Source organism: Tinamus guttatus, unplaced genomic scaffold (genome assembly GCF_059628265.1).
Source record: "Tinamus guttatus ecotype Peru unplaced genomic scaffold, ASM5962826v1 Tinamus_guttatus_pri_ptg000027l, whole genome shotgun sequence".
Lineage (NCBI taxonomy): Eukaryota > Metazoa > Chordata > Aves > Tinamiformes > Tinamidae > Tinamus > Tinamus guttatus.
The window spans coordinates 6848193-6981718 of NW_028288561.1; the positions used below are offsets into that span (position 1 = coordinate 6848193).

The 133526-nt window shown below is 44.2% G+C and overlaps 4 protein-coding genes across 9 annotated transcripts; 3 read left to right on the plus strand and 1 right to left on the minus strand.

Annotated features, from left to right (window-relative positions):
* The first annotated feature begins 4290 nt into the window (after window positions 1–4290).
* Window positions 4291–19988, plus strand: ARFGAP1 (ARF GTPase activating protein 1). 6 transcript variants are annotated; one of them, XM_088529119.1, is made up of 15 exons: window positions 4291–4326; window positions 4761–4897; window positions 6014–6077; window positions 7082–7191; window positions 8681–8852; window positions 9628–9728; window positions 10451–10540; window positions 10938–11034; window positions 11263–11319; window positions 12227–12259; window positions 13580–13609; window positions 15239–15295; window positions 16826–16885; window positions 18333–18409; window positions 18862–19988. In XM_088529119.1, the coding sequence occupies exons 3-15, from the start codon at window positions 6018–6020 to the stop codon at window positions 19208–19210; spliced, it is 1293 nt and encodes a 430-aa protein (XP_088385245.1). In that variant the 5' UTR covers window positions 4291–4326; window positions 4761–4897; window positions 6014–6017; the 3' UTR covers window positions 19211–19988. The 6 variants fall into 6 exon arrangements, with proteins under 6 accessions (XP_088385245.1, XP_088385253.1, XP_088385247.1 ...); XM_088529127.1 differs by lacking the exons at window positions 4291–4326; window positions 16826–16885 and having other exon boundaries at window positions 4711–4897; window positions 18339–18409; XM_088529121.1 differs by lacking the exons at window positions 4291–4326; window positions 13580–13609 and having other exon boundaries at window positions 4711–4897.
* Window positions 19989–31651: 11663 nt separating this feature from the next.
* On the plus strand, window positions 31652–46869 carry LOC104572717 (DEP domain-containing mTOR-interacting protein). Its single transcript, XM_010219888.2, has 9 exons — window positions 31652–31737; window positions 37817–37995; window positions 39937–40060; window positions 41002–41180; window positions 41791–41976; window positions 42709–42849; window positions 43178–43248; window positions 45417–45521; window positions 46725–46869. The coding sequence occupies exons 1-9, from the start codon at window positions 31652–31654 to the stop codon at window positions 46848–46850; spliced, it is 1197 nt and encodes a 398-aa protein (XP_010218190.2). The 3' UTR covers window positions 46851–46869.
* A 2560-nt stretch (window positions 46870–49429) lies between these two features.
* On the plus strand, window positions 49430–96397 carry COL20A1 (collagen type XX alpha 1 chain). Its single transcript, XM_088529167.1, has 40 exons — window positions 49430–49515; window positions 52882–52969; window positions 55433–55543; window positions 57659–57802; window positions 58044–58202; window positions 58715–58915; window positions 60725–60880; window positions 61251–61370; window positions 61548–61712; window positions 63366–63530; window positions 63993–64153; window positions 64841–64970; window positions 65572–65717; window positions 66709–66832; window positions 67293–67429; window positions 67617–67746; window positions 68265–68407; window positions 69500–69632; window positions 72798–72940; window positions 73633–73762; window positions 74058–74114; window positions 75718–75756; window positions 78330–78468; window positions 80255–80397; window positions 80781–80890; window positions 83441–83599; window positions 85722–85799; window positions 85961–86047; window positions 87204–87257; window positions 87829–87924; window positions 88285–88338; window positions 88842–88895; window positions 89237–89290; window positions 90700–90771; window positions 91393–91428; window positions 93153–93219; window positions 93602–93790; window positions 94544–94621; window positions 95454–95609; window positions 96105–96397. Exons 2-40 carry the CDS (start codon window positions 52894–52896, stop codon window positions 96116–96118), a joined length of 4410 nt encoding a protein of 1469 aa, XP_088385293.1. The 5' UTR covers window positions 49430–49515; window positions 52882–52893; the 3' UTR covers window positions 96119–96397.
* A 6170-nt stretch (window positions 96398–102567) lies between these two features.
* On the minus strand, window positions 102568–120366 carry CHRNA4 (cholinergic receptor nicotinic alpha 4 subunit). Its single transcript, XM_088529187.1, has 6 exons — window positions 120068–120366; window positions 119322–119473; window positions 116624–116668; window positions 116431–116540; window positions 108035–109415; window positions 102568–102886 (listed from the first exon to the last, which is right to left on the minus strand). Exons 1-6 carry the CDS (start codon window positions 120126–120128, stop codon window positions 102761–102763), a joined length of 1875 nt encoding a protein of 624 aa, XP_088385313.1. The 5' UTR covers window positions 120129–120366; the 3' UTR covers window positions 102568–102760.
* Between the last annotated feature and the right edge of the window lie 13160 nt (window positions 120367–133526).

Below are 133526 nucleotides of genomic sequence, written 5' to 3' on the forward strand. Positions count from 1 at the left end.
TTCTGGAGAGTCATTTGATATTGATACAAATTCAGATGTTTTTAGGCTGAGTAACTCTGTATTTCTAAGGATAGAAGCTTCATGGCTTTCTCCAAGTGCTTTATGAGTATGAAATAGGAAGAAATGAAAGAGCTCTCAGTGGTTTTGGTTGCTCATCTGTGCACTGTGCCTATGCACTGACCAGCTATTACACACACACATCCATGTATGCGACTGCAACATGAGGTTTTAGCTGTGTGCAATAACAGATGCTTGTTAAATAAAAACTTTCACTTGCTATTTTAATATTAGAGGTAAGAATTGCTGCTGTCTCACAGAGACTTTCCAAATTTTGCTCCCTGAAAAAAAAAAGAATGGGCAGAAGGTCTGAAGCAGCTACTTAAGGTTTTGTTCAGCCCCAGCTGTGAAGTGACATTGGAGGAACATAATGAAAGGATGTCTTAGTAACCTGATTAATAATACAAATGAGCATGTTAAAACGAATTCCTAGCTGCATGCTGAAGTGGGCATCAGGAACCCAAATCATAAGTGAATTTCCCAGAATATTCTGTGGAAAGATAGGGCTGATTCATCTCCTAATCTTGGCATGTTTGAAGAGCTGGAGCTGCAGCGTGCGATGCCCAGGGCAGAGAGGGCTCCTTGCTTTAAGTGCAGAGTCTTGCCTAGAACATCCTCCCTCTTGTGTCATTACCAGTTGGGCTGTCCTGGGACTTAGACGTAGATTTTACCAGGGCAAGTTTAACTAAGGAAAGGTGACACAAAAGCCCGTACACACAGGTCTCATCTGAGAAAAAAGGACAATGTTCCCTTGTACAACGCAGGGGAAGCAATTATAATTGTTTACATATAAGCAAATATAAGCAAACATGCATATATTATATATAATCAGTTCATGTGACATTTCCACAACCTAATAGCAATTTACTTTATTGTTTGATAAGGTTGCTGCGTCACAGCTGCCAAACACAATGAATACTGATAGCTCTGAATACTATAATTAATAATAAATGTTATTTATCCACAGCGATAAAAACATTAAATAAACAGTAACAACTGGCCTCATATTTTATCCAATGGTAGAAAAAGTTTCACTTTTCTTTCATTATTTATGCGACATAATTTTAGTATGCACGTGATTGTGTAGAAATTTATAAATACCAGTTGTCCCCCTGATGTCTGAATCCCGTTAGGTTAAAGTGGGACTAAGTTCTTCACGGCGTGGCTGAAAAGCTGCTCACAGTTCACAGGATGCTACCCAGAGCATGCAACACACAGAAGAACAAACCACCCTACCTGCAAAAGCCGTTTCCACGTTCACAGCAGCTAATGAGGCTCCTCATAAAGCAAAAAGGGCTGAGTTCAGTGGTTTTCTTTTGTTATTCACACAGCTACAGTTTCATAGTCATAAATAACGGCAATGCAGAACTTGAACGGTGGCATTTATCAGGCAAGCAGGTCTACGCCGCTCCGCTCGCGCTTCCGATTTATTAAATAGATCTAACAAGGGCATCTGCGGTTCTTTTTGTTCCCCCTCAATTTAAGTGTTGTGACAACCTGCACATTACTCTGACATACTTGCTAGTCTCAGGTGTGTTGTGAGGGAAGGAGGCAATAAAAATCTGTAGCTTTTCAGTCCTGGAGAAGCATCATTTGTGCTCTCTTCATCCCACATAGCTCTTCATAAACAAGCCGAGAGAGAGCTTCGCTGTTGTTCTTTTTGCTTTAATATTTTAAGGTTTATGATGATTCTTTCTCATCTCCATAGCTCACAACACCAATTCGAGGATTCTTCATTCTTTTATACAATTTAAAGGGTCTGGTAATGCCACAGGGACCACAATTTTAATGGCTGAAATCAAATTTTATTAATAGATTAGAAAGAGTTCAGGAAATCTCTAAAAGAGGAAAATATGAAAATGTTCTTTGGTTGATTTCTTCTTTCAGAGGCTTAATTGAAAGGTTTTGAAAAGATCATTAAATGTATTAACTTAGAAGCAAAATTCTAAACTAGTTATATTAACAGGCTTTCACATGTGATTAGTCGTCCTCATTGCAACTGGATGCACACTAGATATTATGAAAATTTGCTCCTTATTGTCACATCTTATACAAGTTGGAAACAAGGCGTAACAATTACTAACAATATTGTAAAAATACCTGTAATTTATTTTCAAGATGGAACTGATTTGATAACTAAAAAGGGAGGAGAAGCAGAGAATACAAGACCAGATGTCTTTCCAAATGTTTCTTGTTGGCGCACGATGGGTTCTCCCCTGGTATATAATAGATATGCCACACATTGCAGAGATGGGAAGAGAGCTATGCACCCGTCCCAGATTCCAGGAACTGAGCAAATCGGATTTGTCAGGGAATGCCATGCATTTATTTGCTTGCTAAGACAGACAAGTGCTTGCGGCTTCCTTGCATTCCTACTGAGAACCAGATAGTCTGATCCTGTAACCTTTATTCATGCAGGTTAGCATTTCCTTCCCATAGTTAAAGATGGGTCTAAATGAGTCAAATCACAGTATTATTACCCAAGGGAAAACAGAAGCACTGTTTATGCTTCCAAAATGAGAGCCTCAGCAGTAGGTAAGACATTCATTTGGTGCTTTTTCTAAGTAGTAGCAATTTTGAGCTCAGAAAAAAAAAACCAAAAACAAAAAGCAAGTTGCCAGAATTTGCTGCCCCAGCAGAATATGAACACTCACATTTGGTAAATTAAGTAATACAGAAGGCATTAGTATGTCCGTCCTGCATCACAGCAGATGAAAAACCTTGCACAACAGTGCTCCCCTGAGGCCGCAAGCACCAAGCATGGAGCGTGCGACATGAGCCCCACCAGAATCAACACCCGCACCAGGCACTGGACTTTCTCCCAATTACGGAAAAACTAAGATTGATATCCTCATCGGATCCTATACTGCAGTGTCTGTATAATGGGAACCTCATTGCAGCGAATAATGGTGCGTAGGAAATGAGTTCACTTTGCCCTTAACTGGATGAGCAAATTGCACAAGCAGATTTTGCTTTATGTTTCATAGCCCTCCCTCTCTCCTTCGACTATACACTCATTTAAGGACCCATTATCTTCTTGTTGATGTAAGGGGGCTATATGTATGTAGCCATCATTAACGGTAATGAGAATTGCTTCTGTTAATCTCCCATGTGCTGATAGCAAGGTAATAGCCTAGTTATTAAGTATGAAGGCCAGAACAGGAGTTGCACTGCAAACGAGCAGCACAGGGTCTCTGCGGGATTCACGTGTAAACGTTAAACGATTGCTCTGAAGTGCCTACAGTTGACGATTAAAAATAAATTAGCGATAGTATAAATGTGCTCTCCTGACATTTGGCTCCTGCCATTACAAAGCAGTCCCATGTGCTCTTATCTCATATACCCTCTCCTTTGGAGTGTTGTTGGACACCAGTTAGTGGACATCACCCTCCGCTCTCAGGTGAGGCGCAGGCTCTGCCTTCCCGCTGCTCCCTTACGACACATCATGGAGCGACCTCGCCGGCCTCGCCTGAGAGCTCGCGGAAAATGCTTGTTTGTGGACGAAACGTGTGGAAAAGATCACCGTGCTCAGCCCCACAATTCAGTTTTACAAGCAACATCTGCTGAGAAAACCGCAGCACTAAGATACCGAGCGCCGGTTTCTCTGTTCAGCACCAAACCGAAGGATCAAGTAGGGACCGGGGAAGCTCACAGCTGTTTGGTTCAGTTTTGCTTCGTTTGCAGCCATCCAACTTTGTTTTTTCCCCTCTTGTAACATCTGATAATTTAATATTCGTCATGATATAGGGAAATCTGAATTCTATGGTGAATTTGTCCTAATACAACAAAATATGTTTTAAAGCACCCAGGTGCAAGCCTCTATGGTAGTAAGAACCCAAAGGGAGCTTGTGGTGAGGTGGGGGTCATCTAGTCTCCTAAGTAACTACCAAAAATAGGACAAGAGGAAATAGCCTCGAGTTGAGCCAGGGGAGGCTCAGTTTAGATACGAGGAAAAAAAATCTACATGGAAAGAGTGAGGAAGCATTGGAACAGGCTGCCTGGGGAAGCAGAGCCACGGAAGCCAGCAGTCTTCAAGAAACATGCAGTTGAGGCCCGTAGGGACATGCTTTAACAGGAACGGTGTTGGAACTAATAAAGTTAAAGGTATTTTCCAGCCGTAACGATTCCGCGCCCGCCATGGCCGCCCCGCTCGCCTCAGCGCGCCGGGCGGCGGCGGGTTAAGGGCGGCGCCCACAATGCCCCGCGGCGTCCGCGGCGCCTGCGCGCTGAGGGGCCGGCGGCGCCGCGTCAGGAGCGCCGCGGAGGCCGGTGCGTTGGCGGCTCCTGCGGGCCGGGATCGCCCTTCCCGGCCCCGCGGCTGCTCCCGGCCCCGCTCCCGGGGAGGAAGGGGGGTGGATCTCGGGTTACTGGGGGTGCCGGTGCCGCCCTCCCCGCAGCCGGGGACCCGACGGCCTCCGGGGGCTCGGAGCGCTCGGGGGTTCGGAGCGCCGGGCGCTCGGCCCTGGTTTGTGGTTTTTGTTTTGTGTTTTTGTGCAAGAAAAGCGCTGAAAAGGCCGGCGGGGAGCGCGGGGGGAGAGTGCCCAGCTGGCATGGGGCGGGGAGAGCGAGCAGGGGCGTGTTTTGCTCGGGGTTGTGCTCCCAGGATCTTCTCCCTCTTCTTCTTATTTTATCTCTCTCTCTCTCTCCTTTTTTTTTTTTTTTTTTTTTTTTTTAAATCTAACTTTATTTTTTATTTCTGGTAGGAAAGAGGAGCTGATGTGTTCCCTGTGAACCCAGGCCATGTTCTGAGCCTCGTCTCCAGGCCCCATCTGAGAACGGGGTGCCTCTGATCGCAGTTTTCCAGGAATTTGCCCTCCTCTCATCCCTGGTGAGGGGCTTGGTGAGTTTTCTGTGCATTTTATTATGGGAAAGCACTCGGCTTTGAGCGTGGATTGAATGCAGCATGCTGTAAAAAATGGAATATATTTCCAAGGGAATCCTGCCTGTGCCCTGTTTTGTTCAAAACTCTTCTTCAAATAGTACGGCCTAACACTTTCCTTTTTATTATTGTATTTGGTGAGAGCCATAGGAATCCTGCACACATGTGCAGGAAATTGGGCAGATCGCTTTGCACAGCTGATCTTTGTATGTTGAAATACTCTTTACAGCTCCCTTGTATGAAGCGACTTCTACATCAGAGGATCAGAGACCTTTTTACAGCTTGTTTAAGCTGAAAGTATTTAGTGCCACATCTGCATTATTTACTTGCTTTTAGCTAACTAAAGAGTCCTAATGTAGAATTCGTATGGTGCATGTGAACTTGTTTCACTGTAAAAGCAGATTATTTGCCTGGGAGATGAAAGTTTGCAGGGCTGATCTGTCTGAACCTGCTTGGAGCCCTTATCCTGGAATGCTTATGCATTTTAAAGAAAATTTATTCCCAAACTATACATTCTCTTTACAGTTTATGCCCATTTACACTGGATCAAAACAGCAGCTACTTATTTAAGGTGTCCACATGCAATTATTTTCGGTCTTCACTACTTGTGATTTAAGATGCATCAAGGGTTATGTGCCCACTCAGTTACCGTGGCTTAGTTGAAGGATGGTAAAGTGCAATAATTAGCACATTTTTGTGACTGAATGCAGTTGGAAATAAACTAAATACCTTGGCTTATGGCTAGACAGATCAGATCTGCTTATCTGCCCTTACAGTAGTATGTAGAGTGTGACCCCCGTGCTCCTTCATTTCCAAGTGATTTGCCACAGAGGTGGTGATGAAAAAGTGGAGAAAAATGGGGAAGTTGGGGCCTTGGTTTCCTGCTCCTTGGAAACCTTTCTGGCATATGGAAAAATAAGGCTGTGGTAAGAATTTTCTTCCAGCAGTTAGTTGTGATTCAGTGTTCAAGATTGTAGGCGCATTTTTGTAGAGATCATCCCTATGTAGTACTGAGAATCTGTATCAAATCTTATAAAATCATTCAGTTTTGTGTTTTCCTTTTTCTTCCCTTTGTAGAACCATGGCGAGTCCAAGGACAAGGAAAGTTCTTAAGGAAGTCAGAGCACAAGATGAGAACAATGTAAGAAATTTATGTATGATCTTGTTTAAATTAGTTTTGTAGCATTGAGTTTCCTTTTTGCCTACTCCAGGCATACATTATTATCTGCAAGACCTACTCTGTTTATAGCGCTGATGCGACTAACTACAGGTGGCACATAAATTTGGATATCTCCCACTTGTGTTAATTTTACTTTTGTTCATATTTGTATTATAATGCACGGGTGTATATTTGTCACAGGTGTTCTAGAGATTCCAGTAATGCTGTAAACCCTAGCAGTCTGTCTTACAAGTGAGATCTTGGACATAGCTTAGTATAAAATAGTCTGTTTAAAAGTTTTATACTTCACCTTGAATGTGATAGCCCACAGACAAGTTCATTTTAATTTATATCAATGTGGGATTCCTCCCTCCTCCCCCTAATTATTATTTGCAACTCTATTTGAAATTACATCTTTTGGGTACAACCCACATAAAAACAATGTTAAACCCCAAAGCATGATTCCAGTCGTAAGTATGCAAGATTTTGTGATGTATGAGCAGTAAAGATTTTTAAAGAAAAACTCCATTTCAATTTGCTATCATCTTTGCAATTCGTTGCCAGACTGTAGCATGACTGAATACGTGTTCCAAAATTAAATGTTGTGTCTTTATTTTGCAAAAGAAACTTAAGGAAGTCTGTTTGGTCTTCTTCAAAACAGTCTGAAAATGAAATAAAGATGATTTCTTTGCTGTATAAGTTCAGTTCGTTTGATTGTATTTCCTTACTGGTTTTTAATGTGCCTGACTCACATTATAAAAATATTTTACTGAACCAAGCAACAATGAGTATTCCTTTTCATGAACTACAAAATAAGTACTTAAAGGAAGTTGGACTTTCGGGGAAGATGTTCTTCGAATGCTGAGATTTTCTAGTCTGAATTTATTTTCTGCATGTAACGTCTTGGTAATTCCGTTTTTTGAGTTGTGCTTTGAAAGCTTCACACAGATGCTTCAGTGCTGGACGTGACTGTGTTTCTCTCGCAGGTCTGTTTTGAATGTGGTGCATTTAACCCCCAGTGGGTGAGTGTGACCTATGGAATTTGGATCTGTCTTGAATGCTCAGGAAAACATCGTGGCTTGGGAGTTCACCTCAGGTCAGCCGTTCAGACAGACACTGCACTGGGCTACCCTGGGATGTGTTGTGGCTGTCGACAGAATCTCATTTTGGGGACGTGTAGAATGTCCCAGCTTCAGCATTTCACAGACAGTTTTGCTTTATGCTTTGCTCTAAAGTGTATTTTACTCTCTGTGATTAATTTGGGCATGGGCTGCATTAGTGTAGCTATATGCTTAGGTCAGAAAGTAAAACTTCTCCCTTCATATTGAGAATCGTGCTGCACAATCTGGGAAACACTGTGCTAGTTTAATCCCCTTCCTTTGTATACAGCCTTTTTTTTTTTTTTTTTAATTGTGCAATCTTATCAATTCAAACTGCTAGTATTAGAGCAATTTGAGATTTGAGCCAAAACAGTGATAGTATGATTAAAATGTATGTCTCTAGTGTGTGCATATGTGTAAAAGTGCTTTATTCAGTTTTCTCTTTTTTTTTTTTTTTTCCCTCCTCTTTTTGGTAATATAAATGATAGCTCTTATTTTTTTTTCAAGAAACATACTCAGCTGAGCCAGGAAATTATGGAATAAGAACTATTATGTGTTCCAGAGACTCCATGGTCTATAATAGGGGCAGAACATGGGACAGTTACTCAAATGAGAAAGGGAAAGAAAGTCCAGGAGGGAGATCACCAAAGCAAGGAGGCCATTCAGAAGTATGTGCTTTGCTTATTAAGGGGTGATTTCAAGTTCCTTAGTGAGTTGAAATTGCATAGGAAATGAGTTTGGAACTATTCCATGAGTTACGTGAAAGCAAATACCAAGTATTGAGACAAAGGAAAATCTAATGAAGGGTAGCGATTTAGGGACAAAAAGACAGAAATAAATCAAGATACAAGTTCTATAAAGCTTTGCTGAGGGTAATGTCTCATTTTTTTTTCTGTGATCTTGTACTGAAACACTAACAATAGAGCACTCCTTTTTTAATGTAGTTTAATGAGCAGTAGCAATTATTCATAGCCCAAAACAGAGGCGAGATGTTAACTGTGGCCATAAACACCCTGGGATGAGGTCATGGTAGGGGGTTCAGTGCAGCTACTTCAGACAGCTGAGCTGTGGGGTGTCTGATGGGCTTTCTGAGGAGAAGCTTGGAGTGATGGAAAGGAAGGGACACAAGGTATCCTTGCTGATCCCTTAGCTGTAATCATGCAAAAAAAAAAAATCCTGAATAAAAAGGTCAAGAAAGTTGGGTTAGGTCAGTTTCCAAAATTTCCAAGCTTGTAGAAGAAAGCTGCTTTTTTTCTGCCAGTTGTCTTCCCTTGGCCATCTGCTTTAATTGCCTCTATAGGCATGTTTTTAGGTTATTTTAGTGAGAATTTGACCTTTTTATAAGGCTCTTTCTTCCTATACTTTCAGAGCGATTCTCACCTTTCCATACCCTCTGTCTTGGAGATGAGTTGCAGTAATATCAGCTTCTGCTCCTATAGCAGGATATGGCATAACACATTGATTTTTTTTTTAACTAATTTTCAGTTTTGTACGCTCTGTAACTATGGACAAATGGAAGGATATTGAGCTGGAGAAAATGAAGGCTGGAGGTAACAGCAAATTTCGAGAGTTCTTAGAGTCTCAAGATGACTACGATCCTTGCTGGTCATTGCAAGAGAAATACAACAGCAAAGCTGCAGCTCTTTTTAGAGATCAGGTAAATGTAGTTGTAGAGCAGTGTTTGTTTTCATCTCCTACTTGAAAATCTCTAAGTACTTCATAAGCACTTAAAAAAAACCAACCAAACAAAAAAACAGTAACTGTTTGAAGCTCTACAGTGAATCTCAGAAAGGGTGAGACTCAGAGATACTCTTTTCAAATCTTAAGTAGCATGAAAAAATACTACTCTTTTGTTTCTTTTCTTTAGAAACTTTCTTTTGGCCTTTGGGCTAGTTTCTCATGATGTAGCTTGCTGTGACTAGGTAGATAGGGGAGCTAACTTAATTTTTCAGTAAATAATTTGCTATTTCAGCTGTACTATTTAATGCGAAAGCTTGCTGATTAAATCTTATTTGCTTATGGTAGCAAAGTGGCAAATTAATTGTTTCAATACACACAGCATAGGCAGAGCAAATAATTAATGTAATCATTTCAAGGAGTCTGGAAGTTTCAAAAAATGAAATGTCAAAATATTTGGAATTAGATGGTGGGAGACTGTACAGAAATACTGATTTTTCATGCTGACCCTACTGTTGCAGCATTAAGATGTTACATTCTGTGCTTACTGGAGTACTCCTACAGCTTTGAAGTTTGTCATCTGTGGTGTCTCTCTGCTTCTTCAGAATTTGCTTGGTACCAGAGACTGCTTGTTGAAAGCAGAATATCTTAATGAAGGCAAAAAATTCTTAAGTTCTGTACTGCATAGGTCTTTTTTGTACTAATTTGCATGAAAACTTAGACCCTGACATTCTGATCTTTCCTACCACTTTTAGGTAGCTACTGTAGCTGAAGGCAAGGAGTGGTCTCTTGAAACATCTCCTGCAAAGAACTGGACACCACCACAGCCCAAAATGTCCCTCTCCTCAGCTCATCGGTATGTATTCTTTCTATCTAAATCGTCATGTTACAAGAGCAGGATCAAACCCTCATGTTGAAATTTGTTTTATCAAGCATTTTGCTTACGTAAGTTAAGGAATCTGATGTAGCAGAGCTTTCATTTCTGTAATCAATCCCCCTTTCCTCAGGCTTTCCTGAATCTTAAAAACTGTGGCAGAGACAGAAAAGTGAGAAAGAACAGAAAATGAGCCCGAGCTGCTTCTGGCTTTGTGCCTTGCAGCACACCTGACATCAGTGTGTGTCAGTCAGACCTTGTGTGCCACAGACTCAACTGCGTTGCTTTTCTATGGTAGTCAATCATGAAACTGGATGTGACCATCTTTTCTGTATGAATTTAATTGCTGTTAGGGCATCAAAGTTAAAATGCAGCAGCCCTGTTTTTCTGCTTTTTGCATGCCTGATGTTGTTCTTTGCGTTTAAGAATCAATCTAACTGAAAAAGCAATCATAAATTAGAAAAACACGTGCTTTGTCCTTGGCCATCATCCAGCAAGTTCAGTGGGCTAAATAGTCTGAGTCACACTGTTTGGATCTGCTCTTGCTTTATTCATTCAGTACTCTAGTGGCTTTTAATGGTTACATTAGAGTTCCCTACTTGTTAGACCAAAGAAATAATCACTTGTGCACTTGTTTTATGATGATATATGACAAGCTGCAGTGCTCACCTGGTGGTTTAATTAGTTCAATTTCTTTCTTGCAGGACTTCTGCTGGACAATCTCAGAATGCAACTGCCTCGTCCGACAAAGCGTTTGAAGACTGGCTAAATGATGATGTCAACTCCTATCAAGGGTAATGTAATATTTACAGAGCTGATGTTTTGTCTGCCTGGTCTTCCAGCATAGCACAGACCAGGATGTTATGCTGCAGCTGCATAGCTGTGATTCTGATTCATCTGGCCTAGGTAAACAGTTATATCTTGTTTACTGTTTTTTAAAAAAGATAATATATGATCAGGGAGATGTCCTTTAATGCGTTTGTTTAAAAGAGAAATGTTTCAGTAGTGTTTTAAAAATGTACTTGTAAATCAAAATGTTGCCGTAGTGAGCTTCCAGCCAGGAAGGCTTTAGTGTATTTAGAGTATTGGGTAAAACTGGGACATTTACAACGTTGTTTGTTTGATTGATTGTTTCCTCCTCTATCCCTCTCTATTCATATTTTCAAATATCACTTCATTTTCTTATGGTAGTGGCCAAGAGAATCGTTACGTGGGATTTGGGAACACAGTAACACCTCCAAAAAAGGAAGATGACTTCCTGAATAATGCCATGTCGTCACTGTACTCGGTAAGGAAATGTGACCTGAGGTACCTTTTTATTTTGTGTCATCTTAGGGGAATGTAACTTGAGAATTGGGGAATTAGGGAAATATAACTTGGGAATTATTCCTGAAAATATAACTTGATTCTTGAGGAAAAAAAATCTTGAGAATATAACTTGAGAATGAGAGGAATATAACTTGAGAACAATAATTGTAAATAATATAGGGTACTGAATTTTTTATTTCTTTTACAGGGATGGAGCAGTTTTACAACTGGTGCTAGCAAGATTGCCTCAGCTGCTAAAGAGGGTGTAAGTAAATGCAATATATTTTAGTGTAATTCTTGCAAGGTCAAGAAGACTAAGCAAACTTTGAGTGCTTTGAAATCTAAGAAAAGGATATCTTTAACAGTATCACCAAAGAAATCTAAACTTTTTGTGTGTGTGTCCTGGCCTATGGCCTATAAAACATAGACACAGGTAGTGCACATTTCTGCCTTACCTATATCTCATCGTTCTGGATGGACATTTCTGCAAATTTATCTGCTGGATGCAGGTATTTCTGCTTCAGAAATATGTCTGTGCCAAGTAAAGATAAACTGCATTTCTTTTCAGCAGAAATTTAATATTGGTTGACAAATTGTTGATGGCTTTTTGTTCTTTTCTCACTTGAACTGTGACTCTTTTTTGGTTTATTAGAAACTAGAGAAAGTAAAAATTCTTCATATTTTAAGGTGATGGTAGAAAGACCTGAAATATGCTATTGTGATTTTCACAAAAACTAAATTAGAAACTAGAGAAAGTAAAAATTCTTCATATTTTAAGGTGATGGTAGAAGGACCTGAAATATGCTATTGTGATTTTCACAAAAACTAAATTAGAAACTAGAGAAAAAGACTTAAGTGCACGTTATGAGATGCAAATTTGATACTCGTCTGTGTAGGCTCACCTAGGGCTGGTCTGAATTGAGGAGCCTTTCTTGTGCTGAGTTGAGAATGGTGCTTCCTATATGGTCTGGGATACCAAAGGGATTAATGTGGATTTTGCCTGTTCAAAGTGAAATTCTAGCAAAGATTCATTCATTTTGGAGAGGACCGTGCAGCATTTCTGAGTGTGTCTTTACTAGAAGTAAAGCCCTTGGTTATATTAAAATTTAAATTAACCAAAGCAAATATATTAAAGCAAATATATTAAAATTTAAATTATTTGCTTTCCACAGGCTACCAGATTTGGATCTCAAGCAAGTCAAAAGGTGATTGATTATAGATTTAGCTGTGCTTTATTCATAGAAATTGGCTTTAAATGTCATGCATTTGCCTGCACTGGTTGATTTAGATTTGATCATCAAGAGACCAGTGTGATTATCCCTGGGATAATTCCATGGAGATTACAATCAGCTGACATGGGCATGTTAAGCATAAAACAAATAGTGGTAGTTCTTCTTTTACATCATTGAAGGGAGTATTTGATAGGCAGTGGAATTAAATGCTTTAATTCATGTTTTCTGTCATAAAGTATGCTAGTGATTTTATTTTTGTGAAGCATAAGTGTGGTGTGTCTGAAGTAGCTGTCTTCTCGAGGCTATCTAGTGGAATACAAGCCCTCATTCCACTGCTAAATCCTAACAGTCACTTATGAATGTAGTCTGCTTAATATTCTCAAGTTAACTCGCCTCCGTGTATTAAAAAAGTGACAATTCTAAAAATGTTCTCTTTCAAAATAAGATTAAGAGACAGTCAGACCTGAATTATACAGAGCTCTGGCACTAGCAAGATCTGTGAGCATTGAGAAGTTTTAGATTAACATGTGGAAATCTATAAAATGGGATTCTTCACATGCCAGTGTTGAGAGAGGGCTTACATATACTGACATATGCTGTAGGGAATTTTACTTTTGCCCTGGGGCTCATGCACAGCATTAGCCTGGCGTGCCTCCTCGTGTGCATAGGATGCTGTAGTTCCCCAAAAAAGTAAAACTGCAGGAGGTGGCGTTCAAACGAGTGTTTGCCATAGGGTGTCAGTGCTCCGCACAGCAAGCCAAACTTGTGCATGTTTTGCAGAATTATCAAAAAAAAGTCTTGTGCAAGCACACAAACGGGATACTTAGAAGCTTTAAAATTTGCTGCTTGGCTTATGTAAGAAAAATGTAGTGTTCTGCACTTCCTTTTTTCTTCCTTTCTCACTTTGTCCAGTTTGGTTTTTAGAAAACTGTTCTTTCTTTAGTGTTATTGGCATTAATATGCTTATGTAAATATAATACTAAGTGTAAAAGCTCACAGCTACTGACAAGATTCTCAGCAACGTGTTGCTCTAGAATCCAAGCCCTGTTACCATAGCTTAAATCTTATTCCTGAATCATCTGATCCGTAGCACAGATTCAACATCTCCTTGATATCCTATATTTGAGTATAAGTGTATTTGGTGGCCAGTCATCAAATATATTGTCTTGTCAGTAGATGTTAAAATTCAACAAAGGTTTATGCTACTTAACTTGCCTGAAGAAATGCTCCTAGTCCTGCTAAAAGCTGCTTCTTCTACCTTCCTTGCTCTTTCTCCTTTGCTGTCGGGTAAAGTTTTGGGGCTACAAGCAGCAGCCAGAGCCGGTAATGCCCTCACATATGTTCTCATGCATGGACTCCTTGTCACTGTTGGTGCTAAATATGTGCATTTGCTCTTGAGCTGTCTCTTTTGCCTTACATCAAATCTGTTTAGAATAATGTTGTGTTTCATACAGTGATGTTTCTTCCAACTTCGCTAAAATAGATTAAATTGGATAGCGATACCCAAGCTCCGCACTCTTAGGAAACCTTCTGTGCTTCTGCCCATGGTTTTTGGAAGCACTGATGGTATCAGGGTTTCTTTTTGCATTTCTGATTCAGGAATGCTCTACACCAAAATTACACTGGTGTTCACAGGCCGTAAGAAAAACCTCTTTATGTGGTGGTTGAGTAAATGGGGTTATGTGAGAATTTTCCCTAATTCTAGCAATGACTTCACTTAGCACTCATCAATTATGAGACTTAGTGTATTAGATTTATTATATGTAATAAACTGCTAATTTATCAGGTTTAGCAGACTGTTGAGTTTTTTTTTTCATCTTTGGAAAATCCTATTCGATTCCCTTTCTTGTTTTTTATGAACACCTTCTTACTCTTACTTCCTGCAGAACAAGTCCGATGTGATTTGCCACCTGTTTCTGTAGATGTGGGAATGGGGTCACATTAACCCTTTGTCATCTTAAATAACCTTTGGATTGTTAAGGAGTGCAAGTGCTGGAGCTAATGATGGCTGGGTGCCGGGCACATCCTAGCAGCACTATGTCTAAGGGAAAGGCTTTTAGACAGCTGGGAATCTGGAAAGGAAAGGTGCTTATGTGTCTCAGTCTCCAGGAATTGGCTCTTTTGGACTAATGGGTGGAGGAATTCAGAAATTAGTAGAATATACTGAAAAAAGGCAATGTCGCAGCCTTATTACTGTAGTAGGGGAAGAAATGATTTTCTGTGAAGCCCCTACAGGCCCTGCTGTCCTTGTCAATATGGTTCTTCTATGAAAAGCATTTCATGATATCAACTTGTGTTTTTGTAAGTCAGCCTCTAAAGTATGACACTGTTATGCATCCCCTTTTCCGGATTGTTAAGGAAGGATATCTGCATTTCATTGCTTCCTCCCTCTGCAAACCTGGAGCCATAAAAAAAATGCCAAAAATCTTCTGTCACAACTGACTCTTAAATTGCCTCGAGGCAGGGCTGGATTGTTACTTAGAGATGACAGCAACCCTCCAACTCAGAAGAACTGTGCACAATTGGGCCTAAAAAGGACCAATGTTATGAGTACCCCCCAAAATTAGAAAAAGTAAGGGTAGAGGAGATTTGTTTTCTCAAATATTGAGCTGCAAATGTCAGCAAGGGGCTGCCCTTCCAGGTTGCTGCTGATTGAACCATTGCTTCTGCTTGCTGTGGAAGATCAGGCTTGACTTGGGCTCTGGGCATTTTCCACAACCTGTGGCCATGTGCATCTGTCTTTAAATTTATTTTCTTTCGTTGTTTGCAAGGTGTCTGCAGCACTGTGCTGTATGTGCTTTCAGCTCATCCTGCTTGTGCAAATCAAAGCTTAAGGCTCTCTGTGTTTGGGAGATACTGCAAAGAACTCATCTGCAGAGAATGTTGGCTGTGTATTTTTTTTTTTATAAAGGAAAATATAACTGACTTTGTTTTTGTTTTGCTTTTAAATAGGCCTCAGAGTTAGGTCAGACATTAAATGAAAATGTTCTCAAACCTGCACAGGAAAAGGTAACTTTGGAACTAGTAAATTACTTGCAGAACATGATTATGATGCCTTGGGGAATTATTATTTCCTCCCATCATAACTGTCCAGTTTGTCAATGCGTCCTTCTGTTTTTATATGCTAGCCCAATAGCAGAGGGGAAATATCCAATAATTTAGGGTTAATATAAAAGCAAGGAAATGTTAATGGGACATATTTTCCCCTACCAATCTCTCCCACACCCGCAAGAGTTTTACCTGTCACACTCATTCTCCATTAGATATTTTTCATAGATATCGTTATGCAGGAATGGAAAAGTGGGAAAAATGAAAATACATCTTAAATAGATAAAGAAATCACTCATAAACAAACATTTTTATTAGCAACATCTTTGAGCATCCCATTTAAAATGTTCTCCCTTGTGCCTGCCAGCACCCTTTTAATTCAGCTCAGCCTCTTGGAGCCCCAGTAGATCGTCTGCTGCCATGTGAGGAGCAGTAGAACTTGGAGCAATAGTATATGAGATGAACAGGGACAATTTATTAACAAATAATATGTTCATGTAACCATTTTTAGTATTCTTTTAAAAATCTTACGGTAATACCTCAATATTAAGGTTTTCATGCAGTCATAAGCAAAGTATGTTCTGAAGCAGCATGCTGATTAGTCATTCTAATTGCTATATTGTTTCTGAGAAACCGAAATAGTCCAAAAGAGGGTTTTTTAATCTTCCTTTTAGAATTGTTAATGACTACAAACGTGTAGCTAATAGCACTTTCAACACCCCTGCATGGAAAGCACAGGTTATATTAATAGACAGATTAGTGGATAGATGCTGTTTGGGGGCATGTAAGAAAGCAAAACGGTCAGTCCTCCTCTGGGACTAATTGTGCCTGATTTTACTGATTTTTAGTCAAAGAGTCTCCACCTTTGCAATCACTTTGGGATATGGATTAATTTTCAATTAGAAAACTGTGGTTTAAGCATATCAGAAAATAATTTCATTTGCATTACGTTTTTTTTTTTAATTCAGCTTTCTTTACATAGCATATGAAATCACAGGAGAAAGGTCTTAATTAGTTTCCTATTCCCTAGGATTATCCACAGTTTATTTTAGAGCGTTTAGATATTTTTTTTTGTCAGAGTGTATAAAAGATAAGAAGATAGATTGGGTAAGTTTTTTATTTTGCTGTTTTTTTAACCTCACCAAACACTTGTTGAATATTTTTTGAATAGATTTTTGAAATATATTCTTTATAAAAGTCAAGTTTGCAGATTTCTTAAAGACTGTGTCTTTGATTTTAATGCTTAGTGCTAAATAATGATGCCTTCCACAAGCACTCTATTTCAGTAGAAAATTCCTGTGAACATCAAAGTGCTGAGATACACCCCCATTAGAAATTAACGGGCTATACAGATTTTATTTTAACTTTGTTAGTTTGGATGAAATATATTTTGCTTCACTCTCTTCTTGTTTTTAGCTTTTACCATAAGTAAGCTTAAGGTGTCAAAATACTTTGTTCCATGATTATTTACTAATGCTTTGATTCATGTAGGTGAAAGAGGGGAAAATTTTTGAGGAGGTCACCGTGGGGGTATCACAGTTGGCCAGCAAGGTATGGAGCGGCCTCCTTGCCTTTGAGGAGGCCAAATATCAAGCCAGTCTCCATATTCTTCTCTGTGTCCTTAGTGAAAGGAAACCCCAAAGCAGCTTCAGTCTCTGCTTGTGCTGATTTCAGTTAACTTTGGACAATATATTTTGCAATGTGCAGGGCTTGTGTTGAGGTCCTGAAAACCCTATACAGATATGATGTGATTTTCTGCAATGTCTGCACTGAGGGCATTATGTAAGAGAGTCTGTGTCCCAAAAATGGGGTTAACATCTGCTAGAGAATATGGAGACAGCTTGTGTTCATATGTACCCTTAAACCTACTAATGTTTTGTACCTTTTTCCTTTGTTCTTTGCTGTCATTGCTTGGTAATGTGGTAAGTGCTCTCTGCAATTGCTAAGTACAGAGTACTGCAGAATATAATGCCTAGTTTGATAACTTATTCAGTATTACATAGGGTCTGCCTTTCTAGCACGGTGAAAGCCAACACTAGAGGCCATATCAGGTACCAGCTTAGAGTCTTAAATGTTGGGAGTATTTGAATAAAGTTATTATTATTGCTTAAAGCTTGCAGACTTTTAAGTCTGAGTTCTGGGACCCATCTGTAGTATCTCTGACTTAGAATAGTGACTTCTATTAATGTCATTTCAGAATTCTTGTTTCCAATACAATCCCAATACAACATCTCCCCAGAAGGATTCCTCTAGCAGTCGTATTTATTCTAGAACTCCACTTTTGGTCTATTCCACCGAAATAAAACTAGTGAAAATGGGTGGAAACAGTTTGGAAGACAGCAGAAGTATAGACACTAATCACGGACATCGTGATACTTCTTGGTAACATCAAAGCACCAATACTAGACCAGACAAGATCTAGACAAGCCTCATAATTTGGGCTTTTGATTTTAGTGCAAGGTAGCTTTCAAACGAGTGATAGGATGCTTAGTGTATGGAACAGGAGCTTATTTGGTTTCTGAGCGCTTGTTACTTCTGTTCTGAAGTGGAGCATCAAACTGAAACAGCTCTGAAAAGTTAGACATTGGCTTCTGTTTCTGCTGACCGTCCCACTTCGTGCATAGTAGCTGGGAAATGCTGTGGTTCTGAGTTACTAACGTTTCTGCAGTATGCAGTTTATGTAAGGAGTAATTCCAGCATTTTTGTCAAGAAAGTTTAGGACCAGATTCAAAGCAGTTAACTCAGTTGTAGGGGAAACAGCCCCGTGACCTACTTCTCCCATCTTCCAGCAGTGTGATGCTCTCAAAAGTATTTTCTTTACATCAGTCTTGTAACTCCTGATCAAAAATACTAATACCTGGTGAGTTATTTTTTTTTTCAGTGAAATATGTTATCTTAATTTCAGGAAGGGGAGGGATGTGTTGTGTCTTTTTGCTGTTCAGACTGTTAGAGCAGATGTTGGTTCTATCCAGATGAGCAGAGTGTCCTTCTTCTCTAGGTTCAGGGAGTTGGAAGTAAGGGATGGCGAGATGTGACCACCTTCTTCTCTAGCAAACCAGATGATAATGCTGAAAGGTATGTATGTCTATTTTGTTATTGTCTTTTGTGTCTCTTTAAACCAGTTTCATCTCATGTATGTTGTCTGTAATATGATAGTAGTGGGTAATTTTTGAATATGGTTCTGTCTTTTAGGAAAGCTTTGCTATGCTTTTAGGAAAACTTTGGCAAACCTCTGCATGTAACACAGGGGCATATAAAGCTCAGCTGAGTATAACCATTTATGCACTGAGAGCAAATAGTGCAGCACACCTAGATGTTACATTTGTGCCAAATGCCCCCACCTCTGAATATTTTCAATTGTGACCAAAATCTGTGAATTGGAATATGTGTCATTCTGAGCAGCATCTGCATCTTTTCTGCCTTTGTCCTCGGGTTTCTTGAGCAAAGACAGTAGCATTATCATTTTATGTTTATTTATGCCATTCCTGCTTTTTCTCCCCTACATTTTTTTCCTTCCCTCCTAAAAGACCAGCTGAGGGACACAGCTACCAGAATAGTGGAGGGGAAGGCTACCAGAACAGTGCCGTAGACCAGAGCTTCTGGGAGACCTTTGGCAACTCAGATGCACCGAAAGCTCATAAATCCCCAAGCAGCGAGAGCTGGACGTACGTGGACAATTCCACAGAGAAGAAGAGCTCCGACAGCTGGGACGTATGGGGTTCAGGAACAGTCTCCAACAACAAGAACAGTAACAGCGACAGCTGGGAAAACTGGGAGACCAACTGGGAAAACGCAGGAGGGGAGAGCAAGACCAAAAAACCTCCCAAGGCAGCGAAGAAGGCGTCTGCAGCCGATGATCGGTGGGATGACTGGTAGAACTGGTGGTGTTCTCTCTGTTCACCCTGTTTTGCACAGCTAGGGGAGGGAGGTTATGCTGGCTGATCAAGGGGAGACAGTTTCACACACAATTGGATTATCTTGGTTGACCTTAACTGATCTGTTAATTTTGTGCTTCCTTCCCATTCGTTCTCCTTTCTTCTGTCCAAGTTTAGGAAAAAAAATAGTGTCTGAATCTTGTTATTACATGAAGATGACTCTCCCATTTTTAAAGATAATGATAAATATAATCTCCTTGCACTATTGAAGCCGAGTACAGTAACTTTCTTGACAGGGATGTTCACAGGATAAAAACTGCAAGCACATTTTCATGGCACAACCTTGCATGTGTAGTTTTATAGGTCTTCATTCCGTCTCCATGTGATATGAGATGATGTGAAGTGTTTAATACAAGCAAAGGAGAGGATGTATCTTAAAAAGAGCCATTAAATAAGCAAATTCCAGTTGCATAGTTCTAGTTCAAATGCCTTATGGATTGCTGGCACCACATGAAGTCTGGCAATTCAAAATGCTCTTTAAGATACTTTTTATCAGAGATGTGTTTTTAAACTTTGAGATGTGAAGACTTTTAAAACTTAGGATTAATAAAGAATCTGGAGCTAGATAGTTACTTGTATAAATTCCTTGTCTTGACAGTGTGAGCTGTCAAGGGATATTTAGAATGGCTCTGCTTGTCCTTCCTACTCATTTGGATAAGAGTTTACACAGTGCAGGTTTTGTACACATGTAACGTCAAGTTGTGATACTCTCCTTCCTTTTTTGCACTCCTCCCCCAATGTGAGTATTAGCAGAGTCTGTCTAATTTGGTATTATTTTTTTCCTTCTACCCTTCTATTCTAAAAAAAGGTCTTTTTTTCTGCTGCTCATGGCCTTTTGGACACTTACTTGGCAATGAAACAAACATTAAAAAAATAGTTAGATAAAACAGGCGGAGAACGTGAGAACCCTGAGGAACAAGACTGGCAGGAAGGCCCTTTCCAGATGAGCAGATGTCTGGCATCCTGGCGGGTCGCACGAGCCTGTGGAAGAGACAAAGGCAGGAGAGACTGAAGTTTTACAGGCTGCTTGTAGGACTGTTGGGAAAGAGCTTTATCCTGGCTATAAAACAGGGCATTTTTTCCATGTGTTCTTCTGTTCGAGATAGACCTTTGTCATAGCTTAGCTGCATGTCAAACATGTAACTCTTTATGCATACTCTTCTGTTGCCTTATTCTCGTTTGTTCCCCCAGTGCAGACCTGCAGTGCATGTTCTTGGCAGGCACAAAACTGTATTTTGTGTGACACGGCCCTGCCAGGCCCTTGGCTGCTGGTTGGTCTTTGTGGAGCGATGCAGGAGGTGCCAGCGCGAGGCCTCTGAGGTGACATGAAGCTGATCCAGCTTCCTCCGTGCAAAATTATTACAGCTTCTCCTTCGTAAACCTCCAGCAGGAGCTCCTAGAGGGCTAAGTTTTATTTCATTCCCTTGAATCACTGATACTGTGATGTGTTTTCATACGTTCTCCTCAGCTGCGTGTCTTGCCTAGGAGAAAACTGGTTTACTTGTATATCACTTGCACCAACAAATGGCATAAGCCATTTCTCTGTCAGGTGTTTTTTTGTTGTTATTTTGTTTTTGAAACTGTATGTTCTAAATCAGAGTCCTACAAAGATGAAGATTTGGAATTTTGACTTTTTTTCTCCTTCCAGTTGAATAGAAGATGACAGAAAAGCTATTTTTTCTGTGCATGGCTGTAGAGATACAAAGCTAGACTACAACTCCCGTAACAGAAGGTGTTAGTAAAGATACTATAAGAACTAGCAGAAACTACAGCTGCAGGAGCAATGCCAACATGCTGACTCCTCTCAGTTTGACAGGTGAATCAACATCTGTGACTTATTTAAATCTGAATAATTTACCATATTGTCTAGAGGAGATGATGAACAGAGGGTATTTTCTATTGCAAAGCCTCTGTTTTATTTTTACTCTTATCGGAGAGTAGATGCTTAGGAAGTTTCTGCTTTGGGGAAAGCAGCTTGGTAGAATTTATGCAAAGGACACCTGAACAACTGGACATTGCAACAGTTATTTAAATTTCCTGGTGTTTCAGACTTTGTTTCAGTTCCTTTGCATGGCTTCAGTTTTGGAAGATACAGAGCAGCTGTATTCCTGCCAATAGGCTGAAATCAGAGAAACTTCAAGACGTTCAAATTAAGTGCCACTTACAAGGGACAGAAAGTCTTGGTGAGTGTTCCCAGACCAGGAGCTGAGTCTAACCCCAAACTTTTGGGATTATTTTAAAACGTTTCATTTTTCTCTTGAAGCCTGTTAATAACAATTATATTTCAAGAAAGGCTTGGCCAACTCTCCCTCATGGTTGAGGTTTCAAGGATAATGCTGTTGCTTTTATTTCTTTCTTCAGTCTAAGCTATGTAACATTCCATGGGTTCATAATGTATTTTTCCATGTAATAATCTGTGCAATAACTTAACAAGTGTAGGTAAAACCCTTGTTGTTGAATTCGCGATATTTTTAAAGATACAGTGGTCCTCTTTGAGAATAGCAGTCAACCATGATATTTCAGTTTTTGCCCTACTCTGCCAAAATTAAATTCCAGTAATCCTGTCAAGGAGGTAGTTAAACAGAAATCAAGAAAACATTATTCTGTCCATTATTAGAGTTTTATTGTAATGGCTTTGAATGATCTCTTAAAACTCCCTCTTAATTTTCATGCCAGTGGTGAGTGTGGAATACTGTATCTTTAATTTTTCTGATGTGTTTTATGTGAAATTCACAGGAATGGCAATTTCAGTGAACACTATTCATTGTTCTGTAGAGTGGTACTGGACTTGAACTGCAGTGTCATCTTTTAAAAGAGCATTATAATAAAGCAAAGAGATATGGAGCCCAAGTGTGTTTAGCCCTTTTTCAGGAGACTAAGTTTAGAAACACTAGGAAAGTTCATCAATTTGCATCAGTCTCACTTGTCTGGAGTGCAACGCTGATTTTTAAGCCATGAGTGGTTACGCGTTTTACATTTTGTGAGGGCAGGCGGTTAAGGAGCATCCTGGATATGCTGAATTAGTGGCAGACTGCAGTAGATCCCACGACTGGTTTCCTAGGACATAGTCCCCAGCTCTGAACCGTAAAGTTTGGGTTCCCCTCTCAGGCACTGTGGCTACATCAGCAGTTTCAGCAACACGAGCTGCTCTTCTGGGATGTGTTTTTGGCTCTTCCCAGGACTGACTTCCACGCTTCCCCCAAAGTGTGCTGCCTTAGACCAGCACACAGATACCCTGGTAAAATATAGGAACCTTGTCAGGGAAGAGGCTCTTCCTTTCCCGGGAAAACTGAGTCCGAAACCAAAATGGAGTCGGGTTGTCCTTCTTGGAAGCAGGAAGCGCACAGTTCCAGCACATGCGCAGGCCAGTCATTCATCATCCTTTAAATCACTAAGCCACAAGGAGGCCAAGACGTGCTGCCCGCTCTGCTTTAGCTGCAGCTCTCGGTGCTCTGCCCGCAAGGAGCTGAAAGTCATCAGCAACGCAGGAAAAGAGCAGGCGCTCTCCTCTCCTTAGCAATTCATCGAGACTTCTTTTAATCCAGATGAAGTTTTGTCTGTCTTTTTTGATCCTCAGATTGCCTTCTGACTCCAGGCTCTGCATTTCACCAACGCTGCCAGAACGGACACATTTAAACTGACCAGAAACAGAAAGGATGAAATAAATACCAAGAGACTTCGTCAGGAGAAGGCTACTCGTGCCTGCAGCCACTGCGTGCAAGGGGGACAGGCCAAATCTCTTGGGCTGTGGTGATTTTTAAGGGCTGGCAACGCTACAGCTGTGCTTTGTCTCACCAGGGCTGTGATAGCTGCCCAAGCAGGAAAATTCAGTGCTATCAGCTCTTCACAGTTTGTAAACCAGTCTTTGTCTTTCCCTTCAAGCTCTGCCAAACCAGATCCCCTCCAAGAGGCTGCTCAGCTTTGTGGAGGTTGTGGAAGAGATAAATTGGCTCCTGCCAGGAAACACAAAGGCTGGAGTCTGGCTTTCTGCAAGAAATATTTTGTCCGCTTCTGACTGAAGTGCTACTACGTACCTGCACTTCCTCACTGCACCGCTCAAATCATCTTAAATATATCAGCGCTTGACCTTGACTATACAGAGCAATTAAGTATGATTTATTCCTGCTATGCTAAGAAGTATTCTTAATATATTTAGTTAGATGTGCCAGACCATGTGAGGGATGCGGTGATCAAGGACATACTGGGAATTACTTTTTCTTTACAGAAATCTTTCTGTGTTTGTTACTCTATGCAAGCCTGTTACATGCTATAGTTCGAGTGAATTGCTATTTTAACTCCTTTACAAATTTCTATCACCTGTCACTTCTGTTGTGGACATGGGTACAAGGCTCTGGAGTTGACAGCAAATTCAGTCCACCTGGACAGGGCTTTCCAGGAACCCCCAGCTCTGACCTGGTTCTCCTGTTGGTACTGGTACCACCCTAGCCACATGATTTGGTGGAAACAGAATCAGTTCAGCAGGCAGCCATAAATGTGATGATTCTTATACACTGCGCTGTTTGTAGTTTCTCTAACGATGCTTGCATGGTTATTTTCCAAGTAGACTGCACAGCCTCACTACATACAGTGCTTATCCTTCAACTTACGGTGCCAGAGGTTACTGCAATATGGATGATAGAGAGAACCTGAACTCGAAACCCCCGGTAAGTCCCTTGAGCTTGCCCATATCGACGTCTAAGCTGGTCATAGAAGTTCAGTATGGAGTTCAAAATGGAATACTTTCCATGTAGCCTTGACTGCTAGTGATACCCAAAATAGTTAAATGCTGCAAAATAGGCTTTTTTTCCACAACTCTTAAAAGCACATGCTATGGTGCTGCTTGTGCGTAGCCCTTTTCTGCTGTGAAAGACAACCTGCCCTGGGCGTTGCTTGTGCCGCAGCCGGAGGCTCCTCTGCATTTCGGCGTTCCGGAGCGGTCCCGGTCCAGCATCGCCGGGGCCTTGGGGTGAAACCGCCCCGCTCCGCTGGGCCCGCATCGCCGGAGGAGCAGGAGTCGGGATGGCGGCGGGGACGTGGACGCGCTGAGGTGAGGAGCGGCTGGATGTCGGTGCCAAGCAGCCGAGCTGCCCATAGCCTCCTCGCGGCACCTGCTCAGAAGCAGAAAATTCCCCATCCTTCCTCTAGAGGGGAATATTTTCCTGTCCGTAGCTGTTGAAGGAAACCGGCTAAAATGAAGGCTCCGACAGCCAGACGCAGGGTTAGAAAGGTTGCTGCTGCTTTTGTGTCTACCTTTCTGCAATACCAACCTGTCCTCTGCCTTTGCGTGATGTGAGTTCCCTGTCCCCCGCCATGCGCACAACCCGCTTGGGTTTTCTTCCTTACGTGGTGATTTTGCTCTCCTGTCTCCCTGGCTGGATGTACCCAGCTGGATGAGGCCAGCTCAGGCTCTAACAGCCTCTGAGGCTGTCACATTAACCCCTGTTAACATAACAGGTCCTTTGCTATTAAAAACAAGAGCCCTTCTTTGTGCCAAGGAAGCAGTAGGTTTTGGTGGCAGGGAACCCGGGACAAGGCTCTCCATTGCTCCTGGTGCAGAATTGCTGCAGCAATAATTAATAATTCTTTTAAATGGGTTGTGGCAGGCTCACGCTCAGCCTGCCAGGAGTGTTTCCTTTGGCTGTGCTCAGGCAATGCTAATTGTAATGTAATTAGCACAATCCCATTACTGCGTGAGATGGAAGATGGGTCCTAAAAGCACCAGGCTTATTTTCCCCACTTCTTTTTTGAGTTTTTTTGTCTTTTCTGGGTGAAATGTGAGTCTAGATTCAGCCTGGGGCAATTGGAGGAGGAGAGATGACATGAGCAAGGCTCAGGACTGGGACGTGCTGCGCTGCAGCCCTGGGCTCGACCCTCGCGTAGCCTCGAGCCCCTTTTGCTGTCTCTTGTCTTCCACCTTTTCTGCCTTCTTGCCCCAGAGCGCTGATACTGGAGGCTGAAATTCAAGGACTAGTGGAAATTTTTAATGTTTCTCCTATTAGGTGACAATGAATGTGGAAGAGAAGACGAGGTAGGTTGTTGTTGCGTGCGAACTGTTCCTTTAAGCAAAGAAAACTTTGATTTATTGTGAAGATCATAGTGTTTGATGGGGTTTTCATTAATGCTCTGGGTTCCTAAACCATTATGATTGTGGGACAATTTTGGTTTTCAGTGTATTTGTTTTGCAAGGTAAAGTTCTATTATTTATGAGGTTCTGTAATTACAGTTGTAATTGTTTACAATATTAAGGCTTTTGGGGGGGAAATCCCCAGAGTCACCGTTTTGAAGTCAGGCAGATTATTCTGACTCCCACGTGATTGTGTGGGGCCAGCAGCCCTTCACTTCTGTGGAAAGAAGTGATATTTATTGCACTGACACATCCAGATTTATTTTCTGGATCAAGAAGGACTCTCAATGACACGAAAGCCCTGGCTTTATAACCGGCTAATGAGCATTTGCAGAGTGACCTGCTCGTTTCCCGACAGGGCGATGTAATAAATCTCCCGACCTTCTCAGACCTGACAGAGCTGCCGTCCGCTCTCCTCATCAGCTCCCAGTACAGAACTGCAGCCCAGGGCCGGTTCTGTGCACGGTGCAACGCGGTTCCTGCTGCTTCCTCCGTGCAGAGCTGGGTTAAGGCTCCCTTTAAGGAGCCTGTTCCCTGGGTTTGCTGCTCGAGAGGTGCCCGCGCGAGGTGCCCCTATCCCGCTGCTCTGCTGTGCGAGATGCTCTTTGGCTGAGTACAGAGGCATATTTGCGCCCACAGGGCAGGTAGCGACGAGTTAAGCAGTGCACAGCCCCGAGATACAAACTCGGGTTATCGATTCCAAGATACAGACTGAAGGGAGCAGGGAGAGCTGCCCTGGAGCCAGGCCCTGCTTGGTCCTGCCCGCCCTGCTGGGGACAAAGATTTACCCCCAGGGGACACGGGCCCTGCCAGGAGCTGTGGGGCAGACGTTGGTGCTGGAGAGGAAGCCCAGGCCTGTAAAACTGAGGGTTTTATTGTGTCAGTGCTGGCTGTGAACTGCGTTTTTTTTCTGCTAACCTGAAACAAAATCAGTTGAGGGGGCAGAGGAAGAGGTGCTCGACAGCTGCTGGTACTGCCTGTGCCAGCTAGGAGCAGGGAAAAAGCGAAAGAATAAATAAATCTAAATCTCAGTTTGCGGCTCCCTTGCTCTACCCCGAGTGTCCCTGCAGCTCTCTGGGCGCTCTGAGGAGGACAGGGTTTGGGTAAAGGACAAGGCACACCTTGCTGTCCTTGGCAAGGATCACTTTGACCGTGTGTGGTGTCCCCTGTGCTCACTTCTGATGTGCTGCTGCATAAAAGGAATCTTTTACAAGCAGGTTTTCTTACCCTTTTGACTGTGTGTACATTGATCATTTAAAAACAAGCTCATCTAATTCCTTCTTGTGTTTTCCTCAGCCCTGCTTGAAGAAAAAATATCAGTGGGTGCTACAACTTCTGCTTGATGTTGTAACTATGCGGGGAGCTGGCGAACAAGAGTCTTTTTGAATGCTTAGAGTCCAACTACATTCTAATCTATCGAAACACCAAAAAAAATCAGACACTTGAGTTCCTCTGGAGAGGAAGCCTAGATGAAGTGACCTTGTGGTGCTGGATGTGCGTTCATGGTAGCCTTGGGCTCCAAAATCATGCGTTCTGTGAAGAGCCCCTTTCATCTGTGCATCTAGCTGATAAGTAATTAAGTCTAATTAATATTTTCACGTAGGGAGAGAGGGAAAGACTTATCCAGGGATCCCGTCTGCCGTCTCTGAAACGCCGTCATCTCTGGGGGATGGTCTGACCACCCGGCTGGGTATGACCCTGCAGTGCCCCATGGCAGAACCGTGAAGGACACTCAACTGCTGGGGTTAAGTCAGAGCCTTCTGCGGGAGCTCGAGCCCTGATGCAGGTTTAGCTGAGCCACGTGCTGGCACCTCCATGCACAGGCAGCGCCGGGGGAGCCGCTTCCACTGCCCCCAGCGGGGACGACGGGGAAGGAGGGACAATCCCGAGGGCTTCCACAGGGATTGCACCCAGCGTCGCTGTGAGCCAAGCACGTTCCAGCACTGAGTGACAAGCCCTGAGAGCACTTACAAGACTCCAGGTAGGTTGGACACAGCAGCATCGGCGCTGTCCGAGCGGATCCCTTCAGGAGACAGCCCAAGAGCTGCCCCGCGGCTCTGGAGAGGCCAGGCCTGCCTGCGAGCACAAGGGGAGCCTGTTTTCCGAGGCTGATGATGTGGCAGGATCCGCAGGACGGAGCCAGGGCGCCCCGTGAGGAGCCTGGATAGAAGCAGCCTTGTTGATAGAGGCTGTCGTTACAGTTCTCTGTGCTGCAGCAGCCGTTTGGCTTGGACAGGAGCACTGCGACCGCCTGAGACGTGGTCAGCCCGCTCGCTGCACCGCTCCTGCCCCTCCTTGGGACCCAACAGGGCCACCAGACCTGCTGGAGGGAGAACATCCTGCAGGGATTCCTTCTCTCCGCCAGCTCTTCCTTCTTGCTGTGCATTGCTGCATGCACAGAAGTGTTTTCTGCTGCCTTCTTCCCTTGTGCTCAGAACATGCTGGGTCACTTGGAGATGGAGGATGCACCAGGGGAGAACCGAGATGCTGCCTCCTGAGCTCAGCAGAATCATCAGCCATCCAAGCAGAGCAGGATGTGTCTGTGCCTTCAGTCTCCTGCCAAGGAGCATGGGGAGCTGGTGCTGGGAATGCAGCTTTCCAAAAGGGAAGTCAAGCTGTGCCCGCATCCCTCAGCAAACTGATTCTGCAAACTCCACCCTGTGGAAAAAGCTGCATGAAATGTGCGTCTTACAGAGGCCCTGCGTGGCACCTGCAACTTTGGGGGTTTGCAAGGGGCCTGTTTTCCTCTCTGAAATCTTTTTATCATCCATGGAACCAAAGAGGCCAGCTATTGCCATCTTAAATCTCATTTCTTATGACTCGGTGACAAAAGGAGAGTGTTTCAATGATTTTTTTTTCTGTGAGAAAGGTCAGGAAAGGCAAGGAAGACGTTAGGGGAATAGACAGCGCCGGGTCAGCCTGGCTCTGCCAGGACACTGTCTGTAAGAGCTGCTTCTCCTCTGCTCCCAATCCCCCGATAGCCACAGCTATCGGGTGAGTGGTAATGCTCACTGGTGAGTGGTAATTCCAGACACTGGGTTCATTCGGGAGCGCCAGGAATGTGTGGCCGCCCGTGCCAGCTCCCGGCTCGCGCAGGGCTCACAGCCCTCCCTTTGATTCCGGCTCCTGCCCTCTTGAAACGCCAACCCAAACTCGTCTGCGCTCGCAGTGTTTCCGTGTAGGGAAACAGGAGTTTTCCAAGCCTGGAAGGATTTGCTTGTGCGAGTGCAGCCCCTGCCGTCAAGGACACTGTGTCACAGAACAGCTCTTGCAAACAGAGCAGGCTCTGTTTTAAAATCAGCTGCTGCTTCTGCTGCTGTAGAGGATCGTACCCAACTCCAGGGTGCTGGACAGCCTCCTTTCTAGACTCATTTTTTTGCAGGACTATTTATTTTTTAGCATGGTCCTTAACTACGAGGGATCCTGAAAGCAGAGCTCCTCTTCTGCCCAACACCCTGACTCTCATTTATGTTAAAATCCCTTCGGACGTTACCCTGTGCAAGGGAGCTTTAGAGTAAATAAACTCCTTGCTTCCTGTAACAACCAGCTGGGACTCCTGCGAGCCCAGGAAACAATACAGCAAATTGTGTCACTACCAAAGGGCTTCGCAGCCGCGGGAGGAAGGGAAGGTGGTTTGAGGCCGGGTGCGGATTGCCGTGCTCAACTGGGATATTCCGACCTGCCCGGATGTCTCACCCACTCCGTATACCAGAATTTTGTCCCTCTGCATGTTAGAATTTATTTTTTGTAGAGAAAGGTGTTACTTAGCAGGGAGGAGAGTATCAAATTCTGGGCTTTAGTGAAACAAAGCTCTGAGATGTGACAAAATATATTGCCACTGGAGCCAGATTCCCAGGGAGGATTAGACCCTGTTGGAGGGGAGACCTGGACCCACGTCAAGATGCTTCCTCAGTGTCCCTCTTTTGAGTAACCTCCCTTGCTTGTCTGTCACTGAGGCATGAAATAGTAAGATGCAGTTTATCATTGAGAAAGTCATAGCTTTTGTTTATTAAAAAAGAAAGAGGAGGATTTGAGGGGTTCACCTTAATTCACTAGCCTCCCAGGATATAGCAAAGATCATGGAAACTAATCAGGGTCCCTCAGAGTTATCCTGCCTGTCGCTGCTGGGGACTTTTCAGCCTCTTTCTCCACCAGGCTCCAGCCCGGAGGCACCGTTAACTCCATGAGCAAAGTTCAAGGGCTCTAAGCAGCAGCTTTCCTGGTTTGCCATCTCTTCTGCATTGTGAAATAATCTCTGCTCTAATTCAGCAAATACTCCTCTTTTCCGTGTTCATCAGTCATCAGATATGGGATGGTGGCTAATTAGCTCCTGGCTGATGAACTGCTGCTAAAGCCGATCTGATTAACCACAACATCTAGCCTAATGCTGCTCTATTAGGGTTCTAATTGAAGTAAAGAGCTTTCTCAGCATGAGATTTTCTGATTTCTAAGATTTTCTTCTCTTCTGTCAACCCATCTTCTCCCTGTTGCCTTTTATTAGAGTTTTCTTCCCTCTTTTGCGTCTCTGGGTTTTGGTACTCTTCACTAGCCTGTTTTTTTTTTCACTCTGCATTTAACAAACAGCTATATAATTACATACACATCCAATGACAGCAATAGTTATTAGTAACCAGCTCCACATCCCAGTTCCCTTTCCTGTTTCCCAGCCGAATGCTGTCCCTTCCAGGTCAGCTGGCCTGCACAAAACACGTCTTGGGTGACAGAAGTGGCTAATGGGGGGAACTGAGGTGGGTATTGGTGCCTGGAGGGGGACTTTAATGGTCAGAGCTGGTGGCATCACCCAGGCAAAGAGCAGGGGAGTCCCGGGTGCTTCAGTGGCAGCTCTTGCACTTTAGGTCCCGATGGCAACTCCTGTGGATTTCATGAGACTGAAGAAGTTGGATGATTAATGAAAAGTGCAAATGAAGAAAACGGCTAATCAATATTTGAGTAATTGCATTATTTTATTGTATGTGTACTTGCTAGGTCAATGTGAAGTTCATTAAGTTCAGACTCTAGGCTTAGGTAATTTGAAGGGCTTAGGACTGAGAGGAAGGACTAAAGCTGGGCTGCTGAGTTTACTGCAGGACTAGATAGTGGAAAACCACAGACCTGCCAACAGCTAAAGCAGGAGACCTGGTTGATGTGGTGGAAGCTGTCCTTGGCCTCCAGACCCTTCGGAGCATCTGTTGGTAAGTGGGGAGTTCTGTGACTTCGTTCTGGTTATGCTGGGTCTCTGGGATGCCTCCCTGTGCACAGAACTGTGACTTGGCTCAAGCAGCTTGCCAAACTGCTGGGGACTGTGTTTGTGCTTCAAATTTTCCCCAGCTGCAAAACATTTGCTTCTGCTGTGGGATTCTGTGATTTTGGTGATACTGGTTGATTTGAGTGCAGGAGCCTCAATGGATTTTGATTGCTGCTCTGACTGGAGAGTTTCTGTCTTTATGCGGAGAAGGAGCTGCTGATCTGCAGCTCTGGCCATACTGCAGTGGCTTCTTCAGTACAAACACAGGTGATTTCACGAGGATTAGGGATTTTTGGAGAGAAAGGGGCTCTTGTCAGGCAGGCAGGGGGATGGAGGTTGATTCCACATTCTTCTCTCCTACAACTCGTGCTCCTCTTCTGACTTCTGGGAGGGTTCCTACAATGAGAAAGGGCCCACACTGTCCTGTGCCCATCTTTTAGCAAGTATCGGCCGTGGTGTTAGATGCAGCCCATTCCAGGGGCCCTTAGGGAAGTAGTAGGACCAACCCTCTGCGCCAAGACATTGTGTGAGAAAAGGGTCTTTGGAAACTTTTGTGGAAAGTATCAGCACGAGAAGGGGGTACTTGTTGGCTTTGTCCCTCTTGTCACTGATCAAACCACCCAACCTCCAACCCGTGTTTCCACAAGGCTTGTTGGAGTCACAACTGGTTTGCACGCAGGGAACCACCTCTGGCCTGTGGAAACAGCGGGAGACGGCGGGTGGTGGCAGCTCTCCCTGCCCTGGGTGGGAGTCCCCGGCTCTCCACACAGGCCGTGCTGGAGAAGCGCCTGTGAGGAACCAGGATCCCGGGATCGGATTGCAGCAGGCTCCTCCTCCGGAGGCCAGGGAGGGAAGGAGAGGCGGGAGCGGGAACAATTCCCACTGAATTGGCAGCAACTTCTCCCTGCCACCCTGCACCTTGCCAGGCGGGCGGAGGGAGCGCGCGGCCTCTCCGCCACCGGCACCCGCGGTGTGGGCCGGCCCTGCCAGCTCCCTGCCACCTCCGGGCTGACATGGAGAGCCTGAGCAACAGCCTGAAGAAGAAGGCCACGGAGAGGCACCACCGGGCGGAGGTGATGATCGCTGGGGAGCAGCTGAGGTAGGAGGCCGGGGGAGCCGTGTGGGTCCTTCCCTCAGCGCTGGGGCAGGGGGATGTGCACGGTGGCTCCTTGGAACTGCTGCCTGCAGGCACCAAGTATTGGAATACTTCTGCCCAGGTGGAAGCATCTCCTCTTTGCCAGCTGATTGTCTCACCTAAACAGAGGGGGACCAGGTCTTTTCCCTTGTCACCTCCTGGCAGCACAACCGGGTCTCTCCTGCCCAGCACCCCCAGGTATCTCCGGTAACAGATGTTTTTAGATGGAAACAGGTTTTCTGCTCCTTTTGCATCTTCCCTCAAGCTTGGAGCTGGACGTGGTGACACTGAGCAGCTGTGGTGAGTTCCCTGGTCCTCAGCTGCCTGTGAGCAGGGCTGTCGGGAAGCAGCTTTGGTCCGTGGTTGGACTTCCAAAGGAGATTCCAGGGGCTGTCCCCTGGCTGCCACCCTCCTGGACAGTTTTGCACAGCAAAGCATAGGGTCCTCCATTTCGAGAGTCACTTTGGAAAATTTACTTTTTTGTTGTCACAGTTCTTGAGCAACTTTGGAGATTTTTTTCAATGAAAATGTGTTCTGCTATGCAAGAAAACCTATGGGACTGAGAAAACATTTGCCTTGTGGATCTGGGGCTGGACAAACAAAACTGCTTCAAAGTGTGTGACTTTAGGCTTTTCTAGCTCTTAGGCAGAGATTACTTCTTTGCATCTGGGCCATTTCCACTTCATTTTAAAATGCAGGTAGAAACTAGGAAATGTATCTTTGAACAACTTAACCCAGAACCAAGTTTGCTAGTGCAAGTTTTGTAAAATAAGCCTTTTGTATTTATGTTGTCCATCCTCCGTGAGCCGCATTAGCCTCACCTTTATTTGTATCATATTAAGGATTTATAACTTCCAAATAAGGATTAGGGATCCATCCTGCAAACACAGCCCATGCCCAAAGATTTTAAATAGGTGCTGATGATCAGCTGCATTTTCAGTCTTATCTTTCCCCAGTACTGCTGTCCAGCTCCGTATATTAAATACTTTCCTTAGGTGGCAACAGGGAGCACTGCTGTTGGGGGATGGAGAACTGCATCAAACCTTTCTGCTTTTGCAAGACTTGCAGCTCAAATATAAGCTAGGTTTAGCAAATGCGCTTAATTTTCTTGTAGGGAAAAGCAGCTGTTGATCTAAAATTGAGGTGCTTCATTTCAGTAACTCAGTGCAAGAGGGGTAAAGTTTTTACTTTTTCCATCCCATGGGCAGAGGGAGCTTATTCCTGTTTGCTTTTTTCTGGTGTTTTGCCCATCCCGAGTGACTGCAATTTGAAAAGGGTCTTATAGTCAGCGCTAAGGGAGAGGGGTCAGGTAGTCGGAGAGATAAGAAAACTTTCAGCCCATATGTTAAAACTGCAATCAGATCCATTCAAGGGGAACGGTGTGGCTTCCTGGTACTTTTTACAGGACGCCAGGATATCAGATCGCTTGTTGGTCTGGTAGTTGTGTCTGTAAAGAGGAGAAAGGGATATGATAAATGTCTTTGAACAGAACTATTCTCCCATACGACACAATGCTCTAGTTCCTAGAAGAGAGGGAAAGACACAATACAAAGATTATTCTCTTTCGACAGTTGATACTACAGCTCACTATTTTCCTGCCAGTATTTGTCTGGAAACTTCACTCCTCACTGCCAACCTGAATGTCCCTTGAATTATTAAAAAGGATGGTAAAATCCTCAAGAAAGACAAGATTTGTACAGGAAGGGAGTATCTTTCAGTTAAAATGACTGGGGTGATCTCGGAGAGAACTTGAAAGAAACAGGCATACTTTTTGACGCACTCATTTCTGGAGTGCCTTGAAATATCCTTGTCTGATTTAGGGAGCTCACAAAATCTCTCACAGTGAACTCGTTGCAGTGAGAGTGCAGCCTGGACTACTTGGTCCTCTTCCATTTCTCGTGTTATAACGAGCTCGGTTTGGTGCAAACGATTTCCTGGGCAACGTGGTAGAAGGCGGCAGTAGAAGGGGAGCACAAGCCACGCTGAGGAACGTGGAGCCGCGCTGAGAGCTCTCGCCGGAGAGGTTTGTGTGCGCTAAAAACAACGGCCCCGCGAGGCACCTGCTGCTCTGCAAACACCTGGCCGTGCAGAGCAGCCCCGTTCCGCCCCGGGGCGGCCGGGATCGCGCTCGCCCGGCTGCTCCCGGAGCCCTTTGTCTAGGGAGCAGCAGGGATTTCGCCCAGCACAACTGCCCTTTTCTCCTGCTGCATTTTGTGGGTGACGGATGCGAATACAGTGAAGGTCCTCGAGGTATCCAGTGCTCACAGTGCTGCAGAGATGTTTCACGGGTGATATCAAACTTCCCTGGGTTTCAGGTAGGTTGGGATGGGGAAACTGAGGCAGGGAGCCTGGAAGACCTTCCCTCAGGCTGTAGTAGAGGAAAGCAGGACTAAACGTCTGCACTGTGCTCAGCAGCTTCCCTCCAGATAAGCAATGTGTGAAGGAGCTTTGCAGGCACCCGGGCAGCTGCAGCCTGCCTGGCTTTTCATACGTCAGTCCTGCAAGCCTCCATCAGCAAATAATGCTGCTGGATCTATATAAAATCTCAAACATTTGTTTTCCCTACTCTCCACATCCTGCCCTGCCTCCTCCCTGCATTGTATTTAACCAAACAGACCTTTGCTCCATCTTCATGATTCTTTGGCTTCCAAGGAAGTTTGCAGATCCCTTTCAGTTTGGTTTGGCCAGAGGGATGAGTCTGGTCCGTGTCAGGACAGATTTCTGAGCCAGAAGTAGCTGCACAAGTGAGGGGTGAGGGAAAGGTTTGTGGGGATGGCCAGGAACAAAACCAATCCTAAAAAAATCAAGGGGATATTGGGAGCCTCTCAACCCCCACAGTGATGCTGCTTTCTAGTCCACAAAGGGGAACTTGAGTCTCTACTCATCCTAAAGATTAAGATTTCCTCTAATTTCTTGGTATAGTGCAGAGCAGAGCTGCTGTGCAGGACTCCCATTGCTCACATCTCCTGCTGTGACTTTTTTTTGCTCCTGGCCTGTGCTCTTGTGTGGAAATCTCACCTGGGCGTTGTGTGTGTGCAGCAGGAACTGGGCTCCTCGGCGGCCTTTTTAGGAGAGTCCAATTAGTCACGTTGCGACGAATGGCTTATCTGCACGGCGCCATTTGGGATCAGCGGCTGGGCTTTAAATTCACACTATTGTTATCTGAGTTTCTCTGGGTACAGATGAGTCCTTGTGCAGTCCATCTCCCTGGTATTTTTCATGGTCAAGTGAACCAGCATGTCTTTAACAGCTGCATTAAAAGCGTTAATCATTCTTAGATGTAAAATATGCTCAGTAAACCTATATCTCAGTCAAAGAAATAAGAGGAAGGAGGAATTTCTTCTATGAAGAAAACAGTTATGAGTTCAAGTACTGTACAAAATGTTCAAAGATAATGAATGATGTATTTGAGTACTCAAATTGAGACCTTCAAATTAAGGGCTAATGCTGTGAAATATCTTTTCGAAGCCATTCGCTTGTATTTGATTGCTGTGGAAATGTGGGCTGGAGTTAGTAGCCTTGAAGGATCCACGCTGGCATTTGAGATGCTCAAGGTCTGTGGACGTGGTAGGAGGTGCAGGGATGCTCAGAGGAGCTTTTTCCAGCAGCTCCCTTGGAGGCATTTGGCATCATGCAGACACTTTGTGCATGGTGACTGCAGCTCTAGGTCTTGCTCCGACTGTTCAATAACTACAGCATGAGCAAGACTCAAATGCTTGAGAGCGCAGAGAATTATAGTACTTTCTGCCCAGGAACATTCCCTTTCTCTGGCATCTTCTCCAGAAATTGGAGATCTTAGAGCAGATGCTTCTGCCTCCACCAAGCTGGGTCAACGCAACAAGCCTCCCAGTGATGCTGTGTGAAGCATTTGGGATAGCATTTAAATAGCATTTGGGATTTCATTTAAATAGGAGGAAATAAAAACAAGGGAGAGGGCACAGAAAACAGGAAAAAAAAAAAAGTATGAGAGAGGCAACAGCTCAGATCAGTAGTAGAAAATCAATCTTCCAATTCTTGATGAGTTCTATGTCACATTTGTAACAACTGAAGTGACTTGCATGCTTGAATCCCATGAGTTTTTTTTCTATTTTCACTGCTGCAGATCTGCCTTTCAACAAGGTTACACAGAATGAGTAATGATGCCTTTTTAGCGACCTTGGCAAAGAAACAATTTGGTTACCCAGTGCAGCCTATCCGCAGCAAATGCATGTGAAAGCAGCACGCTGACCGCAAATGAGCAGTATTTCATAGCACTCGATTCTCATGTTCCAGCAAGCATTTGATCCTCGTATTGTTCTGTTTTCTTTATTTTTCCTTTCGAAGAAGTAAAATGTATACGAGGAAATTTTTGGCATTTAGAAAAGTCATAATATTGTGTTACATGCCCTTCCCTAACAATTTTTATCTGGAAGCATGATTATAAGCCAGCCAGTTGCATTAGTTTTGTTTTTCCAACATATTCTTTTGACTGGTTTATAGGGAGTCAGCTGAGCTGCTCAAAGACACGATTGGGGTTGTGTCCTTCTGTGCACGAAGGACAAAATTTATGTCTCCTCTTAGTTGACAGGAAATAGTAAAGAGGAGGAAAATGAACAAGGACACAGGGTCACCGAGTTGTGTATCCTCTGGTGCCTGCTGCACTAATTGTAAGGGCAAAACAGCAACATTTTCACATGAATATATGTGTCCCTGAAAATTTCTGTTAAGAAATCCATTATGGTTGTAGCAGCCAGAACACTAATTGCAACAATCAATGGGTAAATCTTCTCCACCGAGCCAGGGGTCATATCTTGAAGACCTAGTATCCATTAATCCTATAATGTAGAGTATGCTGTTGTTATCTGTTAGATTCCTGGATATTTAGGAATTCTTGTATGGTTCCTGAAAGCATTCTCCAGCAGAACATCACGTATGATGTGAAGTACCGATAATTTCTTCAAAAAATACTTGAAAGAACTACAGAACTTGAAGCATTAAGTAAAGAAATGATCTAGTGATTAATGCATCTGTAAAATATACTGGCCTAAGGCAAAACTGTGAATCAGAATGAATAATTTGAAATGTGGGAAAAAGCTGGAGTTAGGGAGAAGATATTAATTAAACATCTCTGCTCTGAATCTGCTGCATGCACTGGGCATTTTGCAGGGTTAGTATTTTCAAAACAGTAATAACCACAGGGCAAAAGTTTGGCTTCTAGTTGCATCTCAACCCATATTTGGTTAGATATAGCTTGAATCCATAGGATGTCTGTGCTTTGTGTCTTGCTTGTCCTTATAGAAGTAAAAGCCCTGCTCACCTGTGTGACCTCTGCTTGGCGGTGGCCTCACACCGGGGCTTGCAGGGCTCTTGCAGGTAAGTCCTGGTAAATTCCATCCCAGTCACTCCCAGTGTGAACTAGAACACGTTGGGACTACCAGGAGGATTGAAGGCCGGGCTTTCTTGGAGCGTTTGCTGACCAGGACTAGTGCACGTGAGCAGCACTAGCCTGGTGCTGTTTGCTGTGCATTGGCACGCAGCAGTGCGTGCAATTAGCCTGACCCTCATCTTCGTTAGCTGCACACAGGAGCCTCGAATGCTCCTGTTAGAGCACCCACCCTGAGCCGTGACTAGGACTTCAGCTTCTGTCCTGCTGGTCTTGCTCACGTAGTTATGGGGAGAAGAAAGCGACGTACAGAGCTGTGCCAAGAACACGCGCTACTCTTTTTTCTACTTTTTTGGTCCTTCTTCACAAGCTTCAGTTTGCTGATGTGGTTGAGAGAGGCTTGTTTAGAACAGAAAGGCATGTAAGGTTCAAGCTAAGCTGGCTGTAGGTAATTACAATGTGGTGATTGTAGGAGAGAAGGGGATGTTGAGGAGAGAATTCTTCTTAGGATTGACCAATGAAATCTTGCAAAGGAGAAAGGTTTAATTAAGCTTATTAGTTGCTATGCACTTGCCAGAAGACCCAAAACATCAGTGGTTTCTGCAGGCTGGGTAGATAACAAGCTATTAGACTGATGTCCTTGTAACAGCAGCCATGTTCAATGGTGTTCTCTCACTCCAGGCTTCGCCTCCACGATGGGAAGCTCATCAAGGACAGACGCTACCACCTTCGGACCTACCCGAACTGCTTTGTGGCCAAGGAGCTCACGGACTGGCTGATTGACCACAAAGAAGCACCTGACAGAGAGACGGGCATCCGCCTCATGCAGAAGCTGATGGACCACTACATCATCCATCACGGTTTGTGGGTTTCTTAGCTGCCCTTTAAGCCTCCCCAGAGACAACATGCAAGTATCTGGTCACAGTGTTTATCAGTCAGACCAGGAAATGGGAGCAGTTAAGTCCCTTTTTATGACCTTCCCATGGGTGAGTGCTCCCAGAGGAACTCGAAGATTGCAGGCAAATACAAGACTGCACAGAATTGCACCTCTGTTAAGTTGTACTGCTTTGGAAGACATGCCACACAGAAAACACTAGGGCTATGTACTGGTAAAAAGACATTTCAAGTGCTCACATTTGTATCATGCAGAAATGGAAGCTGAATGTTAGTGGATACTTCATGTATGCACCAAAGTTCATTTCTGCCATGCAAGCACAGTGTTCCTCGGTTTGCCAGCATATGGTTGGGTGGGAGAACTAGGGATGGGGAGTCCATGCTAGTCAGTGCAGAAGGTAATCCAATCCCTGTAAACTTGTGGCCAAAGCAATCCTGCAGGAATGTCTTCCTTGGAAATTAAATGCATGTGATGCCATTTTAAAGGCTTTGGTCAGATTCAGATAGTCACTGCTGAAGTCTTCCTGTTCTCTTGGTTCCTGTGTGATGCTGGTATGGAGAAAGGACAGTTTGTTGTGCAGTAATCATCCATATCCCCCCAAAGTTTTGCTGACAAGACCAGATGTTCAGCCAAGTCTGGGCTGTTTCCCTACCTTGACCTTTCCTGCCTTTGACAACACATCTCCCACTTTGACAAGCAAGAGCAACGGTTCTTAAATGGGAAGGTTTTCAGTTTTCAGTGAAGATTTTCTTTCATTTTTATCTTAATCAAGAGTTTTTGTGGATATATCGGGGCTTTCTGCCCAAAACATTTTTACTAAGAAAAGAAAACAGTGAGTTTGTGAGCAGGAGTGGCTGAGCTCAGAGAGGAAACCTGCTTTACCCCTTGGCTGAGCTCCCCTGCAAACTTGCTTCCAAGTCTTCAGGACAAGAGCTGGGGTAACGTGGGGGTTAGTTTGCTGTTTGGTAGTTTATTACAAGAGGATGAAACAGAGGAGATAAAAGGAGATAATGCTCATGAAATTCAACCTGATCTTCCTCCCTCTTCTACTGAGTCCAGAAATAGTCTTTGCCCACTGCAATGCAAACATTCCCAGTTGCTGTCTGCTACTTGATGAGATTAATGCCCTTCACATTAAGGTGCCTTGAATAAAAATAAGCCCTGCTGCTGTGCTCTATCGCAGAAGAATAAAGCTGAAGCAGTTAGTTCTTGGTTAACCATTAACACTTAAAACTGATTATTTTTCCATCTTCCAAGTGATTTCTTCACAGCCAGGCTGTCAGGTTCAAATAAATCCCTTAGTAGATTAAACATATGCAGCACTGAGCACCAGTGCTGCTTTGATTGCTTATCACGGACATATCCATCCTGTTTCTTGTGATAATTCCTTGCAGAACACGAAAGCTGACTTTCTAACTCGCCTTATGACCATTAATTTTCATTAGTTCTATGGTAACAGGCCTGTTTGCTAACCAGAGCACTGTGCTAAGTGCTTTGCAATTGGCTCTCTAAACTGTTTGCACTCTTCTTCATTGGAATCTAGAAGCAATAATTAGCTCCTGAAGATCATTGTCTGTGCTGCATCTTAATGGCCTGATGGCGTGAGCTGTTATTCTATGACATGCTGAAAACACGTTCAGATTGGTCTTCAAATACGAAAAATGGTTTGGCTTTCCATGGGCTCAGTCCTGTAAGTCATTCCCAAGAGAAATGTGAAAATGAGGTTTTTCGTTTTGAAGAGAAGGCCTAGAGAAGAACATCGCACATTACCCTCCATACCTCATAGCCTAGAGATACCTAAAACTGCTGAGTTTGTGCTGTGTTGGCTCTGTTCTCTGTTGACATCCAGCCCGTGTTGCCTGCATGCTACAGCACTGAAGTGCCTTCTCCGAACTCCTCCTTTCAGTTTGCGACGAGCACTCGGACTACAAGGATGCCAAACTCTTGTATCGTTTCCGCAAGGATGACGGCACCTTCCCTCTCAGCAAGGATGTGAAGGTGTTCATGAGAGGGCAGAGTCTTTATGAGAAGTAAGTGAGTCCTTTCCCTGCGAAGTAACTCTTAGCTGGGGCTTTGGAAACGCAGCCTGCTGGTTCTGCTGATGCTTTGCCCTGGGAATCACCGCTCCAGCCAGCCTTTCTCTTCCTCTGGTTTTGCACCTCCTGCTGTAGCATCAGGATCCGCTGTTTCTTGAAAAATTCCAACCTGTCTAGGTGCTTCCTGAGAAATGTTTTGCTTTTTGATCAATTCTGTTTCCAAATTCAAATCCCCCTCACAGACACCTAATAAGTCCTTTCCTTCTTCTGGGTTCAGCCTTAGCGCTCTCTCTGCATCTGTCTCCTTTAACAGCCTCTTAATATTTTCTTGATTCTTAAACACATTGAAAGTCAGATTCACAGATTAGCCCTGAGGGAGAACTCCTTCTTCATGCAACAGATGGGGGATTTCTGCTGTCTCCTGGCCTCTCTGGCACGAGTGTGTCTGTTGTGCTTTGCTTTTGTCCAGCTGTGGCAGAGGAAATTGGACAGTGGAGAAAAGCATCTGGCTCTTCTCATGGCTGAAGTCGCTGCACCCTCTCGTGGATGCACTGGATTTAGCTTGCACATATCCAGCAAAGAGTGCGCTTGTCTTTACTGAACTGCATCTTCTACATCAATTTGGATTATCTGGCATTTGGACGTGGGTTTTTGTTGCTTATTTGCCTTTCCCCTGCAGTCCAGCTGAGCTGATTTTCCTGACACTGCTTCCTCCTTGTGATAAAGACATACAAAGCAATCGGATTCGCATCGAAACTTGCATCTGTGCATTGCCCTCTCCCTTCCCTCTGACTCTAGACAAGAATCTTTTATCTGGAATAGTTTGCCTGCTTCTTTTGGCCTTGTTCTGGCTGGCTTCAGCTCCTGCTGAGCTCCCCGTGCAGGCAGGCAGGGCTGCGAAGGGTCACCGGAGCCGTGTTCCACCTCTGTGCCAGGCTGATCAGTGTTGAAGATCCAATTCTGAAGGTGCGAGAGGAGAACTCTGTGAAGTACCAGAGGACCTTCCTGGGCTCCGAAATGGTTGACTGGCTCGTTCAGGAAGGAGAAGCAGCGAGCCGAAAGGAAGCGGTGGAGCTGGGCCGGGCCCTGCTGGAGCATGGGATCGTCCAGCACGGTGAGTGGAGGCTCAGGCAGAGGGAGAGAAGACGAGAGCGGTTATCAGGGCTGTGCTAGGAACAAATCCCCATTCATGTCATGCAACAAGTGCTGGTCGAGTGCCCACTTGGAGATGGGCAATGGGTCCATTTAGTTCTATGCTTTGAGTTCGTGACCTTTGAAACCAGAGCAGTCTGGCATCACCCACAAAGGCTTTGACATGAGAGTCCAGTTATTTTTCTGCAGTTCTTCAAAGCCTTGGACCAGAGGCCTGGGATCCTCTCCTGGGTTTTGAAGGCTGTTTGTGAGGATGTGATGTTCAGCTCTGCGGTGCTGGAGATCATAACACTCTGCCGGAATTGAACTTTCCATTCAAAAGGCATCAGGTCTTCTGACCGCCTTGGGAGTGGGACAGGTTGAGGAGCTTCTGGGAGGTGGAGCAGCAAGGCAGACTTTTCAGAGCTGCCAACTTCCCTGTGGATTGACATTGGGTTGGCATTCTCAAACAACTACAAAAATTGAAATGTAGCATAAAGGTATTAAAAATAATTAATTTGGGCCCCTCAGTGCATTTGCCACACATTTTCTGCACACTCTCAGCCACTCTCCCCTCTTCTATTCTCTCACAGTGTCCAACAGGCATCACTTCTTTGACGGTAACATCCTCTATCAGTTCTGGATCAACTTCCGCCGGAGACGCCGGCTCACAGAGCTGCTCAATGAAAACTCTTCCCGTGCTCTGTCCGAGAGCCCGGACAGTCCCTTCTGCCTCCGCAAGCTCAACCCGGACCAAGGCAACACGAGCTTCCTTTCCGGTAACTGTGCCTGTGTTTGTGGAAGGATGCAACAACAGGCCTGTCCCGGCCAGGGAAAACCTGGAGTGTCCTTCCAGGTGTAGCATGAAGTAACCAGCCACCTCAAGCACTGGTTTGTGGTGGATATTCCGATGCAGTTGCAGTCTCTCCTCCAGCTGCCTGTCCCATAACGTCTCATGTCTCTAGTATTACTATTTCTAATAGAGGCTCCCTGTTATGTTATAAATAATTATTTCTTTTCCTGGGGGATCAGGGAGTTTCTATTTTGAACCAGGACATTAACTCATCTCTTGGTCTTGATCCAGTTATCCCACACACCTCAAATTCCCATAGACTCATGTGGGCTGTCAGGAGACAGGAATACGAGCCTGGCATGGGAATGCCAGTAAGCAGGAGGAGAAACTAAACATGACCAAATTTAGGTGTGTGTGGGACTTTAAGAGCTAGAAAATCTGATGCATGTCTTTCCATTTACATGGACAGAAAAGAAATTCTTGTGCAAAGCTTCCTTAGCCTCAAAAACAGGGCAGAAATTTTGTATTTAAGTTGTCACTATGCCACACTATATTGCTTTTTATCCCTGAAATCTCTTATTTAAGGCTAGTTTTATACTATTTTATACTGCCACCTTCAGTGCCTGTTTACCCTTCAGATAAGATCCAGGCTGATGGAGTAATTTATTTTAGGCTGGTTTATTCCTTCCTTAGGTAATTTTTTTTTTCCTTCTTTCAGTCCAGCCCAACAAGGAGATTAAAATTGTCTCAGCAGTTCGAAGGAGCAGCATCACTTCCCTGGCTGGAAACTCCAACCCTTACTTCAATGCTACTCCTACATTGGTCTTCCCTCCCGTGGCTGAGTGCAACCCCAAATCAGGTCAGAGCTTCTGCATTGCCTTGTTATTGCACAGGATATATCTACATCTCTAGGATATGGTCTAGCTCAGGCCTTAAGAACAAACCTATCCACCAGCTACTCGCCAATGGGCAAGAGAGGAGGGTCAGCCTCACCCCTGGGGCTTGATTTGAAGAGTTGTGTAATTATCTTGGGGAAAAAAAGAGTTGAATTCAAAGATTTCTATGTGCAGTAAGTGTAGGTGGCTTTGCCATCTGTTCCTCAGCCTATGGTAATGCCCATGCTTCCTATAAGCCCTTTACTATATGAAACCCTTGATTCTGATAGGATCTGTCACCTTCCTCTCTAGTGTTAAAGAGACCAGTCACCAATGAAGAGCTCCTGTCCCCTGGGGCCCCCTACGTCAAGAAAACATTAACTGTAAGTGATCACTATGAGCAGGATTGCTAATCTAACAGCCCCGGACTCCCTGACCACTCTTTATTAGCTTCGTGTCTGTTGCTGTGAGCTCTGTGTGCTGAAACTTTGGTTGCATGTCACATCATCACTTTGGTTGCATGTCACATCATCACACTTAGCTAACGTGGCACGTTTCAGTGGGTCAATGTCTGCAGACATTCCTGGACTGAAACTGTTTTTCACTCCCTGCAGCCCCTGCTTTAATTTAATATATATCAGAGATAGGTAGAATCAGGAAAGAGAATGTTTCCTGTGCAGGAAAAGTCCCATTTATATTTCACTGGGCTCTAGGCAAACCGAAGATTCAGTCAAGTCTTGTGGCAGCTGAGGCTTTGATATCCCTTATCCTCCCAGTCACAAAGGCGTCACCTTTCTGCACTGTTTTATGGATTTTTGGCTTTGTGCTACACACCAGATTGGCAGGCATCACTGGGTTTGTGAAGGAAAATGGTCGTAGGGAACAGAAGTGAAAGGGGAGCATTTGAGAGCCGCAATATGCTGCAAAATCTTCAGGATGCTGCAAAAAACCTTAGTTTTGGGCTTTTATACTTCTAATTATTAATAAAGATATAGAATCTGATAGCTGCAGTCAATCCAAGCAGGGCTATCGAGTGCTGCCCTCTAGATCCTACCACACTTGTTTATTTTTGTGTAAATGATTATTCAGCCAGAATTGCCATGCTCCCTACTTCTCAGACTTTTCCTATCCTGCTCCATGAGGGGGAATTCCGTACGGCCAGTTCAGGAAGGCTGGTGGCTGTCTCCTCTTACTGGTTTGCTGCCAGGGAGGTTACAGAAGGGAAGGGCTGTGGATCGGGTCGGAGCACATGCCATTCCTTCGCCTCCGGAACGCTCTTGCCCTGCCCTTCAACTCTGCCAGGCTGGGCTTTTCACGTCTCATTTCCTTCTGCTTAGCTGTGCAGTTGCTTTTATTTGTTTATATGGGTAATACGCAGGGTGCTTTGAGAGTCTCTTTTCTCTTGAAGTCACATCAGATGGCCAACGTATCGCGGCAAACCGCTCTGACAAGCTGAGATCAGAGCGGGAAGAGTTCAAAGAGTGGATATTTCCATCCTGGAAATGCTGTCCTGTGCCAGGAAAAAAGGCAAACACTCTGTGTGTGTTCTCTGGAAATGTTCTGCACATGTTCCTAGTGCATGTCCTGCATTTCATGTCGTGTTGCCTGTGCTTCGTTATTCTGTACTTGCTGGCATGGCATGTTAATCAGAAAGCAGCTTTACAGATAGCAAGTAATTTTGCATCTCATGTGATACACAGTCTGGGAATATTCCATCATACTTTCTCAAATGATGCTAGTGTAGTATCAGAGAAAACCTGGAGGATTAAATGTTTCATAAAAGTGGGTATTTTGCCCAAATGTAGCAAGACACTGAACAAGCCAAGGAGAAATATTGACTATACCTGCAGATAGAGAAATAACTAATCCAGAAGGGGAAAGACCCCCAACATGCCCAATTTGCAGCTGCTGCCTATTTTAAAACTTTCACAACCTCAACAAGTAAAAGCAAAAACTTAATCTCTACCCACAGTTGAGCAGGAGACAAGAGAAAATGGGCTGTTTTATTGTCAAGGGTGCTCTCTGAAACACTGCACTGGCACAGGTGAATGAGAATAAAATCATCCACCAGAATAAAAGGAGAGCAAGCTGGAAGAACTCTCCTAGAAACTAGGATTCCCAGGAGGAATTAGTGCCCAGCTGCCATGCTGAGAACTGTCAGAGATTTATAACGTGCAGATATGGAGAGCTCACTAATGCCCCAGGGTGTCCTCCTCCACCTGAGAGGCTGAGAAGGAGCTGTTGGGTGACACTGGCTGTTGCTAAAGGGTCCCTTTTTTTCTGCTTTGCTGGTCCTTGAGCTAAACCATTCTTTTTTTTTTCTCCCACCAATCTTGGAGATCTTGGGAAGAATTCCCAGCACCAGAGCTGGATGCTGGTACTGTGGTTGGAATTGGGTAGCAGGTCATTGCTCGGTGGGCAGGTGGGACATTCACCTGTGGAAGTGTTTAAGCTAATCAGGTAGCCTTAGCTTCAGCACAGCAGAACCTCTTCCAGTGAAGAAAACAAAGCCAATTTCTTTGCTTTTAAAGCCCTTTTGTTCTGTTTGTAGATTGTGGGGGATGCTGTGGGCTGGGGGTTTGTGGTCCGAGGAGGAAGACCTTGCCACATCCAAGCGGTGGACCCAGGAGGACCTGCTGCTGCTGCAGGGATGAAGGTACTTCTTCATCACGGTAACTTAACATGGGAGAGGACATTCGTTCTGCTTGAGCTTCTTGGGCTGAAAACATCCTCTGTGATAATCCCACCAGCTGCAACAGGGATAAATCTGATTGCGTCAGAGGAAGCTTCGATGACATTGTGAGGGGCAGAGTGAAAGACACGCTGTCCTGCAGGCACAGTGTGCTACGTGTGGCTTCCCTGCTGGGGCTTCTGCCGGGCAGTTCAGAGTCTGGGCAGCTAAAGGGACCAAAATAAACTGTCCTGTGACAAACGTTATAGCTGCTGAAATTCTGTTTTAGGTACTAAAAGCAGGGAACTCCCACTTCAGTTATATACAGTTACTAGAGCTGAAGTGAAGCAGGGAAGGAGCAGAGCTTTACCATGAGTCGTTCGCTCTCACCACTCCTGCAGTGTTTGTCTGCTATTAACAACATTGCTCTGTGCAGAGCTGTTCTTTCTTTCTTTTTCTTTTTTATATTCAGGAAAGCTGAGTGATTTTGATTAATAATTTCCCCTTGATTTCATTCATCTAGTAATTGCCAGGATTTCCAGCTCAGATGAAATGAACTGAGGTCTTGAAAATCACTTTAGACCAACTATTCAAACATATATGGGCTGTGTGTTGAGCTGCAGATATAGTTTTAGGAGGAAGGAGTGAAGGAAAGTCAAGTGAAGGAAATATATAGTTTCACAGATCCACTATAAAAACCCTAGCAGTTAGGGGAGTCGTTTCAGCAAGCTGATATAACTATAAAATCACTTGGATATTTTAAAAAATGTGGTTATTCAGAGGAAGAGTTTGACTCCTTGTTTGCTTCAGGCAGGATTGCAAGGGGATGGGTGAATTTGTTTCATTTACTCAGGAGCTCAGTTCAACTCTCCCTCACTAATCTCATTTGCTACCAAATTGCCAAGTGTTAATACAATGCCTCATTTCCATCTGCGAATTCACCCAGTGCTCATAAATGAGTCTTTTTGCTTTTTGTTAGCTCACTGTTTAAATCCCTTTTGTCCTTTTTTATGAAGCAGTGATTGTAGCACAGTGATTATTAGCATAACCGATAGAGCAGTAATGCTTTCTGGTTTGTAGAATTCTGTAGCAAGTCACTTGCTTTGCAAAGTCTGGTTCTAGGTAGTCATGAGCAGTAGTTGCCTGGACGCGCTAGTCGAAGGTAACCAGCCCTTGGTCTCCTTGCAGGTGTGTCAGTTTGTTTTCTCTGTGAATGGCATGTATGTTTTGCATTTGGACTATCAGACCATCAGCAGCCTCATCATGACAGGACCACGAACTCTGGTCATGGAAGTCATGGAAGCCATTGAATGAATGAAGGAGTCTCTCGTCCCACCGCTGTTTGGAAAAGCAGGATGCTTCTCAAAATAATGATGGACTTTTGGGGAGGGACCAGGCATGACCTTTCAATCAGAAATATTAACCAGGCGTTCTAATATATTTTCAAATAAAAACGTTCTAATAGACAAGTCTTGGATGTTGATGATGAGATACTTGGCTCTACCTGCTTTTGAGACTCTAAACTCTCACAGTTCTTTTCAATGCCAGTGAGAGAGTTGAGCACATCCTGAAATCAAGTCTTTAGCACAAATGATTCTTTCCCCCAGCCAAGCAGCAAGTCAGATAGCACAAACTGGTAAGTATGAAAGTTTGCTACCAAGGAAGGGAGCAGGACTGAGCTCCTGCGAGTGCCAAGAACACAACACACACTCCAGATGGTCCGATAAGTCATACCATCAATTGTATCAAGAAAAGGAGATGAATGCAATGATGAGTTCCTTTTCTTCACAAAGAAAGTCCAAGACTTCTGCTACTCTTGGCTCAGCCACATTTGCAGCTAGGAGTGGTTGGTTTTCTTCTCAGCAGTATTACTAGGCACTGGGAAATCCAAGCAGGATGGAACAGATAGGAGTGAAAGCTGCCCAAAACGAGGCCTCCTGAGCCGTACTGCTCCCAGAATGACTTCATTTAAAGGCAAGACAGAATATTCGTATGCAGTCTACCCCGCCTACCCCTATTCAAGTGTAGAATAACAGGTAATAACAAGAAAATGGGGAGGTTTCTTGCTTTCCAGTTCAGAGAGCATCCTGCTCGTAATTGGCCTAACATGCTGTGCGTACGGCAGGATGATTTCCAGCGCTCCTGCTTGGGGCAGGTCCCTGAATGCAGCTCTTTTGGCTGCCAGCCAAGTCTTAAAAAAAAAAACTGGTCTCTTAATTTGTGTTAAAAACCTGGTGTCAGCTGCTTGTTAGGTATTGTTACATTACTGATGGCTGCTGCCTTTTCCTTGGTGGAAAGGGAGACTTGCTCTCCTAGTGCTGGTGCAGAGGTAAGAATCCTCTTTGCAGGGGTATTGCTGGAACATGGTCCAAGTGAGATGTTTGAGCTGACAATCCATTTACAGGCCCTGTGTGAAAGCAGAGGGTCTTTTGAGCGATTTGTCTACATTCAATTTTTATTTCCAGGCATTCAGTGCCCAAGGAAAGCAATGTGTCTCTCTCTGCCTGTTTGCTTTTTAATTTCAGTTTTGTGCTGCTCTCTTTACTTGTGTGATAGCACCAAGGTTTACTTTGGAGCACTGGACTAAAGCAAGACCAAGCCAGGGGACTGCACAGCATCATTTATGTGCCTTGGGAAGAGCAGGGCATGAAGCAAAAACCTTAATGCAAACACTAGAAGTAGCTCTAGAGTTTTCTGATGTGAACAGAGCATGAATTTTGTCTCTGTGTTTAAACTTCCCTGAAAGAGAAAGGCAGGAGATAAGTGGTCTTTCCTTTCTCACCTCTTTCTAGTTGTAGAGTAAACTGTGGTGAAACTAGCAACTATTAAAATGCAACGGGAATTGCAGTAACAGTAATTTGTGATATTTAAATGTAAGGTAGTAACAGTTCTGTTTCCACAAACTACACAGTGCTCTGTGTTTTAACAAAACTAACAAGATTGAGCGTTTTGCTTTACTGTTCTTTTTGACTTGTATATTGTTGTTCCTTTAAATACTTATGTATAACGCAAAAGTTGCAGAGAAGTGTATGATGTTTGTTTTATTTGGGACATATTTAAAAACTCGGCATACATATTCAGAAACTATCATCTCCCCCATCCAATCAGTCAATTTAAAGTGGCTGTATTTCCTGCAGAATGGAGAGTTTCGTGCATCTCGTTGTGTTGCAGTTCGAGAGCGATGCTGTCATTCCCAGAGTACAGCTGAAAATCTGGTCTCCAGTTATACTGAGGAATGCCACTGTCAGTTGTTCCATTCTTGGCAAGGAGGACAAAAATCTCCCAAAAAAGCCTTTTGGCCCCGGGCCGGGCGGCTCTCGCCGCTCTGCTGGGGCCGGGGAGCACACGCGAGTTGAGGTCAGAGCCGAATGGAGCAGCTGTGGAACCCGCAGCAGCACCCAGCCCCAGTGCATGATTCAGTCTCTGGCCTTGCAAAACACACAGATGTGCTTAATTTCCTAAAACAACCATGATAGCGTTTGCCTGCAGTGCAAGCCCCGGGCTTCCAAAAACATTTAATGGGATGTGAATGTGGCCGACGTGACTTTACTCCCAAGAGTATAATAGTGGGTGGGAACCGTGACTTTTTGCTGCACTCTAGGAAATCAGTATACAATTTCCTCTGTTGGAATTTAGTACTTGATTCCTCCTAGAAAACACAGTAAAAGCTGTTCACTGTGTTTCACAGCAGCGGGCTCTTCCTCTTTTTTTTTTAATGTGCTTTATTTAGCTGCATGCAGCAGGCCATGCATAGAGCTCTGCTCCCTGCTACGTGGTGAGGAGGAGGTGGGGGAATCGCTGTCCCAATCCCCCTTATCTCCCTCCCCTTCCTCCCCTTTCCTAGCTGTCCTGACGGCTGGGCTGGAAATCTCCTCAAACGCCCGGAGAAGCAGCCACGGAGCTGTCGTCTTCTCTCACAATTCAAGAATGTAGCTGGATTCTTCCCACCTCCTGGCTGATTTCAGGGAAAACAGCAAAGGTTTGTGCCTGGTTCCCCTTTGGGGACTAAGTTGGCCTGGATATCCCCGGCTGGGCTGGGGGGCTGCGGGATTTGGGGGATGTTTGTGCATTGGCAGAACAGGGAACTTTTGCAAACTTTCAGAATAGGAGAAACTTTGGGCCAGTGCAATAGTGCGTGCAGGGTGGCACCTCCAATGTCACATAAGGAAAACAAGTCCTGCAAATCTTGTCCTTTCAAGGTGATGTAGCCTCCAGACCCATATTCGCTGGAGGAGAGGTCTCAACGTCACCAGGACTGTTGTTATAGAGAGAGGTAATTCGTGCAGAGCGATGGCTGTGGGAAACGGAATTTCACTGGTGTTTTTATGTTTTTTCCATCAGAGGTTAATAGATGAAATCTGGGGGAAATTTCAGGAAAAGAGGACAGTAATTAGATCAGCTTGTGATCTTCTGTCTGCAATTGCAGTTGTCGGGGTTGTGTTTTCCCACCTGTAGCCATGGTGTGTGTCTGCATCCAGCCCGTGGTATTAAGCCTGTCTGGGATGAGGTGAGCTACAAATGCTCAGTCCCAAAGCGCAGCTTGTCCTTTAGTTTTGAGATGAGGATTGAGGTAATTGAGAATTTTGGTTCAATCCAAACCAGCATGGTTTTGTCTGAACAGCAACACAGAAAGCTTTGTGGAGTGTAAAGAAAGGATTTGATGAACATGTTTTTATCTGTTTTAGCTCCTTTCACTAGCAAATAATTCAGGGAGGTTGGGATAGATTTATTTTCCATAGTTAATGCGATTTCTTCTGTGGGATTCTCCCAGGAGAATCTCCCCTCGTGCATGGACCAGCTTCAGGGGACCCGTCTGTGTTGGGATTTGCTCTCAGGGTGACTCCCGTGTAGCTTGTTGCATTTTGCCTGGAAAGGATGGTGAGCTGCTCTCCAGGATCACTCTGTGGTTGCTTCTGAGCAGGTAAAACTGCAGGAGCAGGGCTTTTTGGGTGGAAAAATCTTTTTTTTTTTTTTCTTTAATTAAGGTGGCTACTTTTAAAATGTCCTGCATTTGGATAAGGTGATCCTTGCCTGGCTTAACCCCCTCTGAACACATCGCTGGGGTGAAGGGGAAGCCACGTCCCAGCCCGCTCTGGGACACGGCGCGTCCCTCACCCATTTTCCAGGCCCGCAAATCCTTTCCGTATGCTCCATGTGTTGTTGTCTCCGGATTCTTTCCCTGAGCGGGTAAAGGGGAAAGGGATCGGCATTCCCTGCCCTCTGACGGGGCGATGACATTGTGGTCCATGGCTCAGCCTGGCTGCGCTTCCAGGAGCAGCAATGGATGGGAGGCACCCACGGACACTCGGGCAGGGACTTGGGATGTAGCAGGTGTCCTTTGGAGTGGAAAGTACTGCAGGAATGGGGAATCCCACCATATATCCAGCCACATATCTGCAGCTGCCGGAAACAGTTGCATCTTTTTCCATCCCTGCTTTACAGGTAGGAAAATGAGACTTGGAGGAGAAGCAGAATATCTGTGGGCTTCTCTCTGAGCTAGGAAAGAAACATTAAGCCCGTGCTGCTTGCCTTAACTGCAATGCTGTAAGAGTAAAGATTTATGTTCTTTGGAACTTACTTGGCCCAATCTGAGTTAATATTGAATTCCTCCTTATTGACATCAGAGGTGGAAGCTGAGGGCTGAGTCAGACCCTGCAATCAGCCCCATTCAGTGTCAGTTGGACAAGTCTGTGCATTCTTTTCACTGGTCTTTGGACCCCTGTAACACTTGTTAATATGAAAAGGGCACATGCGATGCAGTGTTTGCAGTTCTGGCATCCTGTTTGCCGACAGAGCTGCAAGAAGTTACAAGAAACTAAGAGCAAATTTGTTGGCATTGCAAAATAACAAAAATAAATTTACTGTTGGTTCAAGAAGTTTTTCAGAAATGCAGACTTCTCTCTGTTGCTCAGCACAAGTGCCTGCATAGCAAGGGCAAGCTTTACTTTTCTGAGTATCATAGTCAGATTCGTAAAATCTACCTGTAAAATATTTGCTGTTTTTTATAAGCAATGACTTAATGTTATTAGCTGGAGGAAAAAAAAGTTTGTGTTTCCCATGGCCAAGGGCTACTGTTACACTGCAGTTGTTCCCTATAACTTGATCTTCAATCAAAGGAGGAAAAAAAAAGAAAAACCTCCTCCAGTGGAGCAGTGTGCATGTGTGTATGGGGGCAGGGTGTTTGTTAACATTTATCTATTATAACTTGCATATTTTGCCATTTAATCTTACAACATTTTAGAACTTTTTATTTAAAAATAGACGATCATTCACTTGCATATATTCTTTTCCATTTGATCTTTAAAAAACTGGCATATTTGATGGGAAATAGGCATTTGCCAAGAGCTGCTGAATACCTGCCCATCAAAATGAATGAAATGCAGCAGCAGACTGCAAAGGCAGAAACTCGTGTATAGTCTGGTCCTGCCAAAAGCAGTAAGGCTGAACTGGGTAGCACAAGAATGACAGATGCCAACGCTGCGTTGCAAAAGCCACCAGCATATGTTTTAAACTCTGCATATTGAGATATGTTTTAAACTCTGCATATGGACACTGAGACAAGGGGGAGGCACCGTTTCCATCAACCAGGGTGGTTTAATGCTGGTGTAGCCTTTCTGAGCCAAACTGAGGGAAGGTTACATCCAGGCCAGTTAAAGATTAAAGGACTTCCCTTGAAGTCAGTGAGATGCAGAGTCATGGGCATCTGTCCTTAAGCTAGCCAGCCCTAGAAATGCTGCAGAAAATATTTTTTGGACAGAGTAATTCATTGACGTGGTTGAATCTGTAGTAATTACTTACAAATTGCTTGAAAGAAAAGTTATTCTGGAATCTGTGTCCATCCATTGTATTAACCAATGTTACTCATGTGCATGATGAGAGCAGAACCCTGCATGCGCTCTTGTGCCTCTGTGGGTCTTGTCCTACCAACACAGCAGTGTCCATCTCCAGGAGCAGACAGACTTGGGGCCTGGGCCAAAGCCTGCCTTCCATCGCCTGCATAAGCTCAGTTTAGCACTGGTCCAAGGCACCAATGAATAACTGTATCACAGAGCAAGACTCTAAAATCAAATATAGGAATCACAGGAAAATTCAATATGTGCTTCTCAGTCCACTCTTATAGTACTATTAGGGAGGTATAGAGTAGTAGATTTCAACTTGCCTCTTAACTGGGGACTTCAAAAAATATAGGTATATGCCGGGAGATTTCAGTTCAAAGCTCCATAGCAAAGCTTTCCTGCAGAAAGGAGAGGGGATTCCAGGGCAGCAGAATTAGAATAATGAAAGTGGCTTTTGATCTGAGTAAATGCAACTTTACTTCTCTTTCTTGATGTTTGCCTTCGTGTAGGTCCTGGTCACCATGCGCATTCCCACTTGCTTCTTTTTTGCCTGCCTGACTGCGGTGAGTCACGTCTGGGGCCGAGTGAGCAGCCAAGGTAAGGAGCTTCTCCGTGGTTGCTCTGAAATCCTATCTAGGGGGAATATCTTAGTCCCTCCACATCTTGCAAGGCCTGTCCTCAGCACTGGCAGCAGCTCAGCACACCACACCGTGACACCGGGGATACATTTCTGCCTGTGTAAGCAATGAAGGATGCTTATGTGATCTGCTAACAGAGCTTGAAAAATGATTTTTAAAAAAGTAATATTGTTTCTACTAATCGCTGCATCTGTCCTGCACTCTGAAACTATTGCTTTGAAGCAATATGGCAGTATGTGCTGCAACATCTGGATCAGAAAGCACACTAGATGCATTCCTTCTGTAACACGCAGCACTCCCATGGTATCACAAAAGAACAGAAAATACCACGGAACCTCATCATATGCTTTTTGATGTTAAGGTCTACCTTTATCTACCTCTGTATAAGTGGTTGGTACAGGGGCTTCTGGGCGGGTAGTGGCACTTTAGAATTTGGACAGATGTTTCTCCATGCTGTGCATCTTCCGGACCTGCCTCTCCAGTGTATCTGGACTTCACTCCAAATCAACTGGAGAGCAAGGTTACGGCATCAAATGATGCACATCCAACACCGGCCAGAGAAACAGTAGAGCTTTCATGGCACTGGGCTTCATTTGCATCGGCGCATAATGGCGCTTTAGAGGATGTTGTCCTTTCAGATCTCTCTGTGGACATTCTTGCCTTTTTATCTTTTGGACTCCTACAGGGATGGCTGAGGAGCTGGAACATATGTGTCCAGAAGAAGACAGCTCCATGTTTCATCCACCGATGAATTCCCCTCATTGTTCCAAGATCTTTTACCATTTCTCTTAGTCATGATTCTGGGACTTGATTTTGCCCTTATCCCCCCTTCTGTATTCTTTCTTCCTCTTCATATTTGCCTGGGGTGAGATGTGAATCTGAGCTTTGTTTTCCTAACATAGTTATCTGCTTGTTGGGCAGCCTGCAGGAAGCGTCCACGATGAGAGGTTAAGACTCAGATGTTGGGCTGAAACCAGCCAGTCCTCACTGCCAGCTTTCCACGCTCTTTTGGGTTGTGACTTCATGGAAAAGATGTCAGGAGATGTCTGGATGTCATGCAAGACCATGCTAGGAACCCAAGGATGCCTGTGCAGCGCAGAGTTTGCCAGCACTGAGCAGGAAACTCGATGCCTTCTTTAGCTTTTGTTGACTAATGATAAAGAGAATGATATGAAATCCCTGTTTTTCAAAATGTCAAACATCATATGTTTGGGTTCTGTCCACACTGTGTTCAGATCAAGAGTGTAACTCATTCTTGCCTTTTCTTTCCCCAACTAATGTCCATGCTTTTACTGACTCTTCTGCCATGTATTTGTAGGTGCAAAGCACATGCTAGGTTATGTCACGCTTCTACGCCCAGCTCAGTGTTTGTGTCTTTAGCTGGCCACTATCGTGGCACTTGTTGTCAGCTGTGGGGCTAATCTGTGTCCGTGCTTGTTGCAGATGCAGGTGCTGTTCTGGTTAATCATTTGAGTGCTGATATTTATAGTATGCAGGCAAAGGATGCTCTTCTTCATTGCGCTTTAAGGAAGCCTGCTGAAAAGGCAGGTACAGGTAGAATACAAGGAAGGAGAGGAGATAAATCTGCCATCTTTTATCCAGTGAAGCGAGAAAGCTTCACACAGTGATGTTTGTACAATGGTACAGCTCTATTTTATTAAGGAACCATTGTTTCAGAGTGACACATGAGTTTAAATATCTAGTTGGGGTTTAAAAGATCTCTCTCAAATCTGAAGATGCTGAAGGGAATGGGCTAGCCTTGTTTCTTCTTCATTTTGCTTCCTTGATTTTTTTCCTCAGGATTTGTCTTTTTAGTTTGCTTCTCCCTGCAGCAAGCTGGTACAAGCTGCCACCCATGAGTTATGGTCCTGTCAAGAGCTATTATTTACTCTTTATCAGGTTTTCTTGTTCATTCCTGTTTTTTTTTCTTAAGCTGGTCCTTGGTGCGGCCTCTGAAGTGATGATCTTCCTGCCATAGTATGGAATCCATCACCTTGGGAATTTCTGTATTTCTCGGAAGCCTGAGTCTCACAGCCTTACAGATTGCACTTATCTGTCTCTTGCCACCTCATTTCATAAGAGGGCACTCTAACATGCTTGCTGAATGCCACACATAAAGCATGCTGCAGAAAAACTCTTGGGAATGGTCTTCCTAGGATGTGCGGGGTGCAGAGAAAGCCCCCCTTCTATTCCAGACTGCTGCTTCTGTTTGCAGAAGTATATGCTGAGGTCTCACTCAACACACAGCAAAACTCTGCAGGAGTTCAAGTGCAGTGTTAGGGGATGTAAAACACTTGGTGGGACAGTGAAGGTTTCCTCTGCACTGTAATTATTGTCCCCAGAGGAGACAGCTCGTGGGGTATTTGGTGCATGAACATATTGGAAGAATTCCATACGTGACAACATGACACTTATCCCCCAGGATCAGGTCGACTGAAGCTCACTGTCCTTTCGGAAGACAGACTCCAAATGAAATGGAAGGAAACTGAAGGGAACATCAGTGGCTACAAAGTTCGGGTAAAGCCCATGGCAGGTATGTGCTAATGGGTTGTACATGAGGCTGAGCAAATATTTGTATGCACGTGGGGATTGAGCCCTGGATTTGGCTGGTGTGTATCGTGGCCAGCAGAACTTGATTACAAGCATCAGTTAGTGGGATAGAAATCAGGAAAGGGGAACTAAATACTGCTTGTTTTCACTTTGTGCTGATTAAACTAGATCAAAATTTTCCATAGCACTCTGGACAAGGAACCGTTCCAGCCAGCAAAAGAGCAGTGAGTAACAGGGCTTTGCTAGCGTAGCATAGGAAAGGATTATCAAATCACCCAATCACTGATTTGCAACAAAGATGTGAAATTCAGTCCCTTTAATCCTCAGGGAATGCCTTCGCCAGAAATGTTACTGTTTAGGACTGAGATACAAGACTGGGAAGATTGTTGTTTTGTTCTTCCGTGGGAGCTGTTCCGCTTCTGTATCAGTAGTTACGTTTTCACCAGAAATTTTGTCTCTTGCCACCACTGAGCATTTATCCAAAGCGGAGTGAAAGAAGCAAAGAGGTGGAAGGTGCCATAGTTATAACTTGCTGGACGTGGCTGCAAGATGTCACTGCCCCGTGCTGGTCCCCTCTGCTGTTGCATTCCCTCTCATTAGAGCCGCTGCTCCCGTATTTGGCTCACGTGGGGATTCCGGGCTGCAGTCCTTGATCCCGCAGCGCGAGTCCTGCAGTGGGGCTCGGCCTCCTGGCTTCCTCCCCTGGCCAGGCTCCAGTTGTCCTGGCTTTTGACATTGAAGCTGGTGGTGTTGGAAGGACACTACATCCCCCGGCGGGAGCGATGGCTGGCAGCAAAGAGGGAACCTTAGTCTTGTCTGGCATTCGGCTTTTGGAGAGAACTGCAGTCACTGCCCTTATCCCAGTGAGCCAGAGGAAGAGAGCTCCGAGCCAGGAATGCCTGCGTGCGGAGCCAACCATGGGAGCACATTTGCTCCCCTGTCTGCTTTTAGCGCAGCCTGCACCTGTTTAGGGAGCAGGAGCAAAGCGTTCCTCATTCCTGCCCTCCCCTGTCCCTCCGCAGGCTTTGGTGGAGGGCCGAGAGCAGTGAGCATCCCGGGAATGCAGGGAATTCCCTTCCTGCGCTCAGGCATGCACTCCCTGGTACATGCCTAAGGCTTTCCCCACTGCGTAGGCTGGGGAGCTCCATGTCTAGCTAGGCATGAGCTCAGGAGCTGAGGGGTCAGATCTCATCCATTATCATAATTACAGAATCACGGATCTTTCTTAACCAGAAGATTTTAAGGAGCTGTTTTGATTGTCTCTTTTCCTTCATTTTGTTCCTGTGATCCCCAAACTTTCCCTGCATCACTTGGGAATAGAGATCTCTGTGCTGTACTTTGCTGTTGCTTGGAAGGGCTGTCTCACTCCATCTGCTCCCTGACATCTTCACATGGAAACAACCCAGTTCCCAGCTGATCAGAGGGATTACAGCCCTGGGATAGCTTCCATGGGCCAAGAGGTGCTGCCTTTGGAGGGCAGTGAAGCCCGTCAGGAGACCTGGTGATGTCTGGAGCCTGAGCAAGGGCTGTGGGGAGCTGGAAGCAGTGTTGATCCCAGAAATGAGCTCTCTATCTGCAGACATCAGCTGATCCTCCAGAGAAAGATGGGGCTTGCTGGGATAGACAGCATGGCAAGAGCAGCTGAGATGAGCAAAGTGAATCCCAAGTGCTAGCCTAGACCTCAGGACATGCAAAACTTGTTCCTCACTTTGTCACCTATGGCCTCAAGCCAATCGCATGGTTGGCTGCTTCCATAAGTGGTCTTCACGAGTAATGGTCCCACCTGCAGCCCCCAAAGACTGACTTTTCAAAAGCAGAAATACCAACAACTGCTAGAGAAGCTGATGAGAGTTACACTAATGCTGAGTGGAAATTGGTTTTCTATTTTGGGCATGTGTCAGGGATTTTAAAATATTTTCTTAGCCTTAGTCTGGGGAAAAAAAAGTCCAAATTGTGAGGAGATCCACAAAATGAAAAAGGAAATTAGAGTTGATTGAGGTCCCTAGACAGGCATCCTCTGCATTTCAGCTATGCTTTTTGATACTGTCATTTAAAATTTAAACTCTGACAGACTCATCCTACCTTCATCCTACCTCAGGGGACTCAGAGCAAGAAGTTATGCTGAAAACCAAGACTCCCAAAGCCACAGTTGCGGGGCTGAGCCCTACCAAGGAATACACATTGCAGGTCTATGTGCTTAATGGCTCCCAGGAAGCCCTGTTTGCCAAAAGGAAATTCGTGAGTAAGTAGTGTGTGCTGCTTTTCTATGCTCCATGCAGAAAGCCCTGAGGCTCTCACAGTCTTGGCTTTTCAGAGTTCATCCTCTGGCATGTGCCTTGTAGACTCTGCTGCAATAGCAGAACTGTCTGTTATCATTTTGACTGGAGAGTTAGAAAAGGAGTGGAGAAGACCAAAGAGATGAGTGATGAAGCTCATAGACGTGCCTACATTGGCTCCATATTCCTGTTTTGCTGTTCCCATAGTTGAAGAGCTCAAAAATGCATCCCAGACTAGGAATAACAGAAGAAACTTAGGAACCATATCCGAAAAGAACCTCACATCTCCAGGGAGTTCAGCAGCTGAGCATGACTCAGCATCAGAGACCACTTCACCACCGCTGACTGTGGTCTTGACACAGACAGGTAGGTGCACAGACCATTGGGGCAATGCCCAGATGTCTGGTGGATGGATGGTTGGGTAAGGATATGCAGCTATTCATGTTTATGGAAGAGAGATGTATCAGGGGCAATCGCACATAAAGACCACTGTTTGCTCAGGTTATTTCCGAGTCCCAGATTGCTGGAGTCTGGACAGTGCACCACATATGATCATGGTATGCTTTCCTTGGTGTTATAGTTTATGGATATTCATTATTATTCCATGTCAAAGATAGTGGAATGGACAAGCTTTTGATGTCATCAGCATTCCTATGTTAACTCATGAGCCCATGTGCAGTCCTTCCATCAGAGAGGCATGAATGGAGACGATCTTGTCTATCTAGCCACTTGTTTTTGTAAAGCTTACAGGACTTTTACCTTCTATGTGCTCCCCACACTTCTGTAAAATGAATGAATTAAATCAGGCAATGAATGCAGAAGCTTGCATGGGTGTTAACACAGGTAGGGATAATGGGATGTTTCTTTCTGGAGCACAGCAAAGGACAGAACGGAAAGGAAAAGACAGAAAGGGAGTCACACCAAGGTCTCTGGTGAAGCTATGAGAAACCGAGCCAGTGCTGAGGCCAGTGTGACAGAAGCAACAGCAACAAGCACTAGATCACCGCAGCGCACTCCTGCAAACACGGGACGAGAGTCTCCAGGCAAAGAAAAACCCACCAAGGACTCGCTGAAGAGAGGTGAGTGGGGTTTCAAGCATTCCTCTTTTTTATGTCCCACTATCTGCCACCAGGGTTTCCAGGAATAAGATTGATGTTGATTTTGCTTTTAAGCGCTATGTCATGCTTTGGGGAAATATCACGGATCACTGGAAAAGCATGCAGTTCTGCAAAGCATCATGGATTTTGAGGAAAACTGGCCATAAATTCCTTCTGGATGGTTCATTTATTCATTCTCCTCTCTTCTTCATTCATGATTTTCCAGCTTAGAGGTTTGTGATATCCACTGAAGAAGCAGAGCAATATTGTGTGATTTAGATGAGCTGTCCCAAACTGTGAGGGTTGACTAGTCCAAATGTGGACTGCGAGTTGCTTATTCAGACTTCCCAGTCACTATCTCAATTATCCTGACCTATTAATCCATGGAGGGGAAGAATGATCTATGTCTGGGACAGAGGCAGCCTGAGTTCAAATTCACATTCTTTTATTGTTTCCCCGTTTGTAAAATAGGATGTATAGCACTCCCCAGTCACAGCTGCTGCTTTTCAACATGGGCCATAAAATGACATCAATAGCCAACACCTTTATCAGTACCTTTTCTAAGGAACAATCAAAATCCGGTCCAGAGTGATAATGATTTTCTAACTGGAAAAAAAGACTCATTCTGTAACTGGTAGCACGGGCAGTAGCTCCTCTGACTGGCAGCAAACTCCTGCTTGTTTTGAAGGTTTCTTCCAGTCTTCAGAGGTCTTGTTTTCACAAGCATAAACATTTGTGTTTGACACATGTGACCTCCCCAAAGTTCTGACAGATGCATATAAGGGTTTGCGTTCTTGAAGAGTCCCACCCAACCATGGACCTACTCAAAGGGCAAATAAGTCTTTAGAAGGTGAGGAGTGTTTCGATGGATTTGATTATCCAACCTGCTCCACATGCTGGATTTATTCTTCATGTTTCCCAGATAACTGATCCATTTTGGTCTTTCAGTTTTGTCCGTTAAGAATATGGCAGGATAGGTGGTTAACAGCACTTCTGAAGAGGACTCATACTGGTGAAAATGGGGTTGGCCAAAACACCTTCATTTGGTCTCCTGAGACTAGTAGGAAGTCACAGCTGTGAAAAGAGATAGGAGAGCAACTTGTTTGCAGTCTACTGAATCTTGATGGTATCCTCTATTTTGCTTCATCACAGACGTAAAAATATTCAGGGAAGATGCCTTTGATGAACAACATGCCCTATCTTATCCGCTGTTAAGCTGCAGGCCTGGGCTGGGGAGAAAGGCAGGACTGAGTATCTGCAATGCTAGCAGGTTTTTAGGAAGAGATTGGATTTATATAAAGCCACTAAATAATTATAGCCCACAGGGAATCTCATGGTGGAATGGAATTAAACAATCACCTGCAATTCTTTGAGACATAGAGTGAGATAAAAGGGAAGCACTAGACCAGGGCTGAGAAGTAATCAAGCTGACAGTTTGCAGAGAGCAGTGCCTAGGTTAGGAGCACAGTTTCTGATAAATTTAACCCCTTAATTGCAGATTAAGGGCAACTCCCCACCACTCAGTGTCTTGGTACTGAGTCCTGTTGCCCTTAGCTGCATGGATTTTACCAAGGTGATGGGATGTGGCAGTTTGGCAGATGGTCCAATCTGTCAGGCAGAGCAACCTTTAAAGTTCAGACTTGTTTCTTGTCTTAAAAATCAAATAATTTTTCCTCATTTTTGCTCCTCTCATTGTTATTATCATTTCATTATTGTTATTATTTCAATATTATTATATATTTCAATATTATTAGAATATAATAATATTATTTTTAGCATTATCTCCCTCAGGTTCCCAGTTCCAGTGTGACACATCTGCAATGATTGATATCATCCTGCTTGTGGATGGGTCTTGGAGCATTGGACGCAACAATTTCAAGCTAATTAAGGAATTCCTGAGCACTTTGATTTCCCCATTCAATATTGCCCAGGACAAGATAAGAATAGGTAGGAAACCTTCCTGTTTCCTGACCCAAGGAAATTAAAAAGAGCAGAATATATGTGGGGACAGAGCAAATCCTTCTGACCCCTTGGAGCTGCTTAGTTTGACCTGGGAGCATTCCTGAACGATGCTGAGAAACTGTCGGTTCCTTCAGAGCACTGGTACAGGGGTAAGCAACACTGCACCCAGTGAGGCATCACCTCATCTGTGTACGAAGGACCATGAAGAGAAGTAGAGCTAAAACCCAGGTCTATTGGCCCCAACTCCAGCACTTTATTCACTATTTTTTATGATCCTACCATGACAAGCCTATAATCTCCTTCTCCTGAAACTGGTCTCATCTTGCCCGATGCTAATAGCTCTTGCCTTCCCCAGGGCTGTCCCAGTACAGCAGTGATCCCCGCACAGAATGGGATTTGAACACATACACTACGAGGGATGAGGTGCTGGAAGCCGTGCGGAATTTGCGGTACAAAGGAGGCAACACATTTACAGGCAAGTCCGGCATTTAGATGTCTGCTAAATGGTTTCTGAGCTTGCAAGCCGAAAACTGGGCTCATAGGAGGATATCCTACACGGGAAACACGGCCACTATATGGCAGAAGTAAAAAATGACGGTTGAGGATGCCGTGCAATGCTCTAGCCCACCATCCCCTCTGTATTCTACCCCAGGTCTCGCTTTGACCCACGTCCTGGAGCAGAATCTAAAACCGGAATCTGGTGCCCGCTTGGAAGCAGAGAAGTTGGTGATCCTCTTGACTGATGGAAAATCCCAAGATGATGCCAACCTGGTTGCTCAGACCTTGAAAAACATGGGTATAGAGATCTTCGCCATTGGTAAGTTCACAGCTATTAAGGAGCTATTAAGCTCTGGGAGAAGGCTAACTTACTTGCAGTCATGTTCAAATGGAAGACTGTGTTCCCTCAGCTTTGACAGGAGCAGCTTGAAGCTGTAAAATTAAGGTAGTGGTCAAGGCCTGATTGCTTTATGGCTAAGATGAAAATTAACTCATTTATTCAATACAGGCAGTATCTTTTTTGGTTTGTTTTTTAATAAACACTAGTTAATTGAAAAGATTTCACAGCTCCCATCTGTAAAGACCTTGTCAGCCTTAGGGATCTGCATCTCGAGAGCAACGTTCTCACGTGTGGAGTCAGACAAGTCATATTGCACTGGGGAGGGCAGGGGAGCTCCCTTAGAATTGCTACCGCTCGCTACTTTCCATTTCTTGGCATAATAACATTGCCTGCTCTTCACTATCTGGCAGCATTAATGAGACACAAAATGGCCTTTGCAGCTCTGTCCTTGATGACTAAATGAGTCTGCTAGAGACTAACACCTGGGAAATAAAGTGACAGAGAAAACTCACTTAAAATTGCATCTCCCAGAACATAAAGGGCTAACTTCTGCCAGGAGTATGCAGGCAAGGGTTTATTATGTAGAGTTATGCAGCTGCATGGCTGGCCAGTGATTTGTTTCACAGGCTGAGTGGAGCTGCTGAGCCCTGGCTGTGTTTTCTGCAGCAGAGTGGAACCCTGGAAGGTGTTTTCTTGGCTGGGGTCTTTCCCTTTCGTCTTTAACTAGAAGATTTTGAAATTTAACCTTTGCATATCAAAACCTGAGCTATATTTTCCAAAGCATCTTAATTTTCACTGCAAGAACATGCAGTCCATGGGGGAACTGGTTTGAGTGTGAACCCGCCCAGTGTATGCAGTGGGGACACAAATACCCTGAGCCACTTGGTAGGGTGACAGTAAGGACGGCACTTGGGTGCGATAGATTGAGTTGTCATCCGATGAATCAAAACATCCTTAGAGGGTTAATCAGTGAGTTTAGTTGGGAAAAGTGAGTACGAAGGAGGAATAAACATTGACCTGCTCTGGCTCCGAGCTGGGAAGCAAAATCTGTGGTCTGTGGTGGGGCTTGGTTTTCAGGCCATTAATGAGGTGGGAAGTAGAAGGGTAGCGGCAAAGGATGCTCTGTGGCACTAAGTTCTGTAGAATAAATGGTGGGCTTTTAATTCCTCCTCAACGCTTTGAAATGTTCTGATGAACAACAGATTCTCTGTGGGGACCACTTGGCACCTCATAAATATTAAAAAAAAAATGTTGTTTATCCATTCATTTCCTCCCTCATTTATGTCAAGTGCCTCCTAGGGTGAAAAATATCTGCCCTCCTGGTAGCAAAGCCTGCAAGTAATGGGGAGTCAGGAAAACACAAGGCAGATTCACTAGGCTGTCTCCAGGCTACAAAAGACCTCAGCCCCACAGAGCTTAAAGCCATTCCCAGGCTGGACTGGAGTTGTAGCTTCAGGAAAGGCCAAGGCCATTCTCAGGACCCACCAACCCACTGGGAAGCCTGGGAGACTCTTCTTGGAGAGCGTGAGGATGGCAGCCCCATTCCGCCCCTGTGCCAACGCTGTAAGCAGAGGGAAAGCTGCTCCTCTCCAGGGAATCTTCTCAGTCTTGTTCCCTGTGCTCTATCACCAGGGGTGAAAAACGCGGACGAGGCAGAGCTGAGGCAGGTGGCCTCGGAGCCCCTGGAGCTCACGGTGTACAACGTGCTGGATTTCCCCCTGCTCAGCTCACTGGTCACCAGGCTCGCCCGGGTCTTGTGCACCAGGATCAAGGAGAAGAGGAGCAGCCAAAGCCCAGGTGAGCTGAAACCTCTCTGACTTGGCCCTATTAATTTGTACTTGTTTGATACAACTAGACTGCTGGGGGAAGAGGTGGCTTTTTTTAAACATTGTTTTTAGCCTAAATAAAGATGAGCTGTTTAAAAAAGAAACCAAAATACCTTTGGTTTGTTCATTGTGACAGGTCTTTAGGATTAAAGTAAAAATAGGTCATCTTTTGTATAGAGGCAAAAAGGCAGGCTTGTAGTGAATATGTATTCCTAGCATCCATCAAAATACACAGCTCGTTCTCAGCGGAGTGTTTGTTTTCTGTATGCCCAGATTTTTAATATTTATTTAAGAACATTTTGGAACAATTTTTGTACTCTGTAGGGAGAGGGACTGTAACTTGATTTGAAAAATATCACTCCTATTTATGAGTAAGAGAGTACATCTGGCCTGAGAAGATAAGTATAAGAAAGTAACTGTTTTGAATTCCTAGGTAGCATCCCTGTGAACTTGAGTCCCCAGCTGAGCCCAACTGACCTTAAAATATCTGCTGTGACCTCTAACAGCATGCACTTGACCTGGAACCCTCCTCTGAAACCACCAAAGAAGTACCGTGTTGTGTATTATCCATCTAGGGGTGGCATCCACAAAGAGGTGAGAGGCCGTTCTGTGGTCCTCTTTGACAGCAGTATCTTCCAGGTGGTGTCTGGAATTTACATAGACTTGAACTGAGTAAGAGATGACACAAGAAGTGCAATTGTCACAGGATATTAACCAAGGACAGGTATGAAATTAAATGAACACTGTGACTACAAATGTTTTCAGCTGATAGGATGGCAAAACAAAAGAGAAATAGGGTTAGATATCATGTTGCTAGACGTACTGCAAGACATCATGAGCCCAGCTGGCACCTTGCAAGCTCATGGAGCACTGGTATCACTTGGAGTGACCACTTGGACATGTTGGTACACTGAGCTGCTTAAGGATGCTAGTTTGTGATGGATAGAATAAAACAGAAAAGCAAATTGAAATACTTAATGGGTTTCCACTGATTTCAGTGAGAGCGCTACTAGAACCTTTGCTAGATGTTCGTACAGATTCCCCCGTAGGGATCATACAGATCCCTTAAGGTCATCTCTATTTTGGGGAGGGCAAGAGAGCCTCCCCAGAGATAATAGCTGGGGAGGGCAAAAATTAGGAGGGCAATCGAACTTCATGTTTCCGGGCCAGAACTACCATAAGGAAGTCGCATGTGATGATAGGAAAGGCTAATTCAGCAGTTTCTTTCCTAGGGAACCACTGGCTCCTCACCATCTTGACAGTCTTCATTTGTGCTTGCAGGTGGTTTTAGATGGAGCCATCTCCTCTTTGCAGCTTGCCAACTTGACTTCGCACACAGAATACCTGGTGTCAGTGTTTGCTCTTTATGACACTGGTGTGGGAGATGGTCTGAGAGGCATCACCTCCACACGTACGTCGTGAGTAGAGAGAATTGCACTGATGGGCAGTTCTGTGATAGCTGGACAAACCTCACTGTGACCATCTCAGGCTGGAACCAGGCATAACATTCCTCCCACTTCCTCAAGTTTGGGTAGTCTGTGTGCAACTGTCTCCATCCTTGGGAGATGTTCAGTACTTGGCTGGACAAGATGCTGAGGAACCCTCTGTAATCTCTTAATCTGTTTGGGCAGGAGGTTGGACCAGCAACGTTTAAGGGTTCCTTTCCATCTGTGCCCTCCTGCAGAGGAGGGCATTGGCACTATGTTAAATAGTAGGAGTAGCATCCCTTGCTAGAAATGTCTTTCATCCCCTTGTCCCTTTTTCATCCTGGGTTTCCATGTTAATTAATCCTGTGCTGTTAGATGGTGGGCAGATGCCCACTGGCTTTCAGTAGCTCTTGCAAAGCCAGGACTCCCCTGGGGTTTGTCATAAACCTCGTACATTGAGGATATGAGTCCTAATTGCTTTCCTTGAACTGATGCGTTGGCTTTGATACACTTGAACAGCCGAGGGGAACAGCTGTGCTTTAACTTTTATTTTGTGAGTCCTTCAGTCCTGTTTTTCCCCCTCAGTGCCGTTGTCTCCCCCCGCTTCCCTGCGTGTCTCCGAGCTGAGTCACAACAGCATGAGGCTGAGCTGGAAGGTGGCCCCGGGAGCCACTCACTACCTGGTGCTCTGCTCAGCAGCCCCCCGAGGTGCCGAGGACTATACGGTGGAGGTAGAGTCTAAAAGATTAACCACACCATTTGTCCTGTCTGTCTTCACTTGCCCACGGCAAAATTTCAGTGCGCTGTGGCTGCATGCTATCTACAAAATCAGTGTGAAAGCACCCCCAGCCTTCCATAAAAGTGTGCTCCTTTGTATGCAGACTCCTAAATGCCTGCCAGGTAGTTTTTTTGCAATAACCCTGTGAAAGGAGAGATGTGCCTGGGCTCAGTTAGCGGCAGGTGGCAGCATCCCAGCTGCTATGGCCTGCATGCAAGCCTGGCCTTCCCCCTGTGTCTCGGGAGACAGGATCCTCCTCTTTTGCCTAAAACCTCAGCTTCTCTGAGCCCCTTTCATCCTCTCTTACTGTAAAACATATATTACCTCCCAAACGCTGCAGGAAGAACCAGCAGTATATTCTCTGGCCTTAATCCCCATCCTGGAGAGCTCAAGGATGAGGAATTTGCCTTCCCTTTGCAAACATCTGGGACTGTCCCAGAGAGAATTTGGCCCTCTAAGGGGACTCATCATTGTGGGATACCTGTAAATTAAAATGAATTAAAATATAAAATATAAATTAAAATATGTTGCCTTCCTTTTTGAGGGATTTTCATTAAGGATATGATTTGAGGGTACTATGGCTATAAAACAACCTTAAACTTATTTTCAGTTGTGGGAGCTGCTGTCCTTTCTACCTTCCCTGTTTTTAGGGAATTCCTCAGGAAAAAAAAACTAAAGAGATTTTTCTTCGAAACAAAGAATCATTTTTTGTTTACAGCTGATGAAGTGTAAGAGACCTGCACAGCTGCAGACCAGGGCAGGAGAAATCAATGTGTCCTAGTGATGACTGTACAACCCAAATTGTGAAATGCCACTAGTACAACCCAAAGGGGTCTTGCCCTCAGCCTGTGTCTGTGTAGTGTCATGTTTGGCCCTTGCTCTGTCAAGGGCATTGGAGGGTACCCCAGAATCAAGGGGTAACCCAAGACGATCTTTGTTGGTAGGTGAAAGTGGCCCAGCCTGAGGTTCTGCTCGACGGACTGTCGCCCAGCACGGAGTACTCGGTCGCGGTGTATGCGATGTACGGGGAAGAGGCGAGTGATCCAGCCAGCATCCAGGAAACCACCTGTAAGCGCTGCTTCCTGCTAAGGCATCACTGAGCATTTAAGGCAGGAGAGATGTTAAATGAGGTGCTTCCCATATAGTTCATGTGGTTTGTAAAGAGGCTCTCTCTCCCCTGCCTGATCTTAAGCAAATATTGTTCCCTGAGGGGATGTGTAATCACTTGATAAGCTGTGGAAAAGAGTGATTTTGCTCTGGTAAAAGTCTTCTTGAAAGAGTGTTCCCCAAAGTGCTCATTCCTTGAGGTGAGAGGAGAATACTCTGGTCATTTTTCCACCTAAGGCCTGGATAACCTTTCTTGACATCCAGAGGCACGTACGGCAGTGCCATAAAAAGAATATTTCCCCTCGTGCTGAATGAGCCTCATAGTTTAAGATGGAGCCCTCTAAGACCAGTGAGAGGTAACCCACATTGTCTTTGTGCAGCTTCTGAAACATTTAACTGCTGTCACTATTTATTGCTGCAGTGCCCTTGAGGCCTCCCAGGTACCTGAGCTTCTCCGAGATCGGCCACGCGTCCGTCAGGGTCAGCTGGGAGGCTGCGTCTCCGGCTGCGACGGCTCATCGCGTGTCCTACGCCTCGAGCAGAGGGAGCAGCACTGAGGTGAGTCCTCAGCGAGGGAAAGGAATTGGGAGAACAGACCCTGCTCTGTCCTCCCTCAGCCACGGGGATCCCTGAGGATTTCCCCACCAGCAGCATTTTGACAGCAGTGACTTCAACGCAGGCACCTTTCATGCTCTTGTCCCCGCTCCAGGCCTCTCCCAGCACTCACGTTACTCTTCCCTTGTAGGTTGAGGTTCCTGGCACTGCATCTTCCACTGTCCTAAAACCTCTCTCCTCGCTCACTCAATACTTCATCAGCGTCAGGTCTACGTATGATGAAGGCGACTCCTTTCCCATTACTGGCAATGTTACCACATGTAAGTAGGCAGCGGAAATGCTGGGAGATTCACACCTTTGGACCCAATTACAGGTTACAAAATCGGCTGTTTTTTTAACTGGATGTTTACAGACTGGTTCTGGCACTGTTTACAGGGTTGTTCTTTATGTGTGAAATGTGCCCAAATGCATTATGTGTAAAACAAGATGGAAAGATTAGGGGAAAGAGGCAAACAAAGAGAAAGCACAGTTTATTGCTAACCTCGGTGTCCTTGAGCGCCTTCCTAGCTTTCTCACTGTTAAAGTGCCAAAGTGATACAGGTGCTTTCCACAAATGAAATAACCCTCCTTAATTAGGATTTGTTTTAAATATAATTTATCCTTCTCTGTCCTGATGGCTGTTGTCGTTTGGGTCTGGAGAAGTGAAAGACGGGCTGGTCTCAGACATCTGCCTGGTTGATGTTTTGTTCCCTGACCATCTGCTCCCTACCGGGGCTCCGACAAGGTGCTGTCAGCGCCTGCACTTCCTTCCAGCGCGTTTTCCTTCTGCTTCCCTCAGTAAAGGTCCCCCCGCCACGTGCACTGAAGGTGACCGAGCTCTCGGGAAACAGTCTCCAGCTGCAGTGGGAAGCTGTCGCTGCTTCGGATGTGGTTGTCTACCAGATCAGATGGAGTCCCCTTGGTGGAGAGAAGTCTCAGGAGGTACTGGACTACATGTGGCTGAGGTGCTGGCTTGGCCTTGTGCCTGCTTGATGGCTCTGAACTCGCTTGTGAGAGAGGAATGAAGAGATTTATTCAGGTTAACAGGCTCGGGAAATTCCGTGGTTCACCACCTGACTGGAGGAGCCTTTGGAATAAGAGAGGATCTGTCCTGGACCTGGATCTGTTCAGCCAATTAGCCAATGAATTGAGTGCCGGAAGAGAGAGGCTGGGAAGGGCTACAAGAGGGCAGGCTCCGAGTCCTAAAGAATTTGGGAAGATTGGAGAAGTGTTCTCAGAAAAATTAAAGGATGAAATTCAAGAGGGGCAAGTGCAAAGTACTAGGCTTAGGCAGGAATAATTAATTACAGGTATACAGGATGTAGAACAAATAGCTGAGTAGAAATTCAGCAGAAAAAAGATCTGGGGTTACAGAGAATCACCCGTCCACAATGTCAAGTTACTGTGGAAGAGACAAGCATCATACTCAGATATTTATAGCTGGAGGTATCACCTCTAAGATAGGAGAAGTAACTTCTGTTCTGCTTAGTGCTGTAAGCACTAACTACTTTTGGGATACTGCTCTTTGAGAGAGACATAGTTCTTTGCAGCTGGGCTGGAATAAGGGCGTATTGGGATTTCTGTTTTCAGTACCTCTAAAAGGTACCTTCAGAGTATGGCTGAGCAATGATATGAACACTTGTGCCTTGCAAGACTGTCTCAGAATACCCTGTACATATTCTAGCTTGCCTTACAGAGTTGGGATAGGAAATTATACTGAAAATTTAGCAAAGGATTTCCATCCTCAGGATAGATAGAGTACCTGGTATCAGAACACTATAGTATAGTGTATAGTAGCAGCTGCTAAATGTAATTGGGCAGAAATGCATGGACATCTATTCAGCATTTATTAGGGCTGAAGTTTTGCCACTGCTTAAATTTGTGCAACCCACAAGGGTAGACTTTGTCCCCAAAGCGCGGTGATAACTCACGTATACCAACAGGCAGTTTGAGAGCCAGGCACTTCACTTGGATGGTGGGAGCTGGTTTGGGGGAACCTGCGAATTCTCCTGCCTCATTTCTTCCCCGCTGCAGCTCTCTGTTGCTGGAAACGTGGCCACTGCCGTTCTGCCAAGCCTGCAGAAGAACACGGACTACAGGATATCCATGTGGGCCTATTACAAGGATGGTGCTCGAAGTGACACAGTTTCAGTTCAGCACAGGACCAGTAAGTGCTCAGTGTCCATGGCTTAGGGAAAATACAGAGGGCATGGGATGCCTCAGAACAGATCACAGAGCAGCAGCTAGGAGCTTGGTCATCTCCAGCTTTGAAAACCCCAAACTAGATGTATAAAAGTGGCTGGCAGTATTTAGACTCCAATTTTGGTATTCTGAGTCCCTCCTGCAAAATATAGGCTGGGCACACTTAGGTAGGCTGGTGTATCTAACAGATATCTGATGCCCTTGTAATGTACTTTGTATAAATACATTGCTTTTTCCCTCCTCCTCCCCACATTTCATTACAGTGTATTGATGCAAATGTACTGGTTTTCTGTAGGGTGTTCAGCTGAGTGTCACAGTGCTGCCTAATAAATGTTTCCTGTTAGTTAAATATTGTCAATTAAGGAGGGTGAGGAATTCTTTGGCTACGTAATTGCTGAATCACGCTTCAGCTGAGGGCACTTAGGAAAATGAGAGCGAATCCTGCAGTCACACTCTGTGTGGAAGCATTATCTAAATCTCGCTTTGTGCAGACAGGATAGGAGGTTAAAAAGTGGCATTCCCCGAGGTCCTCTTAATTAATATTGCCTGTGTAATGGCTTTGTTGGCAGCAAATGGAATACGATTCATTCAACAGTGGCACTCCTCTCCTGCATCTCTCTGCTCTCAACTTCCTTTGCAGAAGAGACTCATTTAGGTTGATGTTGAGCTGATGAAGCTTAGAGTAAACGGCAATTTTGGAATAAGAAGTTGAGGTTTTGTTATTGAATCATAGTGATATCTGTTTATATAACCAAGTATCTTGCCTAGGTACTGCCAGTTGGTTTGCACGAGCAGGCAGGCCTGTGCCACGTATATCTCATATAGGCTGAGGCCTCTTTGGGTTACAACCTGATGAACAGCTGTAATCAGGCCGTGTTGAACAAAAGCAGACTATGGTGCAGAGCAATCTTCCTGTTGCTGCTTTGCTATTTACTTGGCAGCATCCCCACATGCAGAAATAGGTAAAGGTGTGAAGTTTCTCTTAAAAGTGCTTTAGTAGAATTTGCAAGAATACTGCAGCTTAAGGGTAGTGATGGAGTGAAATTCAGCAGGAAGCATCTGGTAACACATGCTTATGTCTCTGTCCTTCATTCTTCCCTGAATACAGTTTTCTTGAAGGTTAAGGAAAAAATAAGCCAAGTCAGAGTGATGTTCTTTGTATGCTGGTTTTGTGAAGCAGAACTGTATTCCTCCCTTGGGGGTGAGGTGAGAACTCCAAGTTTCTTTTACTCAGGACTACTTTTCCTCTTGCACCTTGTGAAACATTCCATTTCAAGGTCAAGTGATTTACACTAAAAGGATGCTGCAGAAACCTCACCAGAAAACAGGCCCCATCAGCAGAAATGTCGTCTCTCTTCCTAAAACCCATCCATCTTTACAATGTGTTGTTCTGTAGGATTAGCCTAAGGTACCTCTTTTTCTTAGCAGGCAGATTTTTCTTTTATTTTTTTCAAAATTATGGATTGATTTATTTCCAAAGTACTTAGGAACTCAGTCTTTGTCTGGAAAAGGAACCAAAGTTGGAGAAAGATTCCCATGCTGCAGGTCTCTTGTAGTCTATAGACTATGAAGTGCTTATGTATCCCATTCCTCTTGCTAAGTTATGTGAGCAGCAGCCTCCAACCTGGCACTGATAAATGTCTTCAACTCCTTTAGCTTCCTACATGTTGTCTTCTCTGTAGGCTATATGAAAGGAGTTGAAATGTGAGGAAGAGACTTCAACCCATGACAATGAATGCAAAATTATGATCTATACAATAATTACAGATGAGTGCTTGAATGGTGTGGGTTCTAGGGCTTTGTTCTTATTTGAAAAGTGGTTCTTTTACTAGTTGGAGCTTGAGTTTCCTGTTGTGGAGGAGTAGAGAGGAGAGGTTCAAGAGGTAGCGGAAGGCACAGATGGTGTCCCCTGTGTACGGGATGCTTCTTTCCTCTTGGACAGCCCAGAAAAGTGACCTTTCCCCTGGCTGTCAAATCCATGCCATCAAATTGTGCCAAGCCTGAGGGCTTCCAGAATAAACCTGACTTGGAAGACTTCCTCTAACTACCCCTTTTGTTCACTTAAACAGTGTCTGGCTTTTATAACAGCTGAATAAAATAGCCAGTACAGAGAGCAAATATGCAGGGGTATGGCAGAGTACTAATAGTGCTACTGAAGTGACTTTTCCTTCCACACTTGCTTTCTGCTCCACTTTATCTTGTGATGATGCACTGCAATGGCATCTAGCTTGATTCAGCTGCCAGGAAACTTGGTTCAGCTTCAGTACATCTAAGCTCATTTTATCCAGGAAAAGGAAGGAGGATCAATGAAGATGCAAATAATCTTCATTCAGCAGGGACTTGAAGGTCACCTCAGACTCTGCCGGGTGGGCAGAAGAGCTTGTTTGCATTACAGTAAAACTACAGAGAAGAAATCTCACAGCCTGAATTTGTGTTCCTGGCAGTTGTTAGGGCTCACCTACCACATTTAGTCTCTTATGAGTCAAAGGCTTCCTTTTCTTTGTCCATAATTTCTCATTTTTTCACACTAGCTTGTATTGAAGGCCAGACCCCTGCCTTTATGTGTAACAAGAGACTGGAAATGCTCCTCAACTTGGAGTAACCGACTTCAAGTCCCTTGTTTCAGTAGTTGCTCAGGTTAGGCCCCTATGGCATTCACTTAATGGCTCTTAGCTCCTGGTCAAAATCATTACTCCTGTACAGCCTTTTTGTTGCTAGATCCAGTTTGCTACAGCAGGACCCAAGGAAAGAAAAACATCTAAATAAAAACAATTTCCCACTTATACTCTCTGGGAGATCTTTTTCTTGCTTATCTACTTACCTGTTTAGGATGCATCTCTACAGCAGGGTTCGGTGCCAGAAAGAGGCAACTTGGGCACTGTATGCAATGCACCCCCAAGGCTGCCGAGTGTTGGGCTGAGAAGAGGTGGACAAAACTGTTTGTGCTGGCTGCTCTGCCTTATTTTAGGATAGCTGTAAAACAGAAGGACAAAAGCAAACACAGTATTAACTGGAGAATATTATAAATTTTGAAGTGTAATCAGCAATAGGTCTGAAAGTCTGTGTTGATGGCTCAGCTTAGACGTTGCTCTCTGCTTTTTACCTGGCTCACCTTTAATCCCCACTGCAGATTCCCGGGATCCTCCCACCAACCTCTTCATTGACTCGGAGACGCCCACCAGCCTCCAGGTCCACTGGGACCCTCCCAATGGCCGCATCCAGCACTACAGAATCATCTACAGCCCTGTTTCTGATAACCGCGCTCAGCAAACAGTAGGTCTCCAGCTCCTTTACAGTTGACAGGCTGTGGAGTAGGGGGGCATGGGGACAATTTCACATTTAGAGGAACTCTGCTCATCCCAGTGGGATTTACCTTAGGGATAGCTGGTTTGCAGGAATACAAAAACAACCCTATTCCCATGACTTGCCAGCATGCTGCTTTGTGGCAGTTTTTGGACTGGAAAGGGACCCCAGTTCTGCAGAGAGCTGAAGTGCTCCAGGCTTCTTTCCTGATCAAGTATTTACATCTACCAGAGCTGCTGCTGTTGCAGCTTTCTCTTCTCCCTGAATCACAGTGGGAAATATTCACAGACAGAGGGGTGGGAAATAAATCCACTTCCCTCTGACTTGGGATGGTCAAGCACTAACCACTCAAAACTTGGGATTTTGTACCCAGGCCCAGTCTAGTTGCTATGGGCTAAGGAATTTTCAACCCTCATCAAAATGTCTATGTGGAGATGATCAAGGTACTCACACAGGGCAATACTATTCCCCTGGGCACAGCCTGATGTCAGTGAATAGCCAGACTTCCTTGGTTTGCTCTTGCTGTTGCCTGCACTAGGTGCTTTTGCCATCCTCAGCCCTGATGTCTCAGGACTTGCATCTTCGTGTGACCCCAAGGTGTCCATAAGGTTTCCAGAGCGAAGTCTGCATCAACACTGGGCTCTCTTTCCACCCTGATGTAGGTAATGGCTTCTGGCAAAAGCAGCAGTGTCACCCTGCAGTCCCTGCTGCCCGACCGAGCCTACAAGGTGACCGTTTCTGCCGTCCACAACACGGGCGAGAGCGAAAGCAGGTCCACAACAGGCCGAACGGGTGAGTGAATCGCTTGTCACCAACGTACTGCTGGTGACCTGCCACCCACAGGTCCCCGGGCAGGGTTCACGGGGGTGTCATTGCTTGCACTGACCAGTGGCTACAGCCAGGGTTTTGCTGATCAGCGCAGACTAAAAACTCCGAAAATGAAATCCTGCGCAACCCCTGCACTCCTCCCGGGCACTGTTGGCTTCGATGCAATTCCAGGATAACAGAGAAGAGCCAGCAACCATGCAGACCTTGAGCTATCACAGTGCGGAATAACAGAGCTCTCATGCTTTGCTTTCTCTTTCAGCTCCTGTATTGTCCAAGCACCCTTCCATACGAGGATTTGTTCCACCTAAAGCAGAGGGTAAATCACCTGCTGTAAAGTACTGCTTAGTTTTTCCAATAACAAATCACATTGCTTAGACCTTGCAAGGCAGGCAGGAGTGGCTGTTTGTTTCTTGACAGATGCCTCTGGGGACTGTGAATGTGTCCAAGGAAAAATCTGAAACCATGCAACAACATCTTAAAATCAGACTCATTTAGTGAAGAGGCTGATAGTGTTTTTAAAGGATTTCTGTACAACTTGGCCAAAAATGGAACAAAGAGAATGATGGCATATTTTAAATTAAAGTTCTGTGTAAAATATCTTATTAAATTTAATGAGCATATGTTCTTGCAGCTGATACAAAGCAAACTACCAAGTGGATTAGTGAGAAATGTTGAATTAACAAGGTTATAAAGAGCTGATAAGAAGCAAATATTAGAATATAGATACTGTTGCAATAATGTCCTTTTCCATCTATTTGAAATTATTCTAAATACAACTTCAGCTTTAAAAACTTATTGAGGGAAGCCTTATTGGCTTCCTTTAATGAAGTAGATAAGAGTGAAGCAGATCAGCTGAGGAAACTGTAGTTAGTACCAAACTGAGAATGTAGCAGGTTAAATTTTCCAGGGGTTTATTGAGAGAACCTGCAAGTGTTCAGGCCACAGGTGAAAAGTCATGTGAACTTTTGAGTAGAAATCTGTCATCCCACAAGTTTGGTGCCACCCTGTAGAATGTCATAACTTTTGCAGAAACCTTTTGCAGAATTTAGTTAGAAGAGCTGCTTTTCTGATGAGGTATGAAGTGGCATATGACGTAGTAATAGAAATAAAAGGATTACAGTGAAGCCTTAATATAATGATCTGTGAGATTGCATTATACTGTGACCTAGAAAATCATTTATGAAATAGCCCGTCTTACCAAGTGTCCTTGATTTTCAGGGACGTTTCTCACTTTGCATCAAGCATTCCCTTTGTCCCAGCTCCATCTGGCAATCATGGCGTGGGATTTAAACAGCAGCAGATAATTGAAAATTGCAGTCGTGTCCTGTTTACCAGAACACTCTTACCTGAACACCTTAAATGGAAAGGGTCCATAAGCAAATCTTCACCAAGGTGCCGTAGTTGATAGACTTTTCTCCCTAATGTATTTGAGATTTCTGCTCTGTGGCATGTTAGAGGGTTCAACAGGAGAGCTTCTGAAAGGAGAACTGCAAAAGTTTCCCAAACTCTTCAGCTTTGCTTAGAAAGCTGAAAGGCCAAGCGGTGCAGACATGATGTCTTCAGAAGAATAAGGAAGGGCACAGATTTTGCAGATTGCGTGGATACATGTAATTGGAGTGTATGATTTCAGAAAGCCATATATGCAGCACTGGGTTGCCCCCCTTTCCAGGAAAAGTGACATTGTTATGCTATTTGTTCCCTATTCCCTATTATAATACTCTTTGAAAATGAGGCTGAGATATGTATTTTTGCTAAAATGAAGTTCAAATACAAAAATATTGTGACTGCAGATATTTTATTGTGTTTTGCAGCATCACTGAGGTGCTTGTTTCAGTAAAAGCAGTGCTTTTTAAAAGTAGCATTTACATGTCTATGAGTAAACATGCCGAATATGATGCTTTTCTATTTTCTTCTTGCAGCCTGCCCCATCATCAGCTCTCCTGAAGGCTCGGTACGAGGTACGGTATCCTGTCACACTGCTAGAGTGCTGGGTTGTGAATGTGAAAGCACTTTCTGATCTTGTTTCTTCCAAAATACGCAACGTCTGAGCAGAGGGGAGGTGGTTTTCCAGTCCTGCCGAAGTCTGAGAACTGTAATAGGAAAATATCCCTCATCAGGTAAAACCTGAGACCTGTCAAATGCTGACAAAGAAGACCTTGCAAGCTGAGGGACAGAAATAGAGACAGATACTGATCCAAACCTGAAAGGTTAGAGTATATCCATAGCATATGTAAGACATGGGCTACATTATTGCTTTGAGGGAGAATTGTCCCCCCCTGTATCCAGACTGATTGCTCTTCCTGTCTGGGTTTGGGCTGTGACCTGTGGGTCTCTCTTCCTGTTGGAAGAACTTTATTTCATCTGAATGATTATTCGTTAGGTGGAAGAAAGAGAATGACTCTGTTGAGGCATGGGACAGCATTCTCATTTCCTTGATCCAGTGAAGACATAATGTTAAATGTACAGTGGGATCAGTCCAGATTGAGTAAAAGCAAAAGAAGCCCCTGGGGATGAAGCTGCAATGGTTGCAGGACACGGATGTCCAAGTTACCAGAATCTCCCCCATTTCTGGGTAGTGGCCAGGTCACAAGCTCCTCTGGGTGTGATGTCTTTCCGCCTGTCTTGGTTGTTTTTTCCAGCACTGCAAGAACTTCCACGACCAAATATTCTGTTGTATCTGCAAAACCTTTGGGGTTCAGAGTATCACCACCCTCCAGCTGGGCATTTTTTTAGGCGAAGGTTCCTGGTGGTTTCTCCCCCAGGCCTTGCTTTGCTGTCACCGCTGCAGCTGCCAGGCCAGGGAGAAGGTCGTGGCTCAGCACCTATGTCCCTTCTCAGCAGCTCGGGTGTGAACAGTCCTTCTCACAGCAGTGTCATCTTCTATTTCTCCCCTGGAGTCTGTTCCATCTCTGTGAGTCCATCGGAGGGGAAAGGCAGCAGTCTGCCTTCCATATGTCACCCTTATGGTTGGATTTAAGGCCTCTGGCAAGATGGTTTAATCAGGCTATATGTGAGATTGCCTGAGGATTATAATTCCTCAGGACAGTCTTCTCAAAACAAAGTTATTTTCAAATTTTCCATGCTTGGACATTTCCTGGGTGCTGTTTGAAGCAGCTGAATTGCAAAGCCACAATAAACATTGCCTTCTCTTTAGCCCATTTCTTTATCAACTTCCTGCATCCATTATATGGCTGCTTCCCAACATGAATATAGCTGTGACTTATGCCTTGCTTTCAGTCTTCATATTACTGTATTGAATGTACATTTTAATGTAGTTTCAGTGCCAGGACCCACACATCACAAATAAATAGCTCTCGGCAGTTAATTTCTTTTGACAAACTCCCTAGCGTTATTGGGAAATGAAAAACAACTAAATGAACAAATGAAAAATCTTATAGCAGCCGCTGTCCAAAACAGCATCCCGAGCCAAGGCACTACTGAAGATGGTAACTGGGGAAGGGGTAGCTGAAAGGACTGTGTTATAATGAAGTTGTAGCCCTTCCTGTTTCTAAAGAACCAGATATCTCCCTCATTCCAGCCTGCTGCAAATTCAGATAAACTAAAAAAAGAATCCCAATTGCAAGATCTTGTCTTACTGAAAAAAAAAATAAAAAAAGAAACCGAAATGAGAAATGAGAAAATGACTCAGAGCTTTAATGACGAGCTGGGAAAGTGAGATGAAGCTGCATGAGCTAGAGAGGCGATGTCAAAGATGTCAGGGGAGAATCTCTGTAGACTGTGTAAGGCAGGTCACTGCTGGGTATTTCATGAAAATAGAGAGAAATGGAAATGCTCACATTTTGAAGTTCTTTCCTGATTTTTATGACTTTTGCGTATGAGGCATTTCAGAGCAGAGATAATTTCCCTCCATGCTAGCAATTATGGGACTGATGCCATGTCTTTTGAAGATAATATTTTTGCATCAACGTGAAAAGGAAAAATTGTGAGTAACTTTTCTCGTTTGTTTTTCAATCTGGAGACTTAAAAACAACACTATGAAAGTCTGTGTCTGCCGTGTAGCCTTCCACAAGAGGAGATGTGATTACAGCAAATGTATGCAGAGTGTGCAGGACTATGTTGTTTTCCTTGGCTACAACTGGTACTATATGCTGCAGGTTTCCAGTGAGTTTGTACAGCCTGTGCTTCTTGCTCTTCTCCTCACTGCTCCAGTCTAACTAATTGTGCAAGTTCTGCAGTCACGTTGCCTTCCTGACAAATATGCAGGCAGAAATACCTCCTTTCAGCTGTGATACAACGGTTGAATTTCCTTTATGAAAGATTTTATTTGTTTTTCTCTCTGTTTATCACAAAATAACTCTACCAGTGTTGCCTGACTTGCTGCTCATGCTGCCTCCCAGCCCCTTCACAGAATTATTCTGTGCTGAGAAGCCCAGATTAAAAATGGTTCAACTGATTCTTTGCATTGCCACAATCCATTTAGTTTTCTCAAGATCTCAAAGGAACTGGATCAGTGATTACCTCTCCTAAGTCAAAAGGGTGAAACCCTCATGTATTTTTTTTTTTATCCCAGGATTTGATATGATGGAAGTTTTTGGATTGGTAGAAAAGGAATATGCTTCCCTTAAAGGAGTAGCTATGGACCCTTTTGTATTCAGCGGCTCCCGGACCTACACTCTGTTCAAAGATACTCAGCTCACCCAGAGAACCAGGTAATTTAGAAACTTAGCTGATGTCAGCATCATGTTGATGATCTGTCTGAAGCATCCACATTAACTGTGCTCACAGCAAAGAAAGATCACTGATTCGTGTATGAATGATTAAGTCCCATTAGCGACTTCAAGATGAAATCACACAGAGAATGAGTCGGTAAACTCCATGAGTCTGTCGTAGTTTGAGAAATTAAACCATAGATGGACTGAAAAGAATGCCAGAGGTTATTTTTCCTTCATGTATTAAGAAATTAACCCCTGCTTGCCTCCGGATGAATCAGAATATGGAATGCATCATGCAGAAGTCAATAGGACACAATAGGCTCTTTTTTTTTTTTTTTTTTTTTTTTTTAATTTTTGACATGGCCCAAAATCTTAAGCCTATGAGAATGTTACTTATTACGGAATCACTTTTTCCAGCAGTGTTAGTTACCCACCAACAGGCTTGAATGGACATAAGGATTATGTCATATGTTGATAATATGCTATTCTTTACGTGATCTGTTTATAAATATAGATAATTCAGAGATGGAAGTTTGAGGTCACATTCGCATCCTTGATGTCTTCTCCCAGCTTCTCTGATTTGGAGAGAAACCCTTGCTTTTAAAAAAATGTTCAGCTCATAGCTGCTCTCACTCAGCAGGTCGGTCTTTATTGATAAGAAGGATTAACCATTGACTTCGGGTTGTGACATTACCCCATTTGTTGCACAGTAGGCTTCATCTCAAGCTCCCACAAGTTGCACTGGGCCAGCTTGTGGCCCAGGCAGCTCCAGTGATCTCTGTTGTTATTTTTTTATATATAATTATAAATAGGGAATGATTTGACTCTTGACATGCAGCGCTACTTTATGTTAAGGCTAATTACTGAGGCAGTGGCTAAATTTAATCATAGTTACAGAAGCAAAGCTTAGAGTAAACAAAGTCGGGGAAATTCAGAGAGCTCTTTGGTCTAAATACTCAGAAAATTATGCCTGATCCTTTTGTTCAGCTAGTATTTATGCCTTTCCAAGGACATCACTTCTTCAGGAACAGAGAGCAAAAAGAACTTGACATTATTTATGAATCAGCCATGAAAAAGATACTTGATGAGTTGTGTATATGCCCATGCAAATGTGTGCTGTTTCAGATTACCGATGCATTTCAGGCATAACCAATTTGACCTTCCTCGTTGCCCTGTATCCTCTAATTACTGCTTCTGCCTGGTGCTTTCTAACAAGTTTGGCACACAGCTGGGAGGGAGCTTGTTCTGCCAGCAGTCGGTCACAGCTTTTGGTGCATGTTCGTGAGTTCCAGAGCTGAGCCCAAGTTTTGCAGCTGGGGCATGGGGAGGATCTGGGCTTTCTGTGCCTACTGTGCTTCTCCATGAACAACACTCCTGCAAGTTTCTGCTAAAGCTTAATGATTTACCCCCTTCAACATGATCATCCTTTCTCTTTCTTGATGAGGAGATCTGGGGGCAAACGGACCAGAGACCACACAGCATCTCTGCACAAGGAGGAGGTCCTTCGAGGGCCTCACAGAGAACGCCCAGGATTCAACAGACTATAGAAACGTGAGAAAAGTGTTCAAAATAAGGGCAGGCTCTCTCCTGATGTGTCTTGTTCCACTGTCATGACTTGTGCCAGGAGAGAATTTGGCCCTGTGTTTTGTTCCCACAGGTTGATTTTCTCTAGGCCATTATACCCGAGACACCCTACAAGCAAACCTGGTGTGGTAGAAGGTTGTTTCTTGCTGACCTTCATCACCATAAGCCCCTGACGCTTGCTTGGCTTGTCTCGTTGCAGTGACGTGCACCTCTTTGCTGTCCCACCTGAGCACACCATCATCTTCCTCCTCCGCCTCCTCCCCGACACCTCCAAGGAGCCCTTTGCAGTGTGGCAAATAACAGACGAGGACTTCCAGCCCCTGCTTGGTGTTATCCTTGACTGTAAGGTTTCATGATGAATAGATTGAATTCAGGTATTTCTATACATCTCTGGGAGCAGCAGAACTGATTTCTTTATTGAATTGGACAGCTTGTTATTTTGATGTTTTTGTTATACATCAGTAGTCATTGGGAAGCTTTGCTGCTGCTGCCAGCATAGCACTTTAAATGCTTTTCAGTGCAGTAAAATGTGTGTTTTCATCTTTATTTAATCTATAACATATTCTTTATTTCTGCATGTTATTTTTCTTTTTCACTGTTTAGAAGTACTTGCTTGTGAAGTCTTTCACCATGTTTAAGCCTATTCATTTGTTATTGTTCAGTATGTGGGTGAAATCAAATTCTCTTTTAATTCTAAGTTGTTATTTGTCCTATTTTCCCTGCAGCCAGTAAGAAATCCTTGACCTATTTCAATCATGACTACAAGGCTGATTTACAGGAAGTCTCCTTTGACCAGCAGGAAGTGAAGAAGATTTTCTATGGGAGCTTCCATAAGGTCCTTATCAAGAGAGGGAGAAATGTAGCTCATGATCTCACTCCAGTCCGAGAATATTGTGCCATCAATGTGCGTTGTTCATACCAAAGAGATTACAGAAATTCTTTGCATCCAGACTGCTAGAGAACTGGCAAATTTATTTATTATGCTAAAGTTACAACTGTGAAGAGTTTGGGTTCATCTCACGTGCACAATATATGATTTTCACACATTGATTGCTTCTTAAAATGCATTGCACATTTATCCATGTTATAAAGACTAATGGGTATAGATAAATTATGGCCACGCATTCTGACACTCATTATTATATGTAATCTGCGGTAGAAATGTGAAAGGGCATAGACAAAAAATATACAGAATGTATCCTAAATTATAACCATCTTAGTAAAAGATGGAGGAAGCTTTACCATTTCAGTATGTATTTACACAGCATATAGTTTCATACACACATTTTTCTAAAGGTATAACTTCCCTGCACAAACTGTGTTTTCACTCCAAGGAATGCATTTTGTGAATTGCACAGTCCCCTAGTTCTGTCACCTTGATTATTTTTGTCCCCAGCCAGTTCATTTGGGGAAATGTGCGTGTTCCTTTCCAGTGTGATGGGGATGGTCCTCGTGGTACGTGGTTGCAGAGATAGTTGGGCCTGTCCCAGCTCCCCAGGAGCTGTAGGTACCGCAGTTCTCTGGGGACAAGGGACAAGTCCAGCCCCACTGAGCTTGCAGGGGGAGAGATGGACACTGTCAGATGTGCCTAGAGGAACTGCCCCCAGCACAGAGGAGCTTGTGGCAGAAACACCAAAGAGGTGGCAGTTCAGGAGAACACAAAAACTGAACAAAGTGATGAGCTCAATTTGGAGGCAGAAGGGTATGAAGGGCAATGGCAGAGACTCAAGAGCAGGGGCTGTTTCCAGGCTCTTTGTCCACAAGCAGCTTGTTGACTTTGGAAGTGCTTCCTCTTTGCTAGCAACTGCCTTTCCAGTGGCTCTCTGCTTCCTTTTTGCCATCCCTCCCCATCCAGTGATGCTGTCGTCACATATTTCAGCAGTGTAGCTCCTGCAGTGCTTGTGGTCCTCCCACCTGCCACAGCTAAGCACTCCCAAGAAAACCAACCATCGAGGCATTACTCTGCCTTGATAAAATTAGCAGCTTTTTGGTTCTGCAGCTGATACATCGCTAGATCCAAAATTGCTTAGCCCTGTGGGTGTGCAGATCAGATTCCCCTGCTTTTGTAAATAAACTTTGCAAAGGGAGTGGAATAGAGAGGCACCTGGGCTGACTTATGCTGAGGTTCAGATCTGCGTCCGGATTTTACAGCAAAATCTTCTCCAGGGAGTGAATTGCATCTGATATCCCACCAGACCCAGAACTTCAGCCCAGCTGCCCAGGAGCCCCATTCAGACTAAAGCAGCAGGCAGCTCCAGTGTATTTTGACCTTTGCAACCCCCTTATCAGAACATCCCCTTCCCCCAAGCGTAGCCAGCTGCTAAGGGCCTGGATTTTGGTATTGCTGAAGGCTAGAGTGATGTGAATTTGCTTAAGTGCTTTTCAGAAGGCTTTCAAAGCAGTGACAAATGCTGCATGGATTTAATGTTACATCCATCAGTGCGGTATTGCCTGCTGCCTAGAAAGCCTGAACGAGATCTGTGAAGTGGGCTTTGCTTTGTGTTAAATGTGCAAGAGAAAAATATCCCTTTCTCCCTAAAGTAGCAAACATCATCTCAATTAATGCTATGGATATTGACTTCTTTCACAAATTAATAACTCTGTGTCCAGAGAACTGGATTAGAAACTGATAAGAGGAAAGCCCTCAAGCCTTGAGTTCCCTTATCTGGTGGGGAAAAAAGAATTTTTTGTATTACAGTACAAATTTTGAAGGGCTTCTCACAGTAAGACTTGGAGACTGCTAGTGAGTTGATTACAAGAATGGCCTGAGATGGAGAGAAAAGAGGAGGAGGAGGAAACATTTCCTGGCAAGCTCCTTCCCTTTCCCCACAGAATTCTAAAAATGAAATTTTGGGGGATGATCTTAATGAACAGTAAAATTTTAACAACCAGCTTTTTTTTTTTCCTTAGAATTTGGAATTTTAGTGATGATTCAGTGCTGGAAGGAACTAAAAATCATGTCTAGCCTTGTGTAAAGAACACATTATTATTTATAAGGGGTTTCTTTTGGCTCTCTATATCCTCTAGGCAAGGGTGCTCCACCCAAATGAGCAGTGAACACATTTTACCAGTATCCATAGACCAATATTAAGCTGGATCTCAAAGCTGAATTACTTAATACTGAAACTCTAGGGAGGCTTCTCCCAAAGCGAGCTGATGTATAGCAGGGAATATCAGGGAGGAGCGAATCCTTGCACAGCAGATACACCGTGTATTGAACCTTATTTTCTATCCCTTTTGCTTTTGATCCATTTGCTCATTAAACACATGTCACTAGTTGTAAAAGTCCCAGGTGTGGGACCTGAGCAGAAAGCAAAAGCAGGTTTAGAAGGTGCCCCTGCCCCATAGCAGAGGTCCAACCTGACTCTCTCTGCCTGTCACCCAGGTGCACTTGGCTGTGAGCCATTTCAAGGTCAAACTCTACCTGGACTGTAAGAAAATAGCAGAGAAACCTCTCAACACCATCGGGAGCATCTCCACTGCTGGTTTCATCATGCTGGGAAAAGTGACAAGGACAAGAGGGCCAAGGAGCGGGTCTGCATCGGTGAGTGCCTCCGTGGTGCATGGTTTTGGAGAGAGAGGAGCTTAAATATGGAGCTGGCTGGGGCTGGCAGAGGGAGGGAACTGCCTTCTTGTATCATTCCTGCTCTGAACGCTTCTGTGACTCAGGACCACTTGCTGATCCCACTGATCTCCAAGATTTAATGAGCTTTCCTAGTGCAATGTCTCTCTTCCTCGCCTCCTGCCTCTCTCTGAGGCTTGTGATTAGAGATGAAGTCTGAGCGCTGTGTAGCTGCCTTCAGCCAGGCTCAGAGCAGGAGCCCTCACGCTGTGATGCTGGGACCAGGGAAATGCAGATGTGGCCCTAACAGGCTGAGGATGACAGGTGAGTTAGGGAATGGCTTCTAAAAGTGAAGGCTGTGAGCATCAACCAAGTGACAACACGACACGGTGGTGACGATGGAGAGCAATGGGTCTGGTTACATCTTGTTTAGTCTCAATCTCTAGTGTCAATCTGCATGCAAGTGATGGAAAAAACAATTTTCAATTTAGAAGTTCTTTGTCAGCTGCTGCTTTAAAAAAAAAAAAAAAACCCAGTGGTGCCAGGCTGTGGACATTGCCACCCTGTGTCATGCCCTACTCTGGGCACAGTGCACAGTCCTAAGGGCAAAAGCACCTATGCAATAAGAATGTTGAATATCTTCAGAAAGGGGGGTTTCATCACTCATCCTGTGCTGAGCGGGCCTAGAAGGTCACTCATGGTTTACCTGGTTCTTTACTCCCTGACTCTGCTTTTAGAAATAAGATTCTAGGAGAACGTAGCATTGATTGCAGTTGATTGCAACTTCCCCTGCCTCGAAGCGGCCTGTTAAATCCCATGAGGCTCCCCAACCACTCTGGCTTGCAAAGAGAGAAGCAGAGGCTTGGGATATACCAGGGAAAAAATGGTTATTGGAACTATTAGGTATCAGAGCAGTTGTATAAAAAAATAGGGGACACCGAGATTCAAGCAGTATTTATTTGTTAAATAAAGGCTGCAGTAGTTTAGACTTATTGCAAGTCTATCAGACAGCTGCCAAGGAGAAAAGAAATCTGTGCTCATCTTGTGCCTCCAAAATTTCCCTGCTACCAGCTTAGTTCGATAGATCTGGTAGCAGAGGAAGCAGTAATGAATAGCTTCATGCCTTCTCCACTGCCACTGCCTTTCAAGCCTAGCAAAGCTTCACCTCTTCCGCAGCTACTGCCCTTGAGAAGACAGAGTGCCTCATTATTGGTTATCATGGCACCTTATTTAATTTAAGATGTCTCTGAACGCTGCTTCATCTACAGGGCTCATCTGTATCTGTATGCTGCGTGTCACATTCCCCTGGCTGCGCAGCTTACTCATGGTTAAATGCATGGAAAGGAAGAAAAAAGACTAGAAATGGTATTAAGAGGGAAAAAAAATCTCACTGCCTCATTATTTTTGTCTAGCTTTGTGCTGTATATGTTCCTTTGTTAATCAAAATGGAGTGATGTGGCAATCATGAGGGATATGGCATGGATAAGGGAATCTTGGAGGAGAATCATCTGTCTCCTAGGAATTGCTGCCACTTTTATCTCTACTCCCCTGAGGGGCAACAAAGGCAAAGTTTATTTTAGCATGTTGGTGATCCTGACGCCCAATTACTTGAGGACCTGCCACTGTTGCAGAGTTGTGAGTAAATTGGAAACTTGGCTTTTGTGGGAGTGAAGCTGCATATTGATTGCTTAGCAAGACTCAGAGACTTGAAGACCTGTAAATCACCGAGCAACCAGAGACACTTGTTACATTACGCATTAAGCACATCTATGTTTGATATAGCTGCCTCTGGGAAAGGAGGATGTGGGGGGCTAGAGGTTGGTCTCATCCTGATCTCCTGCAGTATCGAATACAGAGCTGGGCAATGGGTGGCAGTTTGTCAGGGCAGGGTGACAAAGTGGGATCTGCCCTCGGGGTTGTCAAGATGAGACCATGGAGCATAGGACAACTTAGTTTGTATAATGGCACGTGGGACATATGGATGAGTCCTGCCAAATCACCAGTGAGGACTATTTCCAGCAGCTGAATGTCACAAGGTGATCTGGTGATGGACTAACTAGGCCAGGACAACCTTCTGGTGAAACTCTCCTTTTTCTGCTCCCAGTTCCAGCTGCAGTCTCTGCGGATTGTGTGCAACAGCTTAGGGGCGGAGGAGGACAGATGCTGTGATCTTCCTGCTTTGGTAAGACAAAAGGGACCACTCTGCTCGCGGAGGTAAAGTTGGGGATGATGGAGCAGGAGGTGACCCTGCAAATGACTGAACTTCGAAATACTGCAAATGTTGCATTCTCCTCTTGCTAAGCAGCTACTCATGCCACCTTGATTTGCCTTTTCTTTTTTCAGAGGGATGAAGAGACCTGCCCTACCTTAGCTCCTGCCTGCACCTGTACATCTGGTCTCCCGGGCTTGCCAGGACCTCCTGGGCCCCCTGTAAGTTCATCTGTCCACATCCTCCTAGAACAGTGCAGCAATGGCCTCCTCGCTCAAGGGAAGATGTTTTAGATGATCTTGTCTTTTTGATACCGTGGTTCTATTATGAAATCAGTTCCACAATTTGCTGGAAGCAGCGTCCTGCTGCATAGTAATTACATGCTCATTCCAGTGGAAGTTTAATTACACAGCACACTGTTCTACTGCAGTATGTTTCAATATACTAAGTGTATAATTGCTGTCTTGCACTGCCCTGTGGTTTTAACATCTCCCCAGCACAACTCTAAAGAGCTGGGTTCTTTTGTGCACTAGAGAAAATACAGTTATGACACAATCTTATCCTCACACCGTTAAACTTAGCAATTTGTGGCAGTTGCATGAGCACTCACTGCTACTTTTAAAACTCCAATGGCTTTAAGCCAGCAAGACCACATCCCAATTTATAGTTATTACTCTTTCTTAATGAGTGTTTTTGACCAGGCCAAACTAGCTTCTGAAATGAGCTTCTGGGCATTTCAGAAAGAACCTTTAGAAAAGCTTCCTAGATGTACTACTTAATCCAAATCCATTGTTATTTAGATTCAAGAATAGAAAGTTTCAGATTAAGATGTCAAAAGTTCACACAGCGCTGGTTTATGCCAGAAGATTAATTTCCTCTCAGATCCCATAGCTGTGCAGAGGCAGAGCTAAGCTGGGTCTCCCTGGACTTGGCCACTGTCCCTGATCTCTGCTTGTGTATATTCTGTCAGGTGGCGTTACATAAACCAGCCTTGTCCTCAAGGGATGTGAACATGAGCCCCTTTCTTCCCTTGGTGCATCCCGGTTGTACCTATGTGAGCCCTTCTCCAAGTCTTGGGTTTGCAGGAGGTCTGAGCAGGTCCAAATTCCGTCTGTTCCTGTGGTTGATGGGTGGAACGTTCCTGCTGCCTGTTGCGATGGAGGCTGAACTGGCCTTTTCCCTCACGTCTTCCAAATTGTCTGGATGGCTGATTCGCTTTCTTCTTGTACCCATTTTCTCGATGTTCTTTGGGTCAAGGATGGTCTTCTCATTGTGTGTGCGTATAGCAAATAAGCCAACTCCTGTCCCCAGGGGTCTTTATTACGCTGAAATAAAAACAGTAAGATTAACAGCAGCAGCTTTGTGTCTTGTTGGCAGGGCAGCCCTGGAAGGAGAGGACCCCAAGGCGAACAAGGGGAGCCAGGACCCAAGGTGAGACCTGATTCTCAGCACTACCATTAACTTTCAGATGTTTCAGGTTGCATCAGAGGAAGGATACAGGAGCACAAGCTTCTCTTGTAGTGGAGCTGGTTGCATTCATTCCATGTCTGAGCTTGATTCCTCTGTGTCTTCTCCCTGTTTCATTGCACCAAACAGAGCCCACTCCAAGAGCTGGGGCATTGAGGAGTGTGGGATAACTTATTGTTAATTAAATGCTCAGTTAGGCTATAAAAATATTGAATTAATGCAATGCGATCAGCAATGCTTTTGGATGGCAGCCATGCAGGAAAGTGGTCAGACTTTAGCAGGCTGAAGTTACTGTTCCACTAGCCCATGCACAGTAAAGCCAGACCAATCACTTCTCCCCTTCTTTGGGGAGAAGAATCTTAGATCCAAAAGGCAAAGGCAGGGGAGGTTTCGAGAGATCCCTACTGTCCTCAATTCTTCATCTTGGATCTTGTAGAGGGTTTGGGGTAACCCACCTCCTGTGGTGCAGTCTATGCTGAGGACAGGCTCTTACTGATTTCCTCTTTTATGTTTGATTTCATGTCTTTGGCTTTAGGGTGAACCAGGCCCACCTGGACAAGTGGGACCAGAGGGTCCTAGTGGCCAGCAAGGCTCTCCAGGTTCCCAAGGGATCACAGTTCAGGGACCTGTGGTATGTGACCTTTTCCACTGCCTCATTTGTCACCTGCTCTTTGCATTAAGAACATTAAAAAAAAAAATTACATCATCCTGTCAACATTTGAGCAGCTGCACTAGATTCTCTCTAATGGACCTTTAATGCTAACAGCCCAGGGGAGTGTTCAAGCATTTCTTCAGCGTTAGGCAAGGGATGCAGTTGGAGGTCCGCCGTGCATGTCTGTAGGAGCATGGAAGACCCCATGAATATGTGGTTGCAAATCTCCTTTTTAGCACCTCAGAGAGAATGAGCATGGGAAGTGAGTATGGAGCAAACGTGATGTTGCTTCCCTTAAAACATACAGCATACGTACGTGTTTTTCTGTTTTAATCCAAGGGACCGCCAGGAATTAAAGGAGAGAAAGGAGATACTGGAAGTCCTGGCATGCAGGTAATAGCAGACACCTTTCCTTTAAATTGCCTCAGAGATTTGCCCTTTTTTTTCCCCTGGTGATTAAGCAAGCTTGAAAAGAGATAGAATTTTTCCCATTATCTGTTTTGAAACTTTCACTCTGGGCTCTAATCAGCTTGTTTTTCTGTGCTGGTTTACTCCTGCTTCCTAAAATTTTAGACAGTTAGGCGTATCTAGACATACAAAGTTTTAGACATCCATAGCTTCAGCCTTCCAAAGGGACAAGTGTCCTACTTATTTCACAGAGCAATAAGGCAATCTCCAACAAGCAAGCCATAAATGAACTATGAATCAGCCACAAAGGTAGGAAGCAAAGTCAGCTTGGCTGCCTGCCTCTGCTTTGGTGTTTCCCAAGAACCCTCAGAGAAGAAGAATACTCTTTCCCCATCATTTTTTTTTAATTTTAAATTCTTTGTTAAAAACATATGAAGTAGGAAAATAGTAACCAGATGCCAACTTGACCCAGCTCTTTTGATTTACAGGGCATTCCTGGTGTGCAGGGAGCTCCAGGCAGGGATGGTCTTCAGGGTGCAAAGGTAAAATACCTCGTCTCTGAGTCTTCAAGCATGGGTGCCATAAGATCCACCCATGAGTGTACGAGCAGTGACACAAAACATCCAGCTCTCCTTATGTACACACTGCATAACTGAATGATGCTTTCACCACGCCAAAGTGATGAGAAAAAAAAATACTATGTCATCTCAGGTCTGGCCAAATTTTCCTGACTGATTAGGTGCCAGGCTTCTTGTCTGCTTGGCAGTTATACTTTTACTCATTCCTGGCAAGCTCCTTTAAAAGAGCACATAGAGAAACCATCTCATTGCTTAGCAGCCGTTGGAATCCTCCTGTTAATGCATGACTGTTTTTGGCTTTGCAGGGGGTGAGAGGGCTAGAAGGCACAGCTGGGCCTCCAGGACCACCTGGACCAAGGGTAGGTACATGCCCTCTGCAGTCCCCTTGAAAACTCTTCCTTGGGGTTTGTGTTGATGGGCTGTCATCCAAGGATTTCAGGGTAAAATCCCTTCTCATATCCCAGCCCATTTTCACATGGCTTCCCTGGCAGTGTCAGTATAAGGAATAGTCTTTAGCTTCCACTTTTGGAGATATCTTCTGGGAAGACCTTGAAGCAGGAAGCAAATGATTGCTTTACTATTGCTACTTCCCTGCTGCTACTGCTTTTTTTCTGCTCTTTTTTTTTCTTTTTTTTCCTTTTTTTCCTTTTTTTCTTTTCATTTTTTTTTCTTTTTTCTTCTGTTTTTCCAACTATTGGGTGAGTTTGGGATCTGTGAGGATTGTCACGCTGAAATCACTAGCTGGAGGCTGAGGCAGGTGTAAAAGGATTCCTCACTCACCGCTTCTGATACCTGTTGGATCAGGGCTGCATGTAGTGGGTGTGTTTATACTCTGTGCCTGCAAGAGCAGAGCCTTAAGATTTGTTGAGAGATTTATACGCATCTGAAACTTTCAAGGCGTAACAGCCCTTCCAAATTTTGTGGAATTTGGCTGTCCTGAACAGCATGCAGTGAATGTTGCTCACTGCTGTCTTCGTGTAAGACCTCCTAGTAGTTGTAGCTGGGTATTTATAGAAGTTAAGTCTGAATTCAACTTACGACTGTGACCTGATCATGCTGGGGAGATGTGGAGGAGGCAGGACTGAGACTGAGCTTGCTAAATTTGAGGAAAACCCTACAGCCTTCACATCAGCATCTGGAAGACATTCTGGTGCTATCTTGAAGATTCCTTTCATTTTCCAAAGGTCAAAGTAATTGTTTATAGCTGAAGTTAAACTGAAAATTGTAAAGGAACATATTTTTTGTTTGTTATTTGTTTTTCTTCCTTATGTGACACAAAATTTCACAAAGGCAAGATGACCGGAGAATGCATTTCCTTTTCTCCAAGCTGCTGTTGCTGTTGCAGAAAAGCCTTGGAGGCAAACAGGTCTTCAAGTTAAAAATCAACAATGCAGTATTAGCAGGCTGAAGAAAAGGATTATGCTCTAAGCTGTCTAAAATAATTTGAATATATAATGAGGGATCTAAGACCTGCAGTGTAAAAAGTGCATTGCAATTTGTTAGCAAAATTGGACTTTGCTGGCTTGGCCATAATTGAGACAGTAATAAGAAATGATGTAAACATGAGTCATATGTGATATACTTTTAACATCATATTCATGGCTGGATGAGGCACTGACATAAACCTTAAGCAAACGATGCCCTTGCTGGATCCTCTGAATTGAAACTGCTGGTGCCCCTGAGGCCACAGGGAGATGAAAGCCTCAAACAGGGAAAGAAGAAAAGAAGTAACTGGACTTTTATCTTCATCTTGTAATTAATGCTGCAGGGTTTCCAAGGAGCGACAGGCTCACGAGGTAGCAGTGGAGAGAAAGGACCTCCAGGTGACGTTGGGCCAACAGTAAGTTTCTGCTTGTGGATCTTAAAGGCAAACATGAAATAACTGAGGGGAAAGAAGCTGTTCCCAAAGAAAGCGAAGAATAGTCTTAATATGCAAAGCCCAGACTACTTTACTGTTGATAAGGCATTTGACAAATCCTGCTTGCCTTCAATCCCTGTAGACTTACAAGCTACGGAAAACCCAGCAGACAAACAAATTTCCAGTGTGAGATTCCAGACCAAATAAAGAATTAGGCAGGCCCAGGCAGGGCCTGCTTATGTTGGGCTTTTGCATGGCAACCTCAAGTCTAGATGGCACAATGATTTTTTTCTTCATGGATATTTAAAAACACATGATAAGTTGGGAAGACTGTCCTAAAGACTGCATGGAGGAATTTCTGCGTCTTGTTGATCGTGTTTTTTGTCACTGCTCCAGCAGCCACTTTATTTTTGATGCCCTTTAAAAAATGTGTATATATTTCTCTGAACTCAAAGCTTATTTAGTCTTTGTCCTGAGGTCAAGGAAAAGATCAGTGTTGGAAACAAATGTAGTGTACCATGAATGTAACCCGTTGAACTTTTATTTTCTTTTGCTCCTCCTTTCTCTAGACTTGTATTTTTCCTTTTGCTTGCTTTTTCGCAGGGGCTTCCAGGTCCAAAAGGAGAAAGAGGAGAGAAAGTGAGTTTTCTGGGGGTATTGGGCAACGCAGTCACTGTATCATATCCTCAAAAGAGGGGATGTGGTAGTCTGCTTCACAAGTTATGCTTACATATTTAAACCATTTTGGTGTTGAATAACTTGCTGCAGCTGCAATTCATTGCTTTTACATTCTCCTGCACTGGCTATTCTGCTGGGATATGTGTAATCTTACAACAGCAGGAGCTGCTTAGTGTCAGCTGTAGCAATGAAAAAAAAAGCGCTAGTTGAAAATCCATCCTTTGCTGGGAAAGAAAACACAAAAATGTTAAACTCATCATACTGCTTATACTCTTTCCTCATATTTGAGGAGAGCTGAGGAGATTAATACTGCCTATACTACAGCTCCATTAACCCTATACCTGCTGCAAGTTCAGTGTGCAGATCCGTATGGAAGTCAAGGGGACTTTTGCCACCCAAGATGTTTTGAAAAGTCTGGTTTGCTACTTGCCCATTTCTGAACTGTTACCGTTAATGGATCTCTGTGTCCTTTGCACCTCTGTGCAGTTGGTGTGTTCATAGAGAGCACTGAGAGAGGACAGAGCTGCTCAGCAGGATGTTGTGGTGACAGGTTTTCTCACTTAGGATGGGGCTGAGGACCTAACACCAGTGGTTCCAACTTCAGTGGGTTTCAGATCGGACCCTTGGAACCTTTATGGGTGTTTAGCAAGGGCCAAACCAGCTGCCTACTCCAGAGCTGTATGTGAGCCCCTCTCCTTGGCTCCCTTTCTAGCCAACGAAGAGAAATAGGTGTGTTTAGGACATGATTCTCACTCAAACACAGAAGAAAATAAGATGAATCGTGTCCTCCAGTGTGCTCCTCCTCTGCCTGTCTGGGTGCCTTGAGGATTGACTCAAATTGCAGACATGCACTCCAAAAGCTGTGTGAGATGAATAGTCCTTTTAATCTCTGAGGCTTTTTGCAGATCTCCTTGAGGCTAAAGATTGCTTTAGTTTCAAGTTAACTGCTCAGTATTATATTTTTTAACACTGTTCTCCTTTTATTCCCACCAGCTTTTCTGTTTCTTTACTTACTTTGCAATAGAACTGTTCTTTTTTTCTCCCTTGGGTGTTGTGCCAAGCTTTTGCTTCATTTTGGCTAGGTCTGCACATTGATCCAGACAGAGATGTATGTTTTGTAATGGCTTTAGAGAGATGCAATGTTTTAGTTATGAGTTTTCACGGAGTCAGTGTTTATTTTCAAGCAGCTTTTTTGCATTTTTATTGCTTTTTCTTGCTCTACCAAAACTTTCTATAGAAACTTCCACTATATTTTTTTTTCAGGACACAGTAATAGTAAGAATCAGTATTCGTAAAAGGTGTAGACAAAGATAGCACACTGGAATATTTCATCTTGCTAAATATTTTACATATCATAAGATATTGAGTTATAGGCTACACAACCTTAGCATCCTTTGTGATAAAATTTGAAAGTGAAATTTATTCTCCTTTTTTGGTAGCTTCATAAATAATATAAATTCAGTCTAGCCCTTTTGATATGCAGGAGAAAAGCAATTATTGACTTTTCCCAATTACATTTTTATGGCTTTGTGATAAATAAATAAAGCTGCATTTCATAGTAATGAATATCTCTGTAACTCAAGCTCATGAGAAGAACGGGAAGGCAGATATCCTGCATGATGATATTGATCCTGCTTTAATGATATTAATACTTCCTTTCTTTATATAAAAATGTTTCACTTTAGGGGGAACCACAATCCCTGGCCACAATTTACCAGCTTGTTAGCCAGGCTTGTGAGCGGATGATTCAGAGTGAGTATAACCAACCCGACTGAAACGAGTGTCCAAGCCAGGCTGTCAGTGCTACCTTGTTCTTTTGAGGTCATTTTAGCAGAAAGGCCTTCTAAGTATTACATGGAAAAACCCTTTGCCACCTTGCAAAGATGACTCTTTTCTCTTTCTGAATGAAACAGATTTGGCTTGAAACTTGGTCCTTTAAGGAGAAACTGTAGTGATTTATTTGTGCTGAATCAGTGACTCATGCAGGAAAAAGAAAAAAGAGGAATGCTTGTTTTTGGAGATACATTTAATCTGGGATGCTCAGAGGGTGCCACTGAGTGCAGGCTGTGTGAAATGTAAAAGGAATTGCATGGATCCCTCTTAAGATGAAGCATTTTCTGGCTTATCTTCTCAGCTCATGTGTTGAAGTTTGATTCATTCATTCATGAACATGCGAGGAAACCGGTTCCTGTTTGGGAAGCAAAATTAAAACCAGGAGAACCAGGACCACCAGGTCCTCCAGGTCCCCCTGGGAGCAATGGAGAAAGAGGAGAAAATGGCATCCCTGGGCAGCCTGGCAAAGATGGATATCCTGGAGAAAGAGGTATGGATAGAAGTCTTCTTAAGCACATTTAACCACATGTTTAATACTTTAACTAAGCACTGTAATATTTCAAACAATAAAAATGAGAGTAAGGTCAAACATATTGCTTTCAGGGGTGGCCTGACACCTCTAGATAACTAGAGACCTTCTGTTTAACCCTTCCAAAGGTGTTACTGCATTTTAGCTGTGATCTGTAGAACTTGCCAAGTGTTACTTAAGAGAAAAAGGAAGGTAACAGCTTGCACGTTTCAAACCTGCCAAGTGAGGAGACAAGAGTCTTTTTTCAGTGAGATCCATCTCCTCCTAAGGACAGAACTAATCGAAATATTTTCATCTTAAAATATGAAAAATGATGTTTTGCCCAAAGGCACACTTTTTGCTGAAATGTATTAGTTTTGATAGCAATTTCATGAGAAAACTGCCAACGTGATGTCACCAGCAGCTGGCTGGAGCCAGCCATGTCATTTGTCTGAGCAATGTGAAAAACATAGGGGACTGGAGCTTCTCTTCAGGCCACTGCCGAAACACCAGCGTTGTGATTTTTTTATGTAAAAAAAATATCCCTGTTCTCACCAATATCAGGCTGCAAGTCAAAACTGATCATGGGCAACTGGCTGTTCCAGAAAAGAGAGTGGGCTTTAACCCTCGTGTGCTTTTTAAGCAGCTAAGAATAGTGAGGAGACTGCAGGAGCTTTAGTTGAGGATGAAATGCAAAATGCAGGTACGTGGAACTTGTCTCCTCTCTGTACTTAGGCGCACCAGGGCCCAAGGGTGAAAAAGGGATGTCTGGAGCCAGCGAGGAGGGAATCCAAGGACCCCGAGGCAGAACAGGTAGAGTGAATAAACCTCCTTGTGTCAACCATGGGGTCAGCCAGACCTCGCAGTTGCCAGATTCAAGGCACCACTCAGCCTTAGGACTGTTGCATTGAGCAGAGTGGCCTTTTGGCTGTGGATGCAACAGCTTAAGGTGCTGTTTGCTGCTTCAGGTCCTCTCTGCTGAGACGTAAGGATCCATCTGTACCAGGCAGCCTTACACATTCCCAGTCTCAGTGCCTACCTACCAGCAATGATGTGTTTTAATGACCTGAGGCATATCCAGGGAGTTTTAGCTTTTCCAGACAGACACTCAAGTGATAGAAACTCATTGAAAATTCAGCTCCTGAAGCACAAGAGATTTTTTAGTAATCTTTTAGGATTTGGTGAATCTTTCCATCCTGATCCCTGTTTTCTTTTCTTTTTTTTCTCTTTTCTTTCTTTTTTTTTTTTTTTTAAATCTGTGAGAGGTTTACCACTGACTTAATGAACCAGACACTAACAAGGGAATATGTTCAAACACAGTCTTGTATATATAAATGTTTATAGTTGAGATGTAAAAGCAGATGAAAACATTAACTCTGAGATGGATCCTGGGATTAAGGTGATTTTCTGCATTGTCACATAAGCAGATTTTGGATTCTCATAAACAGGCTCCATTTTTAGGTGAGCTGGATGCCTGTAAAGTCAAGGATAAGACTTACTGGAATTCAGAAGAGGTTTTCCAGAGGTATTGCAAACAATACACAGATAATTAACACTCATGTAGGATGGAGGTATTATAGCATGGATGTCATACAGGACCAGCTAAATAGATGTGCTACTGCTTGCAATGCTTCTCTTCCTGCAGGCCCACCGGGAGAAATAGTGCTGGGGAAACCAGGTCCAAAGGGTTCCCCTGGAAATGCTGGTCCTCAAGGCTTTCCTGGTATCAGAGGGCATCCTGGACAGCCTGGATATCCAGGGGGTTGTGACATCTCTGGATGTTATGGGACAGGTAGGAGAGGTAAGCCTCAACTGTCTTAATGCAAAAGTTATGATTTTAGAGCTGGTCTCTCTGGCTACTTCTCTTAAACTAGGTAGAGCTCCTTGTTCATCTTTCAGGCACTGTCAGTCCTTGAAGAGCTTCCTCTGTAAAGCACTTCAATGGTTCACATGCAATTAGTCTATTTACATGGACAAAAGTCAACTCAGTTGGCTGCTTCATAGATTAACGTGTTTAACTGCAGCAGCAATTGGGTAATAGGAGTGATCATGGGTGTATCTTCAATTCTTAATGTCCTCGGGGATGTTTTTATGGAGGATAGAGAGGATCAATATCCCAGTTCCTGCATGTATATTTCTTAGAAGTTGGACTGTGCAAAGTCCCATTAAAGAAAGATCAGTTGTGCTGAAAAAGAGATTTGGAAGGGAAAAGGAATAACTCTGCACCCTCCTCCTCAGCACTTAACATTGATTTATTCTCATGTTCACTTGTATCATTGCATGTTTCCACAAACAGATTTCATTCCCTGATGGCTGATGCAGAGGCAGCTGAGGATAGTGCTTTGCCCTGGCAATCTCTGGGTGAAGGCTCCACGTACTCTAAGAAAAGCAGGAATCTGAACATCGAGTACATTGTTGGCTTGTTTGTTTTCTAAACCTCCCATCATTTCTGTAATGATGTGTCAATCAAACACTAGGGCCACCAAGCCAGACTGCATGCAGATGAGCTCCAGGCATCCTTCTCTGTTCTCCTGATTGGCATCGGACAGCGGCAGCATTCAAATTTACATTGCATGTTCCACCCAAAGCAAAGACACGGTCAGTAGTGCAGCCCAGTAGACTTAAACAAAATAATAATAACATTGAAATACACAGAAATAACATAGGTGATTTTTGCCAGTTCATGCGTTTCTATCCCATGTTACTGTGGGTCCCCAGCACAGACAAAAACAGCACCTCATGCCCAAAGATGCAAATCCACTGGAGCAAAATTGTTCTTTCTGTTGGCTGGCAGTGTAATAAAATCTATCACCACTCCACCTGCTTCTGGCTCCGTGCTGATGTCTCCCTCTCCGCGGCGTGATGTGCACAAGCGCCGCAGACACCGTGATAACCTCCCCGTGCTGTGACAAACCCTGCTGTTTAGCTGTGCTCTCTGGGGCTTGATATCTGCCAAGCAAAGCCTTAGATCTGACAGAGCACAACCGTGTACTGCAAGGAGCTGGAGATTAACCTGCTGCCCTTTTCCAGCTCTGCCTCCTGCAATCTTAGCAGCTACTTCACGTTTTATCAGGTGAATATTGAATAACTCCAACCCTGACTTTTGCCCATATGGCATAGAGGTAATTGCCATGTTACAGCCTTGTCCTTGTTGAGCTCTGGTCTCATATGTATTCCCAACAAACTGTACGGCTAGTGATAAAAATGTTCTTGCTGCTTTGCATTGCTGCTACTGCACTGGTTGTGCTGGCTGTAAGCTTTCCCTGTTGCTAAACAGTGGTTTATGAACTTAGATTTATACATCTAGGAGCATATCCTGGGAAAAAAAAATACATTTGGAGTTTATGAAATCAGAGCAAAAAGGGTCAGTACAGATTTTCAAAGATGCTAAGAGGCAAAAAAAAAAAAAAAAAAAAAAAAGGTGCATCTATTCCTGGGCACTTAATTGGGATGTGAAACTTCTGTAGCCCTGAGCAGGCTGGTTGTTCTATTCACACGACTGTAGCTAACTTTTGAATTCTTAACTCCAAGTAAATCCAGACTAAGAAACCAGATTGTAAAGTGCCCAATGGAGAATAGTTTCTTTTAAGAAAATTACATTGTTTCCAGGCTGGTTGTTTCTCACCACTAAGTAAAATCCTATTGCATTAAGAAATTTTGCTCTGAACATATTGGACTTGTTTGGGATTCATAAATCCTACTGGAAGAGTTGCATAAAAATAGCATTACTACAGTCTATAAGTATTCAAAGTAATTTTTGGCTTAGTCCATGTCAATTCTGTAGAAACTCCCAGTGATTAATATTTTCAGTATGATGTGTCTTCCCTGCATTTACTTAAGGGAGTTGCAAAGAAATACCACATTGACAGAAGTAAAATTTCTGTTCACGTTACTGCTTTTCAGGCTCATCTTAACACATCAAATAGAAATCTTTCCAGCTTAGACTAAGCATTAACGCAGACAAAAGCTCCAGGCAGAAGAAAGGGAGAGGTCAGAAGAGCTGGAATACACATTGTGAATGCAGCAGTTAATAGATGTATGCACCGAGATAGACCCTCTGCATCCATGCTGAGCACTTGTGTTTCCATTTGTATAGGTTAGAGAGCTTTAGATCTTCATTTTTCCTATTCTTTGAAAAATGAAAATATTCTGAAAATAGATCTAACAAACCTATACTAAGTCGCATTCGGAATATTTCTGCATTTACTATTGGTTATAAACCTTAATATTTGTGGCAGCTGAGACAAAACAGGGAACAGGAATAGCAGGGAAATAAAAAGGGGTGCTCTTTGCACAGCAGATCTCTAAAGCTGGGGCCCAAAATCACTTGCAGAGTGGGTTAAGTAGCTCAATGCAGAGCGTCTGACTTGAGCAGGTAATTCTGCTTCCCTTCTCGTTTAAATCAGTGCAGTCAGATCCAAGTCCTGAATTTGCAGCTCTGTCTGTTCAAATCTAGTCTCTGCAGGTTATTTGACATAGAGCTCTTTTGTTTTTCTTTAATTTTGAATCATCTCATTGCCTGACTTGGGATTTAATCTATTAGGTAGAGTTTCAAGTGACATTTGCTTTTGTCAGATTATATCAGATAGAAGATGAAAGGTTAGCAGTTAACAAAACCTAGTGCCATGTGGGCTGTTGATTAGGAGAAAGGCAACCTACACAAACACTTTGCCCATTTATATTTGCAAATTTTGCTCCAGGGGTAGCTTTATTTACTTGAAATCAGGGATGTTTAGTCTGTTTAGTATCATAGACTAAAAAGTGAAGAAGTCTTCCCCTTGAAGAGAACCCGGAAGGTTTTTGTGTCCTGACCTGCACAAAGGTTTGAGGAGAGAAGCTCCTTGCTCCCATCAGAAACTATTTGCTAGGTGGTTTGGGGCAATCACGTCCTTGGAGGCGCTGGTACCTGCAGAAGTTCAAGTTGCTCACCCTGATGCAACTCAACATGCAGATGGCAACTCAGTGCTTGGCTGGGATGGTGCCCTGCCTGGGGTGTCCATGGTGGGCAGCTGTGGCTAAGGTCACCTTGGTGCATGTGCTCATGTCTTTGATCTGCCTTCATCCCGTCTGGAGTTGATGGGCGCAAGTATGGATTGGCCCAGGACCATGTAGGAATGGGGTTGCTTGGCTAAAAGGCAGCTGTGCCCGTCAGCAACTGTAGGACAATCTACAGGTGGATTGGAGAAGGAGAAGACAAATTAAGTCTGCAGGAGGAACATGGAGGCTTTTGGTGCAAGTGGTGGAAAAGGTGGAAGGAGGAGGCCATGACCCTCTTCTTGCCCTGGAGGTGACCTCTTCATGGGGCATGAGGAGTCCAGGGTGCCACTGAGGAGCGGAGCAGGGCACCCTGTCCTGGAGAGGAGTGGTAGTCTGATAGACTTGTCTACGTGCCCTGGACATCCATCAGCAGCAGAAACCCATCTGTGATCTGGCTGATATTATAGACATACCCATTTCCATGGGAAAAAAAAATCTACAACATTTCTTTGCTTTTATTGTCACCCCAAGGCTGCTTAAAGCCCTTTGCAGCAGGTTCGTTGTGACATTTCACAGCACGGAGCAGAGCAGGGTGCAGATGCTGGGCAAGAGGTTTGCAGGGAGGGCAGGGAGGGGATGCAGCATTGCAGGATGCTCCAGGGAAAGCAGAGGCAGTGGGACACTTCCCATCTCTGCTGCTGGATGCTGAGGCTGCCTGTTTGTGCACATGAATTTCTTTTGCTCCTTTCGATGAGTGCAGTTTTCCCTACTGTGCTGTTCTTCAGTGCGCTTTGTACTTTCCTGGTGCAATTTATCACTTTTGATGTAAGTTACAGTTGAAATCAGTGCCACGTGTTAGCAATGCAGTATGAAAAATTCCCATGCAAATCTTTTACCAGTAGGGAGTTTGTTCTCAAAGCTTTAATCACCATAAATAAAGAGTTTCAACATAAATTTGGGGGATTTAAGCCTGATTTCTTGATAAATAAGGAGTTGAATCCCCGAGAAATCTCTTGGCTACCTGCCATTTCCTCTTCTTTGCAAGTTGAAGACTGTTCACCACCCCTTTTGTGGAGCTTTTATGACAGAACCTTGTCCTGATTTCTTCATTCTTACCATTATGCTTCTGTAATCAGTGTTACAGAGACTTTCTTCTCACACAGTGAAAAACTATAGTCTGATATTGTATATTTAGTTTCTTATATCTTTAAAGTTTCTGTACTCTGATCTGTAACTTTCACTGAATTTGGGTTTTTAGGCAAGTGGGATCGTGATAGGGGATACTGTCTTTAGAGCTATACTTGTCCTATGTCTATCTACCTTTTCTGTTCCTAGATAACTCTCTGGAGATAAATTTTTACAGAAGCGAGGTGGTACCAGCTGTGTGGGCCATCTCACAGAAGATGAGACACTGTGAGGACAACCAGCTTGGTCAATGGAGGTTGCACAGCTTACCCTAGCAGTCAGCTGCAGATTGAGTGCCTTAGGGCTGCAAAAACGACCCAGACGATCTAAGGAAAACTAGAAAAAATTATGGTAAATTAGGTTATTGCAGCCAGGTTTCTAAGCCTTTGCCCTTCTTGCCTTCGTGATAGAGTGATTCTGCTGGGATTGATGGAGTTACGCTGGTGGGAAAATGTGAGATGCTGGGGTAAAGATAAGGTCTCTTCTCAATGAGTATAGCAGAGAAGATTAGCACCTGTGTTTGCTTTCCACGATGCCCATGGGGTCTTTCAGCTTATTTTTGCACATCTGGATCCTGAGCAACTGTTTGCTTTGCATCTCCTCTAAGGCAGCTTTAGGGATCCTGCTGTAGTACCACTCTTTCTTCTTTTTTTTTCTAATATTACCTTAGACAAGTTGTGGGAATCACTTCAGAACTGGGAGCATTACCAATATTATCAGTCTGGCTGCATGAATTTTTATGGAGTCTTTCATGTGCGAAAAACCTCTCTCCTTGTATTTCATCTTAGCCACTACCGAGCAAGGGGGTTAGAATAGCAAAATTATTCATTTTTCTGTGCTTATAGACTGGTCTGTATCCTAGTTTTATTCCAGTAAGGCTATTTCTGATCTTTGGTTCCTGTGGAGTAGAGCATCCTCCTTAGCAACTTCTGTGTTGAAATAACTTATCCAAGAAAGAGGAATGGGGTTTGGTTCCTATTTTCTGCTCTAAATTTTACCAGGAAGCATATTGGAAACAGAAGCCTTTACTTGAACCAGAAGTGTGTAGGGGTGATTATCTCTTTCGAAGATTGTTCTATTCTTTCCTTAAAGGGCTCTGAAGATACAAGTCTGCCTCTTTCTTCCATATCTTGCCTGATGCCAAGACCACCCATTAAAAAGCCTAGAGCTGAAAAAAGTAGTGTGTGAGCGTGAAGATACTCACTAAATCTTGCTGGAATGTAATTTTTCAAATCTCGGCAGAGTTGGCTAAAGGGGGAGATATTAATGCCATACAAACAGAAGTAGGGCTGTCCCTGTATGAGAAATCTACTGGCATTAGCAAAGCAGAGGAGGTCGGTGACAGCACTGCTAACCCCAGGGAGGCTTCAGCATCATCACCTGAGCGGCTCCCCAGGGACCAGCAGCATTTGGGCAATGAGTTTCAGCTGTCATTTTTCCTCTCATTCTGCCAAACCTTCTGATCCCAGGGTGGTGCTGATCTCCAGGGCCACAACATTCCCCCTCGCACTCCCGATCACCCGCTGCTTTGGAGGTGCTGACGGCGCAGAAGCGAGTGGCCTCCCACCCGCTCCGTTGTCATCCCTCCTCACGGATGCAGGAGGAGATTGCAGAGGAGCCCAGCAGGGCTCTGGCTGCAACCAGGGGCTATGATGCCCATGACGCAGCTATACCCAGGATCAGCCTCCTCCCGTCCTCATGAATATTTTAGGGATGCCCTCGAAATATGAAAAACCGCTGGCGAGGGGCCAGGCTGCCTCCGCAAGCCGGATCTGCCTGGAAAAGAACCGGCAACCCGAGCAGGCCTGGCTGCCGCTGCGCTTGCACGGTCGTGCACCAGGCCTTGAAGCTGTTTCACTGCTTGCTTTCCTTTTGTCATAAGCAAACTCAATGACCATGACAAGGGGTAAATTAGCACCTCCAAAGACTCCGAGTCCCTCCTCATTCTGGAAGTGAGCAGAGAGCAGTCAGCAGCAGTTCAGACTCTCTCAACCCGCTGTGCCCAGAGAGGTCCTCCGAAAGCAGCCCCAGCGTTGGCTACTCTGGGTATGGTGCGAGCCCCTCCAATTTTAAGCCTTGGCTGAGTCTGTGAGCAAGGAAATCAAGGCAGCGTCTTAGATAAGGAGACCAGGTGGGATCAGCAGGGCTTCTAGACTGGTAACTACAGGGATTTCAGCTTGCAGGGCTTGGATTGAGTACAATACCTTGTATTTGAAAGAAATCTCTTGAAATCGTATTATTCCAGAGCTGCCTAATGACAAACTTCACAGTGCAAAGCACAGACCACATCCTGCACAGGAATCCCAAGTCTGGGACTTTATTTATAAAATGACACATACAGAGACACACAGTCCTGAGCCATACCAGCTCCATGGGGTCAATTTACTAGGCAGGGCACATGGAGAGCTTGGAAAATGCTGGAGCTAGCTTGGCAGGGGTGCTCGCTATGCACAAAGCCTCTGTACGCACTGCTGCGGGGAGCGCGCTCGTGCTCTCACGTTGCTGGATGTATGTTGATGGATGCCACCATGCTATGTACATGACTATGTCTGTACATGCTATACTATGTACAGACTCGAACAAGAACGTTTCCCCTAACTTTGATGGAGGAGATGAGAATGGCCTGGCAGGATGATGTAACCTTGGAGGGTGTTCGCAGAGCGCTCGGGGACAACTCGCGCAAACACCCGGTGAAGTGTTCGAGAGGTGTCTCCATTCCTCTGCTCATCTCCTTCCAGGTGAACTAAAACCCGTGGAGGGGGATAAACTTTCTTTCCTCTGGGATTATGCCTAGATCATTCCTGCCAGCCAGGGTGGGAGGAAGAGCCCGACAGTTCCCAGCAGGCACACGATGATGAACATCCAGAGAAAGATCCGGTCGATGACCATTGCAACATACTTCCAGTCTTCCTTCACCTGGGAGCACAGAGAGAAAAGGCCAGTTATTGATGCTTTATCGAAATTAAAGCTTATTAAGACTATTGGTGCTTCATTCCAAAATATAAAGTTGTAATCTAGCTCCAGAGAGAGCAGAGCGTGGGGGTTTCTTGTCCATGCAACCGTCCTGTGCACGGGCAAAGATGTGTTCTGGGAACAGGGAATAGATTTCCAGACTTGCAGGGTGTGTGTGTGCAATTGCAGACCCCAGTGGATAAATAAGCTTGTCCACACATTCCGTCCCATTTTCCATGAGCAACAGCTGTAACGGGGTATGTACGCGAGCTGAGTGGGAAGAAAAGGTATTAATTTTCCCAGACTCACTCACAGATTACTGAAGCCAAAGTCTTTTTAAGAAGGGATTTACTGCTTTGACAGAGTAAGAAGTGAAAACGAACTACCAAATGAAAGTAGTGGTCCTCCTCACCCTGTTTTTTCAGCCAGTTTTGCTTTAATGTGGGAGAGTCTTCCAGTGATTCCTCTCTGAGGAGGTCTAATACTCATTTTTACCATCAGGAAAGAATTGGTGTAAATGGTGATTTCATTAAATGAGAAAACACACGTGCCCAAAAGCTTCTCTTATTATATTGTGGTTATTAATTGCTTTTCCAGGCAGAGGACCGATGAGATGGCCGCGTTTTAATTGGCCCGTTATGATTTCCTCTGCAGAGCGGCCCTGCCGCCGCCTGGAGCCCTGGGCTGGGGTTTGTAGCCGCGTTCGCGAGGACACAGGAGCAGCTCCAACCTCCCCAGGGATGAGGGGAGAAATGTCTCCTCCGTCCCCAAGGATGGGACTAGAATCAATTTGCATTAGAGATGGATTTTTTTCTAAGGATTTGATTTGCTGAATACGCTCGGAATCCAGCGGCAAAGGAAGGAATGTGAGCATCAGTGAAGAGCCATTTGCAGCTTAGCTATAGATGACGTTCTCAGAGGCATCTTCATTTTATAAAATGTTATGATTTGTCAAGCATTCATAGAAATGAGCACAATAAAGTGACTAGAGCCTTTTCTTCCTTCACTAGTCATGGATGTGCCACCAAATTTATATTATACCTTGTGGGTGGTTCACAAAGGTCATGATGTGTCAGAAGGAGAGAAAACACACCGCTGGCTTAGGTGACAAATGCTGAGCTGTTTTACTGAACTAATAGTATTATTCGTTGCAGGGTATGTGCATTTGCCTCATTTTGGCTTGTTCAATCCTTCACAAACTAACAGTGAATCTTCAAATGTATTTGCTAAGCACCTGTGTTCGTCCTGTGCCTTAACAAGCAGCATCTATCTGAAGCAACGCCTGCAAAGTGATCGCTGCAACTACGATTAACTACTCTGATTATTTGCTTTAGGGCATCTGGAACTGCTTCAGCTCCCTGGCTCAGGAAGCAGCTTTGTAAATTGGGAAATAAAAGGTGAGTAGTGGAGAATATGTAATACTTGCCCATAATTTGTTCTCTGAACTAAGAATCTTAAATTTTGGCAATACCTCGCTGTTTGTAAAAATCTAAGAATCAGTTATATATTTCCATGCAAGGGATAATTTTATTCGCTTTAAAAACAGCATTGAGTTAAGCAGGTCTTTACCATTGAATGAAGAGGTAACCAGAGACTGATCCCAAACCTTGTTACCTTCGTGGAGGAAACGGTGTAGTTTTACCCCACCTAGCACAATACTTCATACTTACAGGGAGAAAAAGCAATAGTAACTCTCAAAATTCAAAGAAAAAGTCACAGTGGATAATTTCCCTTTGCTGTACAATTTTTCTGATTTATTCATTGTTTGCTGAGAGCTGAGGTGAGACTCAGCCTGATGTTTCATATTTCTCGTGGGAAGGATGGCTAAGCAAGCTCTGGGTGTTTGCATTCCAGGGTTTAGTGGCTCATGATTTGCGTTTTACCATCTAATGTCCAGCTGTGTGGTTGCAATGAGCAATTATTCCCCCATTCTAATGAAGCGATAAGCTAATAAGTAGTACATGATAGCTTACTCCAAGAAAGGACATAAGTTATAGGAGTTTCTCTTTAAGAAAAAGCGAAATGGGAGAAAAGGAACAATCTAAAGAGTTCAAGAGACTTTTGCTTTCAAATTTAATGACATAAATACTCAGCCAGGCTTAAAAACAATGGTTGGGAGTTCATCAGGTGTTTGTAAATCAATGTTCATCTTCAGATGGAGAACACAGAAGGCAAAATCGGAAATTATGAGATACCATGAGAAAACAGAGCAGAAAGATGTATAGATACATAGATTTTTTTTTCTGGCTGCATGGTAGTGTGTCTTTGACAGAAACTCTCCAGCAGCTCACGCGGAACTCTGTCCGCAGCGGCATCTCTGCCAGCGCAAGGGCAGCTGTCAACATCTGGCAGCCCAAGTTCTGATCTGTATTTTGATTAGTTTTTAAGAAGCTCACTCAAAACTATTTTAGGGAAAGGATCAGGGGCAGGAACCAGCTGACTTCTCCATCCCTAAATTTTTGAAACCTTCAGGAATCTGCGGCTCTGGTGGAGCCCATGTATCTGCTTCCCTGGTGCAGCTCCTTCCAAACCCCTGTCATGGGACTGGGCAGGAGCTGGGATGAGACGTCTCCAAGGAGCAGCTAATGCCCGTGAGCAGGAGAAACACAGACTAGAACAGTCCCGTGTGGGGTTTGTTGTGCTTTGTTAAAAATAAACCATGAGATTATCCTGTGTTCCATCCCCCTCAGATTTATTTTCTCCCATTTTTATTTTTAAGCCATCTTCAATGACTTTTTATTAGAGCAGTCACTAGAGAGACTGATACAGTCATGAGGACAACGAGGCTTTCCCGACTGGAGTGTTGGTTGTCTGGTTATTTTGGCTCATGCGTGACATGCAGCTTGTCTTTCTTCTCAGTCAGTAATTAATTTCTAATGATGTTTTTAACATACGATGGGATGATTCAGTCTTCTCGTATTCCCCTCTCTTTTTGTCTGTGTTATTTGCAGTTATTTTTGTAGCAGACAACTACTTCTTGCATTTCCCATTTTCTCTATGCTGAAGCACTTAATTAAACAAGCTATTTGCTTTTAATTTAGAAACAGTGCCCTGTGGCAATGATGCTTTAGAAAAAGACTTCGAAAAAAGCTCTGTTCCTATTCTGGGGAGGTGCGTGTCTCTAAAATTATTGCCCAAGCGAGCTGTATCTAAAGGGCTGCACCTACTTAGAGGTGGTGAAGCTGAATTTTTCTTTCTTTTTTTTTTTTTCTTTTTTTTTGAAACTTCCATCCCAGGAAGAAATGCCACAGTTCGATTTTTAAGATGAAGGCAAATTTCAGAGTACTGATTTTTTTTTTTCCCAGAAAGTTCCCATTTCATTAGCTCAGCTCTGCTGCTTACTTCAATTTCATGTGATAGTATTTCTTCTCTCTCATTTCCATCTAGAAATAATGTGCTCTCCCACTCCACATTATTTGGATCCCAAACAAGAAAAAAATGCCATGGATTCACACCAGGCTCAGCAATTATTCCCCCAAATCTGAAACACTGAGCTCTGCTCACAGCTCAACCCACAACTGCTGGGAAAGAGCAGAAAACTGCAGGCAGATGGGCACTCTGCCCTCCCTCCATGCCAGACTGGGGGCGTTTGCTTCTCTTTTGTTTTCTGAGAATATTGCCAAGCTCCCCATGATTTGAAATGCTGGCGGGGCAATTTGGTAGACAAATGAGTCTGTGCCACATCACAGCTTGGCCAAGCTGCTCCAGTGGAGCCTGGTGCCTCGCTGGTCCTGGCGGTGGTTCACCAGCTCCTCCGTTCACCATCACCTGGAAGGTTTCGTGGTGCTTTTGCCAGAGGGATGAGCAGGCACAAATGGTCTGGTCAGAGCTAACATAACTGCTTCTCCACCTCTGCTTTTGATGTTTAGCACTGGGGAATATCTTTCTGGCCACAGTAATTGCTTCATTTCAAGAGGGAAGACTACTGGAGGGGGTAAGAAAATAGATGGACTCTGAAGACTCTTAATTTTAAATATATTTGAAATGATGGATTACAAAGAAAGAATCCACGATGCTTATTGACTCAGTTCTTGTTTGATAACCACAAGCTCAACGGAAGGAGGAGCAGAAATGAGAAATCTCATTTGTGCAATATTCTTCAGTCACACCAAGGGCAAGCGTATGAGTCAAAAGCAACTGAATGGTATAGGTTTACTTGTGATTACTCGTACTGGGAGAGAGCAGAGTTAAACTTCCATAGTTTTGAAGTATCTCTGAAGTGCCTTAGCCCAGCAAAGAGAGCTGGGCTGTTGACTGATGGAGGTGGGAATTCACATCCCTTCTCTGCCACAGATTTGTTCTACAACCTTGAACAATTCACCTCGCCTCTGTGTTATGTCTCTCAGTCCTCAAAATAAGGAATAAACAGTAATTCCCTCAAAGGTATGTTGTGAATTGAAAGACATTAAAGAACAGAATCATCTCAATGTGGTACCAAAGGGTGCGTAAACGGATAGTAGCAAATAAAATTTATTGATGCTGCTTATAGAGCAAGTGCTCAGTGCTGTGCAGAATGCAGATTTATGAAGACACACTTCATGCCTGAGATGTCTTGCATAAAAGCACCGTGACTTACGTCAGCTGTAAATCTTAAGACAATCAAATCATAAACACAGATGAAAAAAATGTCTTTGTTGACTGATCTCTGTGGGAAAAGCCAGATAAGACTTTTCTTTAGTGCAAGAATACTAGCATCAGATTATCTTGTGGCCTCCTGCAGTACTGCTGTAATTAAGTAGCATACTGTATCCCTAGAGCCATGTGGATAGAGTGACAAGAGATACAGAAGGACGTGGTGCTTGTACGTGTATCAACATCACTAGTGGAATAAAAGTGTTTTGAGTCTCCCTTTAGCTTCTTGAGCTTTTAGACACATTTGCCCCCTCAGAGTACATGGAAAATTTGTCTATCCACCCACCTTCCTGCAGACAGAATGGCCTGCTCCAGCAGAAACCCACTGATGAAGAGTCATGTCATGCAGAGACCACAATGCAGGGTGGCAGATTCTACATTAGCAAATATATGATATCTGGATAGCCCACAGGTTTGGTAGGTTTCCCTTAGATGATTTTTATTTTACCCAAGGATAACAGGCTGAATTAGGACACTTACTGAGAAATCTGCATCTTCCGCTCGCAGGTGGTCCGCAATATAATGAACTCCTTCCACCGCCAGCTTCAGGGCTGGGGACATCAGCAGCAGATGTTGCTCTTTGGCGCTGTGGGTGTTGGTCCCTTGACCTGTCATGCCAGTGGCCTCGTTCTTTTTGCACTTACATTTGCACTGATAGGGTTTGTGCTGGGGCTGTTCTTCATTTAGGTGGCACCGCTGGGAAGCTGGAGAGCCACTGGATTGGCCATTGGTCTGGGAGGAATCCTCCTGCAGGTAGCAATACTGGATGCTCCGGGACCTACAGCGGATGCTCCCTTCCTCTGCTTTGTTGGGGCTGTACATCTGCTGAACACTTAGTGATCGGCCTTTTGAGATGGACGTGCTCTGGGTGTCACTCAGAGGGTGGCACGGGGACTGTGGTGAGGAGCAGGACACCTGAACGGGCTCCGGGTGCAGCACGGTGTACTGGCCAGAAGGGGATTTGCAGACAGGCTGGGTCTTGGTTGGCTCCTCGAGATGGCCGCAGAAGGAAGGTGTGGGTGATGGCTCATTACTCTGGGGGCTTGGGGAAGATGAGGTAGTGAAATTGGGTTCCATGTCCGTCTCAGCCCAAACCCTTGGTGCGCTGGTTATTTTGTGCATGGATTCGATGAGTTTCTTACAATTGTCTTTCACTGCAGAGGGTCGTTTCATAAAAAGGAGCCGTGGGACTATATCAAGGAAGATCCTCCTCACCCAGTCAGGCATGGTGTGGGTACGTGGGGAGCGGTGGTGCACGTTGAGCACAAAGACAGTGATGATGATAGACAAGGTGACAAATATCATGGTGAAGAGCAGATACTCTCCAATCAGTGGGATGACCAAGGAGGTTGAAGGGATGATCTCTGTGATGAGCAGCAGGAACACAGTGAGTGACAGCAGCACCGAGATGCACAAAGTTATCTTCTCTCCACACTCAGAGGGCAAGTAGAAGACCAAGACAGTCAGGCACGAGATAAGCAGGCAGGGGATGATTAGGTTGATTGTGTAGAACAAGGGCAACCTCCTGATGATGAAGGAGTAAGTTATATCAGGGTAGATCTCTGTGCAGCATTCATATTTCTTGCTGTTGTAGTTGCCCACTGCATTTATGATGACCCATTCCCCACTCTCCCAGTAGTCCAACTGGTCCACGTGGCTGTGCATGCTCACCAAGTCTATCTTGGCTTTGTCATAGGTCCAGGAGCCAAACTTCATTGTACAGTTTTGCTGGTCAAAGGGGAAGAAGGTAACATCAATGCTGCAGGAGCTTTTGTAGATGGCGGGTGGCATCCACTTAATTCTCCCATCATAGAAGAGGTGGGCCTTGGTCAGGTGAGTGACTGCAAAGTCACCATCAGCACTAGAGATATATAATATGAGAAAAGACTGAGGGAATGGTACAAACTAGCAACTACATTTAACAAGTCAACTAGACAACAATCCAGGATTTTATATCAGTAAGTCTGTGACAAGCACCATCCCTACAGCAGTGTCCAGGAGGGACACTGAGAGGTCCAGGAGGCTCCTCCAGGAGCCTTGGGGAGGCTCTGCAACCTGCTCTAGTTCACATGAAGAGGCAATACTGAAGCATACAGATGTGTACGAGCAGTGTATCTCCTTGTTCCAATAACTGTCATGAAAGAAACTCCATTTTCAAGCAAAAAAATTATCCCTTCACTTGAACATGTGCTGGGTCCTCAGGTAGGCAGCCTTTCTGCATGATGATGCTCCAAAACTTCAAGCCCTCTCTCCTTTAACCCTGTGCAGACAGAGCTTTGATATCTGCACACAGCGACAGCCCCTGAACCAAACTGTCTGATCTGAGCAGTGATGACATTTGGACACAGCTGCAAATTTTTCATCCTGGATGAGTGTCTAAAAAATGTCAGTCAGAAAGGCAGGAGGAATGTGGGAAGCGGAACTCCTTGCAGAACAATGACCCCAAGTTTCCCCCTGGGATATGAAGCACGAAGCCAGCCGCGAGAAGCAAAGTGTTGGCAAACGGCCGCGCTACTAAACAGCCGAGAAGGGAAAGGAGAGATTCTGCCTAGACCTTGGGATGAATTATTCAGTGCAATGTAGCTAGAAAGCTCTGTGCTGTCTGCCAAACCCCTGGCTGGAGCTGACCCTGCTGTGGTTTCTGCTCCTCCGTGGCAGCCCCTGTGCAGCTCCACTGCTATGGGCTCAGACCCTCCTCTTCCTCACCACAAGAACTGCACTGGGAAAATCCCTCAGGGCTCTTTCCAGCTGCTGGAAGCACAGGCAGGCCCCCAGAATCAGAGCACATGCCTTTAGCTCTGAGATACTTTTCTAGGTTTGTTGAAATAACAGAAAAGCAAACTTAGAATTATTGCTTGATGTAAAACAAAGGGGTTTAACTAAATTTTTTCTTTCTATAATGGAAATCCTTTATTCTTTGTGACAGATTTTGGAAAACAAAACTGCACAGAAGGATTTGCTGCTTTTTGTCTTCTGCACTTTCTCTAAAGGTTTAAAATTTCCTTTTTTTTTTTTTATTATTATTTTTTATTTTTAAGATGGAAAAGCTAAAAAATATGCACAAATACATGATGCTGTCCCTAAAGGTTGAGGCAAAAAATATCATTGCCTTTTCCCCAGCATGAAAGAAAAAGAGTACTACCATTATACCATCCAACTCACTCTTTTCTTTTCTTGACTATTCTTTCTTATATCTAATTTACAATCCGGGACAACTTTCTTTGGATAAAATCTGTGTTTTGGGCTCCTGGGTTTGCCTGTCATGTAAAGCCAGACTGAGACATGAACTACACAGCAAGTGACACTCCAGCATTCACTCTTTTGGGTGGTTTTCCTCCTAAATCTCAGCAGAATTTGGAAGCCGCTTCTTCATTTAATGAGATCTCTGAGGCACAATTAAAACATTCATTAGCAGAACAATATGTTTATAATTGGACTTACATCAGAAAAAAGAGATAATGAGCATCCACCAGTGTTTTCCCTCTTAGGTAGAGCATTGTTTAAGTGGTCAGATAAAAAATATACAAGTGTGTTTTTCCTTTTGAAAACTGCTCAAAAGCTTTCAGTTGTTGGTTAGTGCTGGAGATGAGATGCTCCTGCATTAAAGTGCAGGCTTCTGAACACAACCACTGTATCTTCTTTGTTGCACAGGAATGTACAACATTTCACAACTGAAGCTTGGGGTCAGGATAGAATGGAAAAGGGGTAAGGAATAAATTCACCAGAGAGCAGGGCATGACGTTTGTTAAAAATGCATCCAGGAGTAGTAGTAGTTTGTCTATATGTTGTGTGTAGCTGGTTAGCACAGACATGATATTTTTGCCTGCAAATGTCTGGTTTGGCATCCCTGCTGTCTGCTCTTGCCTACCTGCATGCTGCGAGCTCCTCTGTATGCAGCTGCAGAGCTCCTATCTCAGCTCCTTCAGTAACAGGGCTGCTGCTTTGATGAGAAAGGGTTTGTTTTCTTTTCCTGTTTTTTTTTTCTTTTTGCTTTCCTCACATATCTTTTTGGTCCACGTGTTATTACAGAATAATGTATTATCATTGCAGGAGGGAAAGCTAGAGCAGAATTGCTCCTTGCAACCTGGAGTCAGCTAGTGACTCTTGAGCATCCACAAAACAACCCAAGAACCTCCTGCTTTTCCCTTAGCAACCTGGTGGAGCTATGAAGCAGTTTCAAGTGGGCTTTATTGGACGTGTTTGAGCTTCTCGTGAGCAGCTCAGAGTAGAGATATCTGAGTAATTTGTAAGCAGGGGTAAATTAGTCATGCTGCTGTAGATGGATTGCATCTGAGCCAGCTATACTGTGCAATGGTAGTGGTGACATTTGTCTCAGTCCTTTGTGCCTATATATATCTATAAATACATATGTATATCTATAAATACACATATATGGCATATATACATATTTATGCCTAATACGCCAGGCATTGTACCACTCACACAGCAAGAATATGTTCACTGGATATGAAGCTATGCCAGCAATGGGGGTTTCCTCCTAGAGAGGGGTCTTCATTCTGGGTGAATCTGTTCATGACAAGGTCACCCAACTGCTGATCAACTTTCAAAGCCTTTCTCCTATCATTTCCTCCGAGAGGAGATTGTGCCAATTGACTGCAAAGCCTGGGGAAACCCTGTTTCCTTGTGGAAGGCTTTGCTGTGGGAAAACCCAGTCTCAGCCAAGTTACACCAACAGCTCCAACTGTGAAATGTGAGTGTTTCCTTAGACAAGAAGGACATCTGATATAGCGGGACAAGGAAAATATGTTTTTGTAGCCATGCCTTTGTAGTGGTAACACATTTCCATTTAATTCAGTCTAGACCACTATGTTGTGACAGTTGTCATGAAAAACCATTTAGAAGAGAGAGCTGGTGAAAGGTAAATAGCACTGCAAGGACTCAGGAGCATTAACACAGTCAGGCTCTCCTGATTACTCTGACCTGACAGCTCTAACTATCTGTCAGCAATAAAGTACCAGAGCTCTCATATTTTCCCGTCAAATACAATAGCGCACATCAAAAAAGGCAGAAGACAGTTGCTTTTTCCTTTTCTGCTTGATATAGTTCTACAGCCTTTGATTCCACCTTTCTAGAATAAATGCTTTTCTTTTGAGAACTTTTGAGTTTCTAAGGGTTCAAGAACAGCATTGTTTTGCTGGCAGACATCAGCTTTGCCTCATTAAAAAGCTCTGCTGATGGAGAATTTTTTGCCAGTTTTTATTTCTCCTGCAGTTGGGAGATACATCATCTCACAAATTAAATGTTTTCAGAATGCATGTAAATGAGGCACACATTTATTTTAATTTCTGATTATACAATTTAAAGCCAAACTAAGCTTTAAAAGCCTGAAAAATTAGCTACATGCATATAGGGATATAGCTAAAATGCCCCTCATTTAAAGCATTTTTTCATCTAACAGCACTAACCAATCCAGAACAGGGTCACAAGACCCTTCAAAAGAATCTGGTAAACGTTAGATGCATCTGTGATGTTCAGATTAAAATACATTCCAAAGGCAAAACACAGAATTCTTTGTTCAGCAATTTGTACTGTCAAAATGGTCACGACAAATTCACAGGATCACGGAATAGTTGAGGTTCCAAAGGAAGAGCCCTTTGGAGATTGCCTAGTCCAAAGCAGGGTCAGCTACAGCAGGCTGCTCAGGACTGTGTCCACTTGGGTTGTGAATATCCCTAATATCTTGTCTCTTTGGGTATAAGACAGATGAGTCCATCTGTATCTTAGGTAAACAGAAGGAGATGTCTATGCTGAGATGCATACGCCTGCCCAGATGTGCTTCTGTAGAGCCCATTTCAGGTTTTTCTTGCTTCAGATGTTTTTAAATCGTTGGTAATGGAAATTCCTGCTATTCCTCAGTAAAATGAGCATCTGCCTCAAAAATGGCAGTACTACAATGAGAATTTTGTGCTCGTTTCATCACAGGGCTCTAATCAGTGCTCAGTTTGTGCACTTTGAACCTTCTCTTTGAGAAGAATCCTCGTCAGTACATTGGAGACAAATTTCTACCTCTGTGTCAAGAATAAAGCCAGGAGAAAAGCTTGGATGTTAACTCAGCAATAGAGCATGAGAGAGATCTCTTTTATAGATTTCCTTCTATCAGTTCCTGTATTTCTGGAAAGATCTTGGGGTCAAAACTCAAAGACATCTAGAAATATAACTTGTCTCTAAACCAATAGTGCCTTGATTCCAAAAGAACCCGGAAAACTTAAGTGCAAAGTGGCAATTATGGGTCCTTTATAAGCACAATTTAGTACAAAATTACAAGATAATGCTGGGTTAGGAACAGTCAGTAAACAAATTAAAAAATCAAGAATATTTCCAATATTTTATAGGTTAGACTAGGGCATTTTCTGGTATTATTCCACAAGCCTCACTGGTTGCAAATGCTGTAGTATAGTTCAAAAGAACAAGTCACTACAGTATAGTTCAAAAGAACTTGCCACTGTCTCATGATTTTCAAAAGCCACCTGCCAGCTGATCTCACCCAGCTCAGTAATCCTTTGTGTCTGTATTAGCACTGGGTGAATTCCTGAAGATATTTCCTGCTCCTAATTACAGAAACTTTTATTTGAATTCTCTTCATGTACAATCTTGTCTTTTATTTATTTTTTGTGGCTGTGAAGGCTGAGGCAGGAATTGCTTTCTGGAGCAGCTAACATGAGAAAATATTGAGAAAAAGCAAATTCTGAGGTCTGAATATTCCGAGTGGTTTCTTCCCAGGTATTACAATCACCAGCTTGAGAAAAGTTACAGTGTTATCGTGTCTATCTAGTCAATAACAAGCCAGCAAAGCTCACATTTCAAATTTAACTTTAAATACACCCAGAAATACATAAAATATACTTTAAGTCCATTCATAAATAGAAAAAGAAGCTAATGCAGAGCATTAGATAATTGATTTATAAATTATTGGATTGTGTCTATAGAGCTTTTAGACCCTCAGATAGAGAACAGCTGGCCTTCTTGGCAAAGAAAGACAGAAATGCTCTGTCATTTCACTCAAACTCACATTCCTCCCTTATACATATGTTTTGTCACATCTAGTAGGAACTATTTACAGAGTCTTGGAACTTATCTCATCAAGCCTGAAAACCCAATAGCATATTAATTTCTCCATGGGATATTAATTTGGTTTTAGTTTCTTTATGAATGTTGACAACTTACAAATACTCTCTAGGCCAAACCAGCCAAGTTTACTGATTTAATTTGGGCCTCTAGAGTACATAAATGGAAGTTTTTGACAATAATGAGCTTAGATATGAGTATAATTCACAAGTGGTTAGGTTTCCTTAAAGATGCAAATCTCAAATCAATTTAAGTTTCACCATTTCTATATATTCCCCAAGATGAAAACAGGAGATGCATTAGCTGGTTCTCCTGTCCTCCTATTTTCCCCAAATCATGGTATCCCAAAGAGAAGTGTCATCATTCTGCCAGTGCACCTTATATGAGGTCCAACTAGAATAATGACTGCAGCTGGAGGCACGGCTGTTAAGTAGAAGACAGCAGTGCAGGATGCTGATTGTACATCCCAAGACAGAAAATAGTCCACGTGAGGTATGTTTGACACTACCTGAAAGAGCATGGACAAATATATTAAAGAGGTGTAGGAGTAATGGAAAACCATTACTGCCTAATGGTTGGCGCCTACATACATGTTTAATTCATGGATAAAGTAACCAATTAAAAATGCATGATAGACTCATGGCAATCAACAGCAGAATATATGATTATTGATCATTAATATGGAGAAAGGGGGAGTCATAGTTTGGATTTAGAGAAGTAGGGCACTTGGAGGTCCAGAGCAATGCAACAGGGTGGCCAAAACCTTCTGCTCCAGCAGACTAGGAGGTAGATGCAAAGAGTCTGGCAACTCCAGCGGATGGGTGGCTTAGACTATGATGGTCCCACAGAGTGTGAAGGTTTGCATAGCACTTTGATTATTTCCTTTGCCACTCCTGGGCTACCTCAGGAGCCTTCAGAAGCTCCTGAAATGATAATCTTTATCAGTGTCATTAATTAAGCAGTGATTTCTCCATCCTTAAGACAGACAGGCACAATCCATTTCTCCGGTGGAAGCCGCGAGCACCTTTCTAGGCTGCAATGTGAAACACTTGTCACATAATATTCTGCTCAGAGTGTGTCCCTGTAGGGTAGGAAGGCCCAAGTGCCTATGAATTAATCATTTTCATTGCTCTAATCTCTCAGAGGTGCTATATGAAGGCTCAGTGATTTCCAAGAGGTTTGCAATCACTCCCTACGTCTAAGGATCAGAGACAAGCTATTGGAAAAGATAACAATTTCAATAGTTTTCAAAGCTCACAATCCCCTGGACAGACTTCTCCCTCAGCCAATTCTTGGGAAAACAAAAGCAAATTTTATCAAACTAGAACCAGACAACTGTTCATTAAAAAGGGCCTGTCTTTTGCAGTGAGGGTTGTCTTTGAGTGTTAGCCATATACAAAGACGTTTTTGTTTGAGGCTTGCAGCCAGTGTTTCCTCTGGAGCAGGTGCTGGGTTGGGAGGCTGAGATGTTGCAGCATCCAAGAAGATTGGAGAGCTCTGCTGCAGTAACCAAAGACTAGGGGAAAAAAAAATTAATCTTGGGATGTGGACACCCTTCCCAAGAAGATGGGCTCCATAGAAAAGAAAGGAAACAGCCACTGCCCCCACCAGAGTCTGCATGTGGGAGACAGATTTCAAGCATTTGGGTATCAGGTATGAACATCTGTCTAGAAAAAGCCCTAACATTGCATTGCACTGATGTGAAAACCAACATCCAACCCCTCTTTGCCTTAGCAGAGAGTCTCTAAGATCACTATCAAGAGCCTTCCAGTTACCACGCTCACACTCACTTGTTGTAGAGAACAATATCCGGCCTCCAAATGAGCTCTGAGGGGATTCGGATGGATGTGACGTTTTCATATTCCTGGGGGTCCCAGCGCAGCTTGTAGTCGTGCCATTCCTGCCAAAACCAAGGCGGTTTCAGAGCTGGGGGAGTTTGGATTGCAAAACTGAGGAGGAATGGGGAAAAGCACGTGCACCCACCTGCTTCACCCACACATTCGTGGTCATCATCTGATTCTTCTCATCCTAAAATGCAAGATCAGATGTCTATTACTGGAACAGATGAAGTAGTCCAAAGAACTCATGAAACTTTTCCTAACTGTAATTCATTTTGGTAATCATAAACACCTCAGGAATAAATGCAATCGTTATCTTGGAAATAAAAAACAGATGTTTCTGCCATTTAACATGGGAGAGGGCACAGCTGTCTGATACTCCTGAACAGCTGAGCCTGCACCAAAGCGATCTTGTGAGCAGAGCAACTTGAAATTATTGGGATTTTTCTCAGTATCGACGGATTCAGCCTGGGACCATAGGGACAGGCAGAGGAAAATGCTCCACAGCCTGGCTCTGACCTCAGCACAGAGGGAAGGAATTGTCAAATAAATACATTCTCCCGCACGTGTTGTGTATACATCACGCCTGGGTGATAATAGCTTTGTTTGCAAGCACTTATACGGTGAAACATGTTTAGAGCACACAGTTCTGGAAACCTGAAGCTTGACAGTGTTCCTCTTTCTACAAAATAGATGAACTTAGTCTGGGCTGACTTTCATGAGCAAACCCAAGTGACACATAATCTTCTGAAAATCTATCATCTGGTGCATACCCATGCAGTGAATGGATAGACTTTTTTCCACTTCTAGGCATAAGAAGGTAAAAATACATGTATAGTATTGAATAGTGTATGGCAGATACAATGCTGGCAGCCCTGTAGTAGAATTAGTTACTATTTGTTGCTTGCCTTTCATGCTGATTACTCATGTAAATTACCAAGGAGAACTACTAGGGGCAGAGCCTAGACCTTGCCCAATTAAAGTGCTGCAGCAGAGCAAAGAGCTTGTCTGCCTGTTTATCTCCTCTTGCTCCCTCTTTGGCCTGGCATCAGAACCTGCTCGGCTGACAGGGTTCCTTTGGAGCAAACAGCTCATCATTAACCTCACTCTTGTGAGGTTAATTAATTCTGAATATTAAAAGCCAAGAGATTCACTGGTGGAAAGTCCTGCTCCTTGTACACCTCGACACTGCACCAAAGGCTCTGCCATCCGCAGAGCCAAACCTCTGGCAGGAGGATCTGCAAGACACAAGGAGACGGGTCTTAGGAGGCCAGATGTGGTTCTCAAGGGCTGCTCCTAGACTCATGTCTTGATCTCCTCCATTCACCCTGGTCTCAGAATAACCTCCGTGCACTGGAGTGATCTAAGGGTACCAAGAGATGTCAGTTTGCACACCGAATTTCCTCTCGGGAGGAGCAGGGTTTTGGGTACGGTTCTGATTTCTCTTCCATATTTTCTGTGTTGGGAGCTGATCATTGCATCTCACAGAGAAACTGGGGTTTGCACCAAGACGTGTTCACTGTTGGAGGGGAAAGGCAGTCCAGAGACCACTGTGATGGGCAGGAGGATGCACCTGGGAGGGGATATCCAACAGCAGTGTGGGATGGGGGGAAGGAGAGCTCTCCTCCAGCTAGTCCCTGGTATTCCATGAGCCCCTCCGCAGAGGTGCCTTCTAGCTGCACTCCTAAAAACTGACATAATTTTCAAATTATGTCTTCTTAAGTACTCTGGGAACAGCGCTGCAAAACATGCGCATTGATCCCACGCCTGCACCATTCAGCAGGTGCAGAACAGAGCGTTTCCCTCCTGCCTCCAGCGTCGCCAATGCCTCATTTGGCCTCATCAATTATTCACATGGAAACCATACAGCTCCAGCAGCAGCAAACAGCCCTGGAGCCCCCTGGGCTCACGTAAGGAGAACGGAACGTCGCTGCGCTGCACAGAAGATGCTGCATCTAGACGCTCTTGGGTTTGATTTCCCAGCTCCTGGCTAAGCCAGGCGAATGTCCTTGCATCCCACGTGAGCACAACAGCCCCAAAGATTATTTTTCCCTATGTAAAAACCTGCCTCTCTGTTCTGCCCTCCTCACACAGAGTAAATCCCAATGGCAAACTGAAGGCCTGAATAACTGGGGACTATCCAAGAATGAAGATCATCATAGTTTCCCACCACTGAGGAAGAAGCCAAACAGCTCCTGGAGGGAACAGGCAGTATTGCTGCAACACTGTGTGTGAAAAAGGTATCAAAGATCTTTTAGGGTTTTTCTTCATTGCTTGGGCTATTAGAGTTATCCCTGACAGAGGTGCTGGAGCTGAGAAATTGTAGGTTCTCCAAGGGACAAAAACAAAATTATGGCCAGTCATTGTTCCTAGAAGTTCTTTCTCCTATTACATACATTTTATATTTACATAAATAAATGCATTTTAATTATGGATAAAATCTCCTATTTATATAAACCACTTCAATGCATAGCGCAAGTCATCCCGTTTGGTACCTAGCCTATGTAGCTTGTGTAGGTGTGCCTGTGTTAGGGCAAGTATTCAGGAACATATTTTTCTTGCTAATATCTGCCAGAGGAGCCATGAAACCCTCCCCTTGCAGCAAGCTCTGTCCCGGAGCTGGGTCAATAACTGCCCTCTGACCTCGTGTAAATGATAGTGTTAATAATCATGGATGCAAATTTGATTTTTTTCCCTTAGCCAGTGTCCTCTGGCACTTGGACCAGGTGTTCCTCTGCCCTGTGGGGATCCATTTCCCCAGGGTTTGGTGTGAAATCGGAGTTTCGACTGCAGCAAGCACAGCCCCAACTGCACAACCTCGGCCGCCCGGCGCTTGCACTTACGACGTCGATGAGCTGGGCGATGGACAAGCCGAAGCGGACCAGGACCACGTCGGAAATGTTGGCCACGGGCCGGGACCACTTGTTATAGCCGGAGAAGATCTTCTTGAGGAGACGCTCCTCGGCGTGGGCTCGGGTCTCCACGTGGCCACGGGCTGGGGGCAGGTGACGAGGGCAGTGAGCGGCGCGCGGCGGTGCCACCCCCCAGGACATCCCTCCTCCGCTTAGTCCCGGTCACCACTTCAGCCACCGAGGCTGATCCCCAGCTGTAGCGCTTGCAGGTGGGGTGGCTGCTAAAGCCGCTGGAAAAAACACAACATGGCCCAATCTCCCCCCAAAGCCGTTTGCGATTCTTTTGAGCCACTTTGCTAGCCCGGGAGCATCGCAGAGGGATGCTCCCTTGGCTGGCATCGGAGCACAAACGGGGGGAGCAAAGCAGGCTGCTAGGGGTGCTCCGAAGGGTAAGCTGAAAAGGAGAAAGAAGCTTCTCCCCAGCAAAACCTGTTTTTTCTTGGATACACACATGAAAGCTGGGATCAAATATATTGGGGGGGGGGGGGGAAGCAAATTGGTTAATAGGCAGAAAATAAAAACAAAGCCATACTTAGTAGGAGCTGGTGTAGAGGGACAAGAGGGTGCATGAGCAGAGAGAAAGCCTTGTTGCAAAGGACGGGGCTTCCTCACATGCTGGTGGCAGGGAGAAGAGCTGGGGAGAGGAGCAGGAGTCAAAACAGCATCGTTCAACTCACCGGGGAAGACACTGGCACACAGGAGAAGGAGGAGGTTTCCATCGGACACGCGAAATCCCATGGTGGAGCCGAGCTCACTCCCTAGTGTGCAGAGTCTCGCGGCAGGGCAACTTTTCCTTCCCGAGTCTCCAGACGCTCCAGCTTCATTCCCTTAAACTGCTCCTTCTCCCTCTTCCCCCTGCCTTGAGCAGGGCAGAAGAGCTGGTCCCTCCCTGCCCTTCTCTCTCCCCAGGAGGATGCTCTTCCCAGGGATGCGCGGGGGCTGCGGGCAGCCCTTGGAGCCCGGCACGTGCGGAGTCTCCCGCTCGCTCCGCTCCCTTTCCGAGCTGGGCTGCTCACTCGCCTCCTTGCTGCGCCGTCCTCTGCGGCTGCTGCGGGTGCTCGGGGCTGCGTGGAGGAGCCAGCGGCGAGCGGGGCAGGTTTGTATATCTAATGCATGCAGACCTGCCCACCTCCTGCCCAGGAGGAGGAGGAGGAGGAGGAGGAGGGAGGCTGCCAGCGAGGAAAAGTTTCAGCAGGAGAAATAACTGGGAGAGATGGACCCAGAAGTGGCAGATTTGGGGTCACTGGTGCCCTTTCACAGCACCCGAAGCCCAAGCAGCTCCGTGCCCCGACACCGCTGCTCTGGGGTGGGTGCTGCCACGGATATCCCTGTGGAAGGGGTGAGGATTATCCGAGAGGAAAGGGTTGCAAGGCGATGAGCACTGCAGCCCTTCATCCCGCCTCCGTGCACGGGAAACGAGGAGCGGAGCCCTCCCTGCTCCCTCCAAAGGGAGCTGTGATATTAACACAGTTATTTCCCAACCGAGAGCGAATGGATTCATTTTTGAGGAGGGGTGATTTTGCCAGCTGCAGAATTAATCAAAGTCTCTTCCAATTGGTCTAGCAACATATTTCATGTTTAATAATTTCCCAAAGAATCTCAGATAACTTCCAGCACATGAGATTGCTGGCTGGAAATGGATAGGATTAAAGCAACAAAAGAAATCAGGTTTGTAGTGAAATTACAGGTAAAATCAGTTTTGTACCAAACTCTTTTCATCACGTCTTGTCCCATCACTTCCTCAACAGTTGTCAGCCTTTTTGAATTACCCACATGTTTTTCCTATTGGAAGTACAAATTTCTGTGTGATTTGCCTTTGGTGGCAAGAATTATCAGCTAAACACCTCTTATTTGCACCCAACACCTGGGCACCTGTGACATGCCATAAATGTCTACAGGCTGACTATAAAGGCTATATATGTGCCACCACACTGAGGCCGGTGTGTGTCTGTAAAATGGGATTTGCAAAGGCCACTTTTCAGGGGTTAGTGCTCTCACAGGCCATGTGTTGGGCAACCAGACTCCAGGGAACCCAAATCAGCCAGTCCCTTTGGAAAATCTTGGACATAAATTATACAGGTATCCTTGACTACAGGCCTTTCTGTGCAGAGCAATTCAAATCCCATGGACATACTCCATCCATCTTCACCCTGCATCGTTTTCTGTGCTGGTGAGCAAGGAAGCTGGCTGGCAAATACTGCCTTTAGATTAACCCTATAAATAACTTTGATTAAAAATGGATTTCCTTCTTTTGGAAATTAATCATAAATCATCATCTCCTATTAGTGAGAGGTTCATCCCTCACCTCCCTGGCCCTATTTTTATATAATGTGGGGGAAGGAGTATATTTTACAGAGGTTTCTGCGCCTTAAGTGACCTTGTTAAATCTCACTGCCTGTTTCTTTCTGCATCATTGGGCCATAACAAAATTTCCATCAGCTCCTCGATGTATTTGGAAGGCAATGTTTTCCATCAGTGCATGTGCTGGGGACTCAGCCTGACTGGGACAAAAGACGCAATTTAAGGGTTTTAATGAATTTTTATTGTGGGAGAAAGCTGCAATTCCGGCCTGATTCTCAGGCACCCAGCTCTGAGCCTCATCATCATTATTATCTTCCTTTGTTTGGAAAAGATGCGGATAATATGGAGAATCCAGATGTTCAAAAAACTGGGTCTGAACAACCCCGCTAAAGAAGATTGAGCTAAACATAATAAAGGCAGTGTTTGTTCCAAGGTTTCAATGAAATCTCAGGCTTGTTCTTAGAATACTAAAAAAACGAAAGAAACCCGCTCTATGCAGAGGGATGGAGTCAGCCGTGAACTGCATGGCCGGGGCACCCGAGGCCCCGGTGCTTTCTTTGAACTCGCTTCTCTCTCTTCTTGGTCTTCGCTGCTGCTGCCAGTTCTGCAGGGCAAGTCCCCGACCCGTGCTTGTTTTGCAAAATGTCATCTGCATGTTTAGATGCACAGAAACAGGACACAGTAATGATTGTAATGATTGTAATAGTAATAATGATGATGCCTGCTCATAGTTTCCTGTCTATTTGGGCTTTGCACAGAAGACAAAGTGAATTAATGGGAATGTGGGAAAATACTCTGCATTCAAAGCAGTTTTCCCTCCAGATCGGATTTTTTTTCCTTGTCTCCGTTCCAGTGCTGAAGCAAATTTCTCTCTCCTTTTGCTGACAGCTTCATCGTCATCAGAGATTTCAGGTGGAGAAGCAGCAGCAAGAGTAAAACCAAGAGGAAGGGCGAGTGTCTCCTTCCAGTGACCTGTGCACTGAAATGGGCAGCGAGGAGGGACATGCGAGGGAGTTGCTGGAAAGCCCGGGCTCCGTCTGCCTCCAGGGAAATCCTCATGGTACTGCTGGCTTCCCAAGAGTGACTGATTTATTCTGATGTATTTCAGATTTTCTGTGGAGTGTCAGAAGGCATCAAAAGACACTTTGAACTGCATCAGACACATTTATTGCAGAGGAGCCTTCTGGCCATGGGGGAAAGTCAAGGCACCTGCATGGGAATAAAAATGATGGAGAAAAAGCAGGCATAGGTAATGCTTGCTTTCAAAGCAGTAAATATGGTCATGGGTGTTTTAATAGCCTCTCTGCTATGAAGCCTCTCTCCAGCAGAGGCTGAAGCACTAGGCTGGAGCTCGTGGTACATTCCAGACCCACATGGACACTGCTCATTTGCACCTTTTGCTGAGAAAGCTCATGGGGCAGGTGGCTCAAGACTGTGGAAGAACAAGGGATGTTGGTAAGTGGGAATTCAGAGCCTGCAGAGCTTCCTCTTGCTGTCCAGTACCAGCCGTGGTCCCGAAGATGTTCAATCCACAGTTCCCATGCGGGATGCAGAGCTTTGTGGGTGTGGAGACATGGAGAAAGACCAAGCCAAGAGATCTGACTCTACCCTATGTGGACACTATCATTGGGGTGCTCGGGGTGCACCATCATCCTGGCCCATAGCAGCCCCCCAGCTCCGACCGTGCTGGCGCGTTCCATGGGGCAGGGAGCCTCACAGCAGGACATGTCTGCTAATGCAGTCGCTCTCCCTCCTCTCTGTGAGCTGATTAGGATTTGAATCCAAGCGCAAGAGCTCTAATGCATTAAGCTATTGTGTTTCCTTGAAATCCTTACGCATTACTGAGCTGGGAGCTGAGCTCCTTGCAGGATTAGCTCCATAATAAAGCTCTGGGGAACCTCAGATTGTGTTTACGTCTGGATGGGCTGTTGCAGAGCAGGGGGAATTCTCTCATCACCTTGTCATTGCTTTATCTCCTGACGGATTCCCACCTCTCCCTCCACCACAGATGTCTGATGTGGTGATGATCTTTCTGGCAAGTGATGCTTGGTGACAATAAGATGCATTAATCCAGACACTTCTTTTACTCTGCATTTTTTCTATGTCTTGTTCCTTCCCCAGTCAGTCAGACATGTCTTGTGTATATTTGGACAAGAATCATTATTATTACGTCAACAATAATTACATCAAATTGTGATTCTGGCATGCTAAAAGCAAACAAACAAAATATGCCACCCACTGAAAATGGAAGGATAACAAAGCAACAAGTTAAACCCTCATTACAGCAGGCAGTCCTACAACCATTAGAGACTTCCTGTCACAGATCAGATGAACCTCAGCTTCTTATTTGTAAATGCAAGACATTAGTGAAAAGAGCACAGAAAGAGCAAAGAGGCAGCCTTAGATTCCCTTGAGATCCAAGAAGATGGATTTTAAATTAGGGAACAGAAGCACATCTCTCTAGACAAGTTTGTTCTCCAAGGATAGCTTTGGTTTCAGTGCTTAGCTTTGTAGATCTAAATTAGGCTCATGTCCTTCCTCACCGAAGGGCAAATGCTGCCCAATTTATTCACCAAAAAAAGCCTGGAGTTGACTGGTTGACAAATCTTTCCCTTTTTTTCCCCCCATGACCAGCAAAAGCTTCAGCTCACATCTTCCCAAGCAGTACAAACCTTCCAGAGACCTCTATGCTCTGCCCAAGGCAGGACAGGGTGACACTGCAGCTCAGATGTGCCATGTGGGGCTCTCACGGTCCCTCTGGTCCAGAGAACAGGAGCTGGGACCTTCTCCAGCCACCCCAGGTGACTCATTGGAGCTCTGGAGGTGCAACTCTCATGTAAAGCTTTCAATTTCAGTGCAGAGACACCATTTACAACCATGCCAAGACAGTGCTGGTACCCTGAGCACAGGGGGTTTTGGCCAGGGTGGAGAGGACAGCCGAGCACTCCAGGCTGCCTGATCTTTGCTTCAAGGCCCTTTCCTTACCTGCTATGATGGTAGGGCTGAGGTTCAGCAGAAACAAACTCTGCTTCAGAAACTCCAAGCTCCCATCGGGTTCCTACTTTGGTGTGAATGTGAGCTGTGTCCTTTGTGCAAAAATCAGCATTAAAAAATGCAGTCATTGCTGAAAACTTGGTCATAAATATTTTGCTTGGCACAAAGCGTTGCCCATAAATATTTTGTTGGTTAACCAATAGGAAATGATTGCTCTTAAATCTCAATTACTTTTGAGTAGTAACTGGCTCACACTGCTTGGCACTGGGGTCCTGCCGTGCGGGAAATAAGGCTGCTTTCCTGCAGCATCTTTGCGTCTTGCAGGCAGCCTTGAAGTGATGATTTCTGGCAATATCTGGAGTTCAACACCTTTTTGTCCCTGTTGAGTTTTGAAGGGCTGAGATTAAAAAAAAACACCATGTACTTTCTTAAGCTCAGTCCAAAGGGTGTCTGCAGTAGGAGTTTGTGGTGACAGTTCTGTGCCAGCTTCTTATGTTTCTATCGATCAACTTGTTGCTGGATGGATTCATTCATATGTAGCTGATAGACATCCTTAGGAAGTGAATCTTTGAAACTGTTGTCCAAAGTGAAGAAAAAAGGTGTTTTCAGGAAATCTATGGATTTTTGTTTGTTTGGCTTTTGGTGTTTTGCTGTATTCATGCCACCAATGTGTCTGGAAGACCATGATACCAAGGCATCAAAAATTGCTTTGGTACTATGGAATCTACACTCAAAAAGTAAATGAGGGGTGCAAAGCATTATCTTTTTTTATGGATGCCAAAAAAGCTTGGACCAAGTTAATCATACAGACACCTGATTCGTGTCCTCCAGAAATGCCTCCAAGGACATTTCTGTGATGTGCCCCAAGGAGGTGGAGAGCAGGCAGTCCAAGAGCTCCTCAGTCTCTTGGACAACATTTGAATTAGGTTCAAAGATACTTTGCTCTCCATGGACCCCAGCACGAGGTCTCTTTCTGAGCAAATAAGAGGATTTTTCGCTAACCAGAGAGGTAGCATCCGGCTGTTTGTCTGCATCTGTCTCCCACGCTGCTGTACCTTTGGGCTCAAACTTTCTTTCTCTTCATTGAGAAACACGCTTGCTGCTGGCGGGCCTGCCTGAAAAGAAACATCAGCCATCTGTTCCTCCCACAGTTTTCTGGATCACAAGGGTTTTGTTGATTAAGCTTTTCAAAAGTATAAATGAGTTAGGCCCCCATCTTGCACTGATTTTCCAAATAGCTCCCCTCTAAAATTACATTTTCTTATCCTGCCTTGAGAGCAGAAGTCCTGCACATTAATAACAGTCAGGCACTTACCTGGGAGCAAATTTATGTGCAGTGTGTTGTACGGGAGTGATCTGTAGAGCAAGCCCTGTTCAATATGAGTAGAGGAATGTTAGCACTTGTTTTTACAAGCATAAATATATTTGAAGACCTCAGTTGTGCCCTTCAAGCTATGGTCAGTAAGCCACCACAGCTATTACTTGCTCCTTAAGAACCCAACTATTTTTTCTGCAATTTTCTATATGCCCTATGCTACCACTCTAAACACCCAGAAGAGAAGCTCAGGGCAGGGATATTTATACCTGTGCTGCTTCCAATTTTGCCAGGGAAGATGATGGATTGTGCTGGAATGACTATAATTAGCACCCCCCAACACACACATCACACTGACTACAGAGCTTGGAAATCGCCTGAAGATACTTTGATGTAATTTGTTCCCAATTCCATTCTTCTTTGCCTGGCACTGTTGGATGTCCCATATGGCCCATTGTGGGCCCCCGTGCCAGCTGAAGGGGAAGCAGGTTTGATTGACGCTTGAAAATACCAAGTTGTGCCTTTGGGCTGGCTCAGGCTGAGGATGCTCTTGGCAAATGGAAATAGTCATGTCATTTTTATTCCACTGTTCAACAGGAAGATGGTATTTTCTGCACTGCACAATATACATAGAAGCTTGTTCTCTACAAGGATAAAACATCCCTCTTGGTCTCCTATAATGTATTTCCAACTGGAAATAGGTTTCAGACGAGACACATAGGTCTTAATAAAACTTAGGGGGATAGAAATTTGTTCCCAGTTCTGGTGCATGATTAAAAATCAAATGCCTCTTCATTTACAGAAAGAGATCAGACTCTTGGCATTTTTTTTTTACAATAGCAAAATGCATTTTGCAATAGCAACTTTGAGGAATGTCTTTTTTTGTTTGTTTTACCCTCCCTGAAAGCATAATGACATGTCTCTACTGCTCTGAGGTCACTAGAACTGTCCTAACCATCAGAAAACTTAATCCATTGCTTCAAATATAAGCTTTTGCACTTGAAAGGAAAAAAGACACGGAATGCTATGTTCACCAAAGTAGGTATGGATAAGTGAGCTGTAAAACAAAACCACTGTTAGCAGCGAAGCTTATGCTAACCTTAATTATTTCTCCTGTAATTCCAGTGAAAACATTCCAGTCAGAAAGGTGTTAATTTGTAGACGGCCCAGTTGGTGTGAAGAAAGGAAAGGCAGGCACAGGTCAATCATCCCCACTGTCCGTCTGCAAAGGACTCACAATAGAAAATATGCAATCCTCAAATCTTCTTGGTCACAGTCTTGTTACTGGCAGAGGAACAAAATCAGGCACTTGGAAGAAGAAAATGTTGAAATCTCAGACAGTTTTGGTTTTGTGGGATGCAAATATTGGTGGATGCTGAGCTGTTTCCAAGTAGGAGCTGTTGAGTTTGATCCTATGGCCTAGATACATTAACATCCATATAACATAAACGCCTTGAGCAACATGATTTTTTTTAAATGGAACTGACAGCAAAGAGACAGTTTTATGCAGCAAGGAGTGAAAAATCAATTAGTTATAACAGCCAATATAAAAGAGGACAGATCTGCTAAAGGCCATGCCACTAGGACCTGATTCAGCAAAAAGAACCATTTTACTTGCTATATTGAAACGTTTCCAGCAAAAGCGATCCCTACAGTGCGTCCTCAGTGCCAGGGCAGCATTACCCTTCTTTGCTCTTAGTGCAGACTCAAATCACTGAGCTGAGCTTTGCTTTCTGCAAGGAGAACAAGTCCAGACAACTCAAAGTATTAAAAAAAGAACTCCCAAACATGAATAACACTGCAAAAAAGTAGGAGGTATTCTTAAAAAAAAAAAAAAAAATATTTGAAATTCTTTTCCTTCCTCACCTGCTTCTGACTTCAAGGGACTGTATGCTTCACGTTTTGATCAATTTTTTTTCTACAGCTAGCTTTTTTTTCTAGGAAAAAAAAAAGACCCAGAGCTCTCAGTTACTCATTTAACTTCAGGAGCTGAAGCTGTCAATAAAACCCTGCAAGCCGATGATAAAATCCTGAGCACTGGCAGCCCAGGTTTGTCCCTTTACTCAGCACTACGTGCAACCCTTTGCGCCCGCCGTGCAGACACAGAGCCACCTCCAGCAGCAGATTCTCTGCTGTCATTCATAGGGTTGCATCTGTCATTCAAGAGCCGCTGGCCCTTTTTTTGGGGGGGAAAACAAACTTAGAAAACCAAACAACTAACCACATTTCATCCTGGCTTGTTCTAGTCTAGAGAGTTCTATTTGATGGAATTGAGGAAAACGGGAAAACTTCCTAGATTTGAAAATTCACTTTTTTTTTTTTTTTTTGAGGAGTTGATGAGCTTTTTTCTTTTCTTCTCCCTGAGAGAAAGTGCTCTGGAATTAATGAAACTGTATTTTGTTGGGGATATTTGTTTCAAAGACCCGGCTCTGCAAACAGCCCGAGCCGTTGTTGACTCCCTCTATTCACCAAAGGCAAACACAAATGTATAAATTATGCAGGCAAAAATCAATGAGGCTTCCGAAGGGGGATTCACTGAGACTAGTTCTGAAGGCAGAGAGCTGCTCAGCTCAGTTACAACCAGTGACTCACAAGCACCTATCACACCAACTGAGGAGTCTATTATAAATCAAGTCAGGTCCCGTGCAGAAATGGTGTTATTCTAACATTGCAGTCATTCCAGCAAGGTGCAAATCAGGAGGTTGCAAGGAGTGATGTTGCCAGAGGCAAGCTATCAGTCTTGTGGAAGGTGTCAGGAGAACATTTTGCAGAACAGTCAGTATGAGAGCAGGCAAGGGGCTGACACTCGGCTGACTATTTCTATCAGGAGCCCAACTGCAGCATCCAAAGCTTCAATCAAAGATAATCATTGCTAGGATGCATGAAAATCTGTCCAGAGCCATAGCAACACCTTCTTACCAGCAATTTCCCAAACCTTCTAGGAACGGTTTACTCTGGACTAGCAACTTCTCTTCTTGGTGTTTATCCAAGATGGAAATCTCTTTATCCAAACAATCTCACTGACATCCACACAAATTAATTAACTGGGAAAGCAGATGTCGGCAAAAAAGGTCACTGCAAAGATTCTGCTTGGATGAGATTTGAGGAGTTCTGCAGTGCTGCTCTCCATGTGTCTCTTGGAGCTGTGCACATCCTTTTGCTCCATGTGCATCAAGCTATGCAGCTCTACCAAGACTTCACCAGTTTATCAGGACAAGAGCACCCTCAGAGACATAGCACTGATATTATTCATCAGATTTGGAGACTTCTCTGGCAGAGGATGTTGCCTGTGAGCAAAGGGTAGAGAGTTGTCTTTAATGGGAGTTAAAAAAATGACAACCAGAAAGCCTGAATTAGCAAAGAATGCATAAGGGAGGCTTTGTAAGCCCAATTAGATGTAAACAGAACAGAGACCCTCCAAAGCAATCCACCAAAGCCCTGCTGAATATTTATCACCTGGTCAGGGCATGATCACAGGTATTCTCTAGGAGAAAGGGTAGTTTATTCAAGCAGACAGTGATATATTTATTTTCAAGGCCCTTTTTTTTGGCTTGAATTACCATGTGCTGTGACACTTAGTGTTCTTTTTTCCCTCCTTTTCACAGAAAAGGGCACTGGTTTTGCAGAGGAGGTGATGCGCGATGCCCTGACCTCACTGGACAGCTTTCACTTGCAATTTCTACAGCAGAAAAGCAGTGAGGAATCAAGGTGCTCTTCCTAATCCAGGCTATGCCCTTACCCAGAGGTTTATTCCTCCCATGAAGACTTGGGGAAGTGGCAGTGAGCTGAGTCTTTTAGGAGAGAGGAAGAAAATGAACATCAAGAAATCCAGGCAAGAGCAGAAGTTGCTTCAGGGCATTTGCTATGCAGAGGGATAGGTGGGATTGCAGTAACTTTTGCACTTGATTCTAAATGCAGCTGATGTGGTTTGGAAGTAGTGATTACTCACCAAAGTTGGTGTTCATGCTACACACTAACAACATTGATAAAGGAGAGCAAGCCACATGTGATGGCTTCACGCCTGCTTTCAGCACTGAAATAGCATTTGATGCATTTTGCTGTGCAGCTCTGATTTAAATCATTTGACTCATGCCTATGAACCATGCTGGTATCTTGAATATTCAGCTCTCCCTGCGAAAAAATCATAGCCAGTCACCCTCTGCACCACCTGTCCTTGTAAGGAGAAGAGCAGAAAAGTTTAGGCATGTTTGGGATTACACAACCTATAAAGCAAACCTTTCCACATGCATCTCTGGAAGACACACAAGATAAATATAGAGGGGGCAGCAGCGTGGCTAATTAAGCTCTCACAGAGGTGAACTGCTGAAAGTTTAATTAGCTCCACAGCTCACTGATGTTTCTCCTGCAAGGTGTATAAATCAAAGTCGGTTTGATCAGGATCCACTCCGCAGTGCATGGGGCTCCAGATTGGTGCCCGGGATTTCACCTCTTATTAGGAAACAGCAGTGAGCGGCAGGGAAGACAAGGCCATGGCATCTGCAGGGCTCCGCTGGGCAAGGTGCTACATTTTCCTGTTAAAACTAGCCATCTATTATTTAGCTTAACTTTGCAGCTATTTTTACTGGGATGTTCAGCTCGGAAATCCTATCCTGCCTTCACTTCACATTCAAGTGTTGGTTTAGCAGGAAAATGCTCTGACCACTCTTGGTTGACGTAGCCTACATACAGGGAACCCACATGAAGATGTTCAAGCTCCTTGGCAGGGCACAAAGTTTGCCCACAGCCTATGACACTTCTCCATAGCAGGGATGTTGATAATCCAAAAGGTTTATCAACAGGAAAAAAAAACAGCTTTTCTAAGCTAGAGGGAAAAGATTGGGCAGGAGGAAGGACAGGGACCCCCTAACCCCATCACACTGATTCAGGCACAAGCTGCTGAACTGGAGGTCTCCTGCTCCAACATCTACAATTATCTTCAAGAGGCAGAAAAACACTTTACCAACTACTCGTCTATTAGTCAGGCTCCTCAGCTGGGCAGACAGTGGCTACATAAGTGGATTTATTTAAATACACAGCAGTAAAAATAAACCTTCCCTTCTTTTTCAGATTTAAAATCAAAACGTTATCTTAGCACCGTCTCCGTATGAAGGAGTCAGCTCCTATTCTACCCACATGCAAGCATAGATGATTTTAAAATATATTTTTTTCCAAAAGCAAGCGTGTGTGTCTGAGGTTGTCCTAGACTCAAGTCAATACAATTACAATAACATTTCTTCCACCTAATTTAATCTTATCCATAGCCCCTCGGTTTGTTCTCCCACAGGAGCATCCTCCCACCACTATCAATAGACATTTAGTATTTTTGGTGAGACTTGTTTGTGCCTGCCTTCTTTAAAATGAGCAGAACATATGGTTTAAAAAATAAAAAATAAATAAAAGGGAAAAGGAAAGACAGACAAACAATATTATGCCAGAAGGAGAAGAGCAATTAATATCCTCTTACCCTCTGAAGATGAATAAGAGCCACAAAACTCAGTCCACTTGTGTCCTAGCAGGATTTTTTTTTTCCAAAATAAAACATGAAATATAAATCAGCCATTGACATTTCTCCTTGGGGAGTGAGAGCAATGAAGTGACATATGACAGATGGCAGGAAAGTGACAGCACACTTTGTAAAGCTGCTCACATCATTTGTTGACAAGGAGAGTTTAAAAGCTTGAACAAAATAAGGTATTTTTGCTCATACATTTAGTCAGATACTGTTTAGCTGCTTTTGTGGCAAAGCTGGGGCAGAAAGCTATTTAAAAGTCTGTGAAGATTTAAAAAAGAAATAGCTCTAGGGTGATCATTTTCTTTAAAGTCCAAGTTGTGAATAAATGATAACCCATTGCTATAACATTTTCTCCAGGATAAGGCTTGAAAGCTAACACAGGAAATTGTTTAAACAAACATTGCTCTACTCATAAAAAAAAAAAAAAAATAACAGGTTTGTGTTCCCCCCATTTTTTTTTTTAGGAGACAGCAGAAACTCTTTGAAGCTTGACTTCAAAAAAATCCTAGGCTCTTTTCCCTGTGAGAGGAGCGCTCAGAGCCTGAGCAACGAGCAAGAGGAAACTTCAAATGGTACCAAATGGGATAGGGGACAAATACCGTGGAACTGAACTTCAAAGTGCAGCCCACCTCTTCTGAAGCTCAAAGCAACTGCAGCACAACTCCTGCATTTATTTACACACACTAGTTTTGCAATTATTTCTAAAGCCCTAATCTGACTTGGGCAAGAATTTCAATATTTTGCCTTCACAAATCCTCTTGCGGTCCTGGAATGTGGAAAATCCAGCATTCATCAGGGAGATACCCTTGTGTTTTGCTGTATAATTTGCTTAATATATTTGCATTTCTGACTAAGCAGAATTCTCCCTTTGGGGTGGAGGTGTGCTTTGCCCATGAGCTTAGATAATGCTTACTTTCAAATGTTATTATTTGTTTCTTAAGTCTAGGTATTCATGCTGGTAAGAAAAGAGTCAAATCCAGCATATCTTGTCTGAAAGTCACCCCGAAGCTCAGGAAATTCTGGTAGCTGGATTTATCCTGTCACTTCTATCCAGTCACAGATTTGGGTCATCCCAGGCCAGTCAGAAGACAAGCCAGTGACAAGAGGTCTTCAAGAGCTCTGTGCAATTTGCAGCCATCACTGAGCAGGAATCAGCCCTCTAGTCTGTGAGAAGCAAGCGCCTACAATAGCAGTGGTAAAGCAGAACTGTCAGATAAGGCAGAACTTTCCAGTCTAATTTCATGCCACCCTTTTCCATCCTCTAACCAAGCCTGAAGTTTGTCATCTCCCTTCCACTCCATTTCCCATGACCTTAGAGATGCATTTCATGTATTTTGCCTCTTCTGTGGCTTTGTTGGTTTTGCCCATAAAGACTTAGCAGGCATTGCTGCATACAGACAAAAATGAAGCAAGTTTGTTGAGTAGGACATGGGGGTATTTTTCCATGCCAGTTCAAGAGCTCTATCAGCTTTTCATGAGAAGGACTACAAGCAGATGGTTTCAGCATCTTGCCTGAGGGTAGGTGAGTGCACTACGCTGTCTTCAAAGGTCCCAGAATTTCATGCCTTTCCCACTCTTCAAGGAGGCAGCTCACATCATGAGAGCTTCCCAGGAGGTTTCCTTCCAAGAAGGACAACCATACACAAGGCCCCTCTGTACTGAGCAGTCTTGACAGCTCAGTTCACCGTCACCACCTCCTCTTTTCCATGGAGAGGCTCTTCCACCCCGACAGCAATGTTACATGCCACTGTGCTCAATGTACACTGGCAACATCTCAATCCCATCACAGGATAAAGGGCATCTAAAAAAGCTCACCAGCTACAATAAAATGCCCTGCCATCATCCTCAGCTCTCCTTCGTGGTGAATACACATCATTACTTACTAGTTGAATTTCAGATCAAGAGCAGCCTTAACTGTCAACAAGAAAGCATAAGCTTTTATTAGCAAGCTGCCTGGTAATGCATGTCCTCTCTGGATGATGAATAAGTCAGCTAGGACCTGCTGATCCAAGAT

Coding starts and splice junctions, on each gene's coding strand:
- ARFGAP1 (XM_088529119.1), top strand. CDS start 6,018: ATGGCGAGTCCAAGGACAAGGAAAGTTCTTAAGGAAGTCAGAGCACAA. Junction 9,729..10,450: donor TCCCTCTCCTCAGCTCATCG/GTATGTATTCTT, acceptor TCTTTCTTGCAG/GACTTCTGCTGGACAATCTC. Junction 15,296..16,825: donor TCAAACCTGCACAGGAAAAG/GTAACTTTGGAA, acceptor TGATTCATGTAG/GTGAAAGAGGGGAAAATTTT.
- LOC104572717 (XM_010219888.2), top strand. CDS start 31,652: ATGGAGAGCCTGAGCAACAGCCTGAAGAAGAAGGCCACGGAGAGGCAC. Junction 41,181..41,790: donor GCATGGGATCGTCCAGCACG/GTGAGTGGAGGC, acceptor ATTCTCTCACAG/TGTCCAACAGGCATCACTTC. Junction 43,249..45,416: donor ACGTCAAGAAAACATTAACT/GTAAGTGATCAC, acceptor TTCTGTTTGTAG/ATTGTGGGGGATGCTGTGGG.
- CHRNA4 (XM_088529187.1), bottom strand. CDS start 120,128: ATGGGATTTCGCGTGTCCGATGGAAACCTCCTCCTTCTCCTGTGTGCC. Junction 116,541..116,623: donor CGAATGTGTGGGTGAAGCAG/GTGGGTGCACGT, acceptor TGGTTTTGGCAG/GAATGGCACGACTACAAGCT. Junction 109,416..116,430: donor GATATTGTTCTCTACAACAA/GTGAGTGTGAGC, acceptor ATATATCTCTAG/TGCTGATGGTGACTTTGCAG.
- COL20A1 (XM_088529167.1), top strand. CDS start 52,894: ATGCGCATTCCCACTTGCTTCTTTTTTGCCTGCCTGACTGCGGTGAGT. Junction 69,633..72,797: donor TTCAGTTCAGCACAGGACCA/GTAAGTGCTCAG, acceptor TCCCCACTGCAG/ATTCCCGGGATCCTCCCACC. Junction 75,757..78,329: donor TCCTGAAGGCTCGGTACGAG/GTACGGTATCCT, acceptor TTTTTATCCCAG/GATTTGATATGATGGAAGTT.